The sequence below is a fragment of the Salmo salar genome, chromosome ssa10, assembly GCF_905237065.1.
Source record: "Salmo salar chromosome ssa10, Ssal_v3.1, whole genome shotgun sequence".
NCBI classification, from domain to species: Eukaryota; Metazoa; Chordata; class Actinopteri; order Salmoniformes; family Salmonidae; genus Salmo; species Salmo salar.
In genome coordinates this window covers 96,474,056-96,595,951 of record NC_059451.1, presented here as the reverse complement: position 1 = coordinate 96,595,951, position 121,896 = coordinate 96,474,056, and the positions used below count along the sequence as shown (strand labels likewise).

At 42.8% G+C, this 121,896-nt stretch overlaps 3 protein-coding genes and 1 long non-coding RNA gene across 9 annotated transcripts in view; 2 read left to right on the top strand and 2 right to left on the bottom strand.

The window, feature by feature from the left end:
* Positions 1-309: 309 nt before the first annotated feature.
* On the bottom strand, positions 310-1,228 carry LOC106561346 (uncharacterized). The gene is made up of 3 exons (XR_001318781.2): positions 1,132-1,228; positions 753-911; positions 310-501 (listed from the first exon to the last, which is right to left on the bottom strand). It is a non-coding gene; the product is annotated as an uncharacterized lncRNA (long non-coding RNA).
* A 3,580-nt stretch (positions 1,229-4,808) lies between these two features.
* Positions 4,809-60,716, top strand: LOC123724489 (proline-rich protein 5). 5 transcript variants are annotated; one of them, XM_045688270.1, is made up of 5 exons: positions 4,947-5,210; positions 52,118-52,245; positions 54,163-54,288; positions 54,384-54,464; positions 59,630-60,716. In XM_045688270.1, exons 2-5 carry the CDS (start codon positions 52,118-52,120, stop codon positions 59,667-59,669), a joined length of 375 nt encoding a protein of 124 aa, XP_045544226.1. In that variant the 5' UTR covers positions 4,947-5,210; the 3' UTR covers positions 59,670-60,716. The 5 variants fall into 5 exon arrangements, with proteins under 5 accessions (XP_045544224.1, XP_045544225.1, XP_045544226.1 ...); XM_045688272.1 differs by lacking the exon at positions 59,630-60,716 and adding an exon at positions 55,433-55,800 and having other exon boundaries at positions 4,950-5,210; XM_045688271.1 differs by lacking the exon at positions 4,947-5,210 and adding an exon at positions 47,353-47,778.
* A 24,568-nt stretch (positions 60,717-85,284) lies between these two features.
* LOC123724490 (transmembrane protein 60-like) lies at positions 85,285-87,499 on the top strand. 2 transcript variants are annotated; one of them, XM_045688274.1, is made up of 2 exons: positions 85,285-85,373; positions 86,462-87,499. In XM_045688274.1, exon 2 carries the CDS (start codon positions 86,535-86,537, stop codon positions 86,937-86,939), a length of 405 nt encoding a protein of 134 aa, XP_045544230.1. In that variant the 5' UTR covers positions 85,285-85,373; positions 86,462-86,534; the 3' UTR covers positions 86,940-87,499. The 2 variants fall into 2 exon arrangements, with proteins under 2 accessions (XP_045544230.1, XP_045544229.1); XM_045688273.1 differs by lacking the exon at positions 85,285-85,373 and adding an exon at positions 85,516-86,145.
* A 34,319-nt stretch (positions 87,500-121,818) lies between these two features.
* The window catches only part of LOC123724567 (lysine-specific demethylase RSBN1L), a 1,896-nt gene continuing 1,818 nt past the window's right edge, over positions 121,819-121,896 (bottom strand). The window contains exon 5 of the mRNA XM_045688742.1: positions 121,819-121,833. Coding sequence (XP_045544698.1) covers positions 121,819-121,833 — 15 coding nt within the window. The remainder of the gene's footprint in view (positions 121,834-121,896) is intronic.

The following is a 121,896-nucleotide window of genomic DNA, read 5'->3' as shown; positions in this document are numbered from 1 at the left end:
TGATGGGTATAGGGAAAATTTGAGTATCAAGTAGTAGCCTAACCCTATTGCTGTTACATTGAACCGGGTAAATGGAATATGAATGAGTCCTCCAATATGCTGTTAATAGAAATACAGCCATGCTCATTAAAAAAATATATAATCCTCCCTCATCTTAAACAGCACGGACCGTCACTTATGTCTGCCAATGAGGTTGGTGTTTGGCCAGGGTACTGGACCTGTATGTCGCATTGAGAAGGAATGTAATGTTCTTAGAATTCAGATATGTGATCAAAACATTTAAAATCTGAACAAAGGGTTACTAGTAGATACACATGCAAATATTTATTTGCATTTAGCAGCAACAAGAGATTCCTATATACTCAACATATAAATTAAAATACCAAAATTAAAATGATTTGTTCAAATGGATTTTAGGTGACAGTGAAACAGCTCTTTCTCATGTGTAGACCTTGTGTTTCTTCATGAACTGTCCTTGTCTGTATGGACTGAAGGGCTCATCTGTGACAGGAGAAGGGAATTAATAACAATCTAGAAAATACTGTACCAATAACAATGTTTCTCAAATTCATTAAATGGAAGCTCCTTTACATTGCTAGAATACCTGATTCGGGTAATCAAGGTGTTAATGATTAGATGAATCAGATCTGTTAGCGCAGGTCAGGAACAAAAGCCTGCACACCCAGTAGTTTTCCAGGAGCAGGGTTAACACTGTTTTAAAGCAGCTCATTCATTTCCCAGTCCAGTCTCACCTGCTCTGTCTGATGTCCTGGTGCTGGTTGTGATTTTGGGGGCTGTACTGGGGTTGGTGCCACCCAAACTCTCGACTGTGTGATGGGGGTTCGTTGGTCGTGCTCCCCTTCTACACCCTAAATTCTATTATCTCATTCCCTTCTCTTTTTTGACCTGCACTGTTGGAGCATGGATCATTAGAATTGCACTGTACTCGTACCTTGCGATTACATCTGTGACTAATAAACAAATTTAGTTTAGCTAGCTAACAGTAACTATAGTGTACTGGCTAGCAGATGTTTTGGCATTCATTTGCCGATGGAAAAGAAACTAGCTATGAGGTGAAGCTTCACTACTCGACACAAACGTTGAAAAGTTCACAAATGTTCCGTAAATTACCTTTGAGTTTAGCTAGCGAATGAATTCTAGCTACAAATATTATTTGCATTTCCCGCTTGCCCCTGGGTCGTAGTTAGAGTGACGTATCTCCTGGAAATTTACCCTGGTCACGCCCTTCGCTTTGTTCATTGGTCGTAAGCGGGTTCAGTGGGTTTGTATTTTCAAGAATATTAGATTTGCGCATTTATTGCGCAGTGATGAACTAAATGAATCACCATCATAAATCCAGATGTCATTTTGTCAATCACATACCATAGCCGTATATGTGAAAAATAAATAATAACCTCGAAAAAATATTTGTAATCACCGTTTCTCTACCTCAATTGTGCCAGGACGTGCCCTGATTGACTGCACTGAGGCTCGCCACGATCATGTCATGATGTTCGTGTCATGATGATGTGACAGATGGCAGAGAGCATAGACTCCAACTGTGTTGAAACTGGGTGATATTGGGGTCAGTGCTGGATATAGAGCAACATGTTTCTAAACTCCATTAGACAGGCGTTTATGGGGAGATAGTGGTAATATTCAAAATGTGAATTACACATCACATCTAGGCTACATCTGTCCAAAAGATGTAGACTTATAGCCCAGTGCCCCACAAAAGCTATTTCATGAAGAAAAATGTGTAGTGCTTCTTTTATTTAAAAAATTAAATATTGCAGTGCCTCTTTGGTGTGTGTGTGTGTGTGTGTGTGTGTGTGTGTGTGTGTGTGTGTGTGTGTGTGTGTGTGTGTGTGTGTGTGTGTGTGTGTGTGTGTGTGTGTGTGTGTGTGTGTGTGTGTGTGTGTGTGTGTGTGTGTGTGTGTGTGTGTGTGTGTGTGAGAGAGAGAGAGAGAGAGATATAGATAGATAGATAGATAGATAGATAGATAGATAGATAGATAGATAGATAGATAGATAGATCATGTGATCATGTTCAAGTTTAACAGTTCAGACACCCGGCCCCGCCGCCCTCTGTAATGCCACTACTGTAAAACCACAGAACTCACTGGATCTGACTGTTCAGTTCTGTTCTACACTGTTATTATAATTTTGCTCACAAACATTGTTATGGAGATAGACCAACAGCTGAACATCCTAAACACCAATCATGAGCTTGCAGAAAATAAATCATATTTTACTTAAATTTACGAAGTACCCTCACTGTAGAAATAAAGTAGTAGCCTAGGCTAGTACTATAATTTATACTAGGCTAATTATCCTAATAGTAATAGTAGGCCTATAAAACAGCCATTCCATGGCCCTATTGTGTGCAAAATAAGTTTATTTTAGTCACGGTTCGCCACTTTCTCTTTGGATCATTTACTTACTTTAATCTTTCAAAAAATCACTCCCTTAACACTATTGCCTGTAACTGTGTAAGTTACACATTGCAACTAGACACAATTATGTTCGTAGTCTAATTCCAAACTAGTCAGCTCTCCGAATATTGAAGTGCATTTGGAAAGTATTCAGACCCCTTGACTTTTTCAACATTTGTTACTTTCGCCTTATTATAAAATGGATTAAATTGTTTTTTCCTTCATCAATTTGCACACATTACCCAATAATGACAAAGCAAAAACAGATTTTTATACATTTTTGCAAATGGAAATAAAAAAATGTTAAATATCACATTTACATAAGTATTCAGACTCTTTACTCAGTACTATGTTGAAGCACCTTTGTCAGTGATTACAACCTTGAGTCTTCTTGGGTATGACACTACATCCTTGGCACTCCTGTATTTGGGGAGTTTCTTCCATTCTTCTCTGCAGATTCTCTCAGAATCTGTCAGGTTGGATGGGGAGAGTTGCTGCACAGCTATTTTAAGGTCTCTTCAGAGTTGTTCGATCGGGTTCAAGTCCGGGCTCTGGCTGGGCCACTCAAGGACATTCAGAGACTTCTCCCGAAGCCTCTACTAAATTGTCTTGGCTGTGTGCTTAGGGTTGTTGTTCTGTTAGAAGGTGAACCTTCGCCCCAGTTTAAGGTCGTGAGCGCTCTAGAGCAGGTTTTCATCAAGTATCTCACTGTACTTTGCTCAGTTCGTCTTTCCCTTGATTCTGACTAGTCTCCCAGTCCCTGCCACTGAAAAACATCCCCACAGTATGATGCTGCCACCACCATGCTTCACCGTAGGGATGGTGCCAGGTTTCCTCCAGATGTGATGCTTGGCATTCAGACCAAATAGTTCGATCTTGGTTTCAACAGACCAGAGAATCAATTTTCTCATGGTCTGAGAGTCTTTAGGGGCCTTTTGGCAAACTCCAATTGGGCTGCCATGTGCCTTTTACTAAGGAGTGCCTTCCATCTGGCCACTCCACCGTAAAGGCCTGATTGGTTGAGTGTTGCAGAGATGGGTGTCATTCTGGAAGATTCTCCCATCTCCACAGAGGAACTCTGAAGCTCTGTCAGAGTGACCATCGTGTTCTTGGTTACCTCCCTGACCAAGGCCCTTCTCCCTCGATTGCTCAGTTTGGCCAGGCGGCCAGCTCTAGGAAGAGTCTTGGTGGTTCCAAACTTCTTCCATTTAAGAATGATGGACGGCACTGTGTTCTTTGGAACCTTCAATGCTGAAGAAATGTTTTGGAACCCTTCCCCAGATCTGTGCCTTGACACAAACCTGTCTCGTAGCTATACGGACAATTCCTTCAAACTTATGGCTTGGTTTTTGCTCTGACATGCACTGTCAACTGTGAGACATTGTATAGACAGGTGTGTGCCTTTCCAAATCATGTCCAATCAATTGAAATTACCACAGGTGGAATCCAATCAAGTTGTAAAAACATCTCAAGGATGATCAATGGAAACAGGATTCATCTGAGTTCAATTTCAAGTCTCATAGCAAAGGGTCTGAATACTTATATCAATAAGGTATTTATGTTTTTTGACTTTTTATAAATTTGCAAAAATTTCTAAAACCTGTTGTCGCTTTGTCATATTGGGCTATTTTGTGTAGATTGCTGAGGAAAAGTTTTTATTTAATCCATTTTAGAATAAGGCTGTATTGTAACAAAATGTGGAAACAATCAAATCAAATGTTATTGTTCACATACATGTGATTAGCAGATGTTATTGCGGGTGTAGTGAAATGCTTGTGTGTCTAGCTCCGACAGTGCAGTAATATTAAACAATTAATATCTAACAATTTACACAACATATACCAAATACACACAAATCTAAGGGGTCTGAATACTTTCCGAACGCACTGTAAGAAAGTGTGTAGTTTAACAATAAATTATAGAAGAGTGCTTAAAATTGAAGGGGCAATACAGTCAAAAACTAGATTTTTCCTGTGTTTTATATATATTTCCACAATGAAAATTATGATAATGCATATTTAGTGTAAGAGCTGTTTGAAAAGACCACCCGATATTTCAGCTTGATCGGCTGGGTTGGGTTTTGGGCCAAATAGGTTAATAAACCAATAACAAAGAGACTTTGCCCTTCTCTCTGCCAAGAACAGCTAGTTTTCAGGTTACATATCCTTTCCATTAGGCTCCTCCAATTAGGTCCCTCTCTCAGACCACTCCCAGACAGTCATAGCGAAATTCTTGCTTGATAAATAGTATTTGCTAAGTTATTTTTGTTTATTTCTAATCATTTTAATTGAAAACAATCACAGTAAGGCACTTTATTGTTACCCAGAAATGATTTGATATTGAGATAAAAAACGGCTGCATTGGACCTTTAAATATAAGCATATAGGCCTAATTGAAATTGTGCATCCTGATCGTTCTTTTCCTTTTCTACAACTTGCGGTGCTTGAATGAGAACGTTTATCGCATCCACCCTACAACACCAGACACCAATACACGCGTATACGCTCACAGACGCAAAAGACGCACGGCGTCTGGTACAGTGGCTTGCATCTCGTCAAAACAACACGGGGGCGAGCATGCATGCTCCTGGAATGACTCCCGCAGGATAGGTCGCTGGCGCGTCGCACAACTGCACCAAAATGCCTGTTTGGTCAGTACAGACTGAAAAATCAACAATGATATAGACTATGGGTTTTATTGCAGATAGGCTATACAGTTGATCAATGCTATATCCACCTCATTCTATTATAAGCAACACGATCAGGAGAAGGAACGGTGAGTAGCGTGCGATGGATGTGTGTGTACAGTCGGTGAACTTTACTGTATGGGTAGGATATTTAGGGTCGATTTTTTTTAAAGATATGTGTGTCTGTTGATTGAGCAAAGTAAGATGGCCTACATTCGCATTGTTTACATGGGTTTGTTTGTTTGCATATCCTGTAGCGCACATGTTAAAGTTGCCTACTTCACGTACGCACTGTAATGTAGGCTACGTCCCTCCCTATGACATGGACATCGTGTTCTATGGGGATACATTTCCTTTGTGTAGGCAAGCCTGTAGCCTGAGCATCAACAATTGTATAACACATATGTATAGAGCAAGGATATTATTCTGTAACCTAAGGGGTTCTCATAAATTAATGAAGTAAATGCCTTCGTTTGCAAATGAAAGATATCGATCTGTTGATTATGGAAGGGAAGGAACCTCAGCCGCTCCGCAAGAACAAAAGCGGAATACCCAGACTGGCGTGGCTTGCGGGGCAGACAGTCCGAAGGGAGTGTGTGTGTGGATTCTCTCGGCCTGCTATTATTACTATTTCTTAGATGTCATCCAAAAATTGTAATCTCCAGTCACAATAAGCAAATGCAAATATGGCAAATATGTTTTGTTAGTTGAATGAATTACAATAAAAAAAAAAATTGGGTTGTAGGTTCCTATTCAATTGTAACACACTAGGAACTACTTTAGAGTTACTATGTATGATGTGCATACAGTCTATTTAGGTTTGAAATGAGACTGGTTTCTAAAGCAATGTTATCTAGTAAGGCAAAGGATAACATTGAATATCTACTGAAGGAAGAATACTGCAAGGACGCAGGGGTATGCATTTTAAATGGAAGTTTATCTATAATTGAAAACATTTGTTTTTTTCATTTTCTTTTTTATGTTCAAGATCAATACACAACACCAGAGTATCACACCTGCAATTACCATTCATTCATAACAATACAGTTTTATCCAATAAGGTAATCAAAAATAATAAACTGGGTACCCAATAAAAATGTAAGTCAGTGGCCTCAATTGTCTCAGTTCAGTTCCTACCACGATATACCAGTCAAATGTCTCTCTCTAGAGAGAAGAGGTGACGATGATGATGATTGTGGAAGCTATTGACGACAAGCCTCTTTTAGATGGCAAAGTAGATTGTAGAAGATGGCAGATGGTGCTGGTGACGTAGAATCAAAAGGTACAAAACCAGTTAGGATTCTCTGTTCACAAACATCAATGGAAAATACTTCCCAATTCCCTTCTGGTTTAGCACACTGATTACCTGAGCACTTGATTCTTCTGTAGTTGAAAATACACTAAGAATACCAAATATTACGAACATCTTCCTAATACTGAGTTGCACCCTCCTTTTTGCCCTCAAAGCAGCTTCAATTCATCAGGGCATGGACTCTACAAGGTGTCGAGCGTTCCACAGGGATGCTGGCACATGTTGACTTCAATGCTTCCCACAGTTGTGTCAAGTTGGCTGGATGTCCTTTGGGTGGTGGACCATTATTGATACACACAGGAAACTGTTGAGCTTGAAAAAACTAGCAGTGCTGCAGTTCTTGACACAAACTGGTGCGCCTGGCACATACTACCATAACCCGTTCAAAGGCACTTAAATGTTTTTGTCTTGCCCATTCACCATCTGAATGGCACACATACACAATCCATGTCTCAATTGTCTCAAGGCTTAAAAATCCTTCTTTAACCTGTCTCCTCCCCTTCATCTACACTGATTTAAGTTGATTTAACAAGTGACATCAATAAGGGATCATAGCGTTCACCTGGATTCACCTGGTCAGTCTATGTCATGGAAAGAGCAGGTGTTCTTAATGTTTTGTATACTCAGTGTATATACTTTACAACTTTTTTTCTACGTTTAAGTTCAGTTATCAACTTTCAATATTTCTAGTTTTCTTCTAAGTTTCTTTCTGCTTCACAGTTCGTTGGCACTCTCTACAAAGTAAGGTGGAAAGAGAGAGAGAGATCAACAAACTCTCAACCCATACAATTAGTGTAAAGAAGTTAGGGACTGTCAAAAATAGCATGGGCTACACAATCATTACTAAATTACTATGTTTTTTTAGAAACCTTAACCCTTATGACACCAGCATTACAAATTGTAACAGCCCTATGTCCAAATATCCTTCGTATAGAGTAGACATTGAAGCCTGGTTATTGTGGAGCATTAGACTTGTTTAAAAGAGGGAAATTAATCTGTAATTCATCTCTCTAGTCTCAGATACATCCACTGTATTACCTGTTTTATATTCAAGACAACTCTTTATTGATAGCCTACTCTTTGTATAATTAACAGTGTGCCTAGATTGTATTTTTCCCAATGACCAGCTGTTGGCGCCCTAGTGTTGCAACCTGGACTCGGTAGTAGATGTAACATTGTAAACATATATGCAGGAAGCTCCAATTAGTATGATATCAAATAAAATTGTATTTGTCACATGCGCCGAATACAACAGGTATAGACTTTACCGTGATATACTTACTTACGAGCCCTTTCCAAACAATCCAGAGTTAGAAAGTGAGAAAAATTCACAAAAAAAAAGGAAATAGTAACACAATAAAATAGCAATAACACGACTATATACAAGGAGCACCGGTACCGAATCAATGTGTAGGGGTGTGAGGTAGTTGAGGTAATTGTGGTAATATGTACATGTAGGTAGGGGTAAAAGTGACTAGGCAATCAGGATAGATAATAAACACAGAAGCAGCAGCATATGTGAAGAGTGTGAAAGTGTGTCAATGTGTGGGTGTGGTGTCAATATGTGTGTGTGTGGGTAGAGTCCAGTGAGTGTGCATAGAGCCAGCCAAGCAGTTGCCATACCAAGCGGTGATGCAGCCAGTCATGATTCTCTCAATGGTGCAGCTGTGGAACATTTTGAGGATCTGAGGGCCCATGGAGGATCTTTTTAGCCTCCTGGGGGGGAAGAGGCATTGTCGTGCAATCTTCACGACTGTTGGTGTGTTTGGACCATGATAGGTCCTTAGTGATGTGGACACAAAGGAGCTCTCGACCCACTCCACTGCAGCCCCGTTGATGTGAATGGGGGCATGCTCTGCCCTCCATTTCCGGTAGTCTATGATAAGCACCTTTGTCTAGCTGACTTTTATTTTGTATTTTTTTCCCACCTTTATTTAACCAGGTAGGCTAGTTGAGAAGAAGTTCTCATTTACAACTGTGACCTGGCCAAGATAAAGCAAAGCACTGCGACACAAACAACAACACAGAGTTACACATGGAATAAACAAGCGTACAGTCAATAACACAATAGGAAAAAAGAGAGTCTATATACAGAGTGTGCAAATGGCATGAGGAGGTAGGCAATAAATAGGCCGTAGTAGCAAAGTAATTACAGTTTAGCAAATGAACACTGGAGTGATAGATGAGCAGATGATGATGTGCAAGTAGAAATACTGGTGTGCAAAAGAGCAGTAAAGTAAATAAAAACAATATAGGGATGAGGTAGGTAGATTGGGTGGGCTATTTACAGATGGGCTATGTACTAGAGGTCGACCGATTAATCGGAATGGCCGATTAATTAGGGCCGAGTTCAAGTTTTCATAACAATCGGTAATCGGTATTTTTGGCGATTTCAATTTTTTTATTTTATTTTTTTATATAATATTTTTGAACTAGGCAAGTCAGTTAAGAACACATTTTTATTTTCAATGACGGCCTAGGAACGGTTGGCTAACTGCCTTGTTCAGCAGCAGTACGACAGATTTTTACCGTGTCAGCTTGGGGATTCAATCTTGCAACCTTACGGTTAACTAGTCCAACGCAGCGGCCATGCGGTGTGAAGCGTTTGTGTGGCCTGTGCAGAGAGGAGAGAACAGGGATAGACAGACACATAGTTGACAGGCTACAGGAGAGGCTACGCTAATGCAAAGGAGATTGGAATGAAAATTAACTAAACAACTGGGGAAGCGAGAGAGCAGGGCCTACCTCACTAACCATTCACTGAAACACTCAAATATAACTTTTCCAACTTCCACTTTAGAAATTATAATTGATGTAAACTACAGTGGTTCAATGTTTCCAGGAATAGGCTCAAACTTAGTTTATTCAGCTAGATAACTTGGTACAGTATTCTTCCGTGAAACCCACCCAGTGCACCGTGTCCTATGACGCCGTAGCTAACTAGCATGCTAGCATCCAATAACACACGGTTAGCACCAATACTTGGTTATAACAAACTACCAATGGATCATTTGTGTCCGTGTCTAGTTCCTTTCATAACGCAGAAGTAATTAAACGTTGGCTAGCTAACACAAAGTCAGTCCTGCTAGCAACACAAGTGGACTACACAACTCGAAAGTTCAGAAAGTTAAGCTTACGTTGCAAAAATCTTGTTGACTAAAAATGATACAGTACTGCTAGCTGGTAGAGTTGGCTAGCTAGCAGTGGCTACGTTTACCTTTATATTTTATCTTTGATACATAGACAACTATGTTGCTAGCTAACATTACACTAATCAAATCGTTCCGTTGTAATGTATTTAGTTTCTACAGTACTGCTAGTTGGTAAAGTTGGCTAGCTAGCAGTGGCTGTGGTGTTGTGGTGTTACGGCGAGAACGAACGAATACAGCTGGCTAGCTAACCTTGTTAGTTTCTCAAAGTTAGTTTCTCAAAGCTTCACCAACACCTTTAGCTACACCTTTATCATTGATGCAAAGACAACTATGTAGCTAGCTAGGTAACATTACACTAATGAAATCGTTCCGCTATATTATAATTAAGTCTATGATTTGATATTTGATTGAGCAGTCTAACTGAGCGATGGTAGGCACCAGCAGGCTCGTAAGCATTCATTCAAACAGCACTTTTGTGCGTTTTGCCAGCAGCCCTTCGCAATTCTTCAAGCATTGCGCTGTTTATGACTTCAAACCTATCAACTCCCAAGATTAGGCTGGTGTAACCGATGTGAAATGGCTAGCTAGTTAGCGGGTGCGCGCTAATAGCGTTTCAAACGTCACTCGCTCTGAGACTTGGAGTAGTTGTTCCCCTTGCTCTGCATGGGTAACGCTGCTTCGAGGGTGGCTGTTGTCGATGTGTTCCTGGTTTGAGCCCAGGTAGGAGCGAGGAGAGGGACGGAAGCTATACTGTTACACCGGCAATACTAAAGTGCCTATAAGAACATCCAATAGTCAAAGGTATATGAAATACAAATCGTATAGAGAGAAATAGTCCTATAATTCCTATAATAACTACAACCTAAAACTTCTTACCTGGGAATACTGAAGACTCATGTTAAAAGGAACCACCAGCTTTCATATGTTCTCATGTTCTGAGCAAGGAACTTAAACGTAAGCTTTTTTACATGGCACATATTGCACTTTTACTTTCTTCTCCAACACTTTGTTTTTGCATTATTTAAACCAAATTGAACATGTTTAATTATTTATTTGATGCTAAATTGATAGTATTTATGTATTATATTAAGTTAAAATAAGTGTTCATTCAGTATTGTTGTAATTGTCATTATTACAAATAAATGAATAATCGTTCGATTAATCGGTATCAGGCTTTTTTGGTCCTCCAATAATCGGTATCGGCGTTGAAAAGTCATAATCGGTCGACTTCTACTATGTACAGCTGCAGTGATCTGTTAGCTGCTCAGCTAGCTGATGTTTAAAGTTAGTGAGGGAAATATAAGTCTCCAGCTTTAGCGATTTTTGCAATTCGTTCCAGTCATTGGCAGCAGAGAGCTGGAAGGAAAGGCGGCCGAAGGAGGTGTTGGCTTTGGGGAAGACCAGTGAGATATACCTGCTGGAGCGCGTGTTACGGGTGGGTGTTGTTATCGTGACCAGTGAGCTGAGATAAGGCGAAGCTTTACCTAGCATAGACTTATAGATGACCTGGAGCCAGTGGGTCTGGCGACGAATATGTAGCGAGGGCCAGCCGACTAGAGCATACAGGTCGCAGTGGTGGGTGGTATAAGGGGCTTTAGTGACAAAACGGATGGCACTGTGATAGACTGCATTCAATTTGCTGAGTAGAGTATTGGAAGCTATTTTGTAAATGACATCGCTGAAGTCGAGGATCGGTAGGATAGTCAGTTTTACGAGGGTATGTTTGGCGGCGTGAGTGAAGGAGGCTTTGTTGGGAAATAGGAAGCCGATTCTAGATTTAGTTTTGGATTGGAGATGTGTAATATGAGTCTGGAAGGAGAGTTTACAGTCTAGCCAGACACCTAGGTATTTGTAGTTGTCCACATATTCTAAGTCAGAACCGTCCAGAGTAGTGATGCTAGTCGGGCGGGCGGGTGCGGGCAGCGAACAGTTGAAAAGCATGCATTTGGTTTTACTAGCGTTTAAGAGCAGTTGGAGGCCACGGAAGGAGCGTTGTATGGCATTGAAGCTCGTTTGGAGGTTAGTTAACCTGTTATGGATAGGGGGCAGTATTTTCACGGCTGGATAAAAAACGTACCCGATTTAATCTGTTTATTACTCCTGCCCAGAAACTAGAATATGCATATAATTGTTTGATTTGGATAGAAAACACCCTAAAGTTTCTAAAACTGTTTGAATGGTGTCTGTGAGTATAACAGAACTCATATGGCAGGCCAAAACCTGAGAAGATTCCAAACAGGAAGTGCCCTCTCTGACCATTTCTTGGCCTTCTTTAGCCTCTTTATTGAAAACAGAGGATCTCTGCTGTAACGTGACACTTTCTAAGGCTCCCATAGGCTCCCAGAAGGCGCCAGAACGTTGAATGATGACTCTGCAGTCTCTGGCTGAAAAACAGTAGCGCATTTGGATAGTGGTCGATCTGAGAACAATGAAACGGGCGCGATACGCGCCGGCACGTCACCCTTCGTTACCCTTCGGATAGTGTCTTGAACGCACAAACAAAACGCCGCTATTTGGATATAACTATGGATTATTTAGAACCAAACCAACATTTGTTGTTGAAGTAGAAGTCCTGGGAGTGCATTCTGACGAAGAACAGCAAAGGTAATCCAAATTTTCTTATAGTAAATCTGAGTTTGGTGAGTACCAAACTTGGTGTGTGTCAAAATAGCTAGCCTGTGATGGCCGGGCTATCTACTCAGAATATTGCAAAATGTGCTTTCACCGAAAAGCTATTTTAAAATAGGACACCGCGATTGCATAAAGGGGTTCTGTATCTATAATTCTTAAAATAATTGTTATGTTTTTTGTGAACGTTTATCGTAAGTAATTTAGTAAATTCACCGGAAGTGTTCGGTGGGAATGCTAGTTCTGAACGTCACATGCTAATGTAAAAAGCTGGTTTTTGATATAAATATGAACTCGATTGAACAAAACATGCATGTATTGTATAACATAATGTCCTAGGAGTGTCATCTGATGAAGATCATCAAAGGTTAGTGCTGCATTTAGCTGTGGTTTTGGTTTTTGTGACATTATATGCTAGTTTGAAAAATGGGTCTGATTATTTCTGGCTGGGTACTCTCCTGACATAATCTAATGTTTTGCTTTCATTGTAAAGCCTTTTTGAAATCGGACAGTTTGGTTAGATAAAGGAGAGTCTTGTCTTTAAAATGGTGTAAAATAGTCATATGTTTGAAAAATGGAAGTTTTTGGATTTTCGAGGAGTTTGTATTTCGCGCCACGCCCTATCATTGGATATTGGAGCGGTGTTCCGCTAGCGGAACGTCTAGATGTAAGAAGTTAACACAGTGTCCAAAGAAGGCCCAGATGTATACAGAATGGTGTCGTCTGAGTAGAGGTGGATCAGGGAATCACCCGCAGCAAGAGCGACATCGTTGATATATACAGAGAAAAGAGTCGGCCCTAGAATTGAACCCTGTGGTACCCCCATAGAGACTGCCAGAGGTCCGGACAACAGGCCCTCCGATTTGACACACTGAACTCTGTCTGAGAAGTAGTTGTTGAACCAGGCGAGGCAGTCATTTCAGAAACCAAGGTTGTTGAGTCTGCCGATAAGGATACGGTGATTGACAGAGTCGAAACCCTTGGCCAGGTCGATGAAGACGGATGCACTGTACTGTCTTTTAACAATGGTGGTTATGATATCGTTTAGTACCTTGAGCGTGGCTGAGGTGCACCCGTGACCAGCTCGGAAACCGGATTGGTCAGTGATCTGTTTATTAACTTGGCTTTCGAAGACTTTAGAAAGGCAGGGCAGGATGGATATAGGTCTATAACAGTTTGGGTCTAGAGGGAGAGGTTTTTGTCCTGGCACCACACTGCCAGGTCTCTGACATCCTCCCTATAGGCTTTCTCATCGTTGGAGTCGTGCGCGGCCACGCAGTCGTGGGTCGACAGGGGAGTACAGGAGGGGACTAAGCATGCATCCCTGAGGGCCCCCCTGTGTTGCGGGTCAGCATGGCAGATGTGTTGTTACCTACTCTCCCTACCTGGGTACAGCCGTCAGGAAGTCCAGGATCCAGTTGAAGAGGGAGGTGTTCAGTCCCAGGGTCCTTAGCTTAGTGATGAGCGTGGAGGGCACTATGGTGTTGAACACTGAGCTGTGTTCAATGAACTGTATTCTCACAGGTGTTCCTTTTGTCCAGGTGGGAAAGGGCTGTGTGGAGTGCAATAGAGATCCATCTGTGGATCTGTTGGGGCGGTATGTGAATTGGAGTTGGTCTAGGGTGTCTGGGATGATGGTGTTGATGTGAGGCATGACCTGCCTTTCATGGCTACAGATGTGAGTACCCGATAGTCCCTGATAGTGCCCCGATAGTCATTTAGACAGGTTACTATGGTGGTCTGCTTGAAACGTGTAGGTATTATAGACTGGGTCAAGGAGAGGTTGAAAATGTCAGTGAAGACACTTGCCATCTGGTCAGCACATGCTCAGAGTAAACGTCCTGGTAATAAGTATTGCCCTTGTGAATGTTAACCTGTTTAATGGTCTCACTCATATAGGCTATGGAGAGTGTGATCACACAGTCGTCTGGAACAGCTGGGGCTCTCATACATGGTTCAGTGTTGCTAGCCTTGAAGCGAGCTTAGAAGGCATTTAGCTCGTCTGGTAGGCTCACGTCACTGGGAAGCTGGGTTTCCTTTTTCGCTTTTTCCTTAAATGCGTACTTTGGGATTTTGGCATTTAAGCCCTTTATCTACTTCCACACAGTCAGATGAACTCATGAATACCATTTTTATGTCTCAGCGTGCAGTTTGAAGGAAATTACCAACTAGCGTCAGCGTAATTGCTAACTAGCGTTAGCTAAATTATTGGAAGTCTATGCTAGCAGATACCCATACTGCCCTCCCAAGCAAAAAGGCAGTAACTGCTCATTTGGTCGAAAATGAGTTAATGTAATTTTGTTACATTAACTTTTTAGTGATGGGGGCAGTATTCGGAAATTCGGGATGAATGACGTGCCCAAATTAAACTGCCTGCTACTCTGTCCCAGAAGGTAGGCCATGCATATTATTAGTAGCTTTGGATAGAAAACACTCTGAAGTTTCTAAAACTGTTTGAATGATGTCTGTGAGTATAACAGAACTCATATGGCAGGCAAAAATCTGAGAAAAATCCAACTAGGAAGTGGGAAATCTGATGCTTGTAGTCTTTTCAAGTCATTGCCTAACACACAGTGACTTAGGGTTCATTTTGTACTTCCTAAGGCTTTCACTAGATGTCAACAGTCTTTAGAACCTTATTTCAGGCTTTTGCAGTGAACAGAGAGCGAACAAGAAGGCCTTGAAGTTGGTGACTCAGAATATGACATGAGTTCAGTGGCGAGCGTTCACGTGAGAGGTAGCTGTGTTCCATAACGTTTTTGAAGACATTGGAATCGTCCGGTTGGAATATAATGGAAGATTTATGTTAAAAAGGCCCTAAAGATTGATGCTATACATCGTTTAACATGTTTCTACGAACGTAAATATAACTTTTTTGACTTTTCGTCGTCAAATTTTCATCGCGCTTCCTACATTTGGAGTAGCTTACTGAACGCGCTAACAACAAGGAGGTATTTGGACATAAATGATGGACTTTATCGAACAAAACAACATTTATTGTGGACCTGGGATTCCTGAGAGTGCATTCTGATGAAGATCATCAAAGGTAAGTGAATATTTATAATGCTTTTTATGATTTTAGATGACTCCAAAATGGCGGGTATCTGTATTGCCTGCTGTTGTTTTCTGAGCGCTGTACTCAAATTATTGGAAAGTGTGCTTTCCCCGTGAAGCTTTTTTGAAATCTGTCACAGCGGTTGCATTAAGGGGATGTTCATCTATAATTCTTTGAATAACAGTTTAATATTTTATCAACGTGTATGATGAGTATTTTTATAAATTGTTGTGCTCGTTCACCGGATGTTTTGGAGGCAAAATATTTTCTGAACATCACGCGCCAATGTAAAATGGGGGTTTTTGGATATAAATATGAACTTTATCGAACAAAACATACATGTGTTGTGTAACATTGAGTCCTAGGAGTGTCATCTGATGAAGATTGTCAAAGGTTAGTGCTTAATTTTAGCTGTATTTCTGTTTTTTGTGACGCCTCTCCTGCTTGGAAAATGGCTGTGTGGTTTTTCTTGTTTAGGCTCTGTCCTAACATAATCTAACTTTATGCTTTCACCGTAAAGCCTTTTTGAAATTGGACAATGTGTTTGGATTAAGGAGAAGTGTATCTTTAAAATGGTGTAAAATAGTTGTATGTTTGAGAAATTTGAATTATGAGATTTTGTTGTTTTGAATTTGCCGCCCTGATATTTCACTGGCTGTTGATAGTGTGTACCGCGGGTCCCACATAGCCCAAAGAAGTTTTAAATGCATGCTTAATCATGTGGACAAGTGTCCTGCCTCTATTGTATTGTTTTTGGGAGAAAATGGTGGTCGTATTAGCAGTAACTGCAAAAGGTTACTGTGAAAGGGAGGTAAATGGCAGTAACTGAACTTACTGCCTTTTAGCTTGGTTTCAGCCAGCCCTTGGCTGCAGTTACTGCATTTTACCATGGTTTCATATAATTTTATTCTGATAGTGATGCAATCGAACCTGTATGACACTGACTGACAGCTACACACATATACATTGCTAATCTAGGGATACAACACCATGGCACAGCATTCCCGGGAGAAAATGATGGTTGAACTTGCTCTGAAACGCCGACATCCAGACACTGGTAAGAACTAGCTAGCTAAGTAGATCTGAGATCAAAATGAATTAGCTAGCTAGCAAGCTAAGCTAGCTAATTAGCTAGCGTGCATAGACTAACAATGCTACCTGCTCTCATATGAGGAGATCTACAATTGATACTAACTTCAATCTATTAGCCATATAATGAATTATATTCTGAAAGTTCATCTGATGGTTTCTTTGAATCAGTACACCATACACACGATTTCTAGCCAGTGACAGCCACCTAGCTAAAACTGACGCGCCCTACCAAAACGCCAAAACCTACCTAGCTAGCATTAGCATGAAGTAATATATTTGTGCTACATGCTCCCATAAGAGACGATCAGCAGTTTATACTAGCTTCAATCTGTTATACCGAGAATTAATATAAGCCCTATAGTTGTATTGTGACATTCCATGGGTTATTTGAATCCGTAACATTACACCACACACACGGTCTCTAGCCAGCTGACGGTCAGTTGGACGTGCACCCCATACTGAACTGTCAAAAGCCACGCACACTCGTTTTCCGGATGAGCACACACACAGCATTGCTAGCTCATTAATAATATATCTACTCACATGTTCAGGGTTTCTGGTTTTCTTTTATATTCCAGTATTGCGTGACTGTCCCGGTCAGGAAAGTTAAAATCCCAAATTGTATCCATCACCTTTGCTGTTGGCATATGTAATTAGTACAACAAGCTTTGACATGCCAAATGTGTGCTCAATGTGTCTGCCTCAGTGCCATCATTACATGAATGTGGAAAAAACTGTTTTGCATGACTTCCACCAATCCCTGTGGTCTAGATGATTAGTATCTATGCGGATCAAAGTTGCCATGTGAGGGTGTATTAGGACAGTACAACCACATCAATACTAGGTTTTAGTCCTGTCAATGTCCATCCATGCAATTTTCTTGTATTTGTATTTGTAAATAACTGAGTTATGACAGTGAAAATTATTATGATAATGTTTGCACAAGATAAAATCAACATTGATTATATCCTATATTATAGAATAACTGAAAAGGATTATGATCATATGTTTGCACACCACAAAATGTCAGTATTAATTATTATCATCCATGACAGAATAGAGTCATTAGGATGCATGTCCCTGATTATTTGCTCTGTTTATTTCAGTTGAGTTTGAGGGCCACATTCCAACAAAGATTCCTGATCTACCCCCTTTAACTGAAGTCACAGTGTCAACACTATTTGAAGAAATAGAGAACCAGTGGGTGGTCTCTGACTCCTTAGACATCAGTCTATCAGATGAGAAATGAATTGCCAATGATGATGATGATGATGAAGATTATCATCCACCTTCAGAGTTGGATGTTCCAGCACAAGTGGCAGCTGAGCCCGTGGACACAACTCCAGACAACCTATCAAACAAGCAATCCAAGATTCCACCAATGGGTAAGCCATGTGGTCCCAAATGCAAGAGGCAATGTACTCAGAATATTTCAGAGGGTAGGCAAAAGGTAATATGGGAAAAGTATTGGGAGATGAAGTATAAGGAGAAGAGGACATGGATCTTTCACATGGTGGCACAGCAATCTAAGAAAAATATCACTGTTGGTGCTGACAGTCGACGCAGCAGGTCGTTTCTGTACCATCTTCCAAACCAGAGCAGTTCTGCACAACAGGTGTGCAAAGTGTTTTTTCTGACAACATTGGGCTACCACCCCAAAAATGACAGGCTTATTGTCACGATGATGGGCAAGTCAATCACCACCAAACTGATTCCACCAAAGGATCGGAGGGGAAAGAAAGCTTCAACGAGCAAATTGAACATGAATCCAATCCTGCAACACATTGAGTCCTTCCATCCCCAAATCAGCCACTACAGACGAGAGCATGCCCCTCTACCTCCCTAGTGACGTTAATATTCGGTTCATGCATAATGACTACAAGGAGAAGAACAAAGATGCCAGCTGCGGTTACGAAACGTATTGCAAGGCGGTAAAGGGAAGGAACATCAGCTTTGTGAAGCTTGGAGAGGAGGAGTGCGAGCTCTGTTTGGTGCAGGGTCATCATCTGAAGATGGAGCACAGGGAGAATGAGGCCATTGAAACCCAAGCCTGCCAAGACAACAGCCATGCAGCACCTTAATTCACCATCCCCAACCCCGACTGCATGCAATGTAGGATATATGAGGAGCATAAAAAGTCTGCAGGGCAGAGTAGAAGCCATTACCAGGCTGATGCACAGAAAGATTGGCCTGAGGACTGGTCTGTGAGGAACGTGATATGCAAAAAGTCACCATGCTCCCTCGCATGCCAGGTGTGAAAACAGCATTGTTCACAAGAAGAATCGTTGCTTATCACGAGACATTCGCCACCATTGGAAAGAAGTCTCAAAAGAAGAAGAAAACAATCTCAGTGGTATGGCATGAAGGAACAGCTGGTCAGAAGGCAGAGGAGATTACTTCATCTTACGTAACAGCACTGGAGAGGGAGAGAGATGTCAAGAATGCAGTGTATTGGGTGGATAACTGCACTTCTCAAAACAAAAACTGGTGCCTCCTAACAACACTGGTGAGTGTTGTCAATGCTGACTCAACTTTGATGGAGGACATCACCCTCAAGTTCTTCGAGCTAGGACACACCTTCATGAGTGCAGACAGTTACCACCATGGCGTGGAACAGGAAATGAAAGCTCGACCTGGAGGTGTGGTTTACGACTTCGGGGATTTCCTCCATGTGGTTGCAACTTCCAATGCAGGCAAGGTGGAGGTGGTCGAAATGAAAAAGGAAAACATCCTGGCATGGAAAGCTGGCCATTCCATCGTCAAGCTGAAGAAGGCAGCAGCACCAGTGATGGCTGAGATCCAGTTGAGGCGTGGATCCAGGAGCCTCTTCTACAAAGTCTCCCATGAAGAAAAGGACTTCACAGAGCTTGACTTTATCATGAAGAAAGTCACTCTAGAGACACCCTCGACACTACGTACACAGGATAGAGGGATAGAAGAGTCCAAGAAGATGGACATAATCACCAAGCTGTGTCCTCTGATGCCTGCAAATCGAAGGCAGTTCTGGAATGCCTTGGCTGTGAACAGCATTGCTGAGGATGAGGAGTGATATGGAAGAGCACTGAATAAGTTTTACTTAAAAATGAAATGTTACTTAAAAATGAAATGTAACTATTCAGCATTTTATCAATTGTAGCTAAATGTAATTTGCGTCCTCTTATGAATATGAACATGTAAATATGTTTAAAATGTATTCTTAAAGCTGTTATTTATTTATGCCTTCAAAAGTGTCATTTGAAAAAATACAAATAAAATGTTTTTATTAGCAATCTCATGGTCATTTTTTATAATTGATATTACCCAACGTCATACTTCTATCATGTTCCATCATTATACACTGCTCAAAAAAATAAAGGGAACACTTAAACAACACAATGTAACTCCAAGTCAATCACACTTCTGTGAAATCAAACTGTCCACTTAGGAAGCAACACTGATTGACAATAAATTGCACATGCTGTTATGCAAATGGAATAGACAACAGGTGGAAATTATAGGCAATTAGCAAGACACCCCCAATAAAGGAGTGGTTCTGCAGGTGGGGACCACAGACAACTTCTCAGTTCCTATGCTTCCTGGCTGATGTTTTGGTCACTTTTGAATGCTGGCGGTGCTTTCACTCTAGTGGTAGCATGAGACGGAGTCTACAACCCACACAAGTGGCTCAGGTAGTGCAGCTCATCCAGGATGGCACATCAATGCGAGCTGTTGAAAGAAGGTTTGCTGTGTCTGTCAGCGTAGTGTCCAGAGCATGGAGGCGCTACCAGGAGACAGGCCAGTACATCAGGAGACGTGGAGGAGGCCGTAGGAGGGCAACAACCCAGCAGCAGGACCGCTACCTCCGCCCTTGTGCAAGGAGGAGCAGGAGAAGCACTGCCAGAGCCCTGCAAAATGACCTCCAGCAGGCCACAAATGTGCATGTGTCTGCTCAAACGGTCAGAAACAGTCTCCATGAGGGTGGTATGAGGGCCCGACGTCCACAGGTGGGGGTTGTGCTTACAGCCCAACACCGTGCAGGTCGTTTGGCATTTGCGAGAGAACACCAAGATTGGCAAATTCGCCACTGGCGCCCTGTGTTCTTCACAGATGAAAGCAGGTTCAACTCTGAGCACGTGACAGACGTGACAGAGTCTGGAGAGGCCGTGGAGAACGTTCTGCTGCCGCAAACATCCTCCAGCATGACCGGTTTGGCGGTGGGTCAGTCATGGTGTGGGGTGGCATTTCTTTGGGGGGCCGCACAGCCCTCCATGTGCTCGCCAGAGGTAGCCTGACTGCCATTAGGTACCGAGATGAGATCCTCAGACCCCTTGTGAGACCATGTGCTGGTGCGGTTGGCCCTGGGTTCCTCCTAATGCAAGACAATGCTAGACCTCATGTGGCTGGAGTGTGTCAGCAGTTCCTGCAAGAGGAAGGCATTGATGCTATGGACTGGCCCGCCCGTTCCCCAGACCTGAATCCAATTGAGCACATCTGGGACATCATGTCTCGCACCATCCACCAACGCCACGTTGCACCACAGACTGTCCAGGAGTTGGCGGATGTTTTAGTCCAGGTCTGGGAGGAGATCCCTCAGGAGACCATCCGCCACCTCATCAGGAGCATGCCCAGGCAATGTAGGGAGGTCATACAGGCATGTGGAGGCCACACACACTACTGAGCCTCATTTTGACTTGTTTTAAGGACATTACATCAAAGTTGGATCAGCCTGTAGTGTGGTTTTCCACTTTAATTTTGAGTGTGACTCCAAATCCAGACCTCCATGGGTTGATAAATTGGATTTCCATTGATTATTTTTGTGTGATTTTGTTGTCAGCACATTCAACTATGTAAAGAAAAAAGTATTTAATAAGATTATTTATTTCATTCAGATCTAGGATGTGTTGTTTAAGTGTTCCCTTTATTTTTTTGAGCAGTATATATTACAAGACAGGTAATCATTTCATGTAATTCAAATAATTGCAGTGCTGCTTTTCACATGTATTCTTATAACAAGACATGGGCTACTTGTGAAACACAGTATGTAATGTGACTGACGCAGACCCTACATCTCTATGTAAATGCTACTGGTATCTTAGTGGAAGACACACAAAGGATGCAGTTTCAACTCTTTTACACTGTCAGTAATTACACTGCTCTTGTATTAATAGCATAAATGAGAAGTATAGTAAACTAACAAATGGAAATTGCAGATACTGCTCTTTGTTTTGGTATTACCCTGCAATTTATAACATATCATGCCAAGGAAGAAGACAGTAACTGCCGTTTAAGGGTCAAAGGTAATGTCAGAGGTCAGGGTCAACATGAATAAAAAATTTACTCATAGTAAGGCAACAGATCATTACATCTCCAATGATCTCCCTAGAATTCATTTGGCTGGACAATTAAAAAACTTTGAAGCCATTTTTCTCAGTTCCACTCTATGAGCAGTTACTGCCTTTTTGCTTGGGAGGGCAGCAAAGACTTCACATTGATTGGAAACTGCGTTCTCTAAGCTTTCCCAGCATGACTTGATCCCCGTCTTCCTGCTTCACTGTTCTCAGGCGAACTGCAAGGTTAACACTACCGAACGTGGGACCTCAACTTCTAGTCAACAGTGTTGAGTACTGACCGAAAGGATTCGCTTAGTAGATACAATAGACATCCAGGCATTGCGCTAACGCTAGTTAACATTGGGGAAAAAATCTCTAACTTCCTTCATACTGGACACACATACATAGAGATATGGTGAAAACAATGTGTGGGGAGGCAGAGGCACAGAGACTCACATCAATACCTTTGTCAGATAACACTGTTAAACAAATGATTTATGCTACTGCTAGCAACAAGAGGAAACTCTGACTGAACGACTCAAAACTCCCCAGCTTATGCTGTCCAAATGGACGTTAGATGTGAGGGCTGAGATGCCCATACATTGACTTTGGTCCGCTATACATGTCGTGGGATGCTATTCACGAGGACATATTGTTCTGTCTCACGATTCCCGAGCATGAAACGGCACAGGGAATGGATGTTCAGTGCTGCGTGGCTATATTGACGAAAAACTGATTCCATGGGATTGAATGGTGGGCTTTTGTACAGATGGGGCTCCATTTATGGTGGAACGGTAGGCAGGCCTCTGAACTTTAGCAACTGGCGGGAAAAGAGCTGAGCACAGAACTCCCATTTCCGCAATGCCAAAAGGGCAAGATGCTGGTCTCTCCCCTCAGTCTGCCCTGATCTGTCAAGTCTGTGCTCCCAAACTGCATAAAAATTGCCATCAATTATTAGTCATATGTCAGCTAAATCTATTGTCAGTGTAGATAATTGATCATAAAATGAGCTGTCGTAAGTGTTCAGTGCATACACAGACAAAATAGAAATGTTGCTTCCGCTTATAATCTATTTAAAAAGTACTTTTGTAATTGATTATAAAAAGTTTTTAAAAAGTTACTCATTAAAAGTAATTCTCCCCTCTCCAAGGGATCCTCCACCTAAGTTAGTGTATTGAAAATTACACCTGGCAACAGTTAGTACCCCTTTAACTTTTGTAGTAAAACATGATGAAGCAATGACGTTAATATATTTGTTGGAAAAACGAGACGCAGTGGGGTCCATCATTATTGGCTCCCAAGTGGCGCAGCGTTCTAAGGCACTGCATCTCAGTGCTAGAGGCGTCACTACAGACACCCTGGTTCAATCTAGGCTGTGGCTCAGTTGGTAGAGCATGGTGTTTGCAATGGTGTTTGCAATGGGTTCGATTCCCACGGGGGGCCAGTACGAGAAAAAAAAAAAAAAAAAAAGGTATGAAATGAATTGAAATGTATGCATTCACTACTGTAAGTCGCTCTGGATAAGAGCGTCTGCTAAATGACTAAAATGTAAATGTAAAAATCACAACCAGCCATGATTGGGACTTCCAAAGGACGGCGCACAATTGGCCCAGCATCGTCTGGGTTTGGCCAGTGTAGGCCGTCATTGTAAATAAGAATGTGTTCTTAACTGACTTGCCTAGTAAAATAAATACAAATAAAGATGAGCAAAAAATATGTTATAAAATAAATTAGACAAATACTGAGCAACTGTAAAACAAATGGGGAAATTATAGATTTTTTATACTAATACAATTGCTCAGAGAAAGATTTTGTTTAACAAGTAATAAAAAAACAATCTAAAAAAAGATAGGGGTCAAAACTATTGGTACCCCTGTTTTCAGTACTCCAGCACCCTACTGTTGCGAAGAGAACGACACTGAGCCTTTTTATAAAATGTTTCATGAGATTGGAGAACACATTGGAAGGGATCTTAGACCATTCCTCCATACAGAATCATTCCAGATCCTTGATATCCTTTGTCTGCGCTTATGGACTGTCCTCTTCAATTCAAACCACAGGTTTTCAATGGGGTTTTAAGTGCGGAGACAGGTGGCCATTACAAAATGTTGATTTTGTGGTCAATTAACCATTTCTTAGTGAATTCTGATGTGTGCTTTGGGTTATTGTCTTGCTGGAAGATCCACTTGCGGCCAAGTGTCAGCCTCCTGGCCGAGGCAACCAGGTTTTTGGCTAAAATGTCCTGGTACTGGGTAAAGTTCATTATGCCGTTGCCCTTATTAACAAGGGCTTAGGACCAGTGGAGGAAAATAGCCCCATAACATCAAAGGTACACCACCATATTTTACTGTAGGTATGAGGTACTTTTCTGCATATGCTTCTGTTTTTCAAAGCCAAACCCACCACTGGTGTGTGTGGTCAAAGAACTCTATTTTCATGTAATCTGACCATAGCAACAGTTCCAATCCAAGTGCCAATGAAATGCCATCATTTGGATATTTCTTTAATGAAAGCCTCTCCAACATAATCCAGGTAAAATCAGGAATTTCCCAGGGCAGCTGTCTAGGCCCCTTACTTTTTAAAGTCTTTTTTACTAATGACATGCCACTGGCCTTGAGTGAAGCCAGTGTGTCTATGTATGCGGATGACTTAACACTATACACATCAGCTACTGCAGTGACTGAAACAAAGAGCTGCAGTTAGTTTCAGAATGTGTGGCAAGGAATATGTTAGTCCTAAATATTTCAAAAACGAAAAAGCATTGTATTTGGTGTATTTGGTACATCATTCACTAAACCCCAAGGCTCAACTAAATTTTGTAATAAATCATGTGGAAATTAAGCAAGTTGAGGTGACTAAACTGCTTGGAGTAACCCTGGATTGTAAACTGTCAAGGTCAAAACATGTTGATACAACAATAGCTAAGATGGGGAGAAGTCTGTCCATAATAAAGAGCTGCTCTGCCTCCTTAACAACACTATCAACAAGGCAGTTACTACAGGCTCTAGATTTGTCTGTTTAAACTACTAGCACACAGCTCGGACACCCATGCATACAGTACCCCACAATACATGCCTCCAAAGCTTTCTTCACAATCCCCAAGTCAAGAACAGACTATGGGAGGCACACAGTACTACTTAGAGCCATGGCTACATGGAACTCTATTCCACATCAGGTAACTGATGCAAGCAGTAGAATCAGATTTTTTTTAAATGGATAGAAATTACACCTTGTGGAACAGCGGGGACTGTGAAGAGACACACACACAGACACACATACACATTTGTATTTGCATTTACTATGGATCCACATTAGCAGATACTCTTCCTGGGGTCCAGCAAAATTAAGGCAGTTTATACAATTTTAAAAACATTACAATACATTCACAGATTTCACAAAACACTGTGTGCCCTCAGGCCCCTACTCCACCACTACCACATATCTACAATACAAAATCCATGTGTATGTATAGAGCGTATGTTATCGTGTGCGTGTGTGTGTGTGTGTGTGTGTGTGTGTGTGTGTGTGTGTGTGTGTGTGTGTGTGTGTGTGTGTGTGTGTGTGTGTGTGTGTGTGTGTGTGTGTGTGTGTGTGTGTGTGTGTGTGTGTGTGTGTGTGTGTGTGTGTATGCATGTGTGTGTGCCAATGTTTGTGTAGCTTCACAGTCCCCGCTGTTCCATGAGGTGTTTTTTTAATCTGTTTTTTAAATCAAATTTTACTGCTGGCATGAGTTACTTGAAGTGGAATAAAGTTCCATGTAGTTGTAACCGATGTGAAATGGCTAGTTAGTTAGCGGTGGTGCGCGCTAATAGCGTTTCAATCAGTGACGTCACTCGCTCTGAGACTTGAAGTAGGGTTTCCCCTTGCGTTGCAAGGGCCGCGGCTTTTGTGGCGCGATGGGTAACGATGCTTCGTGGGGTGTCAGTTGTTGATGTGTGCAAGGGTCCCTGGTTCGAGCCCGGGTTGGGGCGAAGAGAGGGACGGAACGTACACTGTTACATAGTCATGGCTCTATATAGTACTGTGTGCCTCCCATAGTCTGTTCTGGACTTGGGGACTGTGAAGAGAACTCTTGTGGCATGTCTTGTGGGGTATGCATGGGTGTCCAAGCTGTGTGCCAGTAGTTTAGACAGACAGACCCCGATGGCTTGTCATTGTTGATAGACAACAATAATTTTTCACCTCTTCCACACTGACTTTACACAATTCAAAAGTACAATTCTTGTCTTTCATAATTTGGTCCAATATACTTGGATGTGTAGTGTCAGTGTTTGTTGCTGGCATGTCATCCCTAAGTTTACTTATCTTGCCAATGAAAAAGTCATTAAAGTAGTTTTCAATATCAGTGGGTTTTGTGATGAATGAGCCATCTGATTCAATGAATGAAGGAGCCGAGTTGGCTTTTCTCCCAAAATTTCATTTAAGGTGCCCCGAAGCTTTTTACTATCATTCTTTATATATTTTCTCATTGTTTCATAGTGTAGTTTATTTTTAATTTTTATTTAGTTTAGTCACATGATTTCTTAATTTGCAGTGCCAATAAATTGGGCTGCCAGACTTAATTGCCATACCTTTTGCCTCATCCCACTCAACCATACAATTTTTAAATTCCTCATCAATCCAAGGGGATTTAACAGTTTTTATAGTCATATTCTTAATGGGTGCATGCTAATTAGTAACAGGAATAAGTAGTTTCATAAATGCGTCATGTGCAGCGTCTCGTTGCTCCTCATTACACACCACAGACCAGCAAATATTCTTTACATCTTCAACATATAAAACTTATTGTATGACCTCTTATACAGCATATTAGGCCCAGCCTTTGGAACTTTGGTTTTCCTAGATATGGCTACGATATTGTGATCACTACATCCTATGGATTTGGATACTGCTTTAAAAAAATATCTGCAGCATTAGTAAAGATGTGATCAATACATGTTGATGATTTAATTCCTGTGCTGTTTGTAACTACCCTAGTAGGTTGACTGATAACCTGAACCAGGTTGCAGGCACTGGTTACAGTTTAAAGTTTTTTCCTGAGTGGGCAGCTTGATGATAGCCAGTCAATATTTAAATCACCCAGAAAATATACTTCTCTGTTGATATCACATACATTATCAAGCATTTCACACATATTATCCAGATACTGAGTGTAAGCACTTGGTGGTCTATAGCAGCTTCCCACAAGAATGGGCTTTAGGTGAGGCAGATTAACCTGTAGCCATATTACTTCAACAGTATTTAACATTAGATAATCTCTAAGGTTTACAGGAATGTGGTTCTGAATATAGACCGCAACACCACCCTCGTTGGCATTCCTGTCTTTTTGGTAGATGTTATAACCATGTATTGCTACCACTGTATGGTATTATCTAAGTGAGTTTCAGAGATAGTCAGAATATGAATGTCATCTGTTACAAGCAAGTTATTGACTTCATGGAAATTGTTTCTTAGGCTACAAATGTTAATGTGGGCTATTTTTTTAGCACTTTTATTTACTGGGAAAGTTATCAGAGGTAGACTTACTCATGTTATTCACGTTGGAGCTGATAGTGCAGGGTGAGCTGCATAAAGTGGTCTTCCTACTATTGCACACTGTCTCAGTGCTAACAGTGTAACTCTGGTTTATAGGCTCATGATTACTGCTTACAATAGCTGTAGGACAAACAGATGTATGCGGTGCAATTAGGGGTACATCAATTAAATGACTTACTGTACATTGTGTTTGCCAATGCCCCTAAGATCATGTGCATTTGATGCAGCATTATGACAACTCATTGTCACAATGGTAGGGATTAACTGAGCTGGTCCTGGATCATTTACCAGTCATTGTTTCAACGCAGACTTGAAATGTGTGGACAGAGTCCAGGAGCCAAGATGATTTGGATGGACTCCGTAATTCCTGTAGAGTATCTTATGTTTCCAGAAGGTGTCAAAGTTATCAATAAAAGTGACTCTAGCAGAGCTACAGTAGTCTTATAGCCAGATGTGTAATGCTAGCAGTCTGCTGAATCTTTCACATCCGCGGCCCAACGATGGTACTGGACCTGAAATTATTGACCGTTTTTTGGAGTCTTTTAATGCTAAAATCAGTTCTTAACCTGTTGGGGATAGGGGGCAGTATTTGCACGGCCGGATAAAAAACGTACCCGATTTAATCTGGTTACTACTCCTGCCCAGTAACTAGAATATGCATATAATTATTGGCTTTGGATAGAAAACACCCTAAAGTTTCTAAAACTGTTTGAATGGTGTCTGTGAGTATAACAGAACTCATATGGCAGGCAAAAACCTGAGAAGATTCCTTACAGGAAGTGGCCTGTCTGACCATTCCTTGAGCTTCTTGACTCTGTTTATTGAAGACTGAGGATCTTTGCTGTAACGTGACACTTCCTACGGCTCCCATAGGCTGTCAGAAGGCGGGAAAAAGCGGAATGATGTAATTCCAGCCCCAGGCTGAAACACATTAGCGCTTTTGGCAAGTGCTCTATCAGAGGACAATGGGCTGAGGCGCGTGCACAAGTCAACCCCATGTTTTTATTTTCTATCGTCTTTGAACCTAAACACAGATTCCCAGTCGGAATATTATCGCTTTTTTACGAGAAAAATGGCATAAAAATTGATTTTAAACAGCGGTTGACATGCTTCGAAGTACGGTAATGGAATATTTCGATTTTTTTTGTCACGAAATGCGTCGTGCGCGTAACCCTTATTTACCCTTTCGGATTGTGTCTTGAACGCACGAACAAAACGCCACTATTTGGATATAACTATGGATTATTTGGGACCAAACCAACATTTGTTATTGAAGTAGAAGTCCTGGGAGTGCATTCTGACGAAGAACACCAAAGGTAATAACATTTTTCTTATAGTAAATCTGACTTTGGTGAGTGCTAAACTTGCTGGGTGTCTAAATAGCTAGCCCTGTGATGCCGGGCTATCTACTTAGAATATTGCAAAATGTGCTTTCCCCCGAAAAGCTATTTTAAAATCGGACATATCGAGTGCATAGAGGAGTTCTGTATCTATAATTCTTTAAATAATTGTTATGCTTTTTGTGAACGTTTATCGTGAGTAATTTAGTAAATGTTTAGTAAATTCACCGGAAGTTTGCTAGTTCTGAACGTCACATGCTAATGTAAAAAGCTGGTTTTTGATATAAATATGAACTTGATTGAACAAAACATGCATGTATTGTATAACATAGTGTCCTAGGTGTGTCATCTGATGAAGATCATTAAAGATTAGTGCTGCATTTAGCTGTGGTTTGGGTTTATGTGACATTATATGCTAGCTTGAAAAATGGGTGTCTGATTATTTCTGGCTGGGTACTCTGCTGACATAATCTAATGTTTTGCTTTCGTTGTAAAGCCTTTTTGAAATCGGACAGTGTGGTTAGATTAACGAGAGTCTTGTCTTTAAAATGGTGTAAAATAGTCATATGTTTGAGAAATTGAAGTAATAGCATTTCTAAGGTATTTGAATAACGCGCCACAGGATTCCACTGGCTGTTACGTAGGTGGGACGATTTCGTCCCGCCGACCCTAGAGAGGTTAAAAATCAATTTTCAAATGTTCTGAGCTAGCCATCCTGATGTCGTTTGACCCCACATGGACTATGACAGTGTCAGCTCCCGGCATCTGTGGTAGAACAGTCGGAAGCAGCCCTGTTATGTCCTGTACTCTTGCTCCTGGGTAGCACGGAGCAAGACCGAGATGTTTCTCACCATAGAACTGCCTATGATGACAGCTGGTGATGTTGAATTGGCCGGTGTCACAGGCAGCCTCACGGTCTGGTGAGGCTGGGAGCTCCGAGGATCTTAACCCGAGGTATAAGCCACTGGAAAGGGAGACAGAACCGAGGACGAAGACGCAGGTACCTCCGGATCTGGGGAAGCCACATAGGACGAAGGCGCCGGAACCTCTGGATCCAGGGCGGCAAAGCTGTTTCTGGTCTGTGTCAGTTCCGGGCTCAACATCTCCATGGAGACCCCCGTTGCCAGAGGACGCCTTCTTCGACTTCCACGGCGAGTAACGTACCTCCATTCTCCAGGGAAGGGGGAGACACCTTCGGGGATGGAACCCTGCCTAGCACCGGCCAGTCGGCTGTGGAGAGCCATCATGGTGGCAAAACTTCCACCAGACCAGAGCGGCGTTCGGCTACTGGGGTGAAAGAAAAAGAAAAGGTAGGTGGGCGTGGGATTCCCAGTAGCTTATGTAGGTTTACTACTTGCGTGTAGTCTTCCGCAAGCAAGCAGTTGCTACATTCAAAGTCAGCGCGGTCCACATTGTCCCAGAACAAAGCAAAGTAAACACAGCTCCTGCAACGCTGGAAACGTTCAATAGCGGCCTCCTTTTAAGACCGCCGAGCCAGCTAGGCTAGCTGGGCTTTCGCGTTTCACCCCCTATACGGAATCTGGCAGGATCCCGGGACAGATAGCAGCACTCACAGAAATTTAGACCAACAGAGCCGCAGAATTCAAAGTAAAATAGAAGTACATAAAAACACTGTCAGCTTTTAAACCAAGGTCTTTAGTTCAGGTTTTGGCGTTTGACAGCGTTCAACAATATACAATATACAACAAACATACGTTGTGCTCTGATGACGTTGAAATGTCACGACAAACACTCTGCACACATGTACACATGGATGTGGTATTGTAAATATGTGAGAGTGGAGTAGTGGCCTGAGGGAACACAGTAAATGTATTGGATAAAGTGTCATGAAATGTCATGTAATATTTTAAATTGTATATGACTACCTTAATGTTGCTGGACCTTGGCAGCAGCTAATGGGGATCCTTAATGAATACAAATACAAAATACACGTTTAGTGCAAGAGATCTACGCGCTCGTGCCTGTCATGTAGTGAACACACACTATGAAGCAAGTAGGATGAGTGGCTGTATGCACTTACCATTAGTTATTTTGATAACAGCGAAAATACATTGATGAAATCCATGCATCAGAAATGAGAAAGCATCCGAAATTAGATCTATTAGATGTCGTTCTAGTTTCATTTCTCTCTTTCAATAAATTTCTCTGCAAACCAGAAAATGTTGTGTACTAAAGATGACATTGTAACCACACAAATACATTTAGAAGATAATTGTCAACCCGAATTAGAAACACGGTGCTGACAACCTTTAGCTCCTAAATGAAATAAATTGCACAGTAGGCTACAGTGCATTCGGAAAGTATTCAAACCCATTGACTTTTTCCACATATTGTTACGTTATTCGAAAATGTATTAAATAGTGTTTTTTCCTCAACAAGCTACACACAATACCCCATATGACAAAGCAACGTTAGCAAATATATCTTACATTTACATTTAAGTCATTTAGCAGACGCTCTTATCCAGAGCGACTTACAAAATGGTGCATTCACCTTATGATATCCAGTGGAACAACCACTTTACAATAGTGCATCTAAATATTTTAAGGGGGGGGGGTTAGAAGGATTACTTTATCCTATCCTAGGTATTCCTTAAAGAGGTGGGGTTTCAGGTGTCTCCGGAAGGTGGTGATTGACTCCGCTGTCCTGGCGTCGTGAGGGAGCTTGTTCCACCATTGGGGTGCCAGAGCAGCAAACAGTTTTGACTGGGCTGAGCGGAGGTAGGGGGGCCAGCAGGCCAGTGGTGGATGAACGCAGTGCCCTTGTTTGGGTGTAGGGCCTGATCAGAGCCTGAAGGTATGGAGGTGCCGTTCCCTTCACAGCTCCGTAGGCAATCACCATGGTCTTGTAGCGGATGCGAGCTTCAACTGGAAGCCAGTGGAGAGAGCGGAGGAGCGGGGTGACGTGAGAGAACTTGGGAAGGTTGAACACCAGACGGGCTGCGGCGTTCTGGATGAGTTGTAGGGGTTTAATGGCACAGGCAGGGAGCCCAGCCAACAGCGAGTTGCAGTAATCCAGACGGGAGATGACAAGTGCCTGGATTAGGACCTGCGCCGCTTCCTGTGTGAGGCAGGGTCATACTCTGCGAATGTTGTAGAGCATGAACCTACAGGATCGGGTCACCGCCTTGATGTTAGTGGAGAACGACAGGGTGTTGTCCAGGATCACGCCAAGGTTCTTAGCACTCTGGGAGGAGGACACAAGGGAGTTGTCAACCGTGATGGCGAGATCATGGAACGGGCAGTCCTTCCCCGGGAGGAAGAGCAGCTCCGTCTTGCCGAGGTTCAGCTTGAGCTGGTGATCCGTCATCCACACTGATATGTCTGACAGACATGCAGAGATGCGATTCGCCGCCTGGTTATCAGAAGGGGGAAAGGAGAAGATTAATTGTGTGTCGTCTGAATAGCAATGATAGGAGAGACCATGTGAGGATATGACAGAGCCAAGTGACTTGGTGTATAGCGAGAATAGGAGAGGGCCTAGAACAGAGCCCTGGGGGACACCAGTGGTGAGAGCGCATGGTGCGGAGACAGATTCTCGCCACGCCACCTGGTAGGAGCGACCTGTCAGGTAGGACGCAATCCAAGCGTGGGCCGCGCCGGAGATGCCCAACTCGGAGAGGGTGGAGAGGAGGATCTGATGGTTCACAGTATCAAAGGCAGCAGATAGGTCTAGAAGGATGAGAGCAGAGGAGAGAGAGTTAGCTTTAGCAGTGTGGAGAGCCTCCGTGACACAGAGAAGAGCAGTCTCAGTTGAATGCCCAGTCTTGAAACCTGACTGATTAGGATCAAGAAGGTCATTCTGAGAGAGATAGCAGGAGAGCTGGCCAAGGACGGCACGTTCAAGAGTTTTGGAGAGAAAAGAAAGAAGGGATACTGGTCTGTAGTTGTTGACATCGGAGGGATCGAGTGTAGGTTTTTTTCAGAAGGGGTGCAACTCTCGCTCTCTTGAAGACGGAAGGGACGTAGCCAGCGGTCAAGGATGAGTTGATGAGCGAGGTGAGGAAGGGGAGAAGGTCTCCGGAAATGGTCTGGAGAAGAGAGGAGGGGATAGGGTCAAGTGGGCAGGTTGTTGGGCGGCCGGCCGTCACAAGACGCGAGATTTCATCTGGAGAGAGAGGGGAGAAAGAGGTCAAAGCACAGGGTAGGGTAGTGTGAGCAGGACCAGCGGTGTCGTTTGACTTAGCAAACGAGGATTGGATATCGTCAACCTTCTTTTCAAAATGGTTGACGAAGTCATCCGCAGAGAGGGAGGAGGGGGGGGAGGGGGAGGAGGATTCAGGAGGGAGGAGAAGGTAGCAAAGAGCTTCCTAGGGTTAGAGGCAGATGCTTGGAATTTAGAGTGGTAGAAAGTGGCTTTAGCAGCAGAGACAGAAGAGGAGAATGTAGAGAGGAGTGAGTGAAAGGATGCCAGGTCCGCAGGGAGGCGAGTTTTCCTCCATTTCCGCTCGGCTGCCCGGAGCCCTGTTCTGTGAGCTCGTAGTGAGTCGTCGAGCCACGGAGAAGGAGGGGAGGACCGAGCCGGCCTGGAGGATAGGGGACAGAGAAAATCAAAGGATGCAGAAAGGGAGGAGAGGAGGGTTGAGGAGGCAGAATCAGGAGATAGGTTGGAGAAGGTTTGAGCAGAGGGAAGAGATGATAGGATGGAAGAGGAGAGAGTAGCGGGAGAGAGAGAGCGAAGGTTGGGACGGCGCAATACCATCCGAGTAGGGGCAGAGTGAGAAGTGTTGGATGAGAGCAAGAGGGAAAAGGATACAAGGTAGTGGTCGGAGATTTGGAGGGGAGTTGCAATGAGATTAGTGGAAGAACAGCATCTAGTAAAGATGAGGTCAAGCGTATTGCCTGCCTTGTGAGTAGGGGGGAAGGTGAGAGGGTGAGGTCAAAAGAGGAGAGGAGTGGAAAGAAGGAGGCAGAGAGGAATGAGTCAAAGGTAGACGTGGGGAGGTTAAAGTCACCCAGAACTGTGAGAGGTGAGCCGTCCTCAGGAAAGGAACTTATCAAGGCGTCAAGCTCATTGATGAACTCTCCAAGGGAACCTGGAGGGCGATAAATGATGAGGATGTTAAGCTTGAAAGGGCTGGTAACTGTGACAGCATGGAATTCAAATGAGGAGATAGACAGATGGGTCAGGGGAGAAAGAGAGAATGTCCACTTGGGAGAGATGAGGATTCCAGTGCCACCACCCCGCTGGCTCGATGCTCTAGGGGTATGCGAGAACACGTGGGCAGACGAAGAGAGAGCAGTAGGAGTAGCAGTGTTATCTGTGGTAATCCATGTTTCCGTCAGCGCCAGGAAGTCTAGGGACTGGAGGGTAGCATAGGCTGAGATGAACTCAGCCTTGTTGGCTGCAGACCGGCAGTTCCAGAGGCTGCCGGAGACCTGGAACTCCACGTGGGTCGTGCGCGCTGGGACCACCAGGTTGGAGTGGCAGCGGCCACGCGGTGTGAAGCGTTTGTATGGCCTGTGCAGAGAGGAGAGAACAGGGATAGACAGAGACATAGTTGACAAGCTACATAAGTGTTGTTTCTTGTATTATTGTCTCCTGTGTCTTTAGAGAACTGTTTCACTTTGATATCCTTTTTCTTTTATCTTTTAATTTATTATTTTATTTTATATTCCTTTTTATCTTCTTGGGTATGACGATCCTGACTAGTCTCCCAGTACCTGCCGTTGAAAAACATTCCCAGAGCATGATTCTGCCACCACCATGCTTCACCGTAGGGATAGTGCCAGGTTTCTTCCAGACGTGACGCTTGGCATTTAGGCGAAAGAGTTTGATCTTGGTTTCATCAGACCAGAGAATCTTGTTTCTCATGGTCTGAGTCCTTTAGGTGCCTTTTGGCAAACTCTAAGCGGGCTGTCATGTGCCTTTTACTGAGAAGTGGCTTCCGTCTGGCCACTCTACCATAAAGGCCTGATTGTTGGAGTGCTGCAGAGATGGTTGTCCTTCTGGAAGGTTTTCCCATCTCCACAGAGGAACTCTGGAGGTCTGTCAGAGTGACGATCGGGTTCTTGGTCACCTCCCTGACCAAGGCCTTTCTCCCCTGATTGCTTAATTTGGCCGGTCGGCCAGCTCTAGGAAGAGTCTTGGTGGTTCCAAACTTCTTCCATTTTACAAATGACGTAGGCCACTGTGTTCTTGGGGACTTCAATGCTGCAGACATTTTTGGTACCTTTCCCCAGATCTGTGCCTCAACACAATCCTCTACAGGACAATTCCTTTGACCTCATGGCTTGGTTTTTGCTCTGATATGCACTGTCAACTGTGGAACCTTATATAGACAGGTGTGTGCCTTTCCAAATCATGTCCAATCAACTGAATTTACCACAGGGGGACTCCAAACAGATAGAAACATCTTAAGTATTATCAATGGAAACAGGATGCACCTGAGCTCAATTTCGAGTCTTATATCAAAGGGTCTGAATACTACCTTAAGTAAATAAGGTATTTCAGATTTTTATTTTCGCTTTGTCATTATTGGGTATTGTGTGTAGATTGATGATGATGATTTAAAAAGAATCATTTTGGAATAAAATGTAACTTAACAAAATGTGGAAAAAGGGAAAGGGTCTGAATACTTTCCAAATGCACTATATAAGTTTTTTATCACACGCCATCATTTGTCCCGTTCGCCAAGCACGACACACCACACATACTGATGCGCTAGAGAAATGCATACAGAAGCAAACTTTCAACCACTTTTAAGACAAGAAAGCATGGTACTTTCAAAGTGGCCTTTCCGCCCCAGACAGCGGCCCGATGCAAGTGTTAACTGCAAGATAATGCCTCAAATTTCCCGGTTGCATCCCCTTTGTGTGGCCATAATCCCCCTAAAGATATCCATGCCTTTTGCTGCCAGTGGCCGTTATGCATTTAGGTTGAATATAATAATTATAATTGCCTTCTTCATGCTGTGTGCCAGTGCACCTCTCACTCATATGGCTCTCAGTCATGTAATCGGGTCTTTGCTACAGGCTACAAGTGAAGACAGATACATCGGGGACGCAACTGTGTGCGTCCTTATCCAATTCCGAGGCGCATATTGAAGATATTGGAAGAACTGTTCATATTTACTTTTCGGCAGCAAAAGCACTAGCCTATGTCAATCTACTATCCCCCATAGTACAAAAGTTGACCTATTCTATTCTGTGCAAGAAATAAATATTCCAAACCTAGCCGGGGACAGGTGCGGGATGCGATAGTTCCCAAATTAATACAACCGCTAGCATAATAAAAAACTGTTATTAAGAAATGAGCCTGATGCAACAGATGAGAACATTTAGCTTACATGTTGATGAACTATTAGGCTATTTCTTCACATTATAAGTGCATCAATGCGCACACGGCAGTAGGCTATAAGCACAAATGTTCCATTAGCAGGAAAACACCATTATCAAAAGTGACCACAAATGAGATTATGCATGTAATTATTTTATTATAAAGGTGCATTTTTATGTTGAAAATGTTCTTCCCCAAACATGAAACTCACGCGCTGCGTATGTATTCCAGTTAGGCTGTACACCGCTTGTAAAGCGGATTAATGTGCTTAATTTTAAGAAGTTATTTGGCCACTTTAGTTGTGAAATAAACCTTATCAAAACATATAGGCCTATTGGCTAGGCTACTTGAGGTGTGTGACTATGATTTGAAAAATTCGCAAAAAACAATGCACTGTTTGACTTAAGCTGGGCATCATTCACAAGTGATAATATATCATTCACAAGTGATCGGCTAATATTGTCACCGATCAGACTATTCTTGATTTAATCTTGTCTTTACATATACTAAATAATATATGTGTGAAATTTGTTTAGATTTAGAATGGACCATTATCATGAACATGTCTCGAAACAGGGCCAGGGGAAAAATACATGTAATCTCTGCATGTAATACATGTAATCTCAGCATAGCGAATGGAGGACGCTTTTCCCATGGTTAATTTTCATATAATCCTGTTTTAAAGAGATGCAATGTGCTTAATATTAGGAAGGTTGAGAAATAAATATAGTAGGCCTAGCCTATACAAAGCTGTTGGGAACCTCCTCTTTTTAAATTAAGGCCATCACACAGTATTCTCGCGTAATTGCATAGCCTATAGAAATGTTGCGCAACATGAGCTCATGGGATCTCATGAAGTGTTTGATTAGATTTTCGATCACATTTGCATTGATGTCAGAGTGATTAGAGGGACAATAGAATGCTGAGTACCTGACAGGTAGCAAGTTTGGTAGACTCCTAATGACCATCAGCACCATCAGCAGCATCAGAGCTTGGAGAAGCCTACCATGACTAAACAGTCACATGGAATTTGACTGCCATCATTACATTTACATTTAAGTCATTTAGCAGACGCTCTTATCCAGAGCGACTTACAAATTGGTGCATTCACCTTATATCATGACTCGTGACTGCCGGTGTGGCGGTAATACGTTCACTGTAACAGCCCTATACCAGACTAAACGGCAAGCTAAAATATGTGATGGATAAAGTAATGCAGCATAATCAACTTTGTCAGGGTTTTATTTATTTTACCTTTATTTAACTAGGCAAGTCAGTTAAGAATAAATTCTTATTTTCAATGACGGCCTAGGAACAGTGGGTTAACTGCCTTGTTCAGGGCAGAACGACAGATTTTTACCTTGTCAGCTTGGGGATTCGATCTTGCAACCTTTACCAAGCACCCAACACCGTCTTTTCCGCAAGCTTGTGACAGAATCCGAGGAGGCCACCCACGATGATCTCCTGCTTCACAGCAACGTGTGCTGTCTGAGTAAAGGAAAAGCGCTGGAGCAGTTCTGTGAGCTGCATGACCAGGTTGTGGATTTTCTCAGAATAATCTAAATGAGTGCAACAGCTGACCACCTTCGTATTCTGGAAATATAGGAATTCCTCTCCAGTGTTGCTTTTTTTGGTGATATTCTGTCACTTAAATGGGCTAAATCTGCAGGTACAAGGAAGAGGGAAAACAGTTCTGGACGTGGTGGAAGAACTTGAGGCCTTTACTAGGAAGCTTGAGTTGTTCGATTTGGACTGGCAGGCTACTGCACTTCAGCACACTGAAGAAACAACAGGCAGAGGGACCAGGCCGCAGTATTGTCACAGAGGTGATGTAAGATTTCATCAAGCAGCTGAGGGATAACTGTCAGTGTTAAATCTCCCAGAGGCCCACTTTCAGTTCACACAGACACAATAGAGTTATAAGAACCTTCTATTCTGTTGCATGAAACAACCATTTGATGCAATTACAGTATTATAACATAATCTTGTAATTTCTCCACCAATAAAAATTATTGTTTAAATTAATTACTCGACTGGTGTAGTTTCATTCCATCTGTTGCTGTGCGCCACTTGCATAACAAGTTAGCTAGTTAGCTATATTTTCCGCAACAGAACACCAGACCACCGGACCTATTGTTTGTGCTACGGTTGCAGCTTTACATTTCAGCACCACCAAATGGTCGTCTGTCAAATCAAATCAAATTTATTTATATAGCCCTTCTTACATCAGCTGATATCACAAAGTGCTGTACAGAAACCCAGCCTAAAACCCCAAACAGCAAGTAATGCAGGTGTAGAAGCACGGTGGCTAGGAAAAACTCCCTAGAAAGGCCAAAACCTAGGAAGAAACCTAGAGAGGAACCAGGCACTGTCTGCTTTATTAGTTGACTGTTTCCTGCATTCTCTCTCGACTGCTTTTTCTTCTTCTAAAGTGCTACAGTTTGGTTTAATATTTGTCTTTGGAAATCTTTTGTGTTTAATTAATTAATTTGTCCCTGCTTTAATCTTTATTTTAGGTATACATGTCTTTAGTAGCCTACTGTCACGTCCTGACCAGCAGATGGAGCTAGTGTTTTAGTTTTGGGGTCAGGACGTGGCATGTTTGTATTGGTTAAATGTTGGGTGGATGATTGGGACTTCCAATTGAAGGCAGGTGTGTATAGTTGCCTTTGACTGGAAGTCCTATATAGGTGTGTGTGTTTTTCTTTGGGGTTGTGGGTGGTTGTTTTTTGCACTGCGTTTCTAGCCTGCAGAACTGTAGCTGTTGTCACTTTGTTTGAATTGTTAAGTGGATGCTCTACTCCTTTATTTGAATTAAAGATGAGTATTCACATACCTGCTGCGCCTTGGTCCATTTCTACAGAAGACAGCCGTTACAGAACCACCCACCAAAGGACCAAGCAGCAGAAGAGGAGGAAGCCACAGGAGAAGAAAATGGAGGAATGGACCTGGCAGGACGAAAGAAAATTCTGGGCGGACAAGTTAAGGGAGCTAAGGAAACCCGAGAGGCAGCCCCAAGAATTTTTTTTGGGGGTGCACACGGGTAGTTTGGCCAGGCCAGGGAAGAGCCGTAAGCCAGCTACCCGTGACTACAGGGAGGTGCGTACGAGGTGGAGGGCGTCATGTTACGCTGAGGTGCGCACCATCTCGCCTATACGGACGCACAGCCCAGTTCGCCCAGTACCAGCGCCCCGCAGGTGCCAGGGCAAGGGGAGCATCGAGCCGGAAGGGGTGATGCCAACCCCTGCACTCAAGACCGCCAGTGCGCCCACACTAGCATGGAGGTGCGTGTCTCCAGGCTGGTACGTCCAATACCTGCCCCACGCATCAGGAGTCAACAGTCGTCATCAGAGCTGCCCGCCAGTCAACAGTCACCAGAGCTGCCCGCCAGTCAACAGTCACCAGAGCTGCCCGCCAGTCAACAGTCGTCAGAGCTGCCCGCCAGTCAACAGTCGTCGGAGCTGCCCGCCAGTCAACAGTCGTCGGAGCTGCCCGCCAGTCAACAGTCGTCGGAGCTGCCCGCCAGTCAACAGTCGTCGGAGCTGCCCGCCAGTCAACAGTCGTCGGAGCTGCCCACCAGTCAACAGTCGTCGGAGCTGCCCGCCAGTCAACAGTCGCCGGAGTGGCCAGACTGCGCTGAACTGCCGGAGTGGCCAGACTGCGCTGAACTGCCGGAGTGGCCAGACTGCGCTGAACTGCCGGAGTGGCCAGACTGCGCTGAACTGCCGGAGTGGCCAGACTGCGCTGAACTGCCGGAGTGGCCAGACTGCGCTGAACTGCCGGAGTGGCCGGACTGCGCTGAACTGCCGGAGTGGCCGGACTGCGCTGAACTGCCGGAGTGGCCGGACTGCGCTGAACTGCCGGAGTGGCCGGACTGCGCTGAACTGCCGGAGTGGCCGGACTGCCCTGAACTGCAAGAGTGGCCGGACTGCCCTGAACTGCCAGAGTGGCCGGACTGCCCTGAACTGCCAGAGTGGCCGGACTGCCCTGAACTGCCAGAGTGGCCGGACTGCCCTGAACTGCCAGAGTGGCCGGACTGCCCTGAACTGCCAGAGTGGCCGGACTGCCCTGAACTGCCAGAGTGGCCGGACTGCCCTGAACTGCCAGAGTGGCCGGACTGCCCTGAACTGCCAGAGTGGCCGGACTGCCCTGAACTGCCAGAGTGGGCGGACTGCCCTGAACTGCCAGAGTGGCCCTCCTGCCCTCCGGCCCTGCCAGAGTGGCCCTCCTGCCCTCCGGCCCTGCCCGAGTGGCCCTCCTGCCCTCCGGCCCAGCCCGAGTGGCCCTCTTGCCCTCCGGCCCAGCCCGAGTGGCCCTCCTGCCCAGCCCGAGTGGCCCTCCTGCCCTCCGGCCCAGCCCGAGTGGCCCTCCTGCCCTCCGGCCCAGCCCGAGTGGCCCTCCTGCCCTCCGGCCCAGCCCGAGTGGCCCTCCTGCCCTCCGGCCCAGCCCGAGTGGCCCTCCGGCCCAGCCCGAGGGGCCCTCCGGCCCAGCCCGAGGGGCCCTCCTGCTCTCCGGCCCAGCCCGAGGGGCCCTCCTGCTCTCCGGCCCAGCCCGAGGGGCCCTCCTGCTCTCCGGCCCAGCCCGAGGGGCCCTCCTGCCCTCCGGCCCAGCCCGAGTGGCCCTCCTGCCCAGCCCGAGTGGCCCTCCTGCCCTCAGGCCCAGCACGAGTGGTCCGTCTGCCAGGGTCAGCCCAAGTGGCCCATCTGCCCGGCGCAGTTAGCAGCGCCACCGAAGTGGGCTACGCCGACGGTGGAGCGAGGTCCACGCCCTGCACCTGAGCCACCTCCAGGATAGGTGGGTTGGGGAGGGAGGGTGTAGCACACCCTCCCTTATTGTTTTAGGGTTATTGTTTATGGGTTTTGTGTTTTTTCTTTTTTCTTTTTTTGTTGGTAGGTGCATTCCGGGGTCTGCACCTTGAGGGGGGGGTACTGTCACGTCCTGACCAGCAGATGGAGCTAGTGTTTTAGTTTTGGGGTCAGGACGTGGCATGTTTGTATTGGTTAAATGTTGGGTGGATGATTGGGACTTCCAATTGAAGGCAGGTGTGTATAGTTGCCTTTGATTGGAAGTCCTATATAGGTGTGTGTGTTTTTCTTTGGGGTTGTGGGTGGTTGTTTTTTGCACTGCGTTTCTAGCTTGCAGAACTGTAGCTGTTGTCACTTTGTTTGAATTGTTAAGTGGATGCTCTACTCCTTTATTTGAATTAAAGATGAGTATTCACATACCTGCTGCGCCTTGGTCCATTTCTACAGAAGACAGCCGTTACACCTACTTCCCCAATCTTGCGAATATGAACTTGATATTTCCATGGGAAAATGACGAACATAGCCCAATCAGTCTTATGTAGGTTATCGCAGGGTTCCCCAACTGGCAGCCCGCGGGCCAAATCTAGGCCGCCAGCAATATTATTCGGCACCCCAAAGCCCCCAAAATGTATTATGAATATTAAAAGTAATAGTAATAATAATTTAAAAATCACAGACCCAAGATGCAAAATGTCCCAAAAGAAATATCTCAAGAAGGAAGTTACCCATTTTTACTTAATTCACGAGGAGAGAGAATGCAGGAGACAGTCAACTAATGAAGCAGGCAGCTTCACGGTAGGAACCACACATGCAGAGATTCTCCGTTCACCTACTCTGTGTATCACAAAGACACGGCGGTTGGAACAAAAAATCTCAAATTTGGACTCATCAGACCAAAGGATACATTTCCACCATTCTAGTGTCCATTGCTTGTGTTTCTTGGCACAAGCAAGTCTCTTCTTCTTATTGGTGTCCTTTAGTAGTGGTTTCTTTGCAGCAATTCAACCATGAAGGCCTGATTCACACAGTCTCCTCTGAACAGTTGTTGTTGAGATGTGTCTGTTACTTGAATTCTGTGAAGCATTTATTTGGGCTGCAATTTCTGAGGCTGGTAACTCTAATGAACTTATCCTCTGCAGCAGATGTAACTCTGGGTCTTCCTTTCCTATGGCGGTCCTCATGAGAGCCAGTTTCATCATATCGCTTGATGGTTTTTGCAACGGCACATGAAGAAAATGTCAAAGTTCTTGAAATTTTCCGGATAGACTGACCTTCATGTCTTAAAGTAATGATGGACTGTCATGTCTCTTTGCTTATTTGAGCTGTTCTTGCCATAGTATGGACTTGGTCTTTTACCAAATAGGGCTATCATCTGTATACCACCCCTACCTTGTCACAACACAACTGACTGGCTCAAACTCATTAAGGAAAGAAATTCCACAAATGAACTTTTAACAAGGCACACCTGTTAATTGAAATACATTCCAGGTGACTACCTCATGAAGCTGGTTGAGATAATGCCAAGAGTGTGCAAAGCTGTCATCAAGGCAAAGGGTGGCTACTTAGAAGAATCTCAAATATAAAATATATTTTGATTTGTTTAACACTTTTTTGGTTACTACATGATTCCATATGTGTTATTTCATAGTTTTGATCTCTTCACTATTATTCTACAGTGTCAAAAATTTTAAAAATAAAGAAAAACCCTGGATTGAGTAGGTGTGTCCAAACTTTTGACTGATACTGTATCAGCGTGGTTGCTTTGCCATAATCAGTTCAGTTTTTATCAAGTTCTGTTTCAATATTAATCAGGCAAGGCGGTTAGCCCATGTAGGCTTGAGTCATTGTCTTACGGAATGAATGAAATGTAAGCCCTTTGTGGTGTATATGGAAATAGCTTATCTTATTCGGTGAGGACTGGCAAACTCCTCCTTGAAGTATCTATCCACGTCATGGCCAGATTGGAAGGTTATTTCCCGGTCTTTGTGGGTGATTTTGAGACTCACCGGGTAGAGTAGTTTGAATCTTATTTCGGCATTGTAGAGGGCAGATTTAACCTTCTTAAATTACACTCGCTTTTTGGATACCTCCGCAGTGTAGTCGGGGAAGAGTTGGATGTTGCCTTAGTAGGAGAGCTGTGTTTTCCCTGCTGCCTGGAGAACATGCTCCTTCATGCAAAAGATTATAAACTAAACCTTGTATTTTCATTTGTTAGAGTGTGTGTGTGTGTGTTTGCATGCAGGGTGCATATTACGGGGGAGCAAGGGAGGGCTCAGCTCCCCTGAATGAGACTTTAGCCTCCCTAAATACAACAAAAGTCTAGCTTTGGGGGGGGGGGGTCTCTACATTTAACTATTTTTCTATTTTTAAAATGCAGTGGTAAATATTAAGATAAAAGCTTCCAAATGAAACGAGCGCCCCCCACCTCTCTGTCATGGTTTAAACCATTTATTTCTATGTGCTGGCGCTGTCCACTCAGTAGTGCTGAATTTCATCCTCTCATCTGAACTCCTTTATGCATCGATTTTTCTTTGTACATTTGTTTGACATAATAAAAATAGCCTTTATTCCAATACATTAGATTTATCAGTTGATTTATCATTGTTTGCTTTTGTCGGTCAGCTGTTTAGAGCGCTCATTACTTTGTTTTTCAGGTGCACACAGGTACTGGTGTTCTCCGTGCCATCTGTGGCAAGAAGTAGCAGACCGTTTATTTAGCTTTATTATTTTTTATCAATATTTGTTTTCTTTCCTGGATCAGCTGATGATGGTCGACAATATCAATATACAACTAGCCTACAGCTAGACACCAATGCGCATCCGATCCATCCAACAAGTACGTTAATGACAGTAGGCCTATAGTTGGCTCTTTCAGTTAGAAGCATTCGAACATGTTTTGATTCAACTCATGTATTATATTGAATGTAGGCTACCTGTTCTACGTGTGTTCATGTGTGTAAAATTGCCTCGGCTGAGAGGGTAGGCTACCGGCAGTGGTGTAGGTCTAGTGGAGGGTAAACGCAAGTAAACACTGTTTACCCACCTGCATTTATTTTATTTTATTTAACCTTTATTTAACTAGGCAAGTCAGTTAAGAACAAATTCTTATTTACAGTGACGGCCTGCCAAAGGCAAAAGGCCTCCCTGCGAGGACGGGGGCTGGGATTAAAAATACATTCAATTAAAATATAGGACAAAACACACATCACGACAAGAGAGACAACACAACACTAGATAAAGAGAGACCTAAGACAACAACATAGCATGGCAGCAACACATGACAACACAGCATGGTAGCAACATAACATGACAACAACATGATAGCAACACAACATAGCAGCAGCACAACATGGTAGCAGCACAAAACAGGTTACAAACATTATTGGGCACAGACAACAGCACAAAGGGCAAGAAGGTAGAGACAACATTACATCACACAAAGCAGCCACAACTGTCAGTAAGAGTGTCCATGATTGAGTCTTTGAATGAAGAGAATGAGATTAAACTGTCAAGTTTGAGTGTTTGTTGCAGCTCGTTCCAGTCGCTAGCTGCAGTGAACTGAAAAGGCGAGCAACCCAGGGATGTGTGTGCTTTGGGGACCTTTAACAGAATGTGACTGGCAGAACGGGTGTTGTATGTGGAGGATGAGGGCTGCAGTAGATATCTCAGATAGGGGGAACGAGGCCTAAGAGGGTTTTATAAATAAGCATCAACCAGTAGGTCTTGCGACAGGTATACAGAGATGACCAGTTTACAGAGGAGTATAGAGTGCTGTGATGTGTCCTATAAGGAGCATTGGTGGCAAATCTTATGGGGGAATGGTAAAGAATATCTAGCCGCTCGAGAGCACCCTTACCTGCTGATAGATAAATTACGTCTCCGTAATCTAGCATGGGTAGGATGGTCATCTGAATCAGGGTTAGTTTGGCAGCTGGGGTGAAAGAAGAGCGATTACGACAGAGGATACCAAGTCTAGATTTAATTTTAGCCTGCAGCTTTGATATGTGCTGAGAGAAGGACAGTGTACCATCTAGCCATACTCCCAAGTACTTATATGAGGTGACTACCTCAAGCTCTAAACCCTCAGAGGTAGTAATCACACCTGTGGGGAGAAGGGCATTCTTCTTACCAAACCACATGACCGTTGTTTTGGAGGTGTTCAGAACAAGGTTAAGGGCAGAGAAAGCTTGTTGGACATTAAGACAGCTTTGTTGTAGAGCGTTTAACACAAAATCTGGGGAGGGGCCAGCTAAGAATAAGACTGTATCATCTGCATATAAATAGATGAGAGAGCTTCCTACTGCCTGAACAATGTTGTTGATGTACATTGAGAAGAGCGTGGGGCCTAGGATTGAGCCTTGGGGTACTCCCTTGGTGACAGGCAGTGGCTGAGACAGCAGATGTTCTGACTTTATACACTGCACTCTTTGAGAGAGGTAGTTACCAAACCAGGCCAAAGACCCCTCAGAGACACCAATACTCCTTAGCCGGCCAACAAGAAAGTATGCATTGAAAGTATAGGGAGCGTTACTTTTTTCACCACAACCAGCAATCAGAGTTTAATCACCTATTTTTTCACCACTACATCACTGGCTACCGGTAGGCCTGTTTGAAGTTCCTGGTAATACACATTGTAGCCTAGTCTAGTAAGTTGACCATGTGTGTTAGGGTGACCATCCCGTTTTTCCCGGGACAGTTTTAGCCCCATTTCAGGTGTCCCGACTTTCAGACTACAAAAAAAGGTACATTTGTCAGCAAGACGCATCAATTTATGTATGCCTAATCAATGACAACCATTGAATGTCATTAGGAACACTTTTTGGTGTTTTGTAACAGATGTCTATTTCCATTGATCAAATGGCAAGTATACATGCAGTTTGGGTGATGGTATTATTTTGGAGTGGATGAACATGCACTGCCTGAGCTACTTTTGAAGTAGGTGCCAGGTAGCCTACTTTTGAAGTGATTTGTTTGACAATCAGATGAAAATATCTTGAGGGTTTGTGTTCATACCACAATTAAAGGTAATACATTTTTACCATTTTAATGATGTCTTTATTAATAGGCCCATAAAAATGTGTTCAAGCAGTGCACTCAATAGAGACTCCCTGAATGTCATGGTGTAATTTGCACTCTGTGAGAGATGTACCGGACCCGCGTCCACCCACGGTGCTCAGAATGACAGAAATCACATTTAGATTATGGTAATTCATCTTAACAGAACATGCAATTCCTGTAATGAAGCAGCCAATAAAACGTAATTTTCAAACATTTGCCAAAATGAGAGCGGTTCTGTATTTGACAGAGATGAAAATCTCCGTTCGAAACTTAGAAAGAAGTGGAATCTAAAGATACAACCACAAGAATGAGTTGCTGATATGACTAGGATTGCTTTTAGCTTCTGGACAAATAAATAAAGTATGAACCAATAGAACAGGACAGAAATGGCATAGCGGCAGGTCCAATGTGCTAGGGTAGTAAATTGAAATACATTTGCCAAAATTATACAGAAATAAATAAAATACTTCACCAGAAAGCATGACTTAGGCACAGAGGAATCGAGGATCATTAGCTTCTTTTTAAAAATAGCTGTGGATTGTTTCAAATCACAAGCTCATAGTCTTATGCCTATTTGGGAAGCACGCAATTTGGGCAGAGCGCGTGGCAATAGACCTAGCTGATTATTGAGTTGTGGCTGTCAGTGAAAAGCATCTAAAGTATATGTGAAGATAATGTGTTTTGAGTATAATTTTAAATGTTGAGACAAGAAGAAGGGGAGGGGTGTGTGTTGAAGATACAGTATAGGCAAGTCTCTTTCCAGAATGGCTCAGCTGTCTTCCATCAATTCTTGCGCATTCATTGTTTCATTGTGTGAATTGTTTGACATTTTATTGATTTTTTAAGCAACTCCCCCTTACATATGTAACCAATATTAAATGTACCGTTAATCCCCGTCATTTGGTTACATTCATTTATGTTACTGCATGTATTAATTACAGCCATTTACCGTTCTCATTCTCGGTGTGGAAACGATGTTGCGGAGTTCACAACCTGCTACACTTGTGATAAACACGTTTTGGTTTATTTCATAACCATAATTTACAAGTTTTGTCAATAATTTACAAGTTTTGTCAATTATTTTCATTATTTTGTTTGGAGTGCTCCATGTGAGCAATGAGCACGTGTCTGTTTTCTCACTCCTCTTAATGTTGAGGGAGTGCGCATCCCTAAGAACTCATAGAAGTAGCCTACCTGGCCTGCTGTGTGGAAATGGAGGAAAGTCAATGTAGTCATTTTTTTTTTTTTTACATAAATTGCGAATTATTATTTAGCCCATTAGAACTATAGTTGCTCACAGTAGGCTATTTGAAAAATCTTTCCAACAATCTCCCCATTGATTATCACAAAACCTTGATGTGAAAGAGCAAAATATCATTATCTGATGAGCCCATATATCCAGTGTAAACGTCATAAAATACCTGAACAGTCTGTCCTGAGCTCACTGGCACGGGAAACACGAAGGGCCTGGAATAGGCTAGATGATAAGATGTTGCAAGTTTGCTAGCGAAAGCTTCAGGCCGGACACAGTTGATTGATTTGATACAAATTTTGCACTTCACTGTAGCGATAGCTCAAGTCAAGAAAGATAGAAAGGGAGGCTGAGAAGAGAAATGAATGCGATTGAAGAAACTTAATTTTCATAATATTTTCCACTGTGTTTGTCGGCTTTATGTATTTTTACTTAGTTGACAATTCAAGTTATAGGCCTACTGCTGCATTGGCCTATAGGCTATGAGCTCCTTGCGTCCTTTTCTTTAGCTGACAATGGATCAAGGAGTATCATGTGGTCTCGCATTAGTTGAATTTAGTTGATTTTTATCATTTTAATGTAGATTTGTATGATTAACCAAGTGACAGTGATTAGTAGAAATGAAAACATTATCATTGAAATGAAACTGTTCCATGAAAATGCGCATATTGAATCATAACTAGTACGCAGATAGGTAAAATTGTAGGATAAATTGTACGCTTCCACAAACTTGAAACACAGATGCTGCCTATGAAGTAAGCTATTTATAAAAGAATTGCCTCCATCATCGGATTTTGCCTATAGGCTACTTTGAAGCAAGGTAAGTAGACATGCCTCATAATATGAAGTAAAACTTGCCGGTTTCAAACAATTAAGTATGCCTCCAGCTCACATGTTGATGCGCTGATAGTCTGTAGCCTGCACTTAAATTGTGAATTGGAGGCGGGCATTAAATGATCAGTTGAGAAATAAAATATAGTAGCTCTTTTTAATCGTGCACCAAAACAGTTTTTAACATGCGATTGCATTTAAAATTGTTGCGCAATGAATGGGCTTATAAAAGCACATGTTTTACTCCAGCAGCAACCAGCTGAGGAGCTGCAGGAGAAATAATCAAAATATACTTTGTATGCTGTGTATAATAGTTGTGTTAGATAAATAAGATACATGAAGGCTAATTAAAATACATATGCCAAATGGACTACCTACATAATTCCGCCCTAGGTTTTTTTTCAACAGACTCCTCCTTCAGACGTCCCCTGAATGCCGACCCACTAGCCTGCTAGCCGCGGCCCGCTAGCTGTCTAGAGCACATCCGACTGTTAGCTTGAGGCTCATCGGACAAATTCTTTGGCCACTATACCTATTTTGCCAATTGGCCTGGTTTACCACACGGAGCCCTGCTGATCCGTCCTCTGAACCCGAACCCCAACAGAAGCTAGCCACTACTAGCTAGTAGTCAGCTAGCCACTGCTAGCAGTCATCAGCTACCTTCGCCAGTCTGCACAGCGAGACTCAAACCAGAGCAAATTTGACTTATTTTTCTCCATATCCCTACCGCAAGCTCTGAACTTTTTTCACCTGGATCATCGCAACTAGCTAGCTGCTATCCGAGTGGCCACTCCTGGCTTACGTCTCTGTCCCGAAGCAACAAGCAATTAGCCTGGAGCTAGCCTTTCTAGGCCCATCTGATAGGCCCATCTCCCGGCTAGCCGTAGAGGTCCATCAGCCACTCCTTGGGCTTCAATACCTATTTTGCCGATTGGCCTGGACCCCTACGACCCATCATGACTGGACTACCGACGTGATTTGCCCGAGGGGGTTTCTCAACTGGCTCCTCCATTGCGACGTCCCCTGAATGCCCATCCGCTAGCCTGCTAGCTGTCTAGAGCACATCGGACTGTTAGCTTAAGAGGCCCATCGGACAAATTCTTTGGCCACTATACCTATTTTGCCAATTGGCCTGGTTTACCACACGGAGCCATGCTGATACGTCTGCCCGACGTAACAACACGAGGGGGCCACAACAGACTTTCTTCCTTTGCGACGTCCCTCAAAGGCCCTTCTGCTAGCTTGCTAGCCCTGGCCCACTAGCTGCCTGAAGCCACTCACTGGACTAATATGATCACTCGGCTACACATGCCTCTCCCTAACATCAATATGCCTTGTCCATTGCTGTTTTGGTTAGTAATTATTGCCTTATTTCACTGTAGAGCCTCTAGCCCTGCTCAGTACGCCTTAGTTAACCCTTTAGTTCCACCTCCCACATATGCGGTGACCTCACCTGGTTTAAATTATATTTCTAGAGACAATATCTCTTTCATCGTCACACTGTATTCACATCCTACCATACCTTTGTCTGTACATTATGCCATGAATCTATTCTACCGTGCCCAGAAATCTGCTCCTTTTACTCTCTGTTCTGAACGTACTAGACGACCTGTTGTTTTAGCCTTTAGCCGTAACCTTATCCTACTCCTGCTCTGTTCCTCTGGTGATGTAGAAGTTAATCCAGACCCTGCAGTGCCTAGCTCCACTCCCATTCCCCAGGCGCTCTCATTTGTTGACTTCTGTAACCGTAAAAGCCTTGGTTTCATGCATGTTAACATTAGAAGCCGCCTCCCTAAGTTTGTTTTATTCACTGCCCTAGCACACACTGCCAAACTGGATGTCGTAGCCATGTCTGAATCCTGGATTAGGAAGACCACCAAAAACCCTGAAATTTCAATCCCTAACTATAACATTTTCCAACAAGAAATTTGCAGGGATAGCCTGCAGAGTTCTGTCTTACTATCCAGGTCTGTGCCGAAACAATTTGAGCTTCTACTTTTAAAAATCCACCTCTCCGGAAACAAGTCTCTTACCGTAGCCGCTTGCTATAGACCACCTTCTGCCCCCAGCTGTGCCCTGGACACCATATGAGAATTGATTGCCCCCCATCTATCTTCTGAGCTCGTGCTGTTAGGTGACCTAAACTGGGACATGCTTAACACTCCGGCCATCCTACAATCTAAGCTTGATGTTCTCAATCTCACACAAATTATTAATGAACCCACCAGGTACAACCTCAAATCCGTAAACACGGATAGATAGATAACATCCTAACCAACCTGGACTCCAAATACACCTCTGCTGTCTTCAACCAGGATCTCAGCGATCACTGCCTCATTGCCTGCATCCGTAATGGGTCTGCGGTCAAGCGACCACCCCTCATCACTGTCAAACGCTCCCTAAAACACTTCAGCGAGCAGGCCTTTCTAATCGACCTGGCCCGGGCATCCTGGAAGGATATTGACCTCATTCCGTCAGTAGAGGATGCCTGGTTATTGTGCTTTCCTCACCATCTTAAATAAGCATGCCCCATTCAAAAAAATTTGAACCAGGAACAGATATAGCCCTTGGTTCACTCCAGACCTGACTGCCCTTGACCAGCACAAAAACATCCTGTGGCGTACTGCATTAGCATCGAATAGCCCCCGCGATATGCAACTTTTTAGGGAAGTTAGGAACCAATATACACAGGCAGTTAGGAAAGCAAAGGCTAGCTTTTTCAAACAGAAATTGGCATCCTGTAGCACTAACTCCAAAAAGTTCTGGGACACTGTAAAGTCCATGGAGAATAAGAGCACCTCCTCCCAGCTGCCCACTGCATTGAGGATAGGAAGCACTGTCACCACCAATAAATCTACGATAATTGCTAATTTCAATAAGCATTTTTCTGTGGCTGGCCATGCTTTCCACCTGGGTACCCCACTGGCTCCAGGTCATCTATAAATCGTTGCTAGGTAAAGCCCCGCCTTATCTCAGCTCACTGGTCACCATAGCAGCACCCACCCACAGCACACGCTCCAGCAGGTATATTTCACTGGTCACCCCCAAAGCCAATTCCTCCTTCGGCCGCCTTTCCTTCAGGTTCTCTGCTGCCAATGACTGGAACGAACTGCAAAAATCACTGAAGCTGGAGACTCATATCTCCCTCACTAGCTTTAAGCACCAGCTGTCAGAGCAGCTCACAGATCACTGCACCTGTACATAGCTCATCTGTAAATAGCCCATCCAACTACCTCATCACCATATTGTTATTTATTTTTGCTCCTATGCACCCCAGTATCTCTACTTGTACACTCATCTTCTGCACATCTATCACCCCAGTGTTTAATTTGCCATACTGTAATAATTTCACCACTATGGCCTATTTATTGCCTCACCCCCTTATCCTACCTCATTTGCACACACTGTATATAGGCTTTCTCTATTGTATTATTGACAGTATGTTTGTTTATTCCATGTGTAACTCTGTGTTGTTGTTTGTGTCCTACTGCTTTGCTTTATCTTGGCCAGGACGCAGTTGTAAATGAGAACTTGTTCTCAACTAGCCTACCTGGTTAAATAAAGGTACTTAAAAAAAAAAATGAATTCCACAAAATTATGCAAATTGACCTTTAGACCAATAAGCATGAGCTCAAATGTATTTACATCTACAAGTATTTCCATAAATTATTTAGCAATGGTATTTATTTGGTATTTTTTACAGCCAAATTGTGGGTGGAGAGGACATTTAAAAAAATAAAATAATCCTGCAATTCTACATTCTGCCATGGGTGGAGAGAAGTAATGTGCAATTTTACAACTAATTTCCTGCAAACCTACCCATTTTGCAATTCTACCCATTTTGCGACCGCTTATGTCGCTTATGCCTGGAACTGGCCGTGTGTGTGTGTGTGTGTGTGTGTGTGTGAAGACTGAATGAGTTTGTATGAGTATTGAGTAAGCCTTACACACCCTTTTGATTTCAAAATTCAACTGTTGTTCCACATCTCAAATGATAGGCTGCTACATCAACAGTATCAAGAGGCCATTCAGAGTTCATTGTGGTTTTGACTACTCTCTCTCTCTTTCCGTGTGTTGAATGTTTCTTGGTTGGCTAGCTGCTGTGATAATAATAATAATAATCTATAAAATATTAAGTTGACAGACACAATCAATTCCTTATTCTACATGATGAAGAGGACTGCCTGTTCTGTATAATATGGTTCTTTCTGAGCATGCTTTGTCACTTTGCACCCTGACCCCACCCTGAATAGAAAGACCCTGGCGAGTCAAGAGTTTCTTGTTGGTTTATTTTTATGTTGTTGTTTTCTCAATGTTTCCTTTGACAGATGTTGGATGGACTCCGTCGGCGGCATGGCTCTCGCCCCTCCCCCCGACCCCTGTCACTCAACTTCACCACCTTCTCAGCCCCGCCCCCAAGCCATGATGTGGACAATAGCGATCATCCAATCAGGAGGTGAGGATTAACTCCAAGGATTAACATTCAGGGTGGTCATAAAACTATAGCCAGTCTGAAATCAACCCCAAGCCCGATTCCTTATGTAGTGGATGGCAGATGATACTACGGAGAGTTGCCCTACCATCTCAATGGTACACCTAACATGCAATAACTGGAAACTTGAAAAAAAATGATGGGTGTAAGCGATAGGGCAGAAACTCCAGTTTGCATGTCAAAGGGTAAGATTTGACCATATTGCTTATAGTTATCCAATCCTTACCCACCTGTCCCTACTCCCTCTAAGGATTGTATAAATGTGCAACACATCTGGCCTATTGGCTAATGGGTATTTGAACTTTGATCCATTGACTGTGTGTAACATTTTGCTGGCCTTACGCAACATTGCTGAGTTGTTTCATCAGTTAATACTGAAAAGTTCTGCACCAATGGCTAAAGGGAGTAATCAAAAGAAGAAACTGTGTGTGGGGTTTTGTGGGTGAGGTATAGTCAAACACACACAGAGAGAGATCAGAACAGCACAGAAAATGTGGTTACACCCTGTGTGTGTAGTGTTTGTGTGTGAGTGTGTGTGTGCTTGTGTGCACGCATGTGTGTGTGCATGCTGGTGTATATGAGCTTGTTTCTATGTCTATCCAAATGCCTATGCGTACTCCATGCCTGTGTGTGTCTGTGAGAGTGGGAGTGGGATGTTGAAGAGGTCTATTGTTCAGTGGTCTGGTGTCAGCAGACTTCTCCTGGACTGTGTGGGTTTGACCAGAAACACAAGCATTTATTCACACTGTACTTTAACCACTCCACCGATCAGAATACACATTTTCAATCCGTTTCACCAATCAGACAACCTCTAACCTTCTAACCAACCAGACTTCAACCCTTTAACTTCCCTCACTAATCATATCTCTGTATTTTATCTCTTTTCTGTGAGGTAATTTCCACTTCTGTCTTTTTAGTCCTTCTCCCATCAGAGCATTGCTTTCTCGTCTCATTCCCGGCCATGTTGCCCATAACCAATGATACAGGGTCAGATCGTTTTCATCCTACTACCGCTTAAGGTTACGATTGGGGGTTGGGTAATCTGATCCAAGATCTGTTGTTAACCTCAAACTGTCTTATGCTTCTAACAGGAGAGCCTAGAAGCCTAGCGAGGCTACTTCCTTTATCCTAGCTTGTCTCGCTTCATCTTTTGTCCCGCGATACATCTCTTACCATGCAGGAAACCGTCTCTCATTGTGCCTTATTGTGTCACTGTTTCCTGTCCCTGTTTTTGTTGTCAAAGAGCTAGACCTCTTCCTGTTAAGCTCATGGTGTCACTATCAGGTAAACAGCAAAAATTATTTTATTAGTTCCCTTTCTCTGCGGTCCCATATGCATATGCATTTAATTTTGTGCTGTGAATGAATTTATTGTATTTGTATGTCTGCATGTATCTGTGTATCAGTGGAGGCTGCTGAGGGGAGGATGGCTCATAATAATGACTGGAACAGAGCAAATGGAATGGCATTAAACACATGGAAACCATGTGTTTGATGTATTTGATACCATTCCACTAATTCCGCTCCAGCCAGGGGAGGGGGGAGCAAGGAAATGGTATTGTTTTTTTTCTCCTGAGTCCTCAGACAATAAGCAATAATCACAGACCATGGCCCCGCCTTCTTCCTCCTCCCCTCACCCCTCTCTCTCTCTTCTCCTCAGTGTCTCATTGAGTCTTCTGCTCTGGTCTCTGCCTCGTCCAGATGCACAGTCTCTCTTCCGTCTTTCACTTTAAACTCTTGGTTCATACCCTTCGCTTCTCTTCACACCCCCGCTCCTCTCTCTATTCCCCTATTTGAATTATCTCCTTCTTGTTCCGTTTCTAGTCTTTGCTGTAGCTCAATGCTTAGTCTGCTGTCTTTCTCTCTCTCCTTCCGTCATGAGAACTCTGCACAGGCTGAAGTTGATGAGCTCTCCCAGTCTTAGTGAGCTAGGAAAGAGTGAGAAGGGATCACCGGAGGAGAGAGGAGAGAAACAGAAGAGGGCTGGGGCCAACGCTACCTGGAACAGGTATGCTGCAGTGCTTGAGATGAATATTAAATATCATTTAATGGGCAAATGGAATCTGAGTGGTACATGTTGATGTTTGTGTGTGTGTCCACTAGCATCCACAATGCTGTCATTGCCGTCTTCCAGAAGAAAGGTCTGGCTGACAATGAACTCTATGTCCTCAACGAAGGCGTCAGGTGAGTTACAAACACAAGCAAACACACACAAATCTGTTTGCTAGCATGGCGTTTATCTGCCACGTGTGTGTGTGTGTGTGTGTGTGTGTATATGTGTGTTTGTGGGAGGCCATGTGGTCTTGCCAGATATCTCATTATCTTTCCAGACCAGACCAGAACTGTCAGTTCTGTCATGTCAGCCTCGATTACAGCCCAGTAAACAACTGAAGTCACGCATATCACACACTATAGAAGAAAACCAACAGGCCAGAGAGCTGAGTCAATCATACACAGCAAATTCTTCCGTGTTAAACACTGGGCCAGTGTCTTTATGGGTCCACACTTGAAGGTGTGATCGTTAGTCTGAACCAGGTCTGTGTTTGATCATTTCATTGCAGAGGTGGATGAGTGGCCTCTGGCGGGTTGTTTGTGTTGTTGGGTGGTTCTTGGCTGTTCACAGGTCTTGGCATGCCTCCCCACTGATTACCTCGTGGCCCCCTGTACTGACTTGGTGATAGAATTGAGGGTGCTGGGAGGGGTGAAGATGGTTTGGAGGGTTCGGGGGGTCTGGGCTGAGGCTAGCTTGCTGCTGTGCGGGATTATGGGTAGGGAGGGCTAAGGAGGATGGATCTGGGCCACTAAGGAGCAGGGGGAGGAGTTATCATTTGGTAATTTTTGACCTGGGGTTTGATGGGGGTGGAGGTGGCTAGGAAGGGATTTGTTGGGATGGGGCAGAGAGAGGGGCCGGCAGGGGTAGGGGCTGTTTCTGGAGGGTCTTGGATGGTGACAGGAGTGAAACATATCGGGAAGTGGGTTGGGCATTACCTGTGGAAAGGTCTGGTTCTGGGTCTTCATTGTTGTTGTCTGGTGTGGTTGGGATTTGGGTTAGGGTTGGTGGCGCTGGCCCTTGCCCTGCCGGCATAGGAACAGTTCCCAGGTTGCAGGGGCGTGTGGAGGTACAGTCTGAGTTGGGATACTTGTCTTTACAGATCTTGCAGATGATGGCTGTGCAGGCTGCAGCCAGATGGTCCAGTTCCTGCCGTAGTAGTGGACGGAGCCTCTGTTGTTCCCCAGCGTGATGGTGCTTGGGAGGTGTTGGACTCTGCCCACTCAGGTTGGGTGTGGTCTTAACTGGACCAGCCATTTTTGTGCCCCAGTCCAGGACCCTCCTAGCCACTGACTTGAGGGTGGCGAACCTGCTTATCCAAACATGCGTGTCATAGTCCTGGATGCATTCATTGTTAACCGTACTGTAACTACGTTGGATTCTGTGTTGGAAAGGAGGTATGCTCTGATTCTGTTAAATGAGGCTGAATCTTTGCAATTTCTGAATTTTTACCAAAAGTGTTCTAGTGACTGGGGGTCTTGAAACTAGCTTCAAATGATTACTGTGGCCCCTGGGGTTTCACCAGGCAGTTCCTGCTGAATTCCAGGCAGGTCATAGTTTCTGGTCTGGCGGTTATGGTTGCTGCTCCTCAGCGATTGGTGGCTCTGTCCTCAGCAGCCTCCTTGTTGGGGATCAGCTTTAGCCTCACCGTGTTGTAGCAGCGCATCGCTCCTAGGTTCATCCCAGCCATCTTGCTCAGGTGGGTGTTGTTTTGGGTCTTGATGATGTCTGGTCTGGTTGTTGGTCTGCACCAATCCTACTACTCCGTAATATACACAGGTGAAAGTATATTTAATTTCTTCCCGGTACGGGATCTCCTATTGTCCATTAATTTTTTTCCTCAGCAATCTGCACACAATAATACCCCATAACGAAAAAGCAAAAAAACAGGTTTTTAGAAATGTTTGCAAATGTTCAAAAAATATACATTTACATAAGTATTCAGACCCTTTGCTATTAGACTCGAAATTCAGCTCAGGTGCATCCTGTTTTCATTGATCATCCTTGAGATGTTTCTACAACTTGATTGAAGTCCATCTGTGGTGAATTCAATTGATTGGACATAATTTGGAAAGGCACACACCTGTCTATATAAGGTCCCACAGTTGACAGCATGTCAGAGCAAAAACCAAGCCATGAGGTCGAAGGAATTGTCTGTAGAGCTCCGAGACAGGACTTTGTCGAGGCACAGATCTGGGGAAGGGTTCCGAAAATGTCTGCAGTTTTGAAGGGCCCAAGAACACAGGGCCTCCATCATTCTTAAATGGAAGAACTTTGGAACCACCAAGACTCTTCCTGGAGCTGGCCGCCTGGCCAAACTGAGCAATCGGGGGCCACTCTGACAGAGCTCCAGAGTTCCTCTGTGGAGATGGGAGAACCTTCCAGAAGGACAACCATCTCTGCAGCACTCCACCAATCAGGTCTTTATGGTTGAGTAGCCAGACGGAGCCACTCCTCAGTAAAAGGCACATGACAGCCCGCTTGGAGTTTGCTCAAAGACACCTAAAGGACTCAGACCATGAGAAACAAGATTCTCTGGTCTGATGAAACCAAGATCGAACCTTATGGCCTGAATGCCATGCGTCATGTCTGGAGGAAGCCAGGCACCATCCCTACTGTGAAGCATGGTGTTGGCAGCATCATGCTGTGGTAATTTTTTTTCTGCGGCAGCGATTGGGAGACTAGTCAGTGTCGTGTCTTTGGCTATGCCGGATTAAGTGATATGACATGCTAACTTATAAAATGATTTCTCTGTAATTAATATTACCCGATTAAGCTAATCATGTAAATGTAATTAACTAGAAAGTCGGGGCACCACGGAAGAGCGTTTATAGAGCTGTTATCTTCCGAATAAACTCTTAAAATACTTAGTAATATTTTACATCGATAGCAGTCAATATTAACCCTTATCTTATTTTCAGTCTCATAATGAAAGTTGTAAATTCTTGGCTATCTTCACGAACCCTGGCTAACAAGTTGAATCAGCAATACAAAATTGGGTTTAATTATTTATTTACTAAATACCTAACTAATCACACAGAATTACAAATACACCGAATACAAATGATGTCATACAGAAAACGTCCTAGTGGACGGAACCTGTATGAAAGCTGGTTACACAAAGGAAAGGGGGTTGGGCTTGAATGAAAAAGCGGGAAGATTTAGGAACAGAGAAACAGCAGCTAGGCTATCGTAAATACATTATCTTATGCATTCTAAATTACCGCCCATTTGGAAAAGGAAAATGCAATAAATATTTACTCTGAGCTGCGCTTCGGTAGATTGGTCGTAGATGCTGGCCGGGTTGGCCAACAGATCTTCCTGTAAACTCTTAAGAATGTCTCTGGTGGTAAATTGGATACGTGGTGGTATCTTCGTCCGTCTGTTAGACTGGATCCGTCGTCCGTCCTTTCCTAGCCCACGTTAGCAGCGGCTAGGAAGTATCACTTCTGTAGTGAATAAGCTCAAAGTTCATACCATTCGCCACCAAAGCTCACGCCGAGGTTGGCTTAGTTCTGTACTTGACATGTGTGTCCTTCTAACGTAGAGGCTGCAGACCTCACGTGCTGGAACAACGTGGTTATCTTTTCGTCAAAGGCTTATATAGTGGAGGGGGGGAAGGATGTGTTTCATCGTTTATAACCCCTGTCTCTTCACTGGGTTGGGCCACTGATCGAGCAGGGCACTTTCCTTATGAAAACCCAATTCTCTCATTTGGAAGCTAAAATTACATTTAATCTCCTAACAAACAATTTCCATATCAAACATTTCAATTGCATAACAATTCCATGTGACTCTGATAACTAGAGGGTGGATACTTTCCCAGGTACAGTTTGTCGTCCTGTCATCAATCATGTCTCAATGACAACTGAAATGAAATCCATACTCATTACGTTATCAAGCATATTTCCAACTGGTTTTATTAACAAAATATGGTTCCTTTCCCCATTTGTTTGATGTTCCCAGACTCTCTATATTTAACACAGACTATTCAAGTCCTTCAGTAGATTCAGAGAGGGGAAGGGAGAAAGGTATTTATGGGGGGGGGGGGGGTCATAAACCTTACCCACAGGCCAACGTCATGACATCAGGATCGAGGGAAAGATGAACGGAGCAAAGTACAGAGAGATTCTTGATGAAAACCTGCTCCAGAGCGCTCAGGACTTCAGACTGGGCAAAAGTTCACCCTCCAACAGCACAACGACCATAAGCACACAGCCAAGACAACGCAGGAGTGGCTTCGGGGACAAGTCTCTAAATGTCCTTGAGTGGCCCAGCCAGAGCAGACTTGAACCCGATCGAACATCTCTGGAGAGACCTGAAAATAGCTGTGCAGCTACGCTCCCCATCCAACCTAACAGAGCTTGAGAGGATCTGCCGAGAAGAATGGGAGAAACTCCCCAAATACAGGTGTGCCAAGCTTGTAGCATCATATCAAAGAAGATTCAAGGCAGTAATCGCTGCCAAAAGTGCTTCAACAAAGTACTGAGTAAAGGGTCTGAATACTTATGGAAATGTGATGTTGTGGAAATTCTTACACAGGGACATTCAAAGTCAATCTTAAATGAATCATTGTTTATTGTCAGCGTGCTGGAGAGGTTCCAACCAACTCAATGCACCATAGTACACATGTCAAGCAGAAACTCTGCCTGGGCAGATCCAGCAGTTGTCTTATATACGGCTATACACAGACATGTTATATTTGCATGATTTAGCATAATTAATTAATCATTACCGTTTTGTTTAAGTCATGTGACAGATCTGGTTCATAACATGTGACAGACCAATACCTCACGAGGCTTCTTCTCTCTAAGCTGAGACCTTGAAACAGAAATATTTTGTTTGTTCTCAAAACAAGGTCTGGGCGTACTGCCAAATTGCAGCTACTGATAGTGAGGATTTGTACAGTCAGCCACTTGCATTAACACAGAAATTGTTATTAGAACAGCACATGAATAGATAATCTTAGGAACTCATGGCAGGTTGAATTACAGGTTCAGATAGTAGAGGGGAGATGGGGGAACATATGGAAAACAGTATATAAAGCCACTCTACATGTAACCGAACAAGGGAGTTTCAATTGAAAGTACTACGTCGTTTTTTTTATGAGCCCTGATAAAGTTAATATAATTAAAAAATGAATATCAGTAAAGTGTTGGAGGCAGTGTGGACAAATAGGTACTTTATCACATATTTTGGCAATGTCTGAAAATCCAGTCTTTTTGGTTTGAAGTTTTCCATGTTATACAGGACATCACAGGTATTATTATTCAACCAGACCCATGTCATCTCCTTCTAGGTATTGTTCCTGTGGATACACTCCAACCCTCCCCACTTAAATTGATAGATTATCTTTTAGCAGCAGCAAGGAAATGTGTAACAAAATGATGGAAAAATTAACATGCACCCTCAAAAGATATTTGGTTAGGTCTATGTGGGGAACTTGCTGACATGGAGAGAATTACATCAATCTTGCAGCATAGACAGCATAGATATGAAGGTGTCTGATAAGAGTTCCTGTCATATCGTAAGGGTCTTATTCTGTAATTTCTGGGCTTGTTGTTTGTTTTTGTGTGACTTAATCCAAATTGTATACTTATTCAGACTCTTGAATAAGCACTTAATAGGGTCATTTTGTTTTACGTGAACTTGTTGTTTTTTATGAAGTTAAACATGTGCATTTTATGACCGAATGTAAAAATTAAGTGAAAAACGTTTTTTTTTTCTTCAAGTTTCTCCAAGTCGCCAGGACGGTACATTTTCTTTATGTGCTCTTGAATAAAAATGTATGTAAAAAAAGAAAAGAACGAATATTACAGTTTCCATTACAGTGGTATTTCAGTTTAATTTTTAATACATTTGCAAAACTTTCTAAACATGTTTTTGCTTTGTTATTTATGGGGTATTGTGTGTATTTCTATGAGGAAAAAATGTATTTAATCAATTTTTGAATAGAGCTGTAAAGTACAAAATGTGGAAAAAGACAAGGGTTCTAAATACTTTCCGAATGCACTGTATACCATAAGGCCTTACTCTGATGGCCATGTTTTACCCTAACACAGTGGCGTTTGGAACCTCCTGGTTTACAGGCCACATCAGGCCTGCAAGTCACATTATACTGGCTTGCAAAGTGATGTATAATTCCTATTGGAATCCAGCCAGAGTGGACATATTTGGACATTTTAGTCACCCGCAACCTGCATTCAGAATGACTGTCATGGTTAGTAACGTTGATAAAGGAGACTAGCTAAACCATTTAAACTGGAACAACCATTTCAGTAATGGATGCAATAAATATAAGTAACTGATTAAATAAGTTTATTTTTTGTATTGTTTTATCTTTGTATGGCATAAGATTAATCAATAAATGAACATGTAAAAACAGATTTTTTTTTATATATCTGCAGTAGAGCATGCTGAGAAATATGATAACGAGGGCCGTGGTTTTGATGGAATGTTTTACTCTCCACAGAGAAACTGACACAATCACACTGTCACACTCAACACTTATTAACACCAATACTGGGGTTCTTTGTACACCACTGAGTGTTAATTTCACTCCTGAATCAACACTAGAAATGTTACACTGAAAAATGAACACTAGGTAAAACTATCCAGTTTGTTGTGTAGGTGTCACGTCCTGACCATAGAAAGCTTTTATTTTCTATGGTAGAGTAGGTCAGGCGTGACTCGGGGGCTAGTCTAGTTTATTATTTCTATGTGGGGTTCTAGGTTTGTTTTTCTATGTTGGTGATTGTGTATGATTCCCAATTAGAGGCAGCTGGTAATCGTTGTCTCTAATTGGGGATCATACTTAAGTAGCTTGTTTTCCACTTGTGGGTTATGGGATATTATTTATGTTTAGTTGCCTGTTAGCACTGCATTGTCGTCACGGTTCGTTTGTTCTTTTTGTTTTGTCTTTGCTTTTTGTCTTTGCTTAAGTTTCACTATTAATAAATGATGTGGAACGCTACTCACGCTGCACTTAGGTCCGATCATTCCAACGAACGTAACTGTAGGGTCTAGACCTAACATTGTTTCAATATACAGTATCAGTCAAAAGTTTGGACACCTACTCATTCAAGGGTTTCTCTTTATTTTTACTATTTTCTACATTGTAGAATAATAGTGAAGACAACAAAACTATGAAATAACACATATGGAATCATGTAGTAACCAAAAAAGTGTTAAACAAATCAAAGTATATTTTAAATTTGAGATATTTCAAAGTAGATCCAAAGTAGATACTTCCACCATTTGCCTTGATGACAGCTTTGAACACTCTTGGCATTCTCTCAACCAGTTTCACCTGGAATGCTTTTCCAACAGTCTTGAAGGAGTTCCCACATATGCTAAGCACTTCTTGGCTGCTTTTCCTTCACTTTGCTGTCAAACCCATCCCAAACCATCTCAATTGGGTTGAGGTCGGGTGATTGTGGAGGCCAGGTCATCTGATTCAGAACTCCATCCATCTCCTTCTTGGTCAAATAGCCCTTACACAGCCTGGAGGTGTGTTGGGTCATTGTCCTGTTGAAAAAGAAATGATTGTCCCACTAAGCACAAACCAGATGGGATGGCATAAACCAGATGGGATGGCATATCGCTGCAGAATGCTGTGGTAGCCATGACAGTGTCACCAGCAAAGCACCACACACCATCATACCTCCTCCTCCATGCTTCACGGTAGGAACCACACATGCGGAGATCATCCGTTCACCTACTCTGCATCTCATAAAGACACGGAGGTTGGAACAAAAAATCTCAAATTTAGACTCATCAGACCAAAGAACAGATTTCCGCCGGTCTAATGTCCATTGCTCATGTTTCTTGGCCCAAGCAAGTCTCCTTCTTCTTATTGGTGTCCTTTAGTAGTGGTTTCTTTGCAGCAATTTGACCATGAAGGCCTGATTCACGCAGTCTCCTCTGAACAGTTGATGTTGATATGCATCTGTTACTTGTGAACTCTGAAGCATTTATTTGGGCTGCAATTTCTCTTTGCTTATTTGAGCTGTTCTTGCCATAATATGGACTTGGTCTTTTACAAAATAGGGCTATCTTCTGTATACTAACCATACCTTCTCACAACACAACTGATTTGCTCAAACGCATTCAGAAGGAAAGAAATTCCACAAATTAACTTAAGGCACACCTGTTAACTGAAATGCATTCCAGGTGACTACCTCATAAAGTTGGTTGAGAGAATACCGAGAGCGTGCAAAGCTGTCATCAGGGCAAAGGGTGGCTACTTTGTAGAATCTCAAATATAAAATATATTTTGATTTGTTTAACACTAAGATTACTACATGATTCCATATGTGTTATTTCATAGTTTTGTTGTCTTTATTATTCTACAATGTAGAAAATAGTAAAAATAAAGAGAAACTCTTGAATGAGGTGAGTCCAAACTTCTGACTGGTACTGTATACTTAGCACTGGAAATAAACATGAACAGTACGTTTAAAAGAGAAAGCTGGGTTGCACAATACCCAGATATCATGCAGTTGTATGAGACTTACATTCCTTGGTGTCAATACATGTAACTACACATGAGTAATTTATATATACACAAAAGTATGTGGAATTCGGCTATTTGAGCCACACTTGTTGCTGACAGGTGTATAAAATCGAGCACACATCCATGCAATTTCCATAGACAAACATTGGCAGTAGAATGGCCTTACTGAAGAGCTCAGTGACTTTCAATATGGCACCGTCATAGGATGCCGGCTTTCCAACAATTCAGTTTGTCAAATTTCTGCCCCGGTCAACTGTAAAGGCTGTTATTGTGAAGTGTAAACGCCTAGGAGCAACAATGGCTCAGCCGCGAAGTGGAGGGCCACACAAACTCACAGAACAGGATCGCAGAGTGCTGAAGCACGTTGCACGTACAAATCGTCTGTCCTCGGTTTCAACACTCACTACCGAGTTCCAAACTGCCTCTGGAAGCAAAGTCAGCACAAGACCTGTTCTTCAGAGCTTCATGAAATGGGTTGCCGTGGCCGAGCAGCTGCACACAAGCCTAAGATCACCATGCGCAATGCCACGCATCGGCTGGAGTGGTGTAAAGCTCGCCGCCATTGGACTCTGGAGAGGTGGAAACGCATTCTCTGGAGTGATGAATCACTCTTCACCACCTGGCAGTCCGACGGACGAATCTGGGTTTGGTGGATTCCAGGACTCAATGCATAGTGCCAACTGTAAAGTTTGGTGGAGGAGGAATAATGGTCTGTAGCTTTATTTCATGGTTCGGGCTAGGCCCCCATAGTTCCATTTAAAGGGAAATCTTAATGCTACAGCATACAAAGACATTCTAGACGATTATGTGCTTCCAACTTTGTCTCAACAGTTTGTGGAAGGCCCTTTCCTATGGCAATGCCTCTGTGCACGAAGCGAGGTCCAAGGAAATAAATAATAAGTATTCAAAAACACCCCTACGCTAGTCTACCTGCTTCAAGCACAGCTAGCTAGCTAACTAACCAATAAAATACAGTGGGTGGTCCGCCCAGTTCTAACTAGTGTATTTAGACACTGTTTTCCTATGTGTAATGTAGGCCCATGGGCGACTGGTCTTGGTACCCCCCTTTTTCCACCATCAAACAAACAGTCAACACTTTAACAAAGCAATACTCACAGGTACCGGACAAATGTGCCAACGACCAAAACAAAAGAGAGATCTCTGCACACAAAGAGAGAGGGAGAGATTCAGAGAGATTGAGTGACACAGAGAGATCGAGCTACAGAGAGAGAGATTGAACTATTGAGAAAACTACTGACTGGGTTTTTAAACCAAGGGAAAGGGGATGTGATTGGTTGAGGGAAAAGGAGCAGGTGTCTTGGTTGGTGACTGATTGGGGAATGATGATTGTCACCTGTGAGGGGAGAAGGAGAGAAAAGAAACACAGGATACTCACACAGGATACCTGTATCCGTAACACTCCCACCCTTAAAAGAGCAACCCTAGGGGGGATTTACAATAAATACTCACAAGATCAAAGAGGGTCAACCTCACGAAACATACAAAAATCATTTTTACACACGAGACAAAGCATCTGCTAACACATTATCAGAACCCTTTTTTGTGGCGTATCTCCAAATTATAATTCTGCACAATAAGCGCCCAACGCATAAGGCACTGGTTCTGGTTGTACATTCGGTGGAGAAACACTTAGGGGTTATGATCAGTATATACGATCACTGGTAGGGCACTAGAACCAAAATACACTTCAAAGTATTGCAAAGCTAACAACAAAGCTAGAGCTTCTTGCTCGATGGTTGCATAGTTTGCTTGACATTTGTTACATTTTCTTGAAAAATAACCTAGGATGATCCACTCCATTCTTGTCCTGCTGCAGTAGAACAGCACCAGCACCTCTGGCACTGGCACTAGCATCTACTTCAAGTTTAAACGGCCGTTCAAAATCCAGAGCAGCAGTAATACAGGGGTATTACATAAGAGTGCTTTAGCAGTATCAAAAGCTACCTTACAGTCCGGGGACCACTCAAACGATCTAGCCGGACTGAGCAAATCGGTCAAGGGAGCAACTACCGCAGAGAAGTTTTTACCGAAACTACGGTAGTAGCCAACCATCCCTAAAAAGCGGCATAGCTCTCGTCTGGTGGTAGGTGCGGGAAATGCAGTGATAGCCAAGACCTTCGCATCAACAGGGTGCACCTGTCCATGGCCGACCTCTTTTCCGAGATAGGTAACAGTAGCCTTCCCAAACTCGCACTTTGCCAAGTTCAGAGTTAGAGAAGCAGCTGCCAAACGCTCACATACTACCCTTAGAGAGTTAACATGATCTGACCACTCAGACAAATAAATCACTAGATCATCAAGGTATGCACTACAATTGGGAACGCCAGCTAATACGGCGTTAACCAGTCGTCGGAAAGTGGCTGGTGCATTCCGCATCCCAAAAGCCATGACAGAGTATTGTAGGAAGTTTTCTGGGGTCACAAAGGCAGAAATCTCAGAACCACGTGAGGTTAACGGAGCCTGCCAGTAACCTTTTTAAGAGGTCCAACTTTGTTACATAAGTAGCAGCACCAACAGTGTCGATACAGTCGTCCAGTCTGGGTAACGGGAATGAATCTGGCATTGTGACAGAATTTACCTTTCGATAATTCGTACATAACCTGGACGTACCATCAGATTTAGGAACCAGAATGCAAAGAGAACTCCAAGGGCTTGAACTTGGCGTAGTCAGGTCGTTCTCCAACAAATATCTCACTTCATCCCTCATTATCTTCCTCTTAGAAGCGTTGACACGATATGGGTGTTGCTTGATAGGGGCAGCATTTCCAACATTAATGTCATGTTCCAACACGTTTATGCGAGTAGGAACGTCATTAAAGAGACATGGAAAACTGTGTAGTAGCCTCACAATATCGTCGGCCTGTCCGTCCGTTAAATGAACCAGACCTGACTGGAGAGACAGCAGCATTTCTGAGTTGGGCAATCTCACGCACTGCTGCTGAGTATTGCGCAACTCTAATCCATCTCCATCAACATCATTAATATGACAGTCCACTATCATAGAAGTAGAAGAGACTAGAGGTCGACCGATTATGATTTTTCAACGCCAATACCGATTATTGGAGGACCCAGAAAAAACGATACCGATAGCTCTTTTTTTATTTGTAATAATGACAATTACAACAATACTGAATTATCACTTATTTTAACATAATATAATACATCAATAAAATCAATTTAGCCTCAAATAAATAATGAAACATGTTCAATTTGGTTTAAATAATGCAAAAACAAAGTGTTGGAGAAGAAAGTAAAAGTGCATTATGTGTCATGTAAGAAAGCTAACGTTTAAGTTCCTTGCTCAGAACATGAGAACATATGAAAGCTTGTGGTTCCTTTTAACATGAGTCTTCAATATTCCCAGGTAAGAAGTTTTAGGTTGTAGTTATTATAGGAATTATAGGACTATTTCTCTATACGATTTGTATTTCATATACCTTTGACTATTGGATGTTCTTATAGGCACTTTAGTATTGCCAGTGTAACAGTATAGCTTCCGTCCCTCTCCTCGCTCCTACCTGGGCTCAAACCGGGAAAACATCGACAACAGCCACCCTCGAAGCATTGTTACCCATGTAGAGCAAGGGGAACAACCACTCCCAGAGCATCACTCTCAGAGCGAGTGACGTTTGAAACGCTATTAGCGCGCACCCGCTAACTAGCTAGCCATTTCACATTGGTTACAGCAGCCTAATCTCGGGAGTTGACAGGCTTGAAGTCATAAACAGCGCAATGCATTGTGGAGGGCTGCTGGCAAAACACACGAAAGTGCTGTTTGAATGAATGCTTATGAGCCTGCTGGTGCCTACCATTGCTCAGTCAGACTGCTCTATCAAATCATAGACTTAATTATAACATAATAACACACAGAAATACGAGCCTTAGGTCATTAATATGGTCGAATCCGGAAACTATCACGTTTATTCTTTCAGTGAAATACGGAACCGCTCTTTAATCACCACTTCATTAAGTCAGGATTCCTATTGACTTAGCCATGCCTCCTTGCCCATCTAACATTTCCTCATCTCCCACCCTTTCTAATGCGACTATCCCCGATGCTTCTCCCTCTTTTTCCCCTGCCCCGCTACAAAGTTTCTCCCTGCAGGCAGTCACTGAGTCTCCCTGCAGGCAGTCACTGCCCTGTTTATCAAAAGTGTTGGAAAAACTTGTCAATAATCAACTGACTGGCTTTCTTGATGGCTATAGTATTCTCTCGGGTATGCAATCTGGTTTCCGCTCAGGTTATGGATGTGTTACTGCAACCTTAACGGTCCTCAATGATGTCACCATTGCCCTTGATTCTAAGCAATACTGCCATTTTTATTGACTTGGCCAAAGCTTTTGATACGGTAGACCATTCCATTCTTGTGAGCCGGCTAAGGAATATTGGTGTGTCTGAGGGGTCTTTGGCCTGGTTTGCTAACTACCTCTCCCAAAGAGTGCAGTGTATAAAGTCAGAACATCTGCTGCCTCAGCCACTGCCTGTCACCAAGGGAGTACCCCAAGGCTCAATCCTCGACCCCACGCTCTTCTCAATTTACATCAAGAACATAGCTCAGGCAGTAGGAATCTCTCTCATCCATTTATATGCAGATGATACAGTCTTATACTCAGCTGGCCCCTCCCCGGGTTTTGTGTTAAATGCTCTACAACAAAGCATTCTTAGTGTCCAACAAGCTTCTGGCGCAGGCGTTCCGCTAGCGACCCACCTCGACAACATCCGGTGAAATTGCAGAGCGCCAAATTCAAAATACAGAAATACTCATAATTATACTCAAGATTAACTTCTTGTTAATCCAGCCGCTGTGTCAAATTTCAAAAAGGCTTTACGGCGAAAGCATACCATGCGATTATCTGAGGACAGCGCCCCGCTTACAAAAGCATACAAACATTTTCAAGCCAAGTAGAGGAGTCACGAAAGTCATAAATAGCGATAAAATGAATCACTTACCTTTGAGCTTCATCTGGTTGCAGTCACAAGAGTCCCTGTTACATAATAAATGTTTGTTTTGTTCGATAAAGTTCCTCTTTATGTCCCAAAAACTCTGTTTTGTTGGCTCATTTTGTTCAGTAATCCACTGGCTCAATGGCGGTCACAACATGCAGACGAATACATCCTAATAGTACCGGTAAAATTCGTTGAAACATGTCAAACGATGTTTATAATTAATCCTCAGGTTGTCTATTGTCTAAATAATGGATAATATTGCAACCAGACAATAGCGTATTCAATAGAAAGGAAAAAGAACGAAGGTCGCGCAATCGGTCACGCGCGCAAACGAGCTCTGCTTGATTCTGCATGCCACTTACAAAATGGTCTCATTCTTCCTCATTTTTCAGAAAACAAGCCTGAAACAATGTCTAAAGACTGTTGACATTTAGTGGAAGCCATAGCAATCGGGGTCCTAACCATTTAGGTACTCTATAGGCATTCAATTGAAAACTACACACATCAAAAAAATCCCACTTCCTGGATGGATTTTGCTCAGGTTTTCACCTACTATATCAATTCTGTTATACTCTCAGACATTATTTTAACAGTTTAGGAAACTTTGGAGTGTTTTCTATCCAAATCTACCAATTATATGCATATTCTAGCTTCTGGGCCTGAGTAACAGGCAGTTTACTTTAGGCACGGTTCTCATTCAGATGTCGAAATACTGCCCCCAAGCCATAACAAGTTAAAGTAACTAACTTTGGCCTTCCGGATAGCCAGAGTGGACTTATTTCTAATTTGCCTGAACAATAGCCAGTCAGCCTGAGTATGCGTGTGCCAAAGCTTTCGCCAAATGCAATTCTTGAAGTGGAGTAACTCTGCAAGATCCTGGTCGAACCAGGGGCTGAACCTGTTTGTATTTTTTTATTTTTTATTATGGGGGCGTGTTTGTTAACAATACCACTGAAAATATCAAAATGAAGGTCCAAGCATCTTCGACAGAGGGGATCAAGCTGATTCTATACCAATTTACAGAGGCCAGTTCATGAAGGAAGGCTTGCTCATTAAAGTTTTTTAGCAAGCGTCTATGACAAATCAGGACAGGTCGTTTCACTGAGCAGCCATTACGAACACAGGCTGAAAACAGTGATCACTATGGTCATTACAGAAAACTCCAGACTTATACCAATCAGGATTATTTGTGAGGATAACAGAGGAGAGTAGCCTTTTCTGGGAGTTTGGAGTCATACCTTGTGGGATTGGTGATAATCTGAGAAAGATTTAGGGAGTCCCATTGCTTTAGGACTTGGTCAGGTGGTTTAAGAATGTCCCAGTTTAGGTCACCTAGCAGGATGAATTCAGACTTAGTGTAAGGGGCCAGGAGAGAGCTTAGGGCAGGTAGGGTACAGGCCGGTGCTGATGGAGGACGATAGCACCCAGCAACAGTCAACAAAGTTTAATGCTTAAAACCAAGTTTAATGCTTAAAACCAGCAAATCAAATTGTTTGGTGATAGACTTGGTAGAGACAACTGAGCACTGAAGGTGATCCTTGGTAAAGATTGCCACTCCCCCACCTTTGGAAGATCTGTCTTGCCGAAAAATGTTATAACCAGAAAGGTTAACCTCTTACATCTAGATGTTCCGCTAGCGGAACACCTGCTCCAAATCCAATGATGGGCGTGGCGCGAAATACAAATTCCTCTAAAATCCGAAAACTTCAATTTTTCAAACATATGACTATTTTACAGCATTTTAAAAGACAAGACTCTTGTTAATCTAACCACACTGTCCGATTTCAAAAAGGCTTTACAGCGAAAGCAAAACATTAGATTATGTCAGCAGAGTACCCAGCCAGAAATAATCAGACTACCCATTTTTCAAGCTAGCATATAATGTCACAAAAAACAAAACCACAGCTAAATGCAGCACTAACCTTTGATGATCTTCATCAGATGACAACCCTAGGACATTATGTTATACAATGCATGCATGTTTTGTTCAATCAAGTTCATATTTATATCAAAAACCAGCTTTTTTACATTAGCATGTGACGTTCAGAACTAGCATACCCCGCAAACCTCCGGTGAATTTACTAAATTACTCATGATAAACGTTCACAAAAAGCATAACAATTATTTTAAGAATTATAGATACAGAACTCCTCTATGCACTCGATATGTCCGATTTTAAAATAGCTTTTCGGTGAAAGCACATTTTACAATATTCTCAGTAGATAGCCCGGCATCACAGGGCTAGCTATTTAGACACCCACCAAGTTTAGCACTCACCAATATCAGATTTACTATTAGAAAAGTTTGATTACCTTTCCTGTTCTTCGTCAGAATGCACTCCCAGGACTTCTACTTCAATAACAAATGTTGGTTTGGTCCAAAATAATCCATCGTTATATCCAAATAGCGGCGTTTTGTTCGTGCGTTCTAGACACTATCCGAATGGTAAATAAGGGTGACGCGCATGGCGCATTTCGTGACAAAAGATTTCTAAATATTTCATTACCGTACTTCGAAGCATGTCAACCGCTGTTTAAAATCAATTTTTATGCCATTTTTCTCGTAAAAAAGCGATAATATTCCGACCGGGAATCTGTGTTTCGGCAAATAGAGGGAAAAAGAGAAAGACGGGGGCGGCCAGTGCACGAGCCTAAGCCCTTTGTCCTCTGATAGACCACTTAGCAAAAGCGCTCGTGTGTTTCAGCCAGGGCTTTGAATTACGTTTTTCAGCTTTTTCCCGGGCTCTGAGCGCCCATGGAAGACGTAGGAAGTGTCACGTTAGAGCAGAGATCCTTTGTAATGGATAGAGATGTCAAAGAAGTTCAAGAAATGGTCAGACAGGGTACTTCCTGTACAGAATCTTCTCACGTTTTGGCCTGCCAAATGAGTTCTGTTATACTCACAGACACCATTCAAACAGTTTTAGAAACTTTGGAGTGTTTTCTATCCAAAGCTAATAATTATATGCATATTGTAGTTTCTGGGCAGGACTAATAATCAGATTAAATTGGGTACGTTTTTTATCCAGCCGTGAAAATACTGCCCCCTAGCCATAACAGGTTAACATCAGTATTCAAAACATTCTTCCTTAACCACGTCTCAGTAATGACCAGCACATCTGGATTGGAGCTGTGAACCCACACTTTCAATTGATCCATTTTAGGTAATACGCTTCTAGTGTTAACATGCAGAAAAACAGGCTTTTATGAGAGCAGAAATAAGTGAAGCAGATATCAGAGCACAAGTCAGAATTGGGGCTAGCATCAGTAGGTGGGCCAGGGTGTACATGCACATTTCCAGATATCATCGACAGTAATACAATCAAGGCACGGCATAGTACAGGGATTCACTGCTTTAGCACACTCCGCCAACCCAGATGTCCTAGCCGTGTCTGAATCCTGGCTTAGGAAGGCCACCCAAAATCCTGAAATTTCCATCCCTAACTATAATATTTTCCCGACAAAATATACTGCTCAAAAAAATAAAGGGAACACTTAAACAACACAATGTAACTCCAAGTCAATCACACTTCTGTGAAATCAAACTGTCCACTTAGGAAGCAACACTGATTGACAATACATTTCACATGCTGTTGTGCAAATGGAATAGACAACAGGTGGAAATTATAGGCAATAAGCAAGACACCCCCAATAAAGGAGTGGTTCTGCAGGTGGTGACCATAGACCACTTCTCAGTTCCTATGCTTCCTGGCTGATGTTTTGGTCACTTTTGAATGCTGGTGGTGCTTTCACTCTAGTGGTAGCATGAGACGGAGTCTACAACCCATACAAGTGGCTCAGGTAGTGCAGCTCATCCAGGATGGCACATCAATGCGAGCTGTGGCAAGAAGGTTTGCTGTGTCTGTCAGCGTAGTGTCCAGAGCATGGAGGCGCTACCAGGAGACAGGCCAGTACATCAGGAGACGTGGAGGAGGCCGTAGGAGGGCAACAACCCTGCAGCAGGACCGCTACCTCCGCCTTTGTGCAAGGAGGAGCAGGAGGAGCACTGCCAGAGCCCTGCAAAATGACCTCCAGCAGGCCACAAATGTGCATGTGTCTGCTCAAACGGTCAGAAACAGACTCCATGAGGGTGGTATGAGGGCCCGACGTCCACAGGTGGGGGTTGTGCTTACAGCCCAACACCGTGCAGAACGTTTGGCATTTGCCAGAGAACACCAAGATTGGCAAATTCGCCACTGGCGCCCTGTGCTCTTCACAGATGAAAGCAGGTTCACACTGAGCACGTGACAGATGTGACAGAGTCTGGAGACGCCGTGGAGAACGTTCTGCTGCCTGCAACATCCTCCAGCATGACTGGTTTGGCGGTGGGTCAGTCATGGTGTGGGGTGGCATTTCCTTGGGGGGCCGCACAGCCCTCCATGTGCTCGCCAGAGGTAGCCTGACTGCCATTAGGTACCGAGATGAGATCCTCAGACCCCTTGTGAGACCATATGCTGGTGCGGTTGGCCCTGGGTTCCTCCTAATGCAAGACAATGCTAGACCTCATGTGGCTGGAGTGTGTCAGCAGTTCCTGCAAGAGGAAGGCATTGATGCTATGGACTGGCCCGCCCGTTCCCCAGACCTGAATCCAATTTAGCACATCTGGGACATCATGTCTCGCTCCATCCACCAACGCTACGTTGCACCACAGACTGTCCAGGAGTTGGCGGATGCTTTAGTCCAGGTCTGGGAGGAGATCCCTCAGGAGACCATCCGCCACCTCATCAGGAGCATGCCCAGGCGTTGTAGGGAGGTCATACAGGCACGTGGAGGCCACACACACTACTGAGCCTCATTTTGACTTGTTTTAAGGACATTACATCAAAGTTAGATCAGCCTATAGTGTGGTTTTCCACTTTAATTTTGGAGTGTGACTCCAAATCCAGACCTCCATGGGTTGATAAATTGGATTTCCATTGATTATTTTTGTGTGATTTTGTTGTCAGCACATTCAACTATGTAAAGAAAAAAGTATTTAATAAGATTATTTCTTTCATTCAGATCTAGGATGTGTTGTTTAAGTGTTCCCTTTATTTTTTGAGAAGTGTAGAACAGCCAAAGGGGGCGGAGTTGCAATCTACTGCAGAGATAGCCTGCAGAGTTCTGTCATACTATCCAGGTCTGTGCCCAAACAATTCAAGCTTCTTTTAAAAATCCACCTTTCCAGAAACAAGTCTCTCACCGTTGCCACTTGTTATAGACCCCCTTCAGCTCCAGCTGTGCCCTGGAAACCATATGTGAATTGATTGCCCCCATCCATCTTCAGAGTTCGTACTGTTAGGTGACCTAAACTGGGATATGCTTAACACCCGGCCGTCCTACAACCTAAGCTAGGTGCCCTCATTCTCACACAAATTATCAAGGAACCTACCAGGAACAACCCAAAATCCGTAACCTTGTGCACCCTCTTAGATATCATCCTGACCAACTTGCCCTCTAAATACGCCTCTGCTGTCTTCAACCAGGATCTCAGCAATCACTGCCTCATTGCCTGAGTGCATCATGGGTTTGCGGTCTAATGACCACCCTCATCACTGTCAAACGCTCCCTAAAACACTTCAGCGAGCAGGCCTTTCTAACCGACCTGGCCCAGGTATCCCCATCCCCATGCCCCCGTTCAAAAATGTAGAAATAAGAACAGATATAGCCCTTGGTTCACCCCAGACCTAACTGCCCTTGACCAGCACAAAAACATCCTGGGGCGTTCTGCATTAGCATCGAATATCCCCCCGCGATATGCAACTGTTCAGGGAAGTCAGGAACCAATATACTCAGTCAGTTAGGAAAGCTAAGGCTAGCTTTGTAAAACAGACATTTGCTTCCTGTAGCACTAATTCAATAAAGTTTTCGAACACTGTAAAGTCCATGGAGAATAAGAGCACCTCCTCCAAGCTGCCACCTGCACTGAGGATAGGAAACACTGTCACCACCGATAAATCTACGATAATCAATCATTTTAATAAGCATTTTTTCCACGGCTGGCCATGCTTTCCACCTGGCTACCCATACCCGGCCAACACCTCAGCACCCCCTGCAGCAACTTAATATCTGATCAATTAGTCTTTTAATTAATTATTCTTTACCTCACGTTAGTCTCATTCCAAACGTCGTAAATTGTTGGTTATCTGCACTAACCCAGCCTTTACTATGAATCATCCATACATCAATTGTCTTAATCATATATTTACTAACTAACTAAATAATCACAGAAATGCATAAACAAACAAAAAGTAGATATGGTTACAAGGAAATGATAGGGGAGGTTCCCTTGTGTGCTTAGCCGATATGACGGCTTGGTGGACAAAGGGAAGTGGGTGTGGACTGAGAAGGGTGGGAAAGACAAAAGGCAGTTGATAATTATATTAATTGAAATGCTAATCCTTTGCACATGAACGCTCACTCATTCTGGAATAATTGCAATCAATACATATACTGCTCAAAAATAAAGGGAACACTTAAACAACACATCCTAGATCTGAATGAAAAATAATCTTATTAAATACTTTTTTCTTTACATAGTTGAATGTGCTGACAACAAAATCACACAAAAATAATCAATGGAAATCCAATTTATCAACCCATGGAGGTCTGGATTTGGAGTCACACTCAAAAATTAAAGTGGAAAACCACACTATAGGCTGATCCAACTTTTGATGTAATGTCCTTAAAAACAAGTCAAAATTAGGCTCAGTAGTGTGTGTGGCCTCCACGTGCCTGTATGACCTCCCTACAATGCCTGGGCATGCTCCTGATGAGGTGGCGGATGGTCTCCTGAGGGATCTCCTCCCAGACCTGGACTAAGCATCCGCCAACTCCTGGACAGTCTGTGGTGCAACGTGGCGTTGGTGGATGGAGCGAGACATGATGTCCCAGATGTGCTCAATTGGATTCAGGTCTGGGGAACGGGCGGGCCAGTCCATAGCATCAATGCCTTCCTCTTGCAGGAACTGCTGACACACTCCAGCCACATGAGGTCTAGCATTGTCTTGCATTAGGAGGAACCCAGGGCCAACCGCACCAGCATATGGTCTCACAAGGGGTCTGAGGATCTCATCTCGGTACCTAATGGCAGTCAGGCTACCTCTGGCGGAGCACTGGAGGGCTGTGCGGCCCCCAAAGAAATGCCACCCCACACCATGACTGACCCAACGCCAAACCGGTCATGCTGGAGGATGTTGCAGGCAGCAGAACGTTCTCCCACGGCGTCTCCAGACTCTGTCACGTCTGTCACGTGCTCAGTGTGAACCTGCTTTCATCTGTGAAGAGCACAGGGGCGCCAGTGGCGAATTTGCCAATCTTGATGTTCTCTGAAAATGCCAAACGTCCTGCACGGTGTTGGGCTGTAAGCACAACCCCACCTGTGGACGTCGGGCCCTCATACCACCCTCTATGGAGTCTGTTTCTGACCGTTTGAGCAGACACATGTACATTTGTGGCCTGCTGGAGGTCATTTTGCAGGGCTCTGGCAGTGCTTCTCCTGCTCCTCCTTGCACAAAGGCAGAGGTAGCGGTCCTGCTGCTGGGTTGTTGCCCTCCTACGGCCTCCTCCACGTCTCCTGATGTACTGGCCTGTCTCCTGGTAGCGCCTCCATGCTCTGGACACTACGCTGACAGACACAGCAAACCCTTCTTGCCACAGCTCGCATTGATGTGCCATCCTGGATGAGCTGCACTACCTGAGCCACTTGTGGGGTTGTAGACTCGGTCTCATGCTACCACTAGAGTGAAAGCACCGCCAGCATTCAAAAGTGACCAAAACATCAGCCAGGAAGCATAGGAACTGAGAAGTGGTCTGTGGTCCCCACCTGCAGAACCACTCCTTTATTGGGGTGTCTTGCTAATTGCCTATAATTTCCACCTGTTGTCTATTCCATTTGCACAACAGCATGTGAAATTTATTGTCAATCAGTGTTGCTTCCTAAGTGGACAGTTTGATTTCACAGAAGTGTGATTGACTTGGAGTTACATTGTGTTGTTTAAGTGTTCCCTTTATTTTTTTGAGCAGTGTATTACGCCAAGTGTGTTGTTGTGATCTCTGTTGGAATCGTCTAGTCCTTCTGTTGGAAAGCTCATCCAAGTCTTTAGTGGTTAGGATGGATACTTCAGAGTACCATTCAGAAATGTTCTTATAGATAGATGTTTCGGCGGTTGTCGGTCTTCGCGATCCCAGGTTCACATCATTTCTAGCTGCAGACTAGTAATTAGTATCGAAGATTGGCTCTTATTCTGTCGGGATCGATAGTCTCAGAGTTTAACCATTTCCCACCCATGTAGCCAATGCTCCACGTGGTATGGTTAGGAATTCAACAACCATTACAACATTAGCTTAGACTGAGGTTTTTGTGGTCTCTACTCAAACCTTTGCCCCCTCAGCTGACTGAGGTATGCATGGTCTGAAGAGGATTTCTTCAGGTGGGGTTTTTATTCCGTAACAGTAGAAAGGGCTGTCCCATGAGCCAGATCATGTCTGTGCTCATGGGAGCGGGCCAATGACTTAGTTAAACTTTAAAAGGTAATACAGTTCTCTCACATTAACGGTTTAACATAGCATTACATAATTTCACAAATAGTTTCATCTTACTCATTCATTTTATACAATAATTAAACGCAAACCTCATAACGGAGGCACCTGTATAAACAGAGTTATGGTAATGTGGCAGTATTGTCTTTCATGAGGTCATTAACATGAAACAAAACAGACCGGTCGTAGCTGACTTCTCCACTCGACGGTTTACACATTCTCCAAAAACATGGATATTGTTCAGTTCTCAAGTTCTGTGATGTAGAAGAAGTTCCCTTTGTTCTACTGTGAAACTCTCTCTCTATGTGTCTCTTTCTGCATAGCCAGGAGGAAAGAGTCTCCTCCAGGAATTTACGACCTGAGATAACAGAACCTGGGTGTAGGAGAGGAAAGAGGGGGAAGGCACTCGCTATACCCAAAGAGGGCCACGTCATGACACCTGCCTTTCTAAAAATCTTCAAACGCCAAGTTAATAAGCAGATCACCGACCATTTCAAATCCCACCGTACCTTCTCCACTATGCAATCTGGTTTCAGAGCTGGTCATGGGTGCACTTCAGCCATGCTCAAGGTCTTAAACGATAGCATAATTGCCATCGATGAAGACAGTACTGTGCAGCCGGAATCTTCATCGACCGCCCAAGCTTTCGACTCTGTCACACACCACATTCTTATCGGCAGACTCAACAGCCTTGGTTTCTGAAATGACTGCCTCGCCTGGTTCACCAACTACTTCTCAGATAGAGTTCAATGTCAATCGAGGGCCTGTTTTTCCGGACCTCTGGCAGTCTCTATGGGGGTGCCACAGGGCTCAATTCTCGGGCCGACTCTTTTCTCTGTATACATCAATGATGTCGCTCTTGCTGCTGGTGAGTCTTTGATCCACCTCTACGCAGACAACACCATTCTGTAATATATCTGGCCCTTCTTTGGACACTGTGCTAACAAACCTCCAAACGAGCTTCAATGCCATTCTCCTTCCATGGCCTCCCAACTGCTTTTTAAATGCTAGTAAAACTAAGTGCATGCTCTTCAACCGATTGCTGCTCTCACCCTCCCGCCTGACTAGCATCACTACTCTGGATGGTTCTGACCTAGAAATATGTGGACAACTGCAAATACCTAGGTGTCTGGTTAGACTGTAAACTCTCCTTCCAGACTCACATTAAGCATCTCCAAACCAAAATTAAATCTAGAATCGGCTTCCTATTTAGCAACAAAGCCTCCACTCATGCCACCAAACATACCCTCGTAAAACTGACTATCCTACCGATCCTTGACTTCGGTGATGTAATTTACAAAATAGCCCCCAACATTCTTCTCAGCAAGCTGGATGTAGTCTATCAGTGCGATCCGTTTTATCTCCAAAGCCCCATATACTACCCGCCACTGCGACCTCTGCTCTCGTTGGTTGGGCCTCACTACATATCCATCGCCAAACCCACGGCTCCAGGTCATCATAAGTCTTTGCTAGGTAAAGCCCCGCCTTATCTCAGCTCACTGGTCACCATAGCAACACCCACCCGTAGCACGCGCTCCAGCAGGTATATTGCACTGCTCATCCCCAAAGCCAACACTTCCTTTGGCCACCTTTCCTTCCAGTTCTCTGCTGCCAATGACTGGAATGAATTGCTGGAGTCTTTATCTCCCTCTCTAACTTTAAGCATAAGCTGTCAGAGCCAGTTTACCGATCACTGTACCTGTACACAGCCAATCTGTAAATAGCACACCCAACTACCTCATCCCCATATTATTACTTACCTTGCTCTTTTGCACCCCAGTATCTCTACTTAAAGCACATCATCATCTGCACATATATCATTTCAGTATTAATGCTAAGTTGTAATTATTTTTGCCTCTATGGCCTATTTATTGTCTACCTCCCTACTCTCCTACATTTGCACACTGTACAACGATTCTTTCCATTTTTTCTTTTTTTGTGTTATTGACTGCTTTTGTTTATGTGTAACTCGTGTTGTTTTTGTCGCACTGCTATGCCTTATCTTGGCCAGGTCGCAGTTGTAAATGAGAACTGGCCTACCTGGTTAAATAAAGGTTAAATAAAAAATAAAGGGAGAACTCTAGTGCTGATTTATGACATGCCATTTACACTTATGACTTACCTGTCAGCTACAACCAAGCTCTCCATGGTCTTTCACATGAAAATGGGAAAAGGTGTAGAATGATACTACGCTTACTGTTGGATGGCAACGAGATCATATTGTACAGCAATTTCATCAGTTAACATGAAAACAAAGCCAGCAGAGGTGGTTAGAATAGGACGGAGGCCAAAAGTCTGTGTTACCAACAGAGAGTCAGAGTCCCGAGCTTGTAGGAACAAACAGTCTGACCCATGGTTGGGTAAAGAAAGTTTGTAGTCAACAAAGTATGCAGGAGTCATGAGGCAAATAGCAAAATAGCAAAATGCACAAGAATTAAAAAATATATAACGACCTGGGGCTAGTCATTGTAAGTTCAGAGTCATTCGCTCAACGTGCATGTGTGCTGGAGGCAAGCGAAAGCTCGGGAGAGAGGGTTGAGTGTGGTGGGAGGTACCTGTACCAGACAGGGGGAGACAATCCAGGGCAGACGGTGAACAGATCACCAGGGGGAATCCAAGCAGCAGTGCAGCAGGCAATGGGAGAAGCTTATTTCTGGAGGCAGATTGCTTGTAGAAAATGCCAGTGAATGGTCTTTGAACAGCAGGAGGGGGGCTTCAGAGGATCGCCTTCAAAGACTCCTGACACTTGTTGGGACCCGAAGACCTCTACTTCACACCTTAGTTCTAATTGAATTTGTATCTGGCTCAGTTCCAGGTTGGAATGGTGTCCTCAGGTCTCTGCTGTTTGTTTGGCGAGTATCCTCCAAGTGATAGCTTGGAAAAAGAAACCTTGGAAGCAGTAATCTCTCCAGTTAATTTTGGTCAAAATTATGTTGTAGGTTTGGATTTTTGATCTGGAGCCCGAAGGCCATGCTGTGAGAGTAGCATCCTGCATAAGTGTACAGCCCAAAAATCCAAGTTTCTCACTCCAAATCTATCCTTTTGTAAAAAACATGTTGAAAGATGCTTGAGAGCTCACATAAACTGTGTCTCTCTCTGAGGTGGGCGTGTCATTGACACAACAGTCCAGCTAAGATGGGGAGAAGTCTGTCCATAATAAAGCACTTGCTTCTACCTTCTTAACAGCACTATCAACAAGGCAGGTCCTACAGGCCCTAGTTTTGCACACCTGATACTGTTCATTGCATGTGGTCAAGAATGTCACAAAAAGGGACTTAGAAAAATTGCAATTAGCTCAGAACAGGGCAGCATGCATGGCCCTTGGATATACACAGAGAGAACTAATATTAATAATCCAGTGCATGTCAATCTCCTCCTGGCTCCAAGTGGAGGAGAGATTGACTTCCTCCTTGTATTTATAGAAAGGTATTGACATGTTGAATGCACCGAGCTGTCTGTTTGAACTACTGGTGCACAGTTCAGACACCCATGCATACTCCCATTAAGATGATGTCACAAGAGGTCTCTTCACAGTCCCCAAGTCCAGAACAGACTATGGAGGCGCACAGTACTGCATAGAGTCAGGACTACATGGAACTCTATTCCACATCAAGTAACTGACACAAGCAGTAAAAATTTAGATTTAAAAAAAGATAAAAATATATCTTATGGTACTGTGAAGCCAACATAGTGCACAGACACATGCATACACACACGATAACATATGCACTATACACACATGTACATATGGATTTTGTATTGTAGCTATGTGGTAGCGTGAGTAGGGTCCTGGGACACACAGTATAGAAATCTGTGAATGTATTATGAAGTTTTAAAAATTGTATAACTGGCTTAATTTTTTCTGGACCGCAGGAAGAGTAGCTGCTGCCTTGGCATAATAAAATGCAAATACAAATGAGATGTTCGATGAGCAGGTGTCCATATACTTTGGTAATGTAGCATATATACCTACAATAATAATATAGTATCTAATTTCACATAGATAATGTGTTGCCATCTGTTTTGTGTTATCAGTGTATTGCACTAGACAAATATAGCCTCTGTTCATGTGTAAGTTAACTCTCTTGACTTTGCTTTTACTCAGGCAATCTATTGAAACAGACTGGGGTCGCTTCACAGAATACCTCCAGGTAAGTGATGTTACTGCTAAATGGTGGCAACAACATCATGGATAGATTAGTTTCGGATTGGGCCATAATATAAATTTGACCAAAGCCTGTTTTATTGAACCTCTCTGTAACTCAGAACCAGTTGCTGACAAAGGGTACATGGTCATTCTCCTGAACAAAATAAGATTCTCTACGAAGGTATTTGTGGTGTCTTACTTCTTCATAGAATTTTAGTAGATGTGTTAACAGTGACAGTAGAGAGAGGCCAGTGCTCCAAATAAAAAAATAATTGAACTGAAGCTTACATTACCTTTGTCAGGTTACCTTTGTCAGGTTCAGATGTTCTGTGCTTAACGAACCAAAGTCAAATTTATAGCTTTCATAGGTCCCAAACTGCTGTGCTTTTGTGAGATTATTTTAGTACTAACAGCAGTTGGTTTGTCTTCCTTTGGTGTTCAGGTCAGAAGTTACTGAACCTCTGGCAGAGACATGGGACTTTTTCTTCTGTGATGTTCTCAACATGCTACAGGCCATCTTTCACCTAGAGTACAGGTATCACTCTCCTTTTTCTCTCTCTCTCTCTCCACACTATCTCTGTCCTGATTCCTAACTCCTGCCTTTCTCTCGCCTCTGATTTTCTCTCAGCAGACAATAAAGAACATTCTCTCAGGGAATTAAAGCTGCATTTTCATAACCCTACATCCCCTCGCCTCACCTTCGCCCATTCCTCTTCCTACCTCTCTCCCCTTCCTTTCTGCAGGATAAGGAGCCTAGTGTAGACAGCTCGCTTCTGCTCCATTTCAGGACATCCTGTGGTTCTGTTTTTTTTTTACAAACATTCATTTTAACATCAATTGATGTTTACTGATCCAAAAGCATGCAGTTACTTGGTGCATAACTCTGATGATAGAGCTAAATATGCGCAATTGTTTTGCATGGAATAATCAAACATTTGTAGTTCTGACTATGCTCTTGAAAAGGTGATTACATTACAACCAAACTGAATATAAATAGAAATGCAACAATTTCAAAGATTTTACTGAGTTACAGTTCATATAAGCAAATCAGTAAATTTAAATAAATTCATTAGGCCCTAATCTATGGATTTCACATGACTGGGAATACAGAAATGCATCTGTTGGTCACAGATTCCTTAAAAAAAAGTTGGGGTGTGGATCAGAAAACCAGTCAGTATCTGATGTGACCACCATTCGCCTCATGCAGCACAACATCTCCTTTGCACAGAGTTGATAAAGCTGTTGATTGTGGCCTGTGAAATGTTGTCCCACTCCTCTTCAATGGCTGTGCAAAGTTGCTTGATATTGACGGGAACTGAAACACGCTGTCATACACGTCGATCCAGAGCATCCCAAACATGCTCAATGGGTGACATGTGTGCAGACCATGGAAGATCTGGGACATTTTCAGCTTCCAGGAATTGTGTATAGATCCTTGTGACATGGGGCCGTGCATTATTTACATTTACATTCGCTGTGTTCTGTGTTCTGTCCGTAGCTTATGCCTGCCTATACCATAACCCAACCATGGAGCACTCTGTTCACAACATTGACATCAGCAAACCGCTCGACCCACAAGGACGCCATACACCTTTTATAGACCATATACCAACGCACAGACAGCACATTGCACAAACAAAACAACCCTGCCTATATCAACTGAAATTACATGCGTCTATTACTAAACTTTTTGTTGAAAGAGAATACAGTATTTGAATGGGAAGGGACTGTCAATGGCAAACATGGTTACAGACCCAACAACATTATATAGTGTCCCCTCCTGGTGAAGAAAAGCACATGAGCTAATTATAATACACAAAGTAAGCAAAACAATGAAATGCATCATTCCAACATTGCCTAATACTATGAATAAGATACTAATGAGAGACCTATTTAAGCAATATAACAATTGAGATGTACAAACTATGGCATAAGGGAACGATGATTGGATAAGAGGCAAGCTGTCATATCTTTTAAGAGGAGGGGTCATAATACTCATAAATACCCATAAAAACGAACACTTAAAGGGCTGTGTTATGTGTAGGCTTACCCTGCCGTGACGTTTTGATAACCTTGTAAATCTCTTTTGGACAAGATGACTTTTATCAATATATTAATCAGCTTCTTGATATGCTACACCTGTAAGGGGGACGGATTAACTTGGCAAAGGAGAAATGCTCACTAACAGGGACGTAAACAAATTTGTGCTCAAAATTAACATTCCAGGGATCTTTAATTTCAGCTCATGAAACATGGGACCAACACTTTACATGTTGCGTTTGTTTTTGTTGATCGTAGTTAACATTTATCTAACAACACCTTGAAAACGGCACCAATTTGTCAATGCTTTTAGCTGAGGATCTTGTTGCCCCCCCACCAGGCAAATCTAGCGCTTTAGACAAAAATCTTCATCAGCGCCCAATGTGGATGCATTGAGTAGAATGCACAGTTGGGCATTAGTCCTAAAACTTTATCAATAAAACGTCACAATAAGGTGCAATAAGGTGTAATAAGGTGCACCTAAGGTGCACCTTATTGTGACGTTTTACTGATAAAGTTTTAGGACTAATGCCCAACTGTGCATTCTACTCAATGCATCCACATTGGGCGCTGATGAAAATGTTTGTCTAAAGTGCATTACTGTGGCTTGAAAACACGATAACATTTCTAAAGAAGGCAAATAATTAGTAGAAGGAAACCTTTTGTCGCCAGATTGACTTTTTTGATGCAGTATAACGTTAGCTACCTAACTACGATTGAGGGGAGACCTCCAGATTTTAACTAGCTAACATTAGCATTGCTATCTATTTTTCACAAGCTTTGCTAGCTAATGACAACATTGCGATCTGTCTAAAGTAAATTTGACAATATGATGATGGCAAAGCTGTTTCCTTCAAAATATGTGCCTACTTTAGCAATGTCATTATATTCCCAATCCCCTATAGTATACTTTCGATGAAACAGTCACTAGCCCTGGTTCAAAGTCTTTAGCCCCGTTCTACCTTTGTAACGTCTTGTCTGTGGTGTGGCGGAAAGAAGCGCAGGAAGCAGCGAACACTGTGTGGTAATTTTAATGGAACCACCCGTACAAAATAAGAGGTCTCCCAACAACAGGGAAAAATACAATGGACAAGCACAGTCAACAAACGCAGTTGACATACAGAAAAACAATCCCGCACAATAGGGTGCGGGCCAGCTGAACTAAATAGCCCTCTTAATTACCTAACTCAGGGCAGGTGAGAAAACATAAAAAAAGGGAAAAAACAAAAAGGGAATCGGTGGTAGCTAATAGGCCGGTGACGACGACCGCCGAGCGCCACCCGAGCAGGAGGGGGCGCCACCGTCGGTAGGAATCGTGACAACCTTCGAGCATCAATGTGGCTGTGGCGGCTGAAGAACGTTGTTCTACAAAGGGTTGGTCAAAACAAGCATTGTGATTGGTTGAGACATATTCTAAGCCATACTAAAAAAAACGTTTAGCATGGGTAATCCTATGACACAAAAATGGGCATCTTGTTTTCCGTTCCATCTGAGAATTCCCTGCGTATCCAGTGTCCCTTCAGCCCAGCCAATTCATTATTTCCCCTTGCTTCTAGCCTAACATTTGGTTTGTAACAACCGGGGTTTGTACAAACATTGCTGTCTGTCTCGACATTTGCAGCATTGTTTCAATATTGAAATTCGATCTCCACTGTCCTATTTTGAATGTATGTATCAGGACTAGAAGGACATATTTTCTTAGCCAGTCGAAATGAATCAACATCATTTTAATGGATATATGCAAATAAATGGCAAGAGAAAAACAGATCAAACAAAATGAAATGCAGCTACTTTGCTGATATTCTAGCTGCGTGGTTTGAATTGACTGTGTTAGCTGTAGTTGGCTAGCTAGCAAGCGATAAGTGGGAACATTTAGAATGAACAACTGGGTGGCGTCCATAGATATAGAACAAAAAGACTTAATGACTGAAATAGTAGCCTATTTGTCAAAATAACGTTTTTTTTATTTAAATGTAAACCAGTTGTAGAAAAGCAATTGTAAGCAATCACTCATTGCCATTGTTATTCATTTCATATTTCCAAAAACTTCAAAGTGTTTCCTTTCAAATGGTATCAAGAATATGCATATCCTTGCTTCAGGTCCTGAGCTATATGCAGTTAGATTTGGGTATGTCATTTTAGGCAAAAGGTGAAAAAAAGGGTTGGACCCTTAAGAGGTTTTAAAGCAGTTGTACATAAGAGGGCGTTCATTTGACCGCAGCACAGCCGTGCTAAAAAACTGTTGTTTAGCACGCCCTCTCGTGAACAATTGCTTTATTAACAATGGCAACAACGCGACCGAGTGACGGGGGTGAATACAACAGGTGATTTGGAATTCCCATTGTTAGATCCTCCTGCCCATGATATGGTAAACAACATACACATGGCCAGTACGTTCATAAAAAGTGCTATAATTTACATCGTTATCTAGCGACACACTAATACTACTACTACCACAGATAGAACAATGAGACAGATGTTTGACTGGATGTTTAAATGTGAAACTATTTATAAAACATGGAGATGGCCTAAAGGCGCTGCCAATGCTGTCACAGATGCTATAATTAAGCAATAAGGCCCGGGGGTGTGGTATATGGCCAATATACTACGGTTAAGGGCTGTTCTTAGGCACGAAGCAACTAGAGCAGTAAAAATAAATATTTTGCCTTACCCGTGGTATATGGTCTGATATACCACGGCCATACAGGGCTTGAACCACCCAGTTTATAATGGCACAGACACAAAGATTGAGTCCTAAATATCTCTATGGCGTGTTGCTCACACACGTATCTGCCCTCTCATTGGCTAGAATGGTCCCACCTGATCTCGCCTACTACCGCCTGCCTTCCATCTGTGAGTACAACATGTATTTCCATTGTTAGAGTGGTCACATGTCTATCTTGTCAATATAATCTGAGGCAGAGGCGAGGCGAGGGATAACTGGGCCCAAAATCTGTCTTCTCCAGCAGGTGGCGTTTTATTCTCTCACTAAGCGAGGAGTTTTTGTATGGAGGTCAATGAGTGTCGAATTTGGTAAACAAAAAATGTAATGGTTTATTTGTTTCGTGTGGCTTTTTTGAGCAAATCAAATTTCATAATACTTAGGTTGTTACGAGTGTACGGATTTAAGTAGAAATTTTGAGAGAAAACACTTCATGTCGAAGTTGTGCCTGTTATCACACTCGTATCTGCCCTCTCATTGGCTAGAAGGGTCCCACCTGATCTTGCCTCCTCGACTTCCTTCCATTTTTGAAGACATTTATTTTCAATGTTAGAGTGGCCAATGGAGTGTCTGGACAGTATAATGGCTTATCTGTGATATAAGACGATATTTCATTTAGTTTATTGACTGAACTAAACAAAGTATGGACAGCGTTTGTGTACTTTACGGTTTCACGTTTTTATTTTCCTTCAAGGGGTGTTTTGTATGATTGACAGACCTCCTGAGAATATTTAATCGTAGTGGTTTATAGGAGGGTCCAATTTATTTTCCACTAACGACTCCCGGAAGATAAACCTAAACATTAGAAAATGCTGTAGCCACTTCGTAACCAATGAAAACACAGTATTATTCATGATATGGATTTTAGATACATTTTTTTGGGTGCCAAATCCTCTGATCCAGGTAAGGAGAATGGCTGCATGTCTCAAATGTCAATTCGGCTAGATTCGATTAGGCTAAATTCGACTGGCTAGCTACCGGAAGTTGCTTAACTATAGCTAAATACGCTAACCAATATATTGTTGTCATTAATTGACTAAGTCGAAATTGTCATATCAATGGCAAACTAGATTGATCGTGATGATGATCCACCATTGCCAGGAAGACAACATTGCTACTCCCTCCTACTACAACCAGTGTAATTCGGCATGTTTAGCAAATATTGTCTCTCATCCTAGTTGTGCGTGTGTGTGTGTGTGTGTGTCCGTCCCACCTTCAGGCTCATCTCACGCTTGACCAGAACCTGCCCGTGTCACAGTTAACGTTCCCCCTCCAGGCCACACCTCACTTAAATGAGAATGTCTCTGGCCCAGAGAGTCCTCCTGTCATGGACCTTCACCCTCATATTCCTCATCATGCTGGTCCTCAAACTGGACTCCAAGATCCACTGGAACTGGTTCCTCATCTTCCTCCCTGTATGGACATTTGACACCATTCTCATCCTCATGCTGGTGGTGAAGATGGCGGATCGGTGCAAGCCCGGCTATGACCCACGGGACGACCAGCAGAACCTGCGGCAGAGGGTGTCGTACCTGGTGGCAATGCTGCTGAAACTGGGCTTCTGTCTGACGCTGTGCGCCCGGTTGGAGAGGCTGACGGACATCTGGCTCAGTGTGGTGTGTGTCCCCCTCTGGGCCATGCTGGTCGGGGCCATGGTGGAGCTTGGCTACAATGTCTTTCACTACCGGAGAGACTGAGAGGATGGAGAGGGAGAAAGATGGAGATTGATTTTATTTACTCAGTCTAAAGACTGCAAGTGAGTCTGTAAGGGAGGTGAATGGGAGATTATTGTAATCCACTGCAGGAGAAACTGAACTGAAAAGGACTGTGATGAAGATAACAAATGGATTGGTTTATTTTACTACAGCAGAGACTGAAAGGGGGAGGAGAGAGTAGTGAAATGGCACTAATGACAATGTATTTGAGTTTATGATGCTCCCAAATTTAATCTTTATTTTGCCATAGTGATGTATCAAGCAATGTTGCAGCCATGGTGGTCTCTGCCAGGGGAACTGAAGTCAAGACTGGGACTATTCCACGGTAACTGAGTGATGCTGAGACTTACATTTTAAAGTCGAAGATCTATGTCAAACAGAAAACAATGATTGCAAAGTTAACAAACCATACAACTCCATGCACAAGGACTACTTTTAATATTTTGCACAGAAAATGTTACTGTAGATTATAGGCAGAATCTACCGCAATCCCACAGCTGATTTGTTATTGCTCAGCTATAATTAAAAACATTTGCATCTGACTGGAAGTGTGCAGAAACTTTTTCCTGTTTCTACAGAAAATGTTACAAAAATACATTTACTTGAAGAACAATGCAAATGCAAAGTTTGGTAACTGAATTACATTTTGTGCTGTTTACTGTCATTCTATTAACAAACTTTTCATTGTTTTTCAAATATATGTGTGGGACTCAGTGGTAATGGACTCATTTGATGCTCCAGTGGATAATTATTCTGCCGTGTGATATGAGACAAGTTGGTTGAGAATTCAGGGTATTCGTAAGCAGACTCAAACCCTTGCTCTCCAGACAGACTGACTGGTCTGTGCCTGTGTTATTCTCTGATAACTGGGACAGTTAGATCCAATGGGTTTATATGTGAACATTGGTATTGGTTATGTTTCATTGAAGGTTGATGGGGATATGTTTTCCCTGGGAGACCATGAAGAAACACACACACACAAATCATAAAATGTTTCTACTTTGCTGAAGTTTTCAAATATCTGCCTGGGTTGGATTGGTGAAAGCAGTATGACTGATTATACAACAGTATGTCCCTGCTTTCATTTATCCAATCACATGCAGATCAGTGACTACCTCAAAGAAGGGAGAAGGTGTACATTTTCTATGGTTTGGAACGTGGCTCAGAGTCTGAGATGAAGTGAATTACATAACTGGTAACCTGACCCAATCCAGAGTGTATGGAGGGATGGATTGCCTGCCCTCTGGGGTGTTGTGTAAGAGGTCACTGGTGACTCAGGGACAGGACTTGTACTGTTACTGGGTCGTTCCACAAAATTAGTGCCTTTTGCGTTCCTTTGATATTTTAAGTAGACATTTTAAAAGCCTGAAATTTGAAAAGCCTGTTATATTCAATGAACTTCCCTTTACTATAGACCACATGGAGAATTCAATAAATCAAGTTTTATTTGAATAGACTTGCTAAAGTGCCAAAATTCAACATTTTTACATGTCCCTCTGTGACTTCCAGGAAGATTTTAACCCACTTATCCCCAAAATCTCAAAGTTTTTACCATCGTTGTAAAGCCCTAGTTAGGGAGTGAACATTATTTAAAATAAGGGTTACATGGAGAAAAGCAGACCTCACTGCAGCAAAATATATTTTACATAAACCCTCCCTGAACGCTGAATAAAAATGACCCTATACCAAAAATAATAATTAAAACAAAGTGGTTGGCAGAGAACATGTTTACCCTCACTTATTGGACAGACAAGAGCCTTACAGTGCCTTCATAAAGTATTCACACCCCTTGACCTTTTCTATGTTTTGTTGTGTTACAGCCTGAATTTAAAATGGATTAAACAGATGTTTTGGTCACTGGCCTACCCACAATACCCCATTAATGTCAAAGTGGAATTATGTTTAATTTTTTTAAACAAATTAATAAAACATTTAAAGCAGAAATGTCTTGAGTCAATAAGTATTCAACCCCATTGTTATGCAAGCCTAAATAAGTTCAGGAGTAAAAATGTGCTTAACAGGTCACATAATAAGTTGCACAGACTCACTCTGTGTACAGTAATAGTGTTTAACATGATTTTTGAATGAATACCTCATCTCTGTACCCCACACAGAATTATCTGTAAGGTCCCTCAGTCGAGCAGTGAATTCCAAACACAGATTCAAGCACAAAGACCAGGGAGGTTTCCCAATGCCTCGCAAAGAATGGCACCCTATTGGTAGATGGGTAAAACAAAAAAAGCAGACATTGTATATACCTTTGAGAATGAAGTTATTAATTACACTTTGGATGGTGTATTAATACACCCAGTCACTACAAAGATACAGGCCTCCTTCCTAACTCAGTTGCCAGAGAGGAAGGAAACTGCTCAGGGATTTTACCATGAGGCCAATGGTGACTGTAAAACAGTTAAGGAGTTTAATGTCTTTGAAAGGAGAAAACTGAGGATGGATCAACAACATTATTTACTCCACAATACTAACCTAATTGACAGTGGGAAAAGGAAGCCTGTGCAGAATAAAAATATTCCAAAATATGCATCCTGTTTGCAGCACGGCACTAAAGTAATACTGCAGAAAATGTGGCAAAGCAATTCACTTTTTGTCCTGAATACAGTGTTATGTTTGGGGCAAATCTAATACAACACATTACTGAGCATAGTGGTGGCTACATCATGTATGCTTGTAATTGTTAAGGACTGGGGAGTTTTTCAGGATAAAAAAATAAATGGAATGAGCTAAGCACAGGCAAAATCCTAGAGGTAAACCTGGTTCAGTCTGCTTTCCACCAGACACTGGGAGAGGAGTTCACCTTTCAGCAGGACAATAACCTAAAACACACGACCAACTCTATGCTGGAGTTGCTTACCAAGAAGACAGTGAATGTTTCTAGGCCGAGTTACAGTTGACTTAAATCTACTTGAAAATCTATGGCAAGACCTGGAGTCTAGCAATAATCAACAACATATTTGACAGAGCTGGAAGATTTTTGAAAAGAATAATGGGCAAATATTGCACAATCCAGGTGTGGAATGCACTTAGAGACTTACCCAGAAAGACTCGGTATTCTCACATCTCAGGAGGGATTTTGTCCCACTCCTCTTTGCAGATCTTCTCCAAGTCATTAAGGTTTCGAGGCTGACGTTTGGCAACTCGAACCTTCAGCTCCCTCAGATTTTCTATGGGATTAAGGTCTGGAGACTGGCTAGGCCACTCCAGGACCTTAATGTGCTTCTTCTTGAGTCACTCCTTTGTTGCCTTGGCCGTGTGTTTTGGGTCATTGTCATGTTGGAATACCCATCCACGACCCATTTTCAATGCCCTTGCTGAGGGAAGGAGGTTCTCACCCAAGAGTTGACAGTACATGGCCCCGTCAAATGATGCGGTGAAGTTGTCCTGTCCCCTTAGCCCAGAAAAACACCCCCAAAGCATAATGTTTCCACCTCCATGTTTGACGGTGGGGATGGTGTTCTTGGGGTCATAGGCAGCATTCCTCCTCCCCTCCAAACACGGCAAGTTGAGTTGATGCCAAAGAGCTCCATTTTGGTCTCATCTGACCACAACACTTTCACCCAGTTGTCCTCTGAATCATTCAGATGTTCATTGGCAAACATTAGACAGGCATGTATATATGCTTTCTTGAGCAGGGGGGACCTTGCGGGCGCTGCAGGATTTCAGTCCTTCACGGCGTAGTGTGTTACCAATTGTTTTCTTAGTGACTATGGTCCCAGCTGCCTTGAGATCATTGACAAGATCCTCCCGTGTAGTTCTGGGCTGATTCCTCACCGTTCTCATGGTCATTGCAACTCCACGAGGTGAGATCTTGCGTGAGCCCCAGGCCGAGGGAGATTAACAGTTCTTTTGTGTTTCTTCCATTTGCGAATAATCGCACCGTTGTCACCTTCTCACCAAGCTGCTTGGCGATGGTCTCGTAGCCCATTCCAGCCTTGTGTAGGTCTACAATCTTGTCCCTGACATCCTTGGAGAGCTCTTTTGTCTTGGCCATGGTGGAGAGTTTGGAATCTGATTGATTGATTGCTTCTGTGGACAGGTGTCTTATACAGCCAACAAACTGAGATTAGGAGCACTCTAAGAGTGTGCTCCTAATCTCAGCTCGTTACCTGTATAAAAGACACCTGGGAGCCAGAAATCTTTCTGATTGAGAGGGGGTCAAATACTTATTTCCCTCATTAAAATGCAAATCAATTTATAACATTTTTGACATGCTTTTTCTCGATTTTGTTGTTGTTATTCTGTCTCTCACTGTTCAAATAAACCTACCAGTAAATTATAGACTGATCATTTCTTTGTCAGTGGGCAAACGTACAAAATCAGCAGGGGATCAAATACTTTTTTCCCTCACTGTATGAGCAGTCCATTTCTGATTGATAGTGCTGCGGCTGCTGCTTCAAATGTCAGCACCACAATGTAAGTTACTTGAATCTGACTTATTGTGAATTCAATAACTCTGATAATACATCATGGGCAAGAAACATATTGTTTTTAATAAAATACATTTTAGTAGTAGCAAGCTATCAAAGCAGTCCTCCACTAACTGAACAGAACATAGGCTATAGGCTAATCCGCACGCAAAATGTAAGTGACTTTGAACAAGGTATGCTAGTAGGTGCCAGGCGTACCGGTTTGCGTCAAGAAGATGCTGCTGGGTTTTTCTTGCTCAACAGTTTCCCTGTGTATCAAGAATGGTCTACACCCAAAGGGCATCCAGCCAACTTGACACAACTGTGGGAAGCACTGGAGTCAACATGGGAACACTTTGGAACACTTTTCGACACCTTGTCGAGTCCATGCCCTGAAGAATTGAGGCTGTTCTGAGGGAAGGGGGGGAAGGTGTTCCTAATGTTTGGTATACTCAGTGTATAGCCTAATAAGCAACTAATTCTAAAACATTTAGAAATATTGACATTTTATCAATTAAAATTACATGACCCTCCCCTAAACTATATAAAAAAAATACTTAACCCTCCCCTTGACTGAAATTGAAAAAAGCGTAACCCTCCCCCATTTTCCTCCAGATAACCATTCTGTAAAATTTCGATCCATCCCCTTACTTTGTTGCTTTGACAAAGTCATATTTGAAGATTATTATTTATTTCATATGATTGATTAGTGATTCATACAAAAATAGAAACACTGAACATCTAATAGTCAAATCATAATGTAAAAGCAGGTGAGCTGGTTCTACCCTTTCTGGACATTTTCTGGTGTTTATTGGTGTAAAACTGAGCTGGTCAAGCATAACACGTCAACCCTGTTAACCATAGACAGGCTAGAAATGTTTAAACATTTTCTTGCATTCAATTGCCCCTCCCTGTTGCACACAACATGGTTCCATTCCCTGTCGCAATGGGATTTATGGCTGATTTAAGATGAAATTGTCAACCTTGTTACTTTATTTGGGACTTAATATAGTATTGAGATGGTAAAACTTGTTATTTATTAAGTTGAACATTTCCTCTTTATGACAGAATGTTACAATTTGGTGAAATCAATGTTTTATTTTCACAAATTACACATCTCAAAAAGGCACCGAAAATTGGTGGAATGATTCCTACTGTTACTGGCAACCAGGGAATCAGGGTTGGAAAGGGATCTATAACCATATTAACGCCATGTTGTCTTCTGTGATACTTTGTTGTGTTTGTTATAGCAGAGTTTCTCAATATATTCCTGTGGAACACCCAGGAGGGTGCATGTTTTTTTGCTTCAGTCCAGCACTAACACACCTGGATTCGTCTAAGCAAGGTATCATCTAGCCATATTAGCTGAATAAGGCTAATGCTGGGTTCGAACCAAATTGTGCATCCCTTTAGAGTCCCACAGGAATGGATTGAGAAACACCGGCTGGGGTGAACCTGGTTTAACAACACTTAGACATTCCTTTATATTCTACCTGTAACGGGCTACGGCCAAACTCATACTCCTGAACATAGATGAAATCGTATAGGGCCTATGATGTAGATCAACTCAAGTCAACTATTTTCGGACAAGTTTGTCTGCCAAAAGACAGACCATTTGTGCCCTATTTGTCAGAGAATCACAGTCCGCTGTCATTCATCCGGGAATGGATGACTCCCATTGAAAAAATCATCCGAAATTCTCAGACACAAAATCCCATTGTCAGCAGCCTTACACCTATCAGGTTCCATCAGATCTGCAGACACTGAAGGGGATCTTGGATGTTCCCGGCCATGGCTTTGTCTGTTGTGCCCAACACTCCCAGTGTTGGGAGTTTCACTTAAATGTACAGTGAGCTCAAAAAAGTTTTGGGACAGTGACACAATTTTTGTTATTTTGGCTCTATACTCCAGCTCTCTGGATTTTAAATGATACAATGACTACGAGGATTAAAGTGCAGACTGCCCACTTTAATTAGAGATAATTTTCATATTGGGGGAACCATTTAGAAATTACAGCACTTTTGTACATAGTCCCCCATTTTAGGGGACCGAAAGTATTTGGACAAATTCACTTATATGTGAATTAATGTAGCCAAAAGTATAGTATTTGGTCCCATATTCCTAGCACGCAATGATTACATCAAGTGTGTGACTCCACAAACGTGTTGGATGCATTTGCTGTTTGTTTTGGTTGTTTTATAATTTTTGTGCCCAATAGAAATGAATGGTAAATAATGCCATTTTGGAGTCCCTTTTATTGTGGGTAAGAATAGAATATGTTCCTAAACATATTCATAAATATATTCATGTTGATTCTGCCATGATTAGGGACAGTCCTGAATCAATCGTGAATAATGATGAAAGTTAGACGCACAAATATTATACCTCCAAGGCATGCTAACCTCTCACCATAACAATAAGGTCAGCATTTTGCTGAGGATGATATTTGTGCGCCTAACTTTCTTTTTACTAGACTTTTTACTGCAGCGCCATCCCGCATAGCGAAACAGAATGTAAGCTCGCAAGATTTTCAGTTGGTTGTACAAGGTTAAAGGGCAATTCTGCCACTTTTCAACCGCATATTCATAATCTCCAGCACCAAACCAGTGTCTACATATGTGAAAACAGCACGTTTCTATGATATGGGGTTAAAAAGATAAGGGGGAAAAAAGTATTCTCTATGACAACACAGGGTAGGATCGAGTTTCTAGCCCAAGCGAGTGTATTTTCTTGCTATCCAAGTCACCAAAAGAACTAAGAACTTTTTAACTTTATATATTTTTTTCAACAAAACATAGAAATGCACCGTTTTTGCATATGTTGACGCTGCAGATAATGAAAATGAGGTTGAAAAGTGGTAGAATTGCCCTTCTAACAGACATGTGCATTAAAAATCGAACTACACTATTTTGATGATTGGCGGATTCAGTGAGTGTGTGTGATCAGAGTTGGGGTCAATTCAGTTTTCAACTTAGTCAGATGAGAATGCACACAATGAATAAGAGGCCATTGTAATATTAGGAACCTTTTATTGAGAGGTTCTGTCAAAGTATAAATCACACTACCAAGTCTTAATTTTAGAAAATAAAAGGTATTTACAAGAGTTTCTCACATACATCTGAACAAAAAAATACATAAAATGATAAATGCGTTCTATGGAAAATAAAACTTGTCTTACAAAAAACTATATGCATTTCTGTATACATTTTCTCACATCAGTACTAGTACATCCATACTGTACAGATTCGATACTATATCATTTACAGCCCTGTATTGAATCATACATGTAAGCCTGGTCCAAAAACAACCCTAGCTCTGAGCCTTAGTGTTGGCAGAACTGAAGTGCCTGGATAGGTATAAGGAACGTGGTAGAAGCTCCCCATAGCATACAGGCCAGGCTAGTTCTCTGTTTAAAATAGAAACGCCTATCCCCTACTACCCACTTCTGTATAGTCTAGTGTAGACTAAGGAATTTGGGAGTTTGAATGGATTTGAAATTCTGTCTAGATGGGGCACCTTATTGCCAAAAGTACACCAATCTGGTCCTGTCAGATCTGCAAACTTCCAAAGTAGGAAAGGCTAGGAGAAGACAAAGGAACCATGGGGCTGTTTTTGGGAGTCGTATAGTACCTAGAGTAGGTGCTCTAAGAGAATAGTGTAGCTATGTAGTGCACAGGTCCACAACGGTTTTCATATAAAGAACCTACGTACATTCACTATACAAACGTAAAGTGAGCTACTTAGCGTAAATTCTTTACTTTAGCCCTCTTCGGATGCTAAGTGAAATGCATCCTTCCTCAGATCTGATGCTGACATGACTATTGGTATGAGCTACGTGTGGAACATTTGCGTTTGACCTACCCAACTGTGTTGTAGATCAGTGATTACTTCCCCAAGGAATGGAGGAAAGGAAAGGATTTTCAAAGTTTTCGAACAGGGTTAGGTCCCAGATCGGTATGCGCTTTGTCAATTCAACTCCTCTGTATATGTAGCTATGGCATGACAATGATAGTATGTCTGAAGCAGCAACAGATCCGGGAGCAGGCTAAGTAAGAGAGAAAACTACACATATCATAATAAAAAGGCTTTCTGCTGTGCGCTGTGTGTGGTTTCATGGGGTGTTTTAGGAGTGCTGCGGCCGTGTGGGTCCTGGAGAGAGAACCGCAGGTTTGGTCTGTGTCGTAATCCCTTTACTTTTGGTCCTTTGAGGCGCTAGCGTCCGGCTCTCCGACTTGGAGAGCCCTCACTCCTGTGGTGAGAGTGGGAGACTTGTCTGCCAGGGAGAGGCGGGGGAAGCAAAAAATCCTCCTTTAAAGGTCAAAGGTTACGCGTTCGTAGGTTTTGTGGTCTGGGGGGCAGCTAGGGGCAGCGGTTTCTTTCTTTCCTCCTTATGATTACCCCTCTATCCCTCTTCCCCTCCTTTTCTTGCTTTGAAGACAGTGTGTTTCTAGAAGTACTCCTTTTTCCATCCCTCTCTCTCTGGCTTGTGTGTGAAGTGTGTATGGATGAGTTACCCTCTTTCCCCTCCCTACCCCTTAAACTCTCTCCTTTCCTTTCCATGTGTGGGTTTGTTCCTTGCTGCTCTCTCTGCCCTCCTCTCTCTCTAGTGGAATTTGACATTTCTATTACTACTACCTCCTCTGTCCACTGATTCTTTTTAATTTGAGGTTTGTTCTCTTTGAGGCTGTGTCTGCCTCCCTCATTCCCCTTCTCCTCCTTCTGGGCGTATTTGGGATGGATGTGTGTGTTTTCCTCTCCCTCATCCTCTTTTTTCCTAATGGGTGGTTCTTGTTTTATGGTCCCATCCACTCTCATCTTCTCCTTCTACCTTCTCTCCATCTTTCCCTCTCTCCCTTTCTCTGTCCTTATCTTTACTTCCCTCTCTTTCTTATCTTTCTCCCCTCCTCTTTTCACTCTCTCCTTCTCTTTATCTTTCCACCCTCTCTACTTTCTCCTTCTCTTTCATCCTCCTACCAGTTTCTCCTTATCTTTCCCCTCTCCCTTCTCTTTTCCCCCAACTTTCCCCTTCCCTTTCTTGACTGGTAGTGTTTGCGCATGGCTGTACTCTGCCATCCACTCCTCTCTCTTTCTTTCTGGACTGGTGGGTATTTGTGTGGCTGTGCCACCATCCTTTCCCTCTCTCTTTCTTTCTGGACTGGTGGTGTTTTGTGTGGCTGTACTACCATCCTTTCCCTCTCCTCTTTCTTTCTGTTGGTGGGTGTTTGTGTTTTGTGCTACCGTCCTTTCCCCTCTCTCTTTCTTTCTGGACTGGTGGTGTTTGTGCTTGGCTGTGCTGCATCCTTTCCCTCTCTCTTTCTTTTGACTGGTGGTGTTTGTGGCAAAAAACAACTAACTTTTTGTCCATCCCCTCTCTCTTTCTTTCTGACTGGTGGTATTTGTGTGGCTCATACTCCATCTTTCCCTCTCTCTTTCTTTCTGACTGGTGGTGTTTTTGTTTTCCATCCATGCCCTCTCTCTTCTTTCTGGATGTGCCAAGGTGTCACCATAGGGTGTCTTTCTTCCTCCTCTCTCTTTGTCTGGCCTGCAGTGCCCTTCGAGGAGTTCCATATCTTTAGTCTCCCTCCTCTCCACTTCCTTGGTACCATCTGTGTGGATATGTGCTACATCTCTTGCTCCTTCTCTCCATCTCTTCTATCTTGGTTTAACAATCAGCCTCCTTTCTCTCTTGACTTCCAGTAGATGTCTCTGGCAGGTCGGTTTCCTTCCTCTCTCCTCATGACCAAAGGTAATGTCAGTGTAGAGTGTACACCCTCCTCTCTCCCCTCCCTTCCCTTCCTCTGTGGCAAGTCTTCCTCCTTGCAAACTAGTGGCAGCTCCTGTCTGAATTATCCGTTCCCCTCCCTCTTCCTTTTCCTCAGTCTTCACCTCGTCCGTGGCTGTGCAAGGTGTCCTCCTCTTTCCCCATTCCTCCTCACTCTCTTATCTGTTTCTTCCTCCTCCTCTGTGACTTCACTTGTTCTTGTAAATACCTCCCCGACTACTTCATTAAATTGATATCTATATATCTACAACACCAAAAGCAACAACAGGCCTAACCCAATCTTTCCCCAATGGTGACAACCAACTATGCAAACAAACCCAAGCAGCACCTCTTTCTCTGATGCTGAATGTCACAGGTGTTTTTACTGTCTGAAACTACCTTTGATGATTAAGTGATCACCTAAGATATAAACATGGGCATTTAATTTGGGCAGGGTAAACATACTAGTGTTTATGGTATGTATTTATTTATGTTGTTTCTATTTTATTAAACACAAATAACAGTAACTAGATGTTGATTAATACTTTATAAACACTCTCTCAGGCACACACTCTAAGCAATACTCTGCGAAGGGAGTTTCTTCTCATTTGTGTTTATAATTGGAATAGTCTATTATCCCCCAGGTGGGCTACCGCATGCTCCCTAATGATAGTCCACCCATGCTTCCCTGGGGGCAACGAGAAAGTTATTTTTTGCATTACCATGATTTATACTTTGTACATTCTGTTCATACTATCTTTAACCTGCTACATCAAAACATTTTTGGATTTATCGTGCCTAATAAAAAATACTAATTTTAATTTTCCTTTACATAATTAAACATTTCCCATCATTCATTACTAAATAACTATTACCTGAAGTTGGCATCTTGACATTATCTATTTTGATGCAATTTAATAATTTTGAACACATAGTCTCCGTTTCAGTATTTCAACATATTCGAGTATAGCTAACCAGGTAACCCCGGGCCAAATATTTAATTAACACAAATTCAATTTGTCCTATTAATGTACATTATCTTGCAGCAAATATACCCTCACAAACAAAGTTACCACTATTCTTGCATTGTCCTACTTTGTCTTACCCACCCAAAGCTTATATATTTACCAACAAAAGGCATAAAATCCCATTTATCTTTATAATTCCATTTCACGTGTGCTGTTCATTTTAAAATAATCTTTTTGTTCTCTTTTTTTATCAGGGAGTGGGTTTTGCTTATCTTATAAATCTCCAGTAACCGGTTCCCCTATCAACCCTAGTCGTCTGTCTATCTTTATTTTTTTTGAATAAATCCAGGTTAGGTGGTTTTCCATCGATTTTCGGCTCTGCTGATAGTTTTGTCAGCGGTGTGGCGTGTCCCTCTCTTCCACACTTCGGGCTATTCCTACATGAGATTATTATGACAAAAAAAGCGAGATTGTTTTTGTTTGTCTGTGGTCAGCCTCGAGTCATAACATCACCAAAATAACCCCCAATATGTTGTAGAAGGACTTATCAAGTCACTTTCACCACTCCTGTGGGGTTTCATTAAACTTTATTTCTTGTCCTCTCCTCACCTTTCCCATGTTGTGTAGGACCCATGTCATCATTGAATCAGAGTTTACTTTGATATGATGGTTATTCTAAATCAGTGTTTCCACCACCATTTCCCATAATTAATTGAGCAGACAAAGGAAGATCCCGCCTTGTCTAGGCGTATTTTGTTTTGTCAAACATTTGAAAGGGTTGCCAAAAATATGCTGTTTCCATCAGGCCTGTTGCTGATTTACTTTGCTCACATGGAGACCTGGTTAGTGAGCCATTCTTTCCTGAATTCAATCTTAACAGCAGATGATCACAACAGTGAGACCCTTTAGAAAGTGGCAGTGATGTCATCCATGCCATCTCTTGCACAGTTAAGGATGTGATGGTTGTACCTTTATATCATTACAGTAAGGATAGATATACACGTTAGTGCAAATCACTTAAATCGTTGTGCAACATCATGGGTAAGTCATCGTTTTAGTCAAAGATATGATATATTTGGGCTTGAAGTGACAAATCAGAACTGCCTTCTTTGTGCAAATCAGTGTGAATGTACGGTGTCTTTTCCTATTAGGCTTGGGCGGTATACTGTATATACTGTACACTGGGGTATTTGGAAATAGCCACAGGATGAATTTACCAATACCGTCAATGCCATTGAAACAATTTAGTTCGAAGTTGTTTTAATACATTTTATATTTTAGCTACTTTTTAAGTAAATACCTGCAGTCAACTTGTGCAATCGTTAGGAGATAAAGATGCGTTTTTAATTTCACCTGTAACATAAATATTAATTATGAAGCTTGCCGTAAATCCAAATCACATGGTGTTTGTTGACAAGCACACAATGATGCAAGACTGGAGCCTTGTAAATCACTCACTTTTTGTGGAGCATGTGCCAGGTGATCTAGTTACAGTATGGTATTCACAACTAAATGTTTGCCAGCTAGATAATGAATAACTATTAAGTTTACTGTCTAAAATATGCTAAATGCTCTGCAGTTGTGCATTTGGTTTGCTAATTTAGTAGCTAGTTAGCTATCTAGCTAAGTGGTTAGCTTCTTCCAAAATCAAGATTTGCTTGTTAACAGCAGATCAACGCCTTGCTGTCTGAATCAATTTAAATTTGACTGTTACGTACACTTTAGCAGTTATTGTGGCTGTAGTGAAATGCTTGTGTTCCTAGCTCCAGCAGTGCAGTAGTATCTAACAATTCACAACCATACACACAAATCTAAAAAGTAAAATAATGGAATTAAGAAATATATAAATATTAAATTGAGCAATGTCAGAGAGGCAGCAAACTGTCTAGCATTTTTGAGTTACTTGTATAAGTTCATGAGCTGGGATGTCTGTCCCTGCAAATAATTTAGGTCAGAGACTATAAAAAATGTTGGCAACGTTATCGTTAGCATTTAGTTAGAATTCTATGAGATTACAGAGGATCAGTGGGGTTTGAAAATAGCGCCCCTTGTGTTCAGTGCGGTACTACCGAATATACTATGGCACAAGGCCGGTATGACGAACGGAAATAGGAAAGCAAACTGGTAAATAAACTAAAATGTACATTTTTATTACCGCACAAACGGTTTGGGGATGAGCCCTACAGTGTGCAAGGTAATGGCAATCAATGTCACAACAACAATACCACAGGTGGGCATAATTTCAAATTCACAGTCAGTATTGGCCCAATCAAGAGATCCCAGCAGAGGGAGCTGTGGGGGAAACATGAAAATCAAATAAAGAGACACACAATACAAATAAATGATGTCATTACCTAAATCTTCAGCCTATTTATAACCTACCACAATAAAAAAAGAAAGAAAAAGATCATTCCTCATTAAGGCCTGCTGGGGCAAGAGTGGCCAAGCGGTCTCATCCAATGTCTTTCTTTGGACAAGTCATTTATCCCCATCTCAAATCAAATTTTATTGTCACCTGCACCGAATACAACAGGTGTAGGTAGACCTTACCGATGAAATGCTTACTTACAACCCCTTAACCAACAATGCAGTTCAAGAAATAGAGCTAAGAAAATATTTACTAAATAAACTAAAGTAAAAAAAAAAATTACACAAAATGACAATAACAATAATGAGGCTATAAACAGGGGGTAGCGGTACCGAGTCAATGTGCGGGGTACAGGTTAGACGAGGTAATTTGTAAAGTGACTATGCATAGATAATAGACAGCGAGTAGCAGCAGTGTAAAACGCATGACCAAAGCTGGGATCACTGTAATATGTGGCAATGTCTATTACTCACTTCCTTGATCGACCTTGAAATAGGACTGTTGGTGGAGGGGGATTCCTTTGACGTGGTTGCAATATGCATTCCGCTCATTTTGTCTTACTCTCTTAAGGCAATTGTCCAATAATTCTTCTTTATACCCTCTTCTTTTGTATTGTTCACATAAACCTTTGGCATGTACATCAAATGATATATCAGAGTCACAAATGCACCTAATGCGAAGGAGTTGGCTATATGGTAAACCATTTTTTTATGAAGATGTATGATAACTGCTGAAATGAAGAAAGGTATTTCTATCAGTTTCTTTTCTATACACCTCAGTGTGCAAGCCATTGCCATCTTTCTTAACCAAAAACGAAACATGTTCTTTATCGGATACTAACATACATTCAATACACGGAATTGCATGAATGTAAAGAATTCCTCCAATTCAAGATCATCACCTGACCAAATGAAAAAAAAAAACATCTCATAAACACTTTGTTAAACTTAGAATAGAGATTATTATTGTAAACGAAGTCCAAGTCAAATTTCCCCCAGAAATACATTTGCATAATTGGCCGCAACTGGCGATCCCATAGCAGTTCCTTCCTTAAGGTCTTAAATAATTCTTAGTCAATATGTCATTAGTCAAGCTCAACAGTAAGTCAGTGGCGGGATCCAGTTATGTTCTTTGATTCAAATAATGTTTCATTGCATAAACCCTCTTGATAAGGAATATTTGTATAAAGTCTAGAGACATCCATACTACATAACAAGTCTTTTGAGTCCACCGAACAAGTCTCTAATTTCTTTAAAAGTCTGTGTGCCCTTGAGGTAAGAGGGAAACATATGTACCAAATCCTTAATATTAGAGTCCACAAATTGAGGAAGTGGCTTGGAATGAAGGTATGACAATCTGGATACCACCCAAGCCTGTTTCCTATTTATTTTTTATTTCAACTAGGGAAGTCAGTTAAGAACAAATTCTTATTTACAATGACTGCCTACCCCAGCTGCCCTATGGGACTCCCAATCACGGCCGGATGTGATGCAGCCTGGATTCGAACCAGGGACTGCAGTGACGCCTCTTGCACCGAGATGCAGTACCTTATTTAAAAAATATATCTATTTCACCTTTATTTAACCAGGTAGGCCAGTTGAGAACAAGTTCTCATTTTACAACTGCGACCTGGCCAAGATAAAGCAAAGCAGTGCGACAAAAACAACAACACACAGAGTTACACAAACAACCTACGTCAATAAAACAATTGAAAAATGTATGTAGTGTTTGCAAATGTAGAAAGATTAGGAGAGACTGCCAGAGGTCCAGACAACACGCCCTCCCATTTGACACACTGAACTCTATCTGAGAAGTAGTTGGTGAACCAGGCGAGGCAGTCATTTCAGAAACCAAGGCTGTTGAGTCTGCCGATAAGAATGCAATGATTGACAGAGTCGAAAGCCTTGGCCAGGTCGATGAAGAGGGCTGCACAGTACTGTCTTTTATCGATGGCGGTTATGATATCGTTTAGGACCTTGAGCGTGGCTGAGGTGCACCCATACCAGCTTGAAACCAGATTACATAGTGGAGAAGGTACGGTGGGATTCGAAATGGTCGGTGATCTGTTTGTTAACTTGGCTTTCGAAGATTTTAGAAAGGCAGGGCAGGATGGATATAGGTCTATAACAGCTTGGGTCTAGATTGTCTCCCCCTTTGAAGAGGGGGATGACCGTGGCAGCTTTCCAATCTTTGGGGATCTCAGACGATATGAGAGGTTGAACAGGCTAGTAATAGGGGTTGCAACAATTTCGGCAGATAATTCCAGTTGATTTGTAGGGATCCAGATTTTACAGCATTTTCAGAACATCGGCTGTTTGGATTTAGGTGAAAGAGAAGGGGGGGCCTTGGGCAAGTTGCTGCAGGGGGGCAGGGCTGTTGGCCGGGGTAGGGGTAGCCAGGTGAAAGCATGGCCAGCCATAGAAAAATGCTTATTGAAATTCTCGATTATCGTAGATTTATTGGTGGCGATAGTGTTTCCTATCCTCAGTGCAGTGGGCAGCTGGGAGGAGGTGCTCTTATTCTCCATGGACTTTACAGTGTCCCAAAGCTTCTTTTTATTTTTTTTTTTTACAGATTTAGTGTTGTACCTGGTAGGTTCCTTGATAATTTGTGTGAGATTGAGGTATCTAGCTTAGATTGAAGGACGGCCGGTGTTAAGCAATTTAGGTCACCTAACAGTACGAATTCTGAAGATAGATGGGGGCGATCAATTCACATATGGTGTCCAGGGCACAGCTGGGGCTGAGGGGGGTCTATAACAAGTGGCAAGGTGAAAGACTTGTTTCTGAAAAGGTGGATTTTTAAAAGTAGAAGATCGAATTGTTTGGGCACAGACCTGGATAGTATGACAGGAAATCTGCAGGCTATCTCTGCAGTAGATTGCAACTCCGCCCCTTTGACAGTTCCATCTTGTCGGAAAATGTTGTAGTTGGGGATGGAAATGTCTGGATTTTTGGTGGCCTTCCTAAGCCAGGATTCAGACACGGCTAGGACATCCGGGTTGGCGGAGTGTGCTAAAGTAGTGAATAAAACAAACTTAGGGAGGAGGCTTCTGATGTTAACATGCATGAAACCAAGGCTTTTGTGCTTACAGAAGACAACAAATGAGAGCGCCTGGGGAATGGGAGTGGTGCTGGGGGCTGCAGGGCCTGGGTTAACCTCTACATCACCAGAGGAAAAGAGGAGGAGTAGGATTAGGAATACGGCTAAAGGCTACACACTAGAACTGGTCGTCTAGTGTGTTCGGAACAGAGTAAAAGGAGCAGATTACTGGGCATGGAAGAGAATAGATTAAAGGCATAATGTACAGACAAGGGTATGGTAGGATGTGAGTACAATGGAGGTAAACCTAGGCATTGAGTGACGATGAGAGGTTTTGTCTCTAGAGGCACATGTTAAGCCAGGTGAGGTCACCTTATGAGTGGGGGGTGGGACAAAAGGGCTACTCCGAAGGAATATTGGGCAGGGCTGGGGGCTCTACAGTGAAATAAGACAATCACTCACTAAAACAGCAATAGACAAGGCATATTGACATTAGGGAGAGGCATATGTCGCCGAGTGATTATAGGGTCCAATGAGAAGCAATAGGTGAGTCAGGGAGCCTATTCAGTAGTTGCTACTACGCTAGGCGAGCTGGAGACACAGCGATTCAGACAGCTAGCGGGCCGGGGCTAGCAGATGGGCCTTCGGCGATGTTGCAACGGAAGAGCCTGTTGAAACCACCATGGACGATTACGTCGGCAGACCAGTCGTGATGGATCGGCGGGGCTCCCTGTCGGCAGTAAAGGGTCCAGGCAGCGTCCTTAGACCGCTGCGCCACTTGGGGAGCCTGTGATATGACATACAAATTATTTTCAGCCTGTGTTTCTTTTGCATTTTAGTCATTTATCTGACGCTCTTATCCAGCGTGACTTACAGTTAGTGCAGCAGGGACTCTGCTGTCCTAACTTCAGGGTGAAGCTGTTTCCACCATTGGGGTGCCAGGACAGAGAAGAGCTTGGACTGGGCAGAGCAGAGTGCTTGGGTTGGGGTGTAGGGTTTAAGCATAGCCTGAAGGTAGGGAGGGGCAGTTCCTCTTACTGTTCTGTAGGCAAGCACCATGGTCTTGTAGTGGATGCGAGCTTTGACTGGAAGCCAGTGGAGTGTGCGGAGGAGCGAGGTGACATGAGAGAACTTGGGAAGGTTAAAAGCCAGGTGGGCTGCAGTGTTCTGGATAAGTTGCAGGGGTTTGATGGCACAAGCGGAGCCCAGCCAACAGCGAGTTGCAGTAGTCCAGACGGGAAAGGACAAATGCCTGGATTAGGACCTGCGCCGCTTCCTGTGGAGGTAGGGTCGTACTCTACAGATGTTGTAGAGCATGAACTTGTAGGAGCTAATCACTGCTTTGATGTTTGCAGAGAATGACAGGGTGTTGTCCAGGGTCATGTCAAGGTTCTTTGCACCCTGGGAGGGCGACACTGTGGAGTTGTCAACCGTGATGGAGATGTCTTTGAGCGGGCAGGCCTTCCCCGGGAGGAAGAGCAGCTCTGCCTGGTCAAGGTTGAGATGGTGGGCTGACATCCATGTTGAGATAGATATCTGCCAGGCACGCAGAGATGCGTGTTGCCACCTGGGTGTCCGAAGGGGGAAGATGAAAAGTAGTTGAGTGTCACCCGTATAGCAATAATAGGAGAGACCATGTGAGGATATGATGGGGCCGAGTGACTGTGTATAGAGAGAAGAGGAAAGGGCCTAGAACCGAGCCCTGGGGGACACCAGAAGTGAGGTTGTGGTGCAGACACAGATCTTTGCCACGTCACCTGGTAGGAGCGACCTAACAGGTTGGATCCAATCCAAGAGTGTGCAGTTGCCCAGCCCTGAGAGGGTAGAGAGGAGGATCTGATGGTTAACAGTGTCAAAGGCAGCGGATACATCTAGGAGTATGAGAACAGAGAGTCAGCTTTAGCAGTGCGAAGAGCCTCCGTGACACAGAGAAGATTAGTCTCGTTTGTGTGACCCGTCTTGAAGCCTGACTGGTTAGGGTCAAGAAGATTGTTCTGAGAGAGATAACGAGAAAGTTGATCAGATACACAGTACGGTCAAGTGTTTTGGAAAGAAAAGAAGGGATACAAGTCCCTAGTGTTTGATGTCAGATGAGTCGAGTGTTGGTTTATTGAGGTGGGGAGCAACACTGGCCATTTTGAAGTCAGAGGGGACGCAGCTAGTGGTCAGTGATGAGTTGATGAGTGAAGTGAGGAAAGTGAGGAATGAGGGAAGGTCTCCAAAGATGGTCTGGAGAAGAGAGGAGGGGATGGGGTTGAGCGGGCAGGTTGTCAGGCGGTCAGACATCACTAGTCGCATGATGTCATCTGGAGAGAGGCGAGAAAGAGGTCAAGGCATAGGATAGTTCTGTGTGAGTGAGACCAATTGATTCAATAGGCGGAGTGAATGAGTAGCGGATGTCATCAACCTTCTTTTCAAAGTGGTTGACAAAGTCTTCCCGCAGAGAGGGAGGGAGGGGGTGAAAAAGAGTTTCCTAGGGTTGAAATGTAAAGTTGTATAAAGTGTCTTTAGCAGCAGTTACAGAGGAAGGTAGAGAGGAGAGAAGGGAAAGGATGATGGGTCCTCCGGAAGTTTAGTTTTCCTCCATTTTCGCTCAGCTGCCCGCAGTCCTGTTCTGTAAGCTCGCAATAAGTCACTCAGCCAAGGAGCGGGGGGTTGAGTCAGCCGGGAGGAAAGGGGACAGTGCGAGTCATAGGATGTGGAAAGGGAGGAGAGTAGAGTCGAAGATGCAGAATCAGGAGACAGGAGGGAGAAGGATTTTGCAAAAAGGGAGAGACGATAGGATAGAAGAGGAGAGAGTAGTTGGAGAGAGAGGGAAGATTGCAATGGAGCATGACCATCTGGGTAGGGGGCTGAGTGGTTAGGGTTGAAGGAAAGGGAGACAGAAAGGAAACAAAGTAGTGACCAGAGACCTGGAGGGGGGTTGCAGTGAGTAAGATTAGTAGGCAAGCAGCCTCTAGTAAAGATGAGGTCAAGTGTATTGCCTGGCTTGTGAGTTGGAGGAGATTGGGAAAGGGTGAGATCAAGAGGCAAGGGGAAAGAGAGAACTGGAAAGAAATGAATAGAAGGCAGATGTTGGGAGGTACCAAGAGCCAAGTGCCATCATCAGGAAATGAGCTTATCAAGGTGTCAAGCTCATTGAGTAACTCTACAAGGGCACCTGGTGGGCGATAGATTACAATAATGTAAAGCTTGAGTGGAATTGAAATGAGGAGATGGACAGGTGAGAGAAGAGAAAAGCTCCACTTAAGAGAAATGAGTAGACCTGTTCCCCCACCGTGATGACCAGATGCTCTTGGACTATGAGAGAAAACGTAGTCAGATGAAGAAAGATCTCTGGGGTGATCCATGTCTCTGTCTGGGCCAAGAAGTTAAGGGACTGAAGGGCAGCAAAGGTTGAGATGAACTCAGCGTTCTTGACAACACTGCCAGAGACCCGGAATACCACATGGGTTGTACACGCAGGGGCACACTAAATTAGAAGGGTTGCAGCCAAGGGGTGGGGAGCATCTGTAAAGCCTATAGGGAGAGGAGCGAACAGATACAGAAAACACATAGTTGCCAAAGCTACAAAAAGAGCAAATATTAGACCTGAAAATAACTAGGTAAGATAATCAAGTGAGACTGGTGTGGAGCCTTCCTCTCTTTCCTTGAATAACTCCGCAGAACAACTCTGCAGAACCGTCTTTGTTTCGGCGATGATCTTAATTTTGCGACAAAAGTGTCACTGACACGACCGCCGCATAAAGCTGCCGCTGAGAAACCAGGGGAGACTGAAGTACTAACACTAATTGCCTAGCAGAGGTGGAGAGCACACCTCCCTGTACTAATTGATGACTGCCTAGGAGAGGTGAAACCACTCTCCAATACAACCACTGATTACCAAACAAAGTCACAAATTGCCCTCCCCCTTGATCCTGGTTGATGTGTAAACAACTATCTGCTAATTATGAGCAGTCAGCAGTTCACACACTGGCCGCAATTGATGGAAGATGTCAAAACTTGAGATAACAATTGATGGCAAAGTCAAAAATAGGGCAGTGGTTTCCATCTGTGGCAAAGTTCTCTCTAAATCAATGTTTATGACAAATCCAGCTCCAGAACCAGCCACAGAGTCTGCTGGCTAATCCTTTGAATGCGGTGAAATAAAAAAAGCAAAACAGTAACAACAGATAACGTTTGCTAGCTAGATAAGGTTAGAAAGATAGCTAGCTAGCTAAGGTTAGCAGCTCGCTAGCTACACTGACAACTGTCAGTGCCCTATTTGCAGTGGCGTGTATTCATGGATGCCAAGGGAAGCCAGGCGTCCCAAAAACATTTACAAATAAAAAAAATGGTATTTATTTATCTTTCGTCTCTCTGCGTTTCATCATTTTCCTTCAATTCGCAAAAGGCGGAATGTATCACAGGAGAAAGCATCAGAGCGAGCGAAACAGCACCCCTCTTTCTCTACGTTTAGGCCATCTAATTGATGCTTTCTGGTCCAAACGAGTATTACATTTAGATTTTAGTCATTTAGCAGACGCTCTTATCCAGAGCGACTTACAGTAGTGAATGCATACATTTCATAAATTTTTTTCCCCTCCTGTGCTGGCGCCCCGTGGGAATCGAACCCACAACCCTGGCGTTGCAAACACCATGCTCTACCAACTGAGCTACCAACTGAGCATTGTAGCTGCCCATAGCATTGAAGGCAAGGGAAGCTAGCAGGCTAGCAAGCATTTGGCCTCCCTTGATTACAAAAAAAAAAGTATAAAACATTTGCCAATCAGCGTTGAGCTAAACTGTGTGAGCTCAACTGGGAATGGTCCTGGCGCACCCAAAAAAACAGTCAAGGGAAGCCAGCTTGGATTTTGGCGTCACTCCTATGAAATCCCATTGAGAACATATGTCATTGGTAGAAAAACTTGAATTGTTGCATATTGTTGTGTTGTCCTCCGGTGGCTAGCTAGCTAAAATTGTCCCTTCCCTAAATTAGCCATAGATGGAAATAGGGATTTGGACTTCTGGTTTTACTTAATTCTTCATACTGGCCAATGATTATAATGGTTATTCTGATCCAACCATAAATTCATACTGTGCCCCTGGACAAAGAGGATGGAAGTTCAATATGTAGCTAGATGTAGAAGGCTAACTTTAACTAGCTAACGTTGCCCATGAAAAGATGAAGTTAGGTTAGCGAGCAAGCATTTTAGTCAGGTAGCCTAGGACAACAAAAAATAAGTGTGTACTCTCTGACAGAGTGATAGACCATTTCGTCATTATGAAAAAGAGAAGGGTGGCATTGGCGTTTCTCTACAATTAGGTTGAGTCAACATGTTTTCTACTTACACGAACACACAGAAATCAGAACCATGGACAGCCACATAATTAGCTTACGTTGATTGTCACTGTATTAGACTAAGCAGAGGTGATTTGATGATGTTGAAATGGTCCTGGAATAGTGGAGGCAGCTCCTGTTTACTTTGCGACTTGCGGTAAATCTCTGTGGTTCTAAATCAATAGTTGTCTAGTGTAAAGCGAAAATGCCGGAAACATTAATTTGCTTGACCATGCTGTAGGTCATGTAACTGTCTGCTACATGCAATATGCTTTGTGGACTTGACAGAGGTTGCAATCCGGTTTTGTGATAAAACAAAGGTGTGGTTGAATTTATTATGCCACTGTCTTCTTATTGTCTCGGCCATTAGTCCTATATATCACGATCGTAAGGCATATGAATTAACTTGTTATGGATAGGGGGCAGTATTTTCACGGCCGGATAAAAACGTAGCCGATTTAATCTGGTTATTACTCCTGCCCAGAAACTAGAATATGCATATAATTAGTAGCTTTGGATAGAAAACACTCCAAAGTTTCTAAAACTGTTTGAATGGTGTCTGTGAGTATAACAGAACTCTGCTGTAACGTGACACTTTGTAAGGCTCCCATAGGCTCTCAGAAGGCGCCAGAACGTTGAATGATGACTCTGCTGTCCATGGCTGAAAAACAGTAGCGCATTTGGTAAGTGGTCGATCTGAGAACAATGAGACGGGTGCGCGCGTGCACGTGAAGAATCCATTTTAGATTTTGAGTCTTTGAACGGAAAGGACGTCTCCCGGTCGGAATATTATCGCTTTTTTACGAGAAAAATCGCATAAAAATTGATTTTAAACAGCGTTTGACATGCTTCGAAGTACGGTAATGGAATATTTTGAATTCTTTTTGTCACGATACGCGTCCTCGCGTCACCCTTCGGATAGTGTCTTGAACGCATACGAACAAAACGCCGCTATTTGGATATAACTATGGATTATTTGGAACCAAACCAACATTTGTTGTAGAAGTCCTGGGAGTGCATTCTGACGAAGAACAGCAAACGTAATCCAATTTTTCTTATAGTAAATCTGAGTTTGGTGAGTACTAAACTTGGTGGGTGTCAAATTAGCTAGCCCGTGATGGCGAGCTATCTACTCAGAATATTGCAAAATGTGCTTTCATCGAAAAGCTATTTAAAATCGGACACCGCGATTGCATAAAGGAGTTCTGTATCTATAATTCTTAAAATAATTATGTTTTTGTGAACGTTTATCGTGAGTAATTTAGTAAATTCACCGGAAGTGTTCGGTGGGAATGCTAGTTCTGAAACGTCACATGCTAATGTAAAAAGCTGGTTTTTGATATAAATATGTACTTGATTGAACAAAACATGCATGTATTATATAACATAATGTCCTAGGAGTGTCATCTGATGAAGATCATCAAAAGGTTAGTGCTGCATTTAGCTGTGGTTTTGGTTTTGTGACATTATATGCTAGCTTGAAAAATGGGTGTCTGATTATTTCTGGCTGGGTACTCTGCTGACATAATCTAATGTTTTGCTTTCGTTGTAAAGCCTTTTGAAATCGGAAAGTGTGGTTAGATAAAGGAGAGTCTTGTCTTTAAAATGGTGTAAAATAGTCATATGTTTGAAAAATGGAAGTTTTTGGATTTTCGAGGAGTTTGTATTTCGCGCCACGTCTTATCATTGGATATTGGAGTGGTGTTCCGCTAGCGAACGTCTAGATGTAAGAGGTTAACAGGTTATAAAGCAAACAACGCAATTATCACAACACATAATAAAAATGGTGCCGGAGAAGAAGGCTGACGTTTTACGTGTCCCCAACCTATTGTGATTTTTGTTAGTTTATTCGCGTTGTTTAACTTATTTTTTAACTTATTTTGTACATAATGTTGCTGCTACCGTCTCTTATGACCGAAAATAACTTCTGGACATCCGGACTGCGATAACTCGCCACGGACAGAATGCTCTTTTCCCTTTAACGAGTGTGACGCGAATGATATACTGCTTTCTCGGGAACATGCCCAGATCCCCGTGATTTGCGTGAAGAGGAAGCGGAGAAAAAGGGGCCAGGGGCCAGGCTGCCTTCTGAGAATTCGTAGAGAATTCCCACTTCCTTCCCTGCAATCTTTTGAGAATAAAATCAATGACCTTTGCGGAAGATTAAACTACCAACGGGACATTCACAACTGTAATATCTTATGCTTCATGTAGTCGTGGCTGAACGACGACACCATCAACATACAGCTGGCTGGTTATACGCTGTACCGGCAGGATAGAACAGCGGCTTCTGGGAAGACAAGGGCGGCGGACTATGTATTTTTTGGGAAATAACAGCTGGTGCACGATATCTAAGGAAGTCTCGAGCTATTGCTCACCTGAGGTAGTGTATCTCATGATAAGCTGTAGACCACACTATCTACCTAGAGAGTTTCATCTGTATTTTTCGTAGCTGTTTACATACCACCACAGACTGAGGCTGGCACTAAGACAGCATTGAATTAGCTGTATTCCGCTATAAGCAAACAAGAAAACGCTCACCCAGAGGCTGCGCTCCTAAATTAAATCTGTCTTACCAAATTTCTATCATCATGTTAAAAATGGGCAACCAGAGGGAGAAAAAAAACAACTCTGGACCACCTTTACTTCATACACAGAGAAGCATACAAAGCTCTCTCTCCATTTGGCAAATCTGACCACAATTCAAGCAAAAACTAAAGCAGGAAGCACCAGTGACTAGATCAATAAAAAAAAGTGGTCAGATGAAGCAGATGCTAAGCTACAGGACTGTTTTGCTAGCAAAGACTGGAATATGTTCCTGGATTCCTCCAATGACATTGAGGAGTACACTACAACAGTAATTGGCTTTATCAATCAGTGCATCGATGACGTCGTCCCCTTAGTGACCGTACGTACATACCCCAACCAGAAGCCATGGATTACAGGCAACATCCACACTGAGCTAAAGGCTAGAGCTGCCCGGAAGCTTATAAGAAATCCCTCTATGCCCTCCGACGAACCATCAAACAGGCAAAGCTTCAATACAGGACTAAGATCGAATCGTACTACACCGGCTCTGACACTCGTCAGATGTAGCAGGGCATGCAAACCATTACAGACTACAAAAGGGAAGCACAGCCGAGAGCTGCCCAGTGACATGAGCCGAACAGACAAGCTAAACTACTTCTATGGTCACTTCGAGGCAACAAAATAATATCAGTTTATTTCATCTTTATTTAACCTGTTGGGGGTAGGGGGCAGTATTTACACGGCCGGATAAAAAACGTACCCGATTTAATCTGGTTATTACTACTGCCCAGAAACTAGAATATGCATATAATTATTGGCTTTGGATAGAAAACACCCTAAAGTTTCTAAAACTGTTTGAATGGTGTCTGTGAGTATAACAGAACTCATATGGCAGGGGTTTTTGCCTGTTATACGTGAGAAGATTCTGTACAGGAAGTGCCCTCTCTGACCATTCCTTGAGCTTCTTGACTCTGTTTATTGAAGACTGAGGATCTATTCTGTACCGTGACACTTCCTACGGCTCCCATAGGCTCTCAGAAGGCGGGAAAAAGCTGAATGATGTAATTCCAGCCCCAGGCTGAAACACATTAGCGCTTTTGGCAAGTGCTCTATCAGAGGACAATGGGCTGAGGCGCGTGCACGAGTCGACCCCATGTTTTTATTTTCTTTCGTCTTTGAACCTAAACACAGATTCCCGGTCGGAATATTATCGCTTTTTTAGGAGAAAAATGGCATAAAAATTTATTTTAAACAGCAGTTGACATGCTTCGAAGTACGGTAATGGAATATTTAGACATTTTTTGTCACGAAATGCGTCGTGCGGCGTCACCCTTCTTTACCATTCGGATAGTGTCTTGAACGCACGAACAAAACAGAGGATATTTGAACATAACTATGGATTATTTTGAACCAAACCAACATTTGTTATTGAAGTAGAAGTCCTCGGAGTGCATTCTGACGAAGAACAGCAAAGGTAATCCAATTTTTCTTATAGTAAATCTGAGTTTGGTGAGTGCCAAACTTGGTGGGTGTCAAAATAGCTAGCCATGATGGCCGGGCTATGTACTCAGAATATTGCAAAATGTGCTTTCACCGAAAAGCTATTTTAAAATCGGACACCGCGATTGCATAAAGGAGATCTGTATCTGTAATTCTTAAAATAATTATGTTTTTGTGAACGTTTATCGTGAGTAATTTAGTAAATTCACCGGAAGTTTTCGGTGGGTATGCTAGTTCTGAACGTCACACGCTAATGTAAAAAGCTGTTTTTTGATATAAATATGAACTTGATTGAACAAAACATGCATGTATTGTATAACATAATGTCCTAGGAGTGTCATCTGACGAAGATCATCAAAGGTTAGTGCTGCATTTAGCTGTGGTTTTGGTTTTTGTGACATTATATGCTAGCTTGAAAAATGGGTGTGTGATTATTTCTGGCTGGGTACTCTCCTGACATAATCTAATGTTTTGCTTTCGTTGTAAAGCCTTTTTGAAATCGGACAGTGTGGTTAGATAAAGGAGAGTCTTGTCTTTAAAATGGTGTAAAATAGTCATATGTTTGAAAAAAAGTTTTGGGATTTTTGAGGAGTTTGTAATTCGCGCCACGCCCCATCATTGGATATTGGCGAGGCGTTCCGCTAGCGGAACATCTTTAATATGAGTATGGAAGGAGAGTTTACAGTCTAGCCAGACACCTAGGTATTTGTAGTTGTCCACATATTCTAGGTCAGAACCGTCCAGGGTGTGACATTGTGTATGAGCTTGTGGGCCAGTAGCTGTAGCATTTCTTGCTTGGTCTTAAGCACAAGAGAGGCTGTTGTGCTTCGGTGGAAAAAGGATACCACCTTCATGATCCTCCCAAGGAGGCGGTCCATCTGGTTCACTGAGATTCCCCTTTGGGATGCTAAATTGATCACATGCAAAGCAAGCTATCTGTGGCCCCAGTCCAGCTTCCATCACTGCTTTTACTTGGCATTATCTGTTGTGATTGGGATATTGCTATTGGGCCTCTCTAGCTTCCACTCTGCTAATGCTCCTAGCAGTACCAGCGCCAGATTTGTGCCTGTGTGAATCTGAGGGAGCGTGTCTGTAGCACAGGACTTCGCAACTCCCACTCCTCTGTGGTGTTGTGAGAAGTCAGTCACGTAGCTTTCCGTTGCCCTGGAGGTCAACCCGTATGTGGTGAGGGCAACAGAGGATGCCTTGGATAATTCATCAAAACTTTTATCTTTCCCTGTCCATAAAGATCTGGCACGATCTTCATACTGAAGTGGGTGCGTGAGGGGATTTCGTAGCGTGGCTCAAGCAATTTCACCATATTTTTAAATCCTTTGTTTTCTACAACAGAGTAAGTGCGCCATTGTTCAGATGTTTCCCCTACCGGAGTTACACAGTAATAGCGTCACTGCTATTAGCTTCACGACATACTATGGAACGCCGTTTGGGTCTTTGCGTGTCAAAAAAGATATGACAAATCATTTTGTAGCGTGGCTCAAGCAATTTCACCATATTTTTAAATCCTTTGTTTTCCACAACAGAGTATGGCCTCATGTCTGCAGCGATAAACATCCCAATATATTTGGTGATGGCTTTAGCCCAGTCTGATTCTGCAGCAAAGGGCTGCTTAAATGCCGCGGTGAGAAGTTGTCTCTTGGCTGAGTTGGCTCCTGTCACTGACACACCAGGGTGATGACGCTTTAAATGTTTGGCCATGCTCAATGTATTTCCATGATCATACGGCTTTCTTGTGGCACAATGCCTACACACCGTAAATGGTGATGTCCACCCCCCTTCTTCCGTCATCATATTTGACAGGGAAGCCAAAATGCTCCCCATACATGAGACTTAAATGAAGCGGGAGGCTTTTCCAGTTCTTTACCTCCTCCACTAGCCATGGCTGTCACTGCTCTATTTTATTCTTTGCTTTTTGCAACGCGAGCATCCAGGATTGATTCAACATGCCCCGTTCACGTGAACAGTACACAGAACTGCTTAAAAAAAAAATCAAATCAACCTTCAGGCTTCAGAGTAAAACACAGCACGCATCTGTCTTGTCTTTATCTTTTCACTGCAACGAGATTTAGGGAATTACTACTTTAAAAAGTAACAGCGGCAGTAAAACTGTTTCACACTATGATGATTAAACTTTGCAATTGATCCGCAGTTCACATGCGTGCCGAACCGTGGGGGGTGATCCGTACGGATTAACTACGGTCCGTTACACAACTAATAGTCACTTTAATAACTTTACCTACATGTACATATTACCTCAACTAACCGGTGCCCCCGCACATTGACTCTGTACCTTTACCCCCCCTCTCCGTATCTCACTATTGTTATTTTACTGCTGCTCTTTAATTACTTGTTACTTTTATTTCTTATTCTTAACCATATTTTTAAAACTGCATTATTGGTTAAGGGCTCATAAGTAAGCATTTCACTGTTTTATCCGGCACGTGACTAATAACATTTGATTTGATATAGTTGCAAGAAAAAGTTTGTGAACCCTATGGATTACCTGGATTTCTGCATTGATTACTCAAAATGTGGTCTGATCTTCATCTAAGTCACAATAATAGACGAACACAATCTGACTAAACTAACAACACAAACAGCTGTACATTTCACATTTTTATTTAAGACATTGAGTAATTATTCACAATGCAGGATGGAAAAAGTGAGTGAACCTCTGTGTTAACGACTTCTCCAAAAGCTATTTGGAGTCAGGTGTTTCAATTAAGATGAGATTGGAGGTGTGGGTTGCACAGGTGCCCTGCCCTTTAAATAAAGGCACACAAAGCCTGGTTACTGACAAATCTGTTCTCCAGAAAGATTGGTTAGTGTGAACCATGCCTCGACCCCAACAACTTTCACAGAGCCTTAGAATACGCATTATAGAGATGCACGAAGCTGGAAAAAGTTACAAAAGCATTGCTAAAGACCTTGGTGTTCATCAATCCATGGTAAGACAAATTGTCTACAAATGGAGAAGATTCAGGACTGTTGCTACTCTCCCTAGGAGTGGGTGTCCTGCAAAGACTACTCCAAGAGCAAAAAAGGGCAATCATGAAAGAGGTGAGAAATAACCAAAGGGTAACAGCAAAAGACCTCCAGAAAACTCTACAAAAATGGAAGTCTATGTTCATGTGTCCACTATCAGAAAAACACTGAACAACAATGGTGTTCATGGAAGGTCACCACGAAGGAAACCACTGCTGTCTAAAAATAAACATTGCGGCATGTCTCAGGTTTGCCCAAGACCGACCACCTAGATGTTTCACAACGCTTCTGGGAAAATATGCTGTGGACAGATGAGACATTTGTTTTACTTTTTGGGGAAAAATGCACAACGCTATGTGTGGAGGAAAAAGGGCACTGCACACCAACACCAAAACCTCATCCAAACTGTGAAGCATGGTGGAGGGAGCATCATGGTTTGGGGCTGCTTTGCTGCCTCAGGGCCTGGATGCCTTGCAATCATTGAGGGAACAGTGAATTCAAAAGTGTATCAAGACATTTTATAGAAGAATGTCAGGGCAGCAGTCTATGACCTCAAGCTTAAGAGAGGTTGGGTGATGCAACAAGACAATGACCCAAAGCACACAAGTAAATCAAATAAAGAATGGCTGAAAAGGAAGAACATTTGTGTTTTGGAATGGCCAAGTCAGAGTCCTGACCTTAACCCAATTAAAATGCTGTGGCATGACCTGAAGAGGGCTGTGCAATAAAGACAACCCAGAAATATTGATGAACTGAAACAGATGAGGGTAGGAATTAGGGACGCACAATATATTGGTGAACATATCGGAACTGGCCGATATTAACTAAAAATGCCAACATCGATATCGGCCCAATGTCTAGTTTAACGCCGATGTGAAAAACCGATGTCAAAGCTGACGTGCATACCTATATAAAGCTGACGTACTATGGAACGCCGTTTGGGTCAAAAAGATATGACAAATAACACTATTGACAATAACACTATTTGAGGCGTTAAATAAGCTTTTAATTTGACACGTCAAATAACACAGTTCTATTATAGATTGTGTGTTCTGAATTTGCATGTGCAAGCCAAGCGCCACCAGTACTATCAGTGGCACTGTCAAAGCTGTACAAAAAAAGTCTGCAAACACCGGCCACGAACGATGTGTTTACAATACCTCGTTGGTAATAAAGCATCATTTCTTTGACTGCAACTTCTGGGGTAGCTAGCTTGATACCTAGCTAGCACCAATACAACCAGCCTGAAAACAATGACCAGTAGAACCTGCAGTCATTTTCACTATTCTTAGCAATGATATAGGAATCCTTGTGAGTAATTATTAGCTAGGTAGCCACTTGTTGTTCGCCTATTGAAATTTAACTTTAGTTCATGAAAATGAATAGCTAGCCAGCTACTTAACCTTGTAGCCCAAAGCTAACGTTATAAGCAGCCAGCTAGCTTCTTCTGGCTAGTGAGGCTCGACCTGACAGGGTTGTGTTGTGAAGCTAACAAGAAGGATTAGGCATAATAGCGCAATTTGCAGTCTGCCTTTCAAAATACAAGTACCTCTTTGAAAGTGATGCAGAAGGTTACAATTAGTGGAATCATGCCATATTTATACTAGATAACGTTAAACAAGGTAGGAATGTGAAGCAATGAAATTAGGTATCAGTCTACTCGGTGACACCAACAGAATACAACTGTGAAGAGTTCATGCAAATATTAGCGTTGTAGCTCTTATCGCGGGACTGTGACTGTGAAATCACCTCCCCAATCAGCCAATTATGTGTATTGACATTCATATTGCACTGTACAGCTTTACCTAAGGATTGGGGATCAATGAAATGGGGTAACAGTCTATTCAATACCCAAGCTATTTTTTGCCCAACGTCCTCCTCAGAGTTATCAGACTCCAAAACATCCACGTAGTATTGTTTTTCCTCTGGAATAGTGTTGACAATAAACGTGGTTCAATTCACAGTTGTTTCAGGGTCCCACAATAAGAGCTATGATGCTAATGTTCTCTGGGTGTCACTGAGTAGACTGATACCCCATGTCATTGATCCACAATCCACAGGTAAAGCTCTACAGTGAAATAACTATGGCCCCAATGCAATTATAAAGTATAATAGATTGTGTGATTTCAACAGCTTTTTTGTCAATTTAACAAATTATTGTCTTTTGTTGATTTTATATAACATTCCAATCTCGTTTAGCATGATCTATTCAATTGTGGCATAATTCTACTATTTGTGTTCGTTTGCGTCACTGTCAATGACGTACTTTTAATTTGAAGGCTAACCTCAAAGTCCACTATTGTGGCTAATCCTTATTGTGGCTAGCGTCACAGATGGGTCCCACCACCATAAATCAAATAAGAACTGTCTTATAAAGGAGGGTTATTTTAGATGACACCTAGGTATATAGTTAGCTAGCTAACTATAGCTACTGAAACAGATGATGTTTTGCGATGTTTTTGGGGAAGAATATTGTTTGCATCCATGAGCTAGCTAGCTTTTTTATGACCAGCACAGCAGGTGCGCGAGACAACTTTACCAGCATCATAGCATATGAATCGATGAATCGTTGTGACATTTGTGACATGTGTAATAACTACTTTAAAAATGTATGAACGCGTTAAATTATTATGTGACGTGCAGTCATATTCAGGTCCTGATTGGTTAACATGCTTATTTGACATTTATCTTTTTGACATGCAAAGACCCAAAAGGCGTTCCATAGAAATCCTGGTTGAGAAGGAAATGACTGAACAAATGAACAACGAAACAGCACAGCAAGTATGTGAGTTGTGATGATGTTTTACTGGTAATGGGGACATACGTAAATGCCAACAAAATAATTTTTGGGACAGTGTGGTGTGTGTGTGTGTAACCTCCATTTAACGAGGTAAGTTAGTTAAGAACAAATTCTTATTTACAATGACGGCCTACCCCAGCCAAACCTGGACGACGCTGGGCCAATTGTACGCTGCCCTATGGGTCTCCCAATCACAGCCGGATGTGATACAGCCTGGATTCGAACCAGGGACTGTAGTGATGCCTCTTGCACTGAGATGCAGTGCCTTAGACCGCTGCATCTGTGTTTGTGTGTCAACTATTTCACTGTACTAGAATGCTTAAGGCCGCTAACATTTTAAATATCGGTATTGGATATTGGTATCATCCAAAAATGTAATATCGGTGCATCACTAGTAGGAATGATTCAAAATTCCTCCTCAATGTTGTGCAAGTCTTATAAGCAGCCACAGGAAGCGTTTGGTGGAGGTTGTTAAAGGAAGATCTACAAGTTACTAAATTCAAGGGTTCACTTTTTCCAGCCTGCACTGTGAATGATTACTCAATGTCTTCAATAAAAATGTGTCATTAGTTTAGTCAGATTGTGTTTGTCTATTATTGTGACTTAGATGAAGATCAGACCACATTTTATGAGTAATCAATGCAGAAATCCAGGTAATTCCAAAGGGTTCAAACTTTTCTTGCAACTGTAGGTTGTAATATGGCTATGGGTCGAGGGGCTTGGCTTCCCCAGTGATTTTACCCACGCACCGCTACTGCCTATTTGTTGTTTATCAACTACGTGGAAATTCCCACACCCAATTTGTGAATAAGTACAAGTAGCCTTTGTCATTCTTCGGAACTCGCTAGGACAGGAAATTACATTGAAATAGCGGCAGGAACTTCCTCTGGAGGGTCCTTTAAAACCCTTAGACTAAAATGTTTGTGCCCCCGCGGAAATCTAACATAAAAGAGATCCCCATCAAAATCCATCTGTTTAAGCTAGAAATATCCAGGTTTTTTTTGTTGCATAGGCTGTGTCTCAATCCATCACATCCGCTGTTATCGCCCTTCTGTATCTGCAGTGAAAGGTGGCAGAGCTAGAGTGGTGTTTGTCAGATCATGAGACATCCTGAAAATCGGTCTTCTAACGAAAACGTCTGTAGCGTTCGAACTGTTTGGCCTACAAACTATTATGAACACTCTAATGAAAGATGAGACTCATGAATAGGATGGTGCTCTCCGTTTTGCACAAGATTCATCTGAAGGTCCCTGGTACCATACCAGTATGGAGATAGTTTAGTGCCTAAAATAAGGGGATAAATACATGTACAAATAAAAATTGTTTCCTGATCTTTATCTCTCTCAGATATAGGACAAACACCTCAGAATAAACATCCTTTTGATTTTTTAGGGGACTATCTGTTGTTCCATGTAGTAAATCAGTCATTCAACGAGTTTCTATTGGCTAATAGCAATAATGCCAAATTCAATGTTTCATGCAATCATTTGTTTAGTTTTTTTTAAATGTTTTTTTTTAATATACCTTAGGGGGTCTTAAAATTCTAAATCAAATAGCTAAATAATAGTTGGCATCACAATCTTAAAACAATTCCATATGTTAGCTTAGAACCCCCCGGTTTTGACAGGGCTTAGATTCTAGAGGGTTAGTAAACACTGCCCTCTCACCATTCGGTTTACAAATCTCCACTGACCTCATATCAACAATCTTTAACCTCTCACCTGCCTTACCTCAGGAGGCCTGACGCCGCATGCAAACACAAACAGGAAAACACCTAAAATGCGCAATTTGAGTATGTTCTTGTTTGTAATGTGTAAGCCCAGTCCCACAGTCATCCAACCACTATTACTCAGGCTTTATTTGGGAGACTACATTTACAACTGTACTTTTTAAAGCACATTTTAACTCATGCTTCTCTGCCAGATATCACTGAGTTGGTACATGCCACTGTAATGATAAAAGCTTTGTTTACCTAACCCGGTGTACATCTCATGCAGCTGTGTGATAGTGTCTGCTAGTAGAGACAACTCTGGAACCTGTGCAAGCTCTGTAACAAAACAAACTGCTGCCGTGTGTTTATTCTTAACTGTAAAACTGGAACTTGGAGGGAATGACCTCGTAAGGTTAAAACGTGAGGAACTCAACCATCTGTGGTCATGCAGATTTGCTACCTTTAACCCGCTCACACAGTGGGTAGTCATGTAATTGATTAAGGGAATTCATCTAGCCATACAATAAGATTGAGATTTTTTTAAAAATAAATAATTAATTCATACCAGAAACATCTAGCAGTAGCAAGTGTCTGTCTTATGCCCCAATTCACATAGCTAATGGCAACCGAAGCCCACTAATAATCCTTCAACACGCTGCAATGTTTGTTCACATGATAGAATCACATTAAGTAGTAAGTGACGGCCTGTCATCTTCAGCATTGCTGAATGCTCAACCATGTGGTGTCTCACATAGAGAGCAGTAGACCTTTCAAACTATCTGCAGGGAGGAAGGAAACAGGGTTGCTAGGATACAGAACTAAGAGTCCCTGGTCGAGGGGAAATATAAATGCAGATTCTGAAAGTAAACAAAAACACTCAGAGAAGAGTGAAAGAGTCACTATCAGAACCTACTGAAGAGTCAAGGAGTCACACTAGTAAAACCTACTGAAGAGTCAAGGAGTCACACTAGTAAAACCTACTGAAGAGTCAAGGAGTCACACTAGTAAAACCTACTGAAGAGTCAAGGAGTCACACTAGTAAAACCTACTGAAGAGTCAAGGAGTCACACTAGTAAAACCTACTGAAGAGTCAAGGTGTCACACTAGTAAAACCTACTGAAGAGTCAAGGAGTCACACTAGTAAAACCTACTGAAGAGTCAAGGAGTCACACTAGTAAAACCTACTGAAGAGTCAAGGAGTCACACTAGTAAAACCTACTGAAGAGTCAAGGAGTCACACTAGTAAAACCTACTGAAGAGTCAAGGAGTCACACTAGTAAAACCTACTGAAGAGTCAAGGAGTCACACTAGTAAATCCTACTGAAGAGTCAAGGAGTCACACTAGTAAAACCTACTGAAGAGTCAAGGTGTCACACTAGTAAAACCTACTGAAGAGTCAAGGAGTCACACTAGTAAAACCTACTGAAGAGTCAAGGAGTCACACTAGCAGAGCCTAGTGAAGAGTTAAGGATTCACATTAGTAGAACCTAGGGAAGAGTCATGCACTTTGAAGTCA

Bases quoted from the DNA above. Each gene is read 5' to 3' on its own strand.
- LOC123724489 (XM_045688268.1), top strand. From the start codon at position 18,579: ATGCAAAAAGTCACCATGCTCCCTCGCATGCCAGGTGTGAAAACAGCA.
- LOC123724490 (XM_045688274.1), top strand. From the start codon at position 86,535: ATGAGAATGTCTCTGGCCCAGAGAGTCCTCCTGTCATGGACCTTCACC.